This window comes from Ruditapes philippinarum, unplaced genomic scaffold (genome assembly GCF_026571515.1).
Source record: "Ruditapes philippinarum isolate M1 unplaced genomic scaffold, ASM2657151v2 ctg87_1_1_1_1, whole genome shotgun sequence".
NCBI classification, from domain to species: Eukaryota; Metazoa; Mollusca; class Bivalvia; order Venerida; family Veneridae; genus Ruditapes; species Ruditapes philippinarum.
In genome coordinates this window covers 526-144,704 of record NW_026861560.1, presented here as the reverse complement: position 1 = coordinate 144,704, position 144,179 = coordinate 526, and the positions used below count along the sequence as shown (strand labels likewise).

The following is a 144,179-nucleotide window of genomic DNA, read 5'->3' as shown; positions in this document are numbered from 1 at the left end:
TTCCGTTGTTTGTACTTCAGGCTGTGATTCGAAAGTACATTTCAAGACCACAAGGTAGATTCTATGTTCTTAATATAGACTTTAAAAAGCATTCGACTCCTTAGTACATTATAATATATTTAATAACATTTTAGATAAGGGTGAAAATGGAAATTTAATTAAAGTTTTTATTTCAATGTATTCAAAGTTAGAAAAATACATCAAAGTATCAAATATATAGTTAAATGACAATAGGCGGGGGAATATGTCATGTGATCGTATTTCCGGTCCGATCAGGTGTAACATTGGCACAAGACAAGGGAGTCGTGTATCCGCCAGTATGTTCAACTTATACATTTATGACCTCATATAAACATTTTACTGACTACAACATATAAAGTTTCAAATCGGATTTTGATTTCGATGTTTTATCAATGCCAGAAAACATGTATGAAACTTTAATGCCAGACAGCGCATGCGCTCAGGTGACGTCATTATGTTTATGAAAGAACGGTTGTAAAAATTACTACGCTACTTTGAAAATAGTTTTTACGAAATATGTTAGTGTTCATCTGTGCTCTTGTTGAACAGCTACGGATGAGTACTTACATCTTTATTTGGCCTCTTAAATATTCACTTTATTACGTAGCTACCAGTCTGCTTTATTAAACAATTACCTGAATGGTGGGTTTAAATTTAACTTATAAATATGCATGATTTACGTCACTTTGCGCGCCAAGACGTATGTACCCTTGTGTTTCAGTTGGGAAATATGGATGACGGCATAAATTATGGCTAATGCGATTTCTCTTCGGCTCGATTTTGAAACATTTAATTTCGGAGCACATTTTTGATGAGTTGGATAATTGCTACCCAGTAGCTAATATTTGATATGGTTTATACATGTATACATATATTTTTGGCAGGACGTGGATTGAAATATGAACTGTATGTATATCCTTTATCAATAAATACAAAATTAATGGAGGTTGGCCTTTTGACGTCATTTTCACTTAAAAAATATTCAAAAGCGGCGTGCCAACTTATGCAAATGCCTCTTTTTGGCAAATGTGGTTCTATGAAGCACACGCATATGAAAGGCATTTGGTATAGTATCGCCTTTTATTCTTCTTAGTATATGTTAGTGTTCATCAGAAATTATAAACTTTGACGGGAGCGATAGCGAAAGGAGAATGTTTCTAATTTCTGTAGAACAGCTACGGATGTATACTAACATACTTGTATGTCGAGCTTTATTTGGCTTCATTATAATTGACTTTATGACGTCACTATGCGTTTCTTTGAAATACTATGAAGAAAAGACAGCGACTATGAGCGGAATTCGATATAGCACCGACTTTTGTTTTTCTTTGAAAATTAACACACATAATTTTTAAGAAATACTAGTACAGCGTTTTCATTGGATGACGTATACAGTTTGACACTTAGAAAATTAACTCACATAATTTGAAGAAAGTGTAAATCACAAATACAGTTGGACACTAAATTCGAGAATGATAGGGAAGAAAATCTATCAGTCGAGATTGTATCGTTTTTAAATATCCATCCATCCCTAGGGCACATGCCCAAAGGCTGTAAGTTTGTAAGCCTCGTAACAGGCTAATGCACAAGTGCCCTCGGATCGGTTATTTCTATCCGAAAAACACATGACATATATTATTATGCAAACACTCAATAATATTCAGTTTCTTTATTTGGTTCTACGCACCCTCTTATGCATGGAAAGACCTGAGCGATAAACAACTTTTCTACTCAAAACTTACTGATATTTAGGAAATCCATAAACAGAAAAATGCGCCGTACGTTATCATTGATATTGTGTGCGTCATACGTTATCATTTCCGGAAAATGAATTGATATTTATATTTACAGCAGTTATTCTAGCCAGAATGGGCTTGAATGCCAAAATGATAACATATTATAACTTTTGAAAGTCAGTGCTTTCAGTTAATATACATATGTTTAAAAGAAACAATGACTTTTAGAGAAAAAGCCGTACGTAAACACGTTATAAGCGGTGGAACATTCTCATGCTTCCCATTTGGTGACGCGCATTTCAGATGAAGTACGGGACAAACATCATGAAATAAAATCCTGTGTGACCGGAAAATTGTGGAAAAGGTTATTATATGTAACTTTACACTAAAACATCACGAAATATAGAGAAAAAGTTGAAAACGTACTTGTTGGCTGCCACGCCATCTTGTTTGTTTTGGTAACGAACGGCGTGAAGCTAGAAGGGTTTTTTAACGCAAAAACATATGTCCCCCTATGTATTCTAAGAATGGAACAGCGGCAAAATATACAAGGTGAAAGAAAAAACATGGGCTGTAGTTTGTTATAACAAATACAATAGTTGAAGGTGAAGCTGAAAAGTAATGTGGACAATGAGGAAATGTTTTATGGTTTTCTACTATCAGGGAGTAAATATACACATTCAAAAGAAATCATCATGAAGATTCATCGCAATTTTGTTAATCGTAGCAAAGCGTTCTCGCAACATTCCTGTAATGATTTATTGAAAACATGTAAGCAGTTTGACCTGTAAAAGCCGGACAAGGTTTGCTTAGCATGTAAGATTGAAATATAGTTCACTTAGTGAACACCAGATGCAACGTCTCACAAGTTGCATAGCCACGAGTGATAATATAATAGCTGGTGTTCACGAATGAAATATATTTCAATCTTATAATTATGTAAAACAAATAAATTTTCTTTTTATTTAATGCTGTTTAAGTGATTTTAAGTATTTGATTACTGATTTTGCCGCGTAACGTCGCGCATTCTCCTTTGTGACGTCATCTCATCATGAAGTCACGTCATCAATTTTGAAATTTAGTTCTGTTAAATTTCTCTAATTTTGTTATATTTTTTAACATGATGTATGATGACATCGACTTTCTTTTCCTAAAGAAACAAAATTTACGTATGACGGCATTTATTTCTGCCTGTTATTCCATTTAGTTATGATTTTCTTTTCATCCGCATTCAGATATAGTCCGGCTACAGTGAAAATTATATTTTATAAATTTCACTAGTGGTTTATCGGAATATAATCATCTGATATATTACAATAAAACACCGGAAAGCATGAAATAAATAACAGTAAAACACTGGAAAGCATGAAATAAATTGATTAATGTAATTATTAGATCATTTTTGCTTCGTGTTTCTTTATTGCCAGGAATATTTATACAAGCAATACCAATATAATAATTAAAAATTGTATCTATAAAAGAGTCCGGTTTAGTTTGGTATTTAATTTAAGCAAAAGAGCAGCGACTACATTTGATGTTGCCACAATTTGAAACACTGCATATACATGTATAAGTGATCTGATTTGTCATATTATGATCTTATTTGTTTGGTATATCGGCACAATTAAGGTAACATGGCGCCGAAACAGGAAAGATTATGTTGCCTAACCACAGGTTTTACTAAACATTATATTGTGAATTATTCTTCTGTGACTTATCCCGCACAAGACTTGTGATATTCATAAATTTATAAATTCGCTATACTTACTTTTGCTATGACTTTATCTATTACCCTACAAGTAAACTCAAAATGACAACACACATTGTAATTGTATAATATATATTTCTTATTTATTATTTAATTTAAATGAATGATGTGCTATTAAAATGTAAAATAAAATGCAAAATAAAAAATGTTTTCTATCCCATCTTTTATTAACTGAAATAAGGAAAATATATAGAAACAGTTGATAAATTAATAGTTTAAGATTACTCTTATAGGTCGGTTATAAAAGAATACATTTTGTTGCCATGCAAACGTCAACATTATTTTCAAATTTGAAGAACAACATTACGAAGAAGATGAATTTAGATTTTTGTAAAAGTATGCCTTCAATTAAGAAAAAGAGACTAGTTGATGCAAACTTATTTCTTAAAATGATATCCATGTGTTTGATACAACTAATTTGATTGCAGTTTCTAAATATTATGTTTTAATATATTAAGTGGTATGTATCTTAATTTTCTATGAGACAAATCCCACAACTATGATCAATTTGAAGCTATATATCTGTCATAATAAGGACATGATTTTATAATAATATTCTATGTTATTTTGGAATGCTGGTTCTTTACTTATTAAAGGTCTGTATGGCTATAAGAGAAGAGTTGAAAGTTTCGAATTCAAGTGAAAACATAAAAAACTTAAATGATTGCATTAATAACTTTGAAATGTACCGTGCTTATTGTGATAAATTAATGTAATATGTATAAAAGATAAATTGCATGGTATGATTATTTTCTTATAATGAAAAATGACTACGGACAGAAGTAATTGTCTAAAACTAAAATCATTAAGTGATACAAAATATCTAAATATCACACACGTGTATTGTGGTGGCTTTGAAGACACATTATTTCCTTCAAAGGATTTGTTTTCTTTTTTAAAATGTTACAGTTTCAGAAATGGTATTTATTGACATTCTATCCTGATAGCTGAACAATCTCTTGATCCTCATAATTTAAGCCTATTACAAAAAATAGAAAAATTGTTTTTGTGGAGGAGTGTTCTTAATCATCGCAGCGAAACAACATTCTGTGATATAAATGTCGATAAGGTGTAACAATAATATAAGTATATTGTTAATTTACTGGTTTAGGCAGCATACTCAGCAATTTTGTCTTCAGCTGCTCAACATGAAATGCTATTCAATTAGACATTAAACTACATTTATGATATTTTAGTTATATTTTGGTATAATTTTCTGATGATCCTCTATGTGTCTTACAATCTAAGTTTCTTTGATAAAATTTACTATATCTGTTTGGACTTTGCCAACGCTTTGACAATTATCACTATTTCAATTTATTCTCTGGTAAGTTTGCAAACAACTATGAACGTTGTTCTATCTTGTCAAAATATTTACACGTATTTCTTATACCAAAGTTAATATGGTCGAAAAGGCTAAAGGTTCCTGTAGTAAAGCTTATTAAAGCTTCTGAGTGTATGTAAAAGAAATTTTAAACTCGGACATATCGATTTCACCTGCATGATTGTATTTTGTATTATTCTTTTCTTTGAACAAAACAATTTTCGTCATGTAATAGCAATCTCCGGTTTAAACTATTTTGATTAATTATATCGAATCCGACTAAGCAAATATATACAATTATATGTCTAACAGATTTCTGTAAGTTATTTCCACTTGGTGAATGTTTGGCTTTATTACTCTGGAACATTTTTAATGACAAAAACATTAAGTTTACACGTATGCCAAATCACCGGTCCCCAATATGTTGAGATTATACATTAAAAAAATTACAAATATCTGATCAGGGAACATGAAATATATGAATGCTCCTTCCATTTGTTTCTTTTATGTACGGATATCTTGTGAAGTTAGAGTATACTCTTTTTGTATTGCATTATGTTCAAACAACGCTTAATTTATATCCACATACCTCAAATACTGTAAGTTAAGTGGAGCATTACTATACATTTCTCAAGTACTTGTTATATTCTTTCGAAGACTATCTAAGTTTAGGTTTGAGCATATGAATGAAGATCAACGTTTTCTTATTTCCTCTGCTCGTGTCACAATCTTATCATGGAAAATGGCACACATAAGATACTGTTATATAATAATGGATCAGATTAAGTTTTAAATTAGCATATAAATATAGATACAATTTGTGTTTTCTCATTTTCTTTCTTATAACCTTAGCGTAGAAAATGATACACACTAGAATTTAGATATAAAAGAATAGAAATAGACGGAAGATACTGTTTTTAATTATTTGCTCTAAGACAAATATTATGGTAAAAAGGCGAATATCATAATTATTTTCTTCGAATGTCCACTGTACAACAATCCTTTAATAAATATTTTTCATAAATTATCATCATTCTTTTTTGTCATTATATCGTCTAAAATAACGAATAAAGTTGCTAAAAATTCATCAAATGGAATGGAAATAAGGAAGTAAAATCTTTGTATTAGTTCATTACTTAATAGACCCTTTTATTACTAAAACTAGCGTTGTGCTTGCAATTCGTCACTTAATTTTTTCTATTATTGTTGTACTTTATAATGTCAAATGCAGAACACTATTATCTTAAATAGCCTGTTGCTGAACTGTATTGTTAGTGTAACAAAGATTCATAACCGCCTGTTATCCATGTGCCATGTGACCTGGCCCTTTTATTTCTCTAATAAACAAACGTGTTATTATGACTGCGCAAAATGTCAAATTCAACAACTCTGGTCATCGTACAATCTCAAGTGATAATAAGTCTGTGCTGTATATATATTAGGTAGATAGACTGTCTTTCTTAACAAAAAATTGCCAATTGCTAACCATTGAATTACAGGTAAGATTTTCTTTCTTCTTAAATTATTCATAGTATATATATAGTTTTGAGATTATTTTATTCATACAATACTGATGAAAACTTGTATCAAATTAATTCTATCTGGTTAAGAATTAATTTAAAGCAGTACAGTTAAAACTATTATTGATATAGCAAAAATTTGAAAACGTCATGTATCAGAAATCTGAGTAGTCATTTCAAAATGCAATTTATTCTATTCTAACCGCAATTGTGATAAAATTTTAATTTTAAGTAATTAACATTATAAGGCAGCATAAAGTAGAGGCCTTACGTGCTCCAAAACAAGTTATACAAAATCATAATGTTGATGTAATTATGTCATTATCTCTCATGTTCATATTTATTTTCGATCAATAACGTTAGATACAAAATTTAAATTAAACTCTGACTTACCAGTTGAATAATTTCTACCGTCTGAAATAAAACAAATATTAGAATATATATTTTATTACTCAACAAACAAAGAATCATTTAAACATACATTGCAGTCAGTTAACGTTTTGAATTTGAATAATGGTTTATTATTTGTTCCAATATATTTTACGTTCAATTTACAAGCTCTATATCAAAATAATTGAAGAACGAAAACTTCAATTAAGAGTGTGAGGTATAATAGTGTGTTTAAAAGGGAATAGTGTGTTAGTCTTAATGAAGCTATGAGAAAAATGAAAATTTATTACATATCCTTTGTTTTAAAAAATCAATATTTTATAATGTACATGACTGAATGTTTACAGTGAATTAAACATAATTAATTTTATGTTTCTATATGTTCGTGCTATTCAATTAACAACTTAAGAAGATGCTAAAATAAGTAAAACGTTGGTATGGAAGTTAATAGTTGCCCTGGATAATAATTGATGACTTCAGATAATGGTTTCTGAGTACAGTGTATGGGGGCTATGGACGTCACAGGATATCATGGAAAGTCAATGGTTGCTATCGAAGTCACTGTCTGATGTAAAAAAATGAATGGTTGCTACGGCCATCCCTGACTACTTTGCATATTTAATTGTTGCTAAATAAGTGTCTTGTTACTATCTAAATCATTTTTTATCATTGAAAGTCTGTGGTTGCTAAGGTAACTTTCGCTAAATGTGTGCTTTCAAAAGTCAATAAATATTATGACAAGAGCGATCAGTAATCACATGTGTCGCCTCATGATGGCCGATTTCATGTTGGGACAAATTTTGTGACAGACGGACAGTGCACAACTAGACTTGGTACTGATCATTTCTGTATAGTTTGGATAAAATTCCACAAGTAGTTTATGAGGAGTAGTCCGGACAAGCTTTTGCGTATCTGGCAACACACAGAAAAAAAAAACACTTTTTTATCAAAGGGTCATAACTCAGCCAAAAATCATTCAACCGGAAAACCCGTGCAATATGCACAAGGACTTGAGCTACAGATCAATCCTGTAAAGTTTCATTGAAATTGCATTAGTGGTATAAGAGAAGTAGTCCGGACAAACTTTAAAAATAAAAATTATTAAAGGGCCATAACTCAAACAAAAATCATTGAACCGGAAAATGCTGACAATATGCACAACTAGACTTGGTACTGATCATTCCTGTAAAGTTTTGATAAAATTGCACCAGTAGTTTATGAGGAGTAGTCCGGACAAGCTTTTGTGTATCTGGCAACACACAGAAAAAGAAACCTTTTTATCAAAGGGCCATAACTCGGCCAAAAATCATTCAACCAAAAAACCCTTGCAATATGCGCAAGGACTTGAGCTACAGATCAATCCTGTAAAGTTTCATTGAAATTGCATTAGTGGTATAAGAGAAGTAGTCCGGACAATCTCTAAAATTAGAAATTATTAAAGGGCCATAACTCTGACAAAAATCATTGAACCCAAAATTGCTGACAATATGCACAACTAGACTTGGTACTGATCATTCCTGTAAAGTTTGGATGAAATTGCACCAGTAGTTTATGAGGAGTAGTCCGGACAAGTTTTGTGACGGACGGACAGACAGACAGACAGACAGACAGACGGACGGACAGACAGACGACGGAGAAGTGATCCCTATATGTCGCCACTACTCCGTAGAGGCGACACAAAAATCATTCGTTCCTATGGAAAGTATATGCTTGTCTGGGAAATAACTGGTTGATTACAGACAAGTCTATGGGTTAGAGCCTTTAAAGGTTTTATTTGTTACCTATTAAAAATAACGCCTCCATGTTTTAGACAAGAAAATGTTTTCATGTTTAATATGTACATTTAATAAAATAATATTACACACACAGGGACAGTGCCTTTGGGTTATAGTTTGAATGAAATTCAGCTAATATTTAATGCCAAGTTTTACATCACTTCCGAGAGAAATTAATAAAGAAATTGTTCCTTGATTTTATGATTACGATTATCATTACGCATCGGAATTCTGCCTATGGCAAGTGCAATGGCATTAAATATAAGTGAAAAAAATTACTAAAGATGTTAGTAAATTTTCCGATTTAATTTATATGATTAATGATTAAGGATAAAAATGTTTTTAGAAGATATTAATTTAAACATTCCACTGAGATGAAACTGATGAAATTGATCCTTATAGCCGAACATAAAATATGTAACCTATTAATAACAATTACTTGTCTAGAATAACTTGATTGGTTGTTTGTTTTACTATTATAATTATTATTATAATTATTATTATTATTATTATTATTATTATTATTATTATTTTTATTATGTTACACAGATCATAACGTTTTTTACTATAAAATAAGTATATAAACATTTTGTTGTTCCAAACCAGTTTTATAAACTAATTGTGTTAAGTTTCAAAACATTTAGTGTTGGAATTTATGTTTTGTGTTTTTGTGGGTTTTTTTAATCATTATTACGCTAAATACCGTTAATAAAAATTTTTAAAAAATGACTTCAAAATGTAAAACATTTTATGCTTTTCTTATTTATATAAAAAGTTGTATGTGGATGTATCGCTCTACTCTGAAACGTACGTTCAGTCTTTATATCTTGAGGTCGGATACTTTTTTGTACCATTTACATACGGTCTTGCATATCATTACATCACGTTTTCTTGACATGAAAGGGAAACAAGATCAGTCTTACAAACGATAAATTTCAAATCATTCAGAATTAAGTAAGCGCGACATATTGGCTTTTATTACCATTATTTTGAAGCATTCATACTTTTTTAAGTCGATCAAGTTTTCTTGCAGGAGCTTTTTAAACATTTTACTAGAAGAAATTTAGCCGAATAAAAAAAGGATATTAAAATTTGGACACAATCTACGGATTTACGGATTTTTCTATCTGCTTAGTGAGTATTGGCATATATGGACTGTAAATCGCCTCTATGTTTGATCTGTTTGAAATGCAGAGATTATTCATTTCGTGCGCTGATAATTTGTGAACAATATCTTGATTGTTTCTTGACGTTTGAACGTAGTATAATGACAAATATATCTGGAATTGTACTCATTTTATTTATTTGGTATATCATGTAGCATCAATATTTTCAATACATTTCTGCAAACGTATTTTCATGTAATAAGAAATAAATAGAGTATCGTATAATATACATTGCATGTATAAAGATTATAGTAAATAACAAATAGACAATTTATTACAGTATAGAGCTGAATTTAGATACAAGCATGCATTAAATTTACCACCAGTACAATTGTGAAGTAACAGTGTAACAGCATTTAACGACACTCATTAATCTTTGAAACAAACACTTTTTTATTTATTGTCTTAATAAGAAATCTATGTCTGCAATAGTCATTTGCTTCATATTATATCGATAATTGAACGATCTGTAAGTATGCATTTATGCAATGAAACGTTCGAATGAGCTATCATCCAAAGCGTTCGGTATAGTACAATCCCACATTTACGCCACATCAGTAAAGGGAAATAACTCTTTCGCAACGTTTATCGCTTAATTGAAAGGGTCAATGGGAGTAAATATCATGGCAAGTTTGTTCCATATTTAAAAGCTGGAATTATAAAAGAGAAGATGATGTTTCTTATTAATATTGATGTTAAATAAAAACGTATAAGATAATCTTATGACACAATAGGTGATCATTGATGTAGATAATTAGAAATGTTTGTCTTATGCTTGTGCTTCCTTCTGCGACACAAACGTATTATAAACTTACCGAAAGTCCATCTACGGAAAATTCGCCAGACGCATTCTTCTGCAATGAAGAAACAGAATTAAGAAATAATATGACCACATCAGAGAGTCTACCGTACGAGTAACTCTTCAATTAAATATGTCTTAATATATCCTAGAAAAAGGATATCACTTTGAAAAAAATGTAAAAGGTTGCTGTAGATTGGGTTTTACTTATATATTTTAAGATGTTCTAGCGGTTGCAGTATCCAGTTAAAGAATATGTATGCGTTGAACATTAAAATTTTAATGTAATTACGGTTAATTGTCTTTTTGATGAAAAATAACAATTATCATGCGTCATGAATCATGTTCTCTTTTACTACTTTTGCGAGATTTGCCAGAAACCTCACTAATTGTTAAAGTACCAATACTAAACAGAATATTTATAACATGTGTATGTATAAAATTAATCAAACATTTATTATGGGCATAAGATATTAAACATTACTATATGCAATATTTTAATGACAATGCAAATACAATTAAATATCAATTGAAACAATTATTAGAATGTTTAAAAGTATTTAAGTATTCGTAATTTAATTGATATAAATTTATTTAAAAGTAAAAAGTCAAGATGATTTTTATTGAAATCTGGGGAGGGATAACGGTATTGTAAAGAACATTGTGTATGAAAGTTACAAAGAAAAGTAAAGAGCATATAGTTTTAATTTCTTTTAATCAAATGTTAAAGGAAAAATAATCATATATCTGTTGAGCATTTCTATATATGCAAGAGTTTAGGATTACAGCTTGTGCTTTTTTAATCCCAGACTAACATATCCTTACCGGATGCGAAAAGCCTGAAGCCCCGTCATTATTACTATCTTGACCCTGAAAGAAGAAATCAGTATTAAATTACTTAGTTTTTGTGAAATATATACACACATATGTCGGATAAAGCACACAGATTCGTGCTTGTTACAAGTAATGATTGTCAAAAAATTAAACTAAAATTTAAACTAAAATACAATGAACTTAATCTCAACCATAGAATTTAAAACAACCCTAACTTTAGACACATTAGTTCTTATATATATTAAGGGTATCAAGACATTGTAAGCATTAACATGTACAAATAAAAACGTTAAAGTAAGTATGTTTCAAGAAGATTAACTTACCGACATTGTGCTTTAAGATTTACAAAGATCTACAACCTGAAAGAAGAAATGCAAGTTAATAAAATCACTTTAAATAAAACATTAATGTATGTTAGAGTTCTTTATAGATATATATATGAGACCGATGATGTCACAATTTTAATTAAAAACTGCAATGAAAATAGTTTCAGGTCAATCTAGTCAAACGTAAGGATTTAAATAGTACCAAAATGTTTGCATTGATTTATCATATTTCTATAACATGAAGAAGTTAATCTTGTTCTTACTATATGTCAGAATTATAAGAAAAGTTTTATTCTAATCATAATAAGTTTACGGTCTTTTTCTGTTCTCAATATAGACGACCTGCCAGAAGACCGTCGTACAGTTATATCTGGGTATTGCTATGTCCTTGAGACAAACAATTTAAAAACAAGAGTCTGGACCGCGGCATCAACATCGATATAAGCGATATATCGTTATAAGCGATATACCTTTATACGTGTAGTTTACAATAAATGTATGTCAACAGTTACAGTAACAAAACAAATCAGTTGCAAAGTTACATAAAAAGGTAAACAGTCACTCCTCGGATATCATACATAAACATTTTGCAATATAAACTAGAAGTTGGAATTGGTCTATATACATAACGTATGTGTCCTAGTATGAATTGATCTTTGCTTCTTCATGACATAGCAGGCCTTAGCATATTAACATTAAACATATACAAGTAATTAATTTATAGTATTTTTAAATGTATGTGTATATCATCATCACTTGCTTTATATCATTGATATTAAAGATGTTATCTTCTATGAATTAATAGTGCATACAACTTTTGATAATGTTGATTTATTTGGTTATTTGATTGAATTTTACGTCACACCGACACTGTATATGTCATTTGGCGACGTTCCAGCTTTACTGGTGGAGGAAGACCACAGGTGCCCTTCTGGGCATTATTTCAGACACGAACGGGCATCTGAATAGAACCACCGACGTTCCGTAAGTTAGCTTGATAGCTTCCTCACATGAAATAATCCAAAGTTCCTATCGGGATTCGAACCAACAGCGGTGAAGTACAAGCGGTTTGAAGTCAACGAACTTAACCACTCGGCCACTGACGCCCAAATAATGTTGAAGTCAAAACCAGAAATATGATGTTTTTTATCTTATATTGTATTTATTTATTTATTTATTTATTTATTTATTTATTTATTTATTTATTTATTTATTTACCTATTTATTTATTTATCTATGTATTTATTTGTTTTTTGAATAATATTTTTTATCTTTAACATTTTATTCTGGCAAAGCTTGTTCAGTTTGTTTCATCTAAATTCTTTACTGTAACATTAAAATACTTTTTCTTTATCTGTACCTTGCAAATATTATTTCAAACTTCCGCTTTATTCAAAAATAAAACCAGACTTGACAAAACAGCATAATGTCAATAACAAAGTACTACGTCGTTAAATCTAATTGAATGTATATTCAAACCTCTGCTTGTGTAATATGATACCCTTATTATTAAGCATAAATGTTTTGCACTTGTGATAATTCACTGAAATCATACATGTATTATTTATGTAGCATTAAGCGTGACAATTTTACAATGTAAATACAAAGTTTCACTCTCAACGTTTTGTTTTGTTTTGAATTTGCCCATAGTTACGAGACAAATTATGACAATACGTCTTGAAAGGATGATTAAACTTTGTTTTCAATTAGCTACTATTCCGATTGTCAGCTTAAAAGGACTCAAAATCAATTTTTGTATAGGAAATGAATTCATACAATAAAATAATTAAATAAAAAGAGTTTTTCTTACCTTCGTACTTTTCATTTTGTCTTATAGGGAAATTCCAATATGCTATAAATATAATCGCACATCTTCGGGTCTTTTCGTTATACTTCGTTGATCTTGTTTACCATATTTAATTACATTACTAAATAACGAGGTTCAATAACTACGTTAAACTATAAAGTAGTACATAATATGCGTGAAATATTTTATCGTTTATTATTCTAAACTAAAACGGAATTACTGTTTAACGTATTTGTCTTGTTAACACTTTGAATAACTTGTAAAATTGGCATAACGTATTTATGTTACACGTGATTTTTACACTGAAAAATATAAATTACAGATGCATTAATGTATGTATGCGTATGCCTTAAAGTGAAAGAAGCGAGCTACTTGTAGTGGGTTAACATTTTTTATACTTCACCTCTATTATGTGGTTGATAGTTTACCTGTCTTTATGATTTTTTTTTTTCATTTAAAAGAAACTGATATCTGCAGTTGTTCAATTGTATCGGTACCGTGAAAATAGTTTGTCTTAAGTTTATTACGTTAATGTATTATAACATGATAGGCAATGTCTTATTTTTCCGTTAATCAAGTTGGATTATCAAACAAATATCAATAAGTTTGTTTAAAGTATGGACAAGTTTCTCGTTCAATTAGAGTAAACTGTTTATAGGTTGGTGGTGTATAACATAATCATGAAATGTATAGTAAAACTAAACAATCATACCAATATAAAATTATAATTCAATTTTGACATAGGATGACGTAAAAAGGTAAATAATTACTAGGATAGAATATAGACGAATTTAATTCATTAGCATTCATAACAAATGTTCATTTAATCAAATGAAACAATTATAATAATAATCGGATTTCGAAATCTAAGTTTTTTTAACCGAGGACAAATACAAATGAGCCGTGACACGACAAAACCAACATAATGGGTTTGCGACCAGCATGGATCCAGACCAACCTGCGCATCCGCGCACTCTGATCAGGATCCATGCTGTTCGCTTACAGACCCTATAACAAGTAAAGAAACTGATAGCTAACAGCATGGATCTTGATCAAACTGCGCGGATGCGCAGGCTGGTCTGGATCCATGCTGGTCTCAAACCCATTATGTTGGTTTTGTCGTGACACGGCTCAAATTATGTTTAAAATTTCAAAAGTAACACTCTATTAAAAAAAAAGGGTATAATCTAAACGGCCAGTTTGTGTTAAAGTTAACCGATTTTGAATGTATATATGTAACTAGTATATTAAATGAAAAATATTTAAATAACTTTTCAATATTCATGTAGATAATGTACAAACAAGTGAAATACAACTATGTACAACATTATGGTTTCCATTTATCCGAGGAAAATTTATCGATAAATCATTATAATGCTTCCCGTATGCCTGTTACCGTGGGGTTTAATACTCAAACTGAGCAAGATGTGTACGGCATAAAAAATCTGACTTTAGACTCACATATGCACATTTACAAACCTAATAACACCTCATCAATTTATTGAAGACCAAAGGAGCACGCACTGAAAGTATCTTTTTTGACGACATTTAATATCTTTTTTGACGACATTTAATAAAAGTGTCGTCACCTTTTCCTACTTTTACTGTTGATATAAATGGTGGAAAGACGAGGACGTTTTTGTCAATAATGAAGGGCAATTTTAAAATTATGGCATCGATAGGTTTTATCAAGATTTTGACTATAAACCAGAATTATTTTCACCCATTAAATCAAATTAAATTGTTATGACTGATAAACTGACAGTGACACATCATATAGTCGTATGAGGAAATGACATCTCGTTATAACAAATCGTAACTTGAGTAGCATTTCGTAACCCATAAAAATATTGGTGTCATATACTCAACCGAATAATTACTCAAAAGATCTTGGCTTTGAAATTATTTTATGCATGCGTTAATGTTTGTAAACATTGTATGCCACCAATGCCAGACAATAAGTCATATGTTGAGTTATTGGTTTAAAAAATCAAACGGGGAAAATGAAGTGTCCAAACCAATATTTCTGTAAAGTTTGAGAGCCAAAGGCCCATTTGTTGTCAAGTTATTTGTTGGAAACCACTTCTGTCAATGTAAACTCTGACCTAGTTATCCCAAACACTATTAGGCCATATACTGCCAATGACCGATGTACCTGTGAAGTTTTCGGGCAAAACACTAATTAGTTGTTGAATTATTGGTCGGGAACCGTTTTGATATACAAGGTCATATGATATTGACCATTGACCATTAATAAGGGTCGACTATTAGCAAAAACCAATGTATCTGTGAAGTTTGAGGGCAAAGGAAATATGAGTTGTGTAGCTTTTGGTGTGAAACTGTTTTTATATAGGTATATATGACCATGCCCTTTGTCCCTTTGTCCTCAAAATCAATAGGGGTCATATTCTAGCCGAGACCAATGCACCTGTGAAGATTGAGGGTTAATGACTCATGGATTGTGAAATTATTTGTCAGAAACTGCTTTTACAAACACGGTCAATATGAATTTAATCTTAAATATTTCAATACCACAATCAAATGCATTTTTGAAGTGTAATGCTCAAGAGCCTTTGAGTTGTATAGATATTGTTCGGAAAACTTTTTTACATACAAAGTATTTGTTACCATGATCTTTTACCTCTTGACCCCTAAACCATTAGAAGCCATCTACTTGTCAAGATCAATGCACATGAAGGTTGAGGGCCAAGGACCCATGGGTTGTTGAGTTATTGGTCAGAACCATTTTGATATCATAAGTCAATGTGACATTAACTCCTTGACCTTGAAATATTTGTCATTAACCAAATACTAAATCAAGATCTAAAACTCTAAGACCAGGGGTTATTAAGTAATTGATCGGAAACTGTTTGGTCTACGGATAGACCGAGCGACAAAACGTGCAAAGAAATATACCCTAATTCTTTCAAAGAGTGAATAAAAAACATCTTCTTGCACAACGATGTAAGTCACATGGACGCAACGTAGTATTTTCCTAAGAACTAAAAGAAAACGAGGCAGTAGGAAATTCGTTTCGTACAATGATTATATATTACGATTGTTTGCGCAGAATGCATTTCCTTTGGTAGAAAAATGTAATATATTCACAGGTTCGGCTATTTTGAATTAAGAAAATATGTACAGAATACGAAAAGATAACGCATTTTATTTCTGTGAATAGGGTGGCAGTAAGCGGCACGACAGAATTATGTCTTTACAAGGTTTCGTCGCTTAGGTGTCATAACCACCTTAACATGATGAAAGGGGATTAACTCATCTAATGAATGATATTTATTACCAATACATTTAGTCACATAGTCCTTAACATTTAAAAAAAAAGATTTAAGAGGAGTTGAAACAAATGGTGATGTCTTTTATTGATCAATAATTTAACAAACTTTTCAGGAAATGTCTCTGAAAAGGAAAGCTCAATCAGAAAACCGATGAAAGAAATCACATGTCTTAGCTATTCAAAATCATGTATTTAAAGAAACATAGATATAATTTCGTCCCGCGTCCCCGCTTATAAGCGTGTTTTCGCCATGCGCCTGCCATCTTATTTCTTAAATCTAGTCATGCGCCCCTGCGGAGCGACGTTTTATTTATTTTACGTCGCACCGCGCCCCGCTAATTAAACTGTTATCGTTCTACGCCCCCGCCATTTATTTTTTAAAATCTCGACTTTTCGGTTGGCGGTGCGCGGTGCACACGAATCAGCTACCATTATGTATGTGAAAGTACTTCATCCCAATTAGTAAACAGTATAAACTGATTTTAAGATGTAACATATCAGGAAAAATGAATATTGAGTGTTGAATATAGAATTATTATCGAAATAAAACTTTTGACCTCTGGCAGATAAAAATCCGTACAATCCATTGAAAAGAACGGTATACATGTAAAATATAATGCAATACATGGTGAAATGAAATTTGATAGTTCCTAGAGCAAATAATATTACACTGCTTTAATTTTTAATTGTTACTTGTGTTTAAAAATATTTTTTGTTCAATAGGATCGCATTATTTCAAATGAATCGTTACACATTTACTTTGTTAAATCGGCAAACTGTTAATTAGTCTAGTACATCGACTGTTTATAAAAATAAAACACTAGCGTGTTAAAATTTATTAGTACGTATTTACAAAGATTAATTGGTTGCGCAGCACACCTGACCAATTTATTTTTGTAAATAAGTACTAATAAACTTTAACCTATTCTAATACATGGTAATCTGATATCAAAAAATAAAAACAACATCGTGAAAGCGGGAAGTCAATAAGACAGTGTCGTCTGCTGCCTCATTGCAAATTCTATACTGAAATAACTAGTTACGTAACTAGTTAACCTCTCAATTACTAGTTAGTTATGTGGTTAACTGATTACGTAACTAGTTATTGTTTTTACTAGTTGCAAAACTAGTTAATCTCTTAACAAGTTATTAAGAGGTTAACTAGTTACGTAACTAGTTTTTTTTCCCAATAAATAAAAGATCATAACTGGAAATAAATGCATGTTAGTGCCTACTACTGCCATCCTAATGATATTTTAAGTGAATAACTACTTACGTAACAAGTTAACCTCTTAATTAACTAGTAAGTTAATCAAATGTTATATTGTTTTATAAAAATGAACGGTTAAAGTATGTCGTTTACATAATATCATGGTCGAATTTTGAAAGAGTTGCAACATAGAATTCTCACATGAATACTGCACGAAAACAAAATAAATTGGTCCGAAATAAGAAAGAATGCTTCCATTTTATGTAGGATTTTTTTTGGCTGGCGATACATCTCTAGAACTTAGTTTTTGCAATGTCGCACAGTTTACTCTGTCTGTCGTTACCAAGACTTTGTGCCAGTCTTGTTATTTAATAAAACGTAAAACCTGAAGAAGTGAACGACTGATGATCAAGACAGGAATGATCGAATTTATGCATAGTTCACAATATTTCCCCACGTTTCCTTTCATTAGTGCAAACTGTATAATTATCTATGAATTTATCAAACTATTAATTAATGTACTGAAAGAAGGATAAAATGATATTAAAGTAAGCATAAATGTACTCTGCACGCTGATAACTGTGCATTAATGATTTCGTAAATGCGCCATTTGTTCTTAAGGAAATATACAAACCTTTTTATTTCATATAGGTTATAAACGTGCAGAAATACAAAGCTACTAAATATATCTGCTGCCTGTAGGTTGTAAAATAAGTGTTTGAATTTTGTAAAAAAAAAAAAGAATACTCCCAAAGTACCTGTATGAAATGAATAGATTTGTATATTGGCAAGTTTGAATATTTTCTTGACTACGTACGTAATTAATTCTGGTAGTTCTACTTGACCGACCTAGAATTGTTGCTATATACATGCACTTAATTCTAAGTATAAGTAACCTTTAACTACTATAAGTATATGTTTATATTATTAGTTATAAAGATTGTTGACATGTTATATGGCCCTATATAAACGGCTGCTTGTAAATATAACCCGAGCCGCTACAAGCATCATTTTTTTAGAGAAAAAGGTAAGATTTCTTCATGATATGACAGCAGCCGTGTATATAAAACTATATAAACGTCATGATTATCCAATGAAAAGCGACGTTACAAACGTGCAGTATTATAATATTAGTTTGTAACGTTTTATAAGTTTGTAACGTCGCTTTTTAATCGATACTCTTGGTTTATATCACATATATGCACTGCTACTGTTAAATCATGATCTTATTTGATCGAAGTAATTCTGCTGCATTGTAAATTTGCTATAAAAATGTTTGGTAGGTAATATGGTCAAGTATAAACGGTAGTTTGCCATATAAACTATCCTCAGCGGCCCAGGTTAAATAAGCAAACGACCGTTAAAGTGAGCCATATAACATGTCGGAAATCTTTATAAATAGTTATATATTAGTAGGTACGCAGTATAATTGTCAGACTGAAATTTGAAATATGATATTATTATATAAAATAAAAAGAACATTTAAAATATTTGTGCATTTGATTAATTCTTTGTATTTTGTTATTCAAACAAAGCTTATTCTTTATGTACCTTTTTGCTAAAATCAATCACTTAAAATTAACGTATGGAACTAACTTGCGGTAAGTTTATAAATATCGTTTAATATTCAGTTTTAGTGATATGAGTGGCCTTGTACATTATCACTTTATTACGTTGTTTTTTTGTCGAATGAAATACGATTTTTAACAATTTAACGGAAATAAATGGTACGTACTTGCATGTATATGACATGGTAAAGTATATCGTATGGTATGGTATATTATACAATTATTGACTAGTGTGCCATTGTATATGATGTGATATTCACCGGCAGATGACATATTGACCGAGGCGATAGCCGAGGTCAATATGACTTTTCTGCCGGTGAATAATACCATCACTAGTCAATAAATATTTTATTATATGAATTCTATAATATTAATAGGCTATAAGAAATTTAAAAAAATCACAGAAAGTACAACTTTTTACATGTATAACTTTTCCTGTTTCGTTGAAGCGCGGGACAAAAGACGCACGTGAAAGGCGTGCAACAACTACGCGAACGCTGCGCATACGAAAGTAATTCATGTTTATACTCATCATTGCGGTGTAACTTTTAACTATAACTGTATAGTAATTATATTTCAATCGAGAAATATATCATAAAGAACAAAACTCAACAATCAATTTTAAATAAGCACGCGTTATCAATAGCCTACGATATATGGTCATTGAATATGAGTCTCAATCTATTTTTGAACTGGGGAAATCCAGTTCAGCCAGTGAATATGATACTTAACCCAGTGAATTTAACTTTATAAATTGTTCTGTTGACAACTATTTATAATAATATAAAATGCCAAGGCATTACATGGTACAACAATAACAACATCTTGCATAGAAAGTACATGTTATCCAGACACTAACACTAAAACGTTCAATTAATATTTCTATTGTCCCATGAACCTGTCTGATATTGAAATGTAAGCAATATGTTACATTTGTTAAAATGTCGCCATGTCAATCAACCTGAAAATTCAAACAGACTAGAGGTTTTAAGTTCTAACTCAACCATTAATGCCTCGAGTTGTCACCTACACTACTTAAGGATCCAAAGCATAGAATTTTATTTAAAAATGTCATTTCTTATAAACAACTAGATATAACAAGCAACATCATAGATATAATAAAAGAAATAATTGATTAAAGTGAACAGATCAATAATGGAAATTCTGAAGTACCATAAATAATTAAATTGATTGTATTGAGTATCATACGTAACAACAAACCGCAAAGGAATGCTGTTAATAAATACATGGTCCGATATGACACATTTATAAATGGCAGATAGTAAATTATTCCTTAAAGAAAATATTAATATCATTTTGCAAATACATTATTAGAAATCTAGCAACATTTTCCTTCTCACAGAAAAAAACGAATATCTAAAAGGAAACATTTCAAGTGTTTTTAAACATTTATTAAAAAATGTGATCAACTCACTTTAAGAATGGAACGCATGGCAACAGCAATTAGGTGTTAAGCTTCTGCCAGAAGAAAAAGCAATAACTAGCAGATAAATATCAAAATACCACTTTACTCACGAATGACAATTTATTTTCATGGCACATATATATGAGATATAGCATTATAACATTTAATGTCATAACTGTATAATCATTAGAATTTATTGGAAACGACGATCGGGGTTCATTCATCATACCCTTGCTTGTCGACTGCGATTCACCAATTTTTTTGTTTTTTTAAATTTTTCCAATCCATATCAAACAACCCCCTCTCGATTAAGGGCCCAAGCGATTTCCATAACTGAAAGAAAAAGACTCATAAAAAAGTAAAAAAGCAAAACAAGAGTGATTTAAAGGGGAAACAAAATTTTTGTTTCAATTTTAAATGCAACGCTAAACTTTAAAAAAAAATCAAGTCAGTTCAAATAAAAATTTTTTTGTTTTTTTTTTTTTTTTTTCTGTAGGGAAAAAAAGCAATTTCTTAATACAGATAAAAAACATATAAATTGCTTTACAAATTGTGATCTGGTGTAAAAAAAAAAAGTTTTTCGTGTTTTTTCTCCACACAAAAAATTTTTAAAAAGAAAATTTATTCTGTGAAATGACCATTGGCTATCTTTTTGGCAAACTAAAACATATCATCCATACTTAAAAGCTTTTGAAAAATGAAAAAAATAGCATTTATAAGCTTAGTTGGCCTTAAGATATAAAACTGTACATGACACACTAAAGTTCATCAACAAGCGTGTCCCTTCCGTAATATTCGAAACTTTATGAATACATTTGTATTGCCAAAAAGGGCTAAAAACTTACCGTCTGTTTTTCACAAATATCATCATTGATCCATTCATCTATGTCAACATAATTTTGTGCTGTTCTATTGGCATAAAGTTCTTCACATAATCTGCAATATATGGATTTCTTCTCACGCTTATAAATGTTCATCCAATTAAAATAACTGTTATAAAGCGTTTCATTTTCTCCGACCTTGACCATCTCGTCTGCTAGTTCCTGAATACTATTGTAATCGAACACATTTAGGTAAGACTTTGGAGGCAACATCTCTACATTGTATTTCGGTGCGGCAATTATTGGGATCTGCCCTCTATCAAATGTCAACCAAAATTTCTCAGAAACGTAGTCCCTACAGAAACTATTTTCAAAAGCTAAATAGAATTTATACTCGTAGAGTTGCTTACATTCGTTCGGGGATTTCCGGTATTGACATATCACATTTCCGGAACAATCCCCAAATTCATCGATGTCAACGTATCTTTTTAATTCCCTGATTATTTTATACCTTCTTGCATCATCGTCACAATTACTTATCATGGTTGCAGCGAACTTTGTTTTGGTTTTGAAATGATTTTCAGACACTCCTTGGGAATGCGTTTCACTCTTATTTATTTCATCTGGAGACATTTTAAACCGGTTTGTGAATGGGTAGTATACGGTGGATTCCCTCCTGTATAATGTCGTCCAGTTAAATCCATACTGGTTCATAGAAACACGCATTGTATTCATTGGTTCAATACTCAGTAAGATCCAGACTTGGTTCGGTGTTCTCACATTAGGCATTGATATAGGGAATTCATAAAGCGTGCCAATTAAAGTTCGATATTTCCACAAATCATTGGCATTAAATAACACCGCGTTCGCATTCTCTACTAGGTTTTTATCTCGTGTGTACAAACATTTGGACGGACAGCTTTTCATTGAATTTTCTGCTATAATCTCCCATCCCCATTCTCCGAAATAACGCGTCCAAACGACTATAGTTTTTAGAGAAGCTGGTTTCAAGTAACTGGCTCCGTACGTAACCACATAGTCTTTTTGATTTCTATTTTTAGGTTCAGATGGTGGCTTTGGGTAATATGAAAATGCTATAATGCACATACGTTTTAAAACCAATAAGAAAATTAAACAGAACAATAACGTGGCTATCACGTTGCAAAGTCTACTCAACCGTCTTCTTCCATGATACATTGTCCATACGTCTGTGTAAACAACAGTTTTCCTCAACAGGTGCAGGCCATATATCAATGGGTGGATATTTTGTCGAGATCTAGAAGAGAAAGAAATAATTAAGAAACCATTTGATTTAGATGACTCTTGCCGCAGGTGCCTTGCGTCTAACACACACACTCCTACCCTAAACATGTATATATAATAAACATATACTATGTATATAATGTTTATTATAGATATAAAACATGGTATGAAGGGGATTTCAGGCACATGTTGTTCTTGCAACGTAAAGCAACACTTCATCACAAATATATATCATCCGTAAATATCCAGGTTCAAGACCATTATAATGATAATAGTTTGTTCTAAAAAATCTACATTCATTTAAAGTGGGTTGGTCTACAATATCCGGAAGCGTCCTGGTGCCAATGTTACATGTTATATAAAACATTATAACACCTACGTAGGAGATAAGAAAAACTCATTAGGAGTTTTGTAACTCCTACCTAGGTCTTTATTTGTCTTACGTAGGACTTTATAACTCCAACGTAAGTCTTTATAACTCCTACGTAGGAATTTATAAGTGCTACGAAGGACTTTGTAACTCCTACGTAGAAGATAAAAAAGCCTAATTCGGAGTTTAAAACTCCTACGTAGGACTTTACTTTACAAATCCTACGTAGGAGATAATAGAGCCTAATTAGGAGTTTATATTATACAGTTTAAGATATTTCGGATTTTTAGATAAATATGTCAAAGCAAGATAAAGTGTCTCCTTGAAATGTACATTAATTGCAAAAAGATGAAACTCCATTATGAATAAAACAATTGAAAACGTAAAATATCTATAAAGAAATAATGCTGTTTTTTTGTTGTTGTTTGGTTTTATTTTGAGAGGGTGTTAATTATATATATGAAGCATGGTTTCTACAGCTAATATTAAGAAATTTACCCTTTGATTACTGGTCAGCATATATATCTAAAATCATACTTATTTTAGCTCGATTGCTTAACAAGTTATTGCAACTTATCTTAATCACTTTCGAGTCCGCTTCCTGGAACCAACCAGTACTGGTGTCATATGAAGAAACCCGGTCGTGACCCGAGTAGGGCTCGAACCTATGATCTCTGGCTTGAGAGGCAGACACTTTAACCACTAGGCTACCACGCCCTTTCCAGCATAAATGTGTAATCAAACTGGAACGTGGAGAAGCGATAAACGCGAAAAGGCAAAACAACGAACATGTAAAAATACAACAATGCGAGAGAGCGAAAACTCAACAATGCGAGAAAGTCAAAATACAAGAATGGGAAAAGGCGAAAACACAACAATGCGAACAATTCAAAATGCAACAATGCCAAAAGCGAAAATGCGACAGATGAAATTCAAATAGACGACAGTTTTATCATATTGTCGCCCTTCTTCTGTCGTATTTCCGCTTTTTTGTTTCGATAACCCAAAAAGCCATATCACCAATAGACGACCTAGTGAACTTTACATTCGTGTTTAGGCAAATAAGCGAAAGCACGGCATGGCGTTTATCAGCCACCGTAAATTTTAAAATTAGAAGATTACGGGAAGGAACAGAATTTATCGACACAAAACCATAAATCTGAAATGAAATATTGATTTCACACGCCTGTGTGAAATTGGAGTCCCTAGCAACGGACACAATCTTCAGATCTTTTCCAAGCGTTTTAAATTACGAATCAATGAAACTGGCTTTATAATGTCATACTCTTTTTTTTCTTGATTATCTTGGAAATTGTTGTTCTAGAAACAAGCATAAGAAACAGACCAATTAAGTGATAAGAAATATTTTCATTTTTATCAGACTCTTACAATTTGTTCTTATACAATAAAAAACGAAATATTAAAATTATAAAATCATGTAAACACAGCCCCCTCACCCTATATGTTTTCTAAGATGGCTTGTGTCACGATTAAATAAGACATTTGGCACACAAACCGAAATGGTAAAGTCTTTTCCCCTTAGTACCTATACAATTATACTCATCTCAATGTATGGGGTTATAAAACAGTTTTATAATTGGAATAAAATGCAATTTGATTTTCTAATTGAAAGTTACAAACAAAAGAACCTTATAATTAACATGTATGATCAGGGGTTTTTTTGTTGTTGTTTTTTTTTTTTTTTGTTGTTGTTTTTTTGTTGTTTTTTTTTTTTTTTTGGTAATATTGTATCTTTTAAAACAGTTTTTATTCAAACAACGATTTTTTATCAATGTGCAAATCGAAATTTAAAAAAATATATTTATTTGTTTTACAAAGTAGAATAAATAGTTTACCAATTTCCAAATACTTTTTATATACTTTTATCAATAAAAAGGGGAAAAATGCGTACCTTGCAATTTCGAGCTATGTAGAAATTCCACACACCGTTTAGATTTAATGATGATATCAGGAATGAAACATTTCAGTCTATTTTAGATAAACATATACTGATATGCAACACACACAAAGCAAACATTTACATACACAAAGAAAAGATGTAAAATAATTCACTGTAGTAGCAAATCGTATCACATCGAATAAATTAATCTTTAAAGTGGAATCTATATCTTCTTCCCATAATACCTAAGTAATATCCACGAATGTCAACGTTGTTTCATCTTTAAACCTCGATATTTTTATGAACCGACGAGTTGATCGCGAAAATACTTGAATATTTTAACCAATTTCATCTATGAAAAAATAAAACTGTAAATATAAAATATAACTAATAAACATCTTTTGGAGAAAAATTAAAACACATTGATAAGACAAGACAAAAATCTCACTGTAACATTAGATCCCCACATACGTGGATAGAACAATCTTATCAGCATACTTCATCTTCTAAATACCAACAGGTAAAATTACCATGACTTTAAAGAAAAATTGTTGTTTTATCGACCGCAAAGAAAACTAGCTTGTAATGTTGACCTTGTACAACTAATTAATCAACAGTTTCATGACTAATAGTCTTTATGACGGTAGGTTTGTAAATAGTCGTGTCTTTAAAGATATAGCTCTCTTGCCCTCAGTGTTAGATTGTCACATTAAACTCAGGATTTTTTTGATTTTGTATAAAGTGGTAATACAAAAGGATTCCAAAACATATAAAAATGTAATTATGTAATTTAATTTCAAAATATTCAATAGTCAAACAATTTTGTTATAATCAACCAAATAAAAACAAAAACAAAAATGGAATTAGTTCATGTGTACATTTTTGTAAATAGAGTGAAATAAAAAATTAAAAACTGACAAATGTCTTATAAATTTTGTATGTTCATATTACAGTCCATAAATGAGATAACATCTATACCTATGGAAGCCTTGGAGGGTCACTTTTGAGTTTCGACTTATATTTACCCCTTAAGTGGTTATTTCGTCCATTAAGAATGTGTTAGAAGTGACTGTAAGGGAAGTAAACACCTTTACTTTGATCGTTAGTCATTAACGTGCGTGGCGATATAAATTAATTAACAAGGTACATTGTACGAAAATTCCAGCCGTAAAGTAGCAGGAAAAGACACGGAAATTAAACGTAAAACCACTTTTCCAGGCGTAAAACACACCTATTTTTTTAAGAGCAGGAAAAACATGAAAATTATGGGCGTAATTTTCTATTTTTTACGGCTGTACTTTTCTTTAGGGACGTAAAATTTGACATAGAATTTTGAGGTGTTGTAAACTGAATCAAAAATGCTTAAGCTCCATTTTACGCCCGTAAAATAAAGTTACGGCTGTAAAAGTGAACTTAGGTTCTTATGTTGGAATCTAGACATTAAAAAGTTGAAATATTATTCTATGCCCAGAAAATTCATTCATCTGGATATAGTTTGTTGCTACTCCTAGTCAGGCTTCAAAAAGTTAGCCCTTGGTCTCTTCTTCTAAATGGGATTTGTCCATAAACTGATACCGGTACTTGCACCTTTCATGTTATGCTAACAATAATTAAAAGTGACAAATGCAAAGGGCAGTAACTCCAAAATTATGCAAAATAGTTATATATGGTTCTAAAACACTGTACTTAACTCAAAAAGATATATCCATCTGTGAAGTTTCAAATTAATATTTCCAATACTTATAAAGTTGTATGATTAAGACAAAAAAATAAGCAAGGAAAAGTACGAAAAGGAAATAACACAATAATACAATAAAGAGTTATGGTTCTTAGGCATTGCACTTCTCATAAATGAGGTCTACTTATATGTGGAGATTAGAATTATTGTCTCTAACATTTTTGTGAAAAACTAACAAAAGGCAATAACTCCATTACTTTGCAGGAGAGTTATGTATTCTTAAGAAAAAAACATGAATCAAACTTGTTATCAATATCAAATATTTAAATGCTATTTGATAAAATACAATAATGAAGCAATTTGCTTATACATTACACCCCACTGTGAAACTAAGTCATAGTATGCCCTTGAAGCTTTAAATCTATTGTGCAAATAATGCCTGGTAATTTCTTATAACCAGGATAAGTAAATACTGCATCCACCAAGATTTAACAACACAGATCTGACACGGGTCAACACCATATTATGTATAATATTATATCAATTTAGATTATGAGATTACATTGCAGGCTTGGACCAGTACAGACTGTGAGATGCTGTCTGAGTGTTTATGTGTGCAACATTTAACTACCGCAAAGCCCAGAAAGGTATGTTTTAAATCTCTAAACAATACCATTTACAATATAATTAAATATCCTAGAAAAAAATATTTGAAATAAAATTCTTGTCAAATTAAGTGATTGTTAAGACTATCAATACACATCACTGTTGACTCAGTTTGAACATAATTATTGTACAGTGAAATAAGATAATGAGTAGCTTTAATATTTTTGAATATGCAGCATGAGCATGAAAATTGTATAATATTATAATCTTTTGAGATATTATGAAATGTAATATTGTTGTATTTAATATTTAATACTGATCTCAATGTTTTTTCCATCTTGAATAAATTAACTAATATTATACATGTATAATCAAAGTATAATATTGTCCTTAAAGGTGAACTGAACACAACCCTGTGACATTCCTGGTGATCGAAACCAAAGCAAAGTGCTGGAACAGATGGATATGGTAAATAGAAATTGTAGTTTAAATAATAAGATTTTTTTTGATTTCATATCAGCAGTTTAACATATTAGCTTGACTTTTTGAAGAATGAGGAAAGCTATCTTAGGCCCTCACCCTCCCTGAGGGTCGGTGATGGCTTACTCTCTAACTTATGTTAAAGTTTGCGTACAATAATATAATAATGCTCCTTTTTCGACTTAGAATTTATGTTAAAGTTAAAAAACCACCACAAATATTTTCCAATTCCATAGACATTTGGCTTTGAAGCTTTGCACACTTGTTCACCATCATGTTTTCAATCTGTACACAGACGAAAGTGACTGTATCAAGCATTTTGACAGATTTATGCCCTTTTTGAGACTTAAAATCTATGTCCAAGTTTGCGTACAATCTCAAGTATTTTCAAAGTCCATTGACACATGGCTTTGAAACTTTGCATACTTGTTCACCATATGTCCTCAACCTGTACACAGGAGGATGTCATTGAACAAGCATTTTTACTAAATAATGCACCACAGATATTTTCCAATTCCATTGACATTTGGCTTTTAGACTGTGCTCACCATCATACCCCCAACTTTTCTTACCGCTGATCTTTGACTTCTTAGTGTGACCATGACCTTGCAGTTAGGGGTCTTAGTTTTGTGCATATTTTACTATTTCATCATGTTACAAATGTGTGCCCTTAATGCAGGATAGAGTTATTAGCTTGAAATGATTTTCTTACACTTGACCTGTGACTGTGACCTTGATCTTTGAACTAGGGTCTTGTCCAAGGGCATGACACAACATCTCATCATGCTTCATATTTGTGCTAAGTTATCTTAAAATCCCTTGATGAATGACAAAGTTATGGGCTGGACAAGATTTCTAACCTTTGACCTCTATGTGTGGCCTTGACCTTGGAGCTGTGGTATTTGTCTTAAGCATGATCAATGTCTGAACATGCTACAAATATTTTCCAAGCTATTTTAAAATCCCTTGATGCATGATGCAGTTATTGACCAGACAAAGTTTTTGTACACACACAGATAGGCGGAAAGGGGTAATGCTATGTGCCCCCTTTCTATTATCATGGTAGGGGCATTATAAAATGCATGGCAGAAAATAGGCAAAATGTCAAGATCTTTCATACTTAAAACTTTACACCTTCAATGATAAGATGAAAGTTGTTGTAATATTAAAATAGGAAAATGCATATTATACAATGCTTGATATGGCTGATATTTTACAGGTATTGTTGGAACAACATTACAAATGGTGCATTGAGACACAAGATTCTTGAAAGGTCACAAAAAGGAGAGGCTACAACTGCAACTAGATTGAACAGCAAGTGAAAAATCAACTCATTACATGAACTTTTAGTAAAACAAATGACAATCTTTTTAACAAACAGTTGAGTTTAATTTGTAGAGTTGAAACAAAATTGATTTCATAAACCTAAAAAACAAGCAATTCTTTGGTTATATATGTATCTTAGGGACAGATTTTGTGTTTGTGATCATTTGTTGTTTGTTACTGGTTTATTTTCTCAAATGTTCCAGGTTTCAGAAAAAAATAGATTTTATGAAACATGTGACAATTAAACAAGGATGACAAGCTTGTTCTTCAGATGCTAAGAAATCAAAGCATACTTTTAGGACGGACGTAAAAATTAGTATAGACGTAAAAGTTGAATTTTGTACGCCCGTAAAAGGAATTTACGGGCGTAAATTTAATATACTATTAGACGTAAAATCTGGATTTTATACGGATGTAAAGGGAATTTTTACAGGCGTAATTTTTATTTTTGAATTCCTGCTCATTTAAATATTACGTGTCATTTGTACGCCAGGAATCCGTGCCATTTACGACTGGTTTTCGCGCGTAAAACCGTATTCCAGGCGTTATTTATTCTATAATATTAGAATAAGTATAACGCGTATTTTCTTTTGTACGGACGTAAAATTAAAAAAATCCGTCTATTTGCCAGCTGGAAAATTTCATACAGGGCGTACTCTTTTCAAAAGCCTTTTTCTATAGTAATGTTTTTGCATAGGTGATGCGTACAAGCAAGACGCTGTTCGAAGTACATGTTCTTTAAAATAATTTGAAATAAAATGTCAAAAGATACAAAACATAAATACTTACACAATTAACTCAAAAGTAGCCAAATATAGTTCTGCACTATCAACTGTACTTCGAGAATCCAATCTAGGTTCTCTCCCCTGACTCTCGCGAGTTCTCGTTCTGTCAAGCCCCACGATTCCACTAATTTTAGTCACATAAATGTAAATGTACACAAAAATATAAGCTACAGGTAAACAAATATGTCCGTTACAAGAGTCAGAATGTTATCCTTGTTCTTATGGTCAGAAATGTGAATAGGGGCTATATAAATATCTGAAAGATATTATTGTAGCAATTAACGGACTTCTTGTATAATGTCGAGGATAAGTTTTAACTGAAAAGAAATATTAGAAGTTAAATAACTTACAAAATGCCAATTTTATGACAGTGTAAGTTGTCCGATCTGAATTCAATGCTCATGATAAATATCGTTAAATGATTAATATTTAATTGGGTCTTTCAAAAATTGACAGTACGGTAATTGTTTGACGACTATGTATAGGCCATAACCTCTGAAGGATCTGATCAATAATATTGACCAAAGTCTCTGGTGATTCTTAGCCGTTAACATTAAACACGCTGAATGGATTCGCCGGACTTTCAATCTGGATCATTCCATTAAAAGATGTAGGGAAACATTATTTCACTTTAATTGAAACTAACCAATGAAACATATATATAAGTTGTTATTTGGAAAATGGGGCTGTAAACAAAACCATGAAAAAGTGTTTGCTTTGATAAATGAAATAGATATTAATAAAAGATGAAAAGTTACAATATACCGTAAAGCAATTAGTTTCAAATACATTCTTTTTTTTATATCCGTTGAACATAGTTTCAGCTAATAAACAAATTGGGTAAAATTTAAAGATGTAAGTGTGTAAAACAAATTTCATCACTGTTTTAAGTGGCGGTGTTCTTGAACTAATTGTAGTAACGCAAGTATGCATGAGTAGGTCATCTCGTTTTTTGAAAATCCTCGAGATCCAGTGATTTCTTTTCCTTTCAATTTTCAGAAAGTAAAGAGAATACAGTTTTAGAAAATATAGCTGACCTAAGTCTCTCAAGTGTGTGGGGTTTTTTTTGCGGAAAATAAAAAGTGTATCACAACGCTTAATCTCTTCTGCTGTTGAAGTTTATATCGTAGTATGAACTAAACAAAATACAAAATTGCTTTGTGTGCTTTACCGTTTAACAAGGGAAATTATGAATAATATTAATGTAGTTCAGTTGTGCCTTATCGTAATTATTGCTAGTAGTTTCTTCGTAAATTGTGATGGGCAATGCAACTGTGCTGATTTGGCATTTATAAGGCAACTTCTTCAACAGGAAATGTTTGAAAGAAAACTTGAGATGAGTAAATTACGTTCGGAACTGCAAACGAAAGTAAATGGAGCTGAGTTGATTGAAACGGATTCAGTCAAAGGTAAAGTCTAATTCGTACATGTTTAATTTATCATTTATAAATTTATCATTTTGTTATAGTATACAGTAATGTTGATTAATTTAAGAGATGAAGATCTGTTCTACATCAAACAAATGATATGCACGTGGCCAAACTTGTATGCAACTTGTATGCATCGTCGGAGATATACCGGTATATGGAATTATATTGAAGCCAATGTTTTGGAAGCATACTTATTAGAAATTAGAATTATATTCTTTTATGGAATGATAATATGGCACTCGCGGTTTGCTTTTTCTTTTTATAATATCTGCTCCGCAAAATAGGCAAATGCGTAAATTAGCTAATACGTTTTGACGGATTTCTTGTTGTTTTGTCCGATTACAGTAACGAAATGCAAATGTATCAGTAAATATCAAACGTTAAAAGTAGTTCATACTACTCATGCTTTCTTGTAAATTATCTAAAACTGAGAGACTCAATACAAGTCTGTTATACAAAAAAACTTAAGTGCTCTCTGATATACATTTAGATACACATATCCACATACGAGTAGAAAGACTTGAAGAGCGATTTGATGAATTTGTAAATGCAAGCAACGTTGAACAAAAAGCTGAAACAGATGATGATGATGATAAGGCAAAGCTAACCACTCAAAAGACTAGGGATTTTGAATCAAGAGTACGTAAGGCTATAAAACACGAGAAAGCTGAAAGACTAAAATTCATTGCAAGTGTTCAAAATGAAACTGAAAATGTGAATCGCAATATTTCGCTTTTCATGAAAACAACTGATGCGTTTGTCAAAGACCAAATAAGTAAATGGTCTGTTCACTATAACCAATTTGGAAAGAATTACTCGCAGGAGTTTTCAGAATTGACAAGATCGGTTGAGGATAAGTTACAAAATCAAGCTACAGCAACAGAAGCAAGTGTTAATTACATCAATGACACCGTAGATGAGCTTAAACAAAATTTGTCAAGGAGATTGGATAGCATTATGGTCAATGTAAACGATAACATTAATGATAAAATCCTGAAAACCGAATCCGTTCTTCAAGAAATGCAAGCAAATGTTACTGATGTAAGAAAACATGTAGAGAACGAATCGGTTGCCATAAATTCCCTTGAAGCTAATGTTGGTGATTTAGACATAGTTGTTGAAAATTTGAAAAATACAGTATCTGAGCTAAAAGAGCAACTGAAAGAACATATTAAAACTTCGGACAAGCGATTTAGCATAGTAGGCAAAGAAAGTAAGTCATGCATATGCTATGCTCAAATTTGTATTAAAAAATATTGGTAATTGCTGCAATATCTTTGTAAATAACATCACATCAAGTAGATACATGTATGTTATGTTTAAAATTCTAGACAATATAGATGGTCACAATGTGAATAAATAAGTTATTATTGTTATTATTATTATCAAGACATAACTTCACCTGTAATAGGGAACGCAGCTTCCTATACATGATTTTATTCATATTCAGTGATAATGTCATATATTTCAATAAATTGCTGTGATTAAAATATTTTGCTCTAGGACATTAATCTAAAAATTAGGTCAAATGCCCTGAATATTTTGGCTCATCTTATTACATTCCGAGTTTTCAGTTGGGACTTGCCATAGTTATGGAGGGCAATGGACACTACATGGCAAACAATGCTATAGATTTGAAACAGACCTTACTACTTGGTTTAATGCCAAAGTAAGTAAAATTCTCGTATTGTTCAAAGAAGAATATATTTAGTTATAGCGGTTCAAATAGCTAGCACCTTTGACAAAAAATCAAAGTTTACTAACAAAAATATACTGAGAACAAATTCAAAAAGTTTATGTCCTTATGTCCGTGGCACTTTATTTAAATGTGATAATATCTATAATAAATATAAAATTTATAATTCTTGTCAATTTAGGCGCAACTTATTATTCAAACATAATACTCTTGACTTCACGTCTATGAAATGAAACATTTTAAAAGAAAAATGTATCTATTGTATTATATACTTAAGCAAAGACTCAATAACAAATGTGTTTGTTTGTTTTTGTTGTGTTTCTGACGATTGATTCGGTTTTATTTATAGAAAAAATGCGAGATATCTGGCGGCGATCTATTGAAAATAAAAAGTAAAGAGGAGAATGATTTCATTGCAAATCATATCAAGAAAATACAGAGTTTGTATATAAACATTTCATTCATACAGATGTAGTTCTTTTGAAAAATATCATATTTTTTTCATAAAAAAATTTTTTTTATTATCCAGGAATGGTGCTCAAATGTTTTTATTCTAGTAAAGAATTATTGTGAGTGTTTTACTCAAATGTCGGCGCGTTTCAATACACTTGATTATGAAGAAACATAAAATTCTAAATGTTTGAACATTATAATATTGTGTGATATCAAAGAAGATTAAAAAATAGATTTCCATACTAAACTACTCATTATTATGATTATAACCAGAAGTTGTATATTTAAATTGTTAGCGTGCATTATTAAGAGGATATTTTTTCGTTTGAGTGAAATATTGAATATATTTTCACGCAACATGAAAAAAATTTCATATATTTCCACGAGTCGGAACGACGAGTGAAATATTTAGAATTTTATCATGTTAAGTGCAAATATATTCCATATTTCACGAAAAACATAAAAATAACCATTTTATTTAATTAGTGGCATACCTTCCTGTTTGTATTCTGAGATGATGAACAGATAGTCTTAATCGACAGAAATACATTCTTAATTTACGTTGTAAAATGTCAAGATCATTTTCGTTACAAAGACACGATTTGAAATGTTTGTGATTACATAAAACAGAACTTCGATCTAGATTACTGGCCCATTCTTGTTATACGTATCAATAATTCTACTTTAAAAATTTTGAAGAAACAATTTAGGATCTATATAATTATCACTATCAAAAATATCAGCAAAACCATAACCACATAACAACTTTTTCACATTTGAGACCCAATTTTACACCCTCTTTTACAATCAATTACATCTTCTCTATACATTGTATTTAAAATGATGTTGCCCGAGTTTTGCAACTTGCACCAAAATTTAATTATTCTAACATAACGGGACACATATTATGGATATCTTCCTAATTCACCATAAACAGCAGCGGAACAAGTATTAGGTCTTACATTTAATAACCGTTTGGAAATTTTTAAATGAATTCATTCTATTCCTTAGATTTTGTGTACCCCCATATTTCAAATCCATATCCTAAGATAGAGCCTACAAATGCATCAAATAACTGGCATAATAGTTTTGGTTTTAAATCAAATTTCTTACAGTTATAAGATAAAACATTTAGAGCCTTAAATGTTTTCCTATTAAATGTTCCTGATGAAGTGTGAAATTACCAGTATAGTTAAAAACAGTACCCAGGTAGTTAAAATATTTAAGATTTGGCCATCGTAGGTCCAGTGTTCTGTGTGAAGAAGTCCTCCACGCTTTCGAAAAACCATTACTTTAGTTTTAGTAGTATTTACCTTGAGACTCCCAAGTATTACAATACGAATATAAAAGATCTAAATTATTTTGAAGTTCTGAAGTTTTGGTGACTTACCCACGATTGCCATATCATCAGCAAATAATAATAAAATCCAAATAAAATCATCAAAGGTCAAACCAGTATCAATGTTTTCTTGTAAATAATGTTACAAATCCTCAACAAAGAGAGAAAATGAAATTGGAGAAATTACCTCCCCTTGACGTAGGCCAATGGCATAATTGAAATAATCTGAATAACTAGAACATGACCTAACACATGATTTTACATGTTGGTACATATCTCTAATTATTCTTAACATTTTACCTTGGAAACCTATTTTATACATTTTGAGCCACAATGCGTTTCTGTAAATACTATCAAAACATTTTATCATATCAACTATACAACTACATATAAACGTTTGTTTTGTTTAAATATTTTTGGATGAAAGACAATAGAATACAAATGACATCCACTGTAGAACGGCCTTTCGAAAACCAAATTGAGCATCAGATATTATATTGTTACTTTCACAAAAAGTTGTAATACTGTTATTAAGCACAGCCATAACAGTCTTGAAAAAAAATACAACAAGCTAATTTCCGATGATGATATGAATAGCTGAAGCGACTGAATGCAAAAGAGAAATATCTGAGAAAAGTAGTCCCACAAATAAATATGAGTTTTGGCTCCGCCAACATTCATACTATTTTTCATATTCGTTTTTCACAAATACAATGTATGATACATGAATATATTTGGCTGATATAACACCATATTGCATGGGTAAAATTAAATAATGTGCACTATTACCACATTAAATATCTTATATAGACATGCCTATCTTTCAATATGGACACAATCATTCATTTAGGAAAAATTCCTTTTTAAAATTAATTTTCACTATTTGTATATAAAAGATGATTAAAATGCACTTTTACCTTCCCTGTCATGTCTACATAAATTTTTCTATGCGGCAACATTTTGATGAAAATAATCGATAACATTGTGCCACAAATTTCTGCACTTTTTAAATCCAAATATCCTCTAAACTTGTCTTAGATTGTTTGGATGATTTCCAGATCAATTACTAGGTACGTAACACTTTATCAAAGCAGTCGTACTCAAAGGAGCGATATAGGGCCATCATGGCCTTCTTATTTGTTGCAAGAATAAGAAAACAATATGTGCATTGCTTTCATTTCCAGGATCTTTCTGGATTGGAATACATGACACTCAAGAGGAAAACAACTGGCAGTGGAGCTCATCTAACGGGAATCAAAGACCTAGTGATTTTTTTTAACTGGGCGCCTTATGAGCCAAACAATGATCAAAACGACGAGGATTGTGGTACTATACTACATGGTAATGGCCAATGGAACGACTTTACTTGTTCGGGAATATTACCTTTTATCTGTGAAGCAGATCCACAAATTGATTGACATGGTTCACATATATTCGCTGCTTTGACATTTTTATCAAACTTAAATAATATACAGTTCAAACATATATTACATTATAGTTATTCCAGATTGATATTATAATTTGTAGATAAGATAATAAACATGAGATTAAATCAATGCTTCGTTAATACTGTCTTCCTTTGAACTTAAAGTATCCCTCGCTGAGTTGTTTGACAGTTGAAATACACTCCCTGCCCCCCCCCCCCCCCCCACACACACACACACGTATTATCATGTACAACAGATTCGTGTTTTTAGTGATTTATCATTATTGTCAGTGAAAATATTACACATTTGCGCCTTTGGTAACGGGATAGACACGTTGAGATGAATAGTGTCCATTTTTTCCAAGTACATACTTTTTTGAGATAAATGTATTCTAAAAATTTTCTTTTCAAAATTAATTCGTTACCTTTTTGATTTTTTTTAAATTTAATAAGAAAGTATATATATTTGATATAAACATAAATTTGTTATTCTTACACTTCACATATTTGCAATAAAATGTTTTACCTCTCGTAAGTATGTCGATATGATATTAATAATAACCCCCAAAACACTGAAGTGAAATTATTACGTTACCACTTTCAAATACGTAGGCGGTGTAAGTAAGGCAAGAACGATAACTCTGCTTTGTTATTGCGAGCGCTACCTGTATTTAAATAGATAAAGTGTTAGAGGTATATTGACAATATTTTGTCATATAATTACATGGACCCAACGCTTGAACATTAATGTTTTGAAAATGTTTTGAATGAAATTTAGACAGTCAAACAATATTTGATTTCATTGTTTCTCAGTTTTAAAATTCAGTCGTAAAATATTGAAAAATAAAATCGACAAACCACGGCAAATGTGACAAAAGCAAGTTCCCGCCAATTGGTTGGATTTGAATCAGAAATGACGGAGATAATGTAAACAGAAGTGTTTTCCTCTGTTACTTAATTATGAAAAAAGTGCTAAAGTTTCGCATAAGAATACCGATTAAATCACGAATTACTGACAAAAGGTAACTGGCGTCAATAGTGCCAGAAATCCATTAAAAATGTGCACAACTGATTATTGTTTCTTTAGATAGTATCATGTGAAAGTAAAATGGACCATAGTTTGGCCAACGATGATTCGGTAACGAAACTGTGACAACATGTGTCAAGGCTAAAGGCACTTGGACTTTTAGGTGACAAGAGTTCTTGAAAAAAATGGTAGAAGTCTCTTGATAATTGTAGTCGAAATCGCGTCTCTTTATTTTACGTTTGTAAAAAAAACAACAAAGAACCTGGCAAAAAAATTACCAATCAAAACTCTTCAATCATATTTCCCAGGGTAATTTATCAAAGTTTGGTTGAAATCCCTAGAGATATGTAGAATGAGTTGCACACAAAAGAGTTATTGCATACGTGAAAAGGCAAAGGGCAATAGTACCGCCAATAATAATTTAACAGCAACAACAAAAATAATATGCACTTAATGACAACAATAGTAATGTTCTGTGAAGGAATGACTGAAATCAGATGATAAATCTGGGAATTGCTCGCATAATAAACTGTAATCACGGCCGTAGTCGCCCGCCAACATTCATCAATCTTAAAATAAATCAGAAATCCTGGTTACAATCACTTGAAACTCGAGAACCAATGAGTCATTTACAATAAAATGGTGTAAAGTGTTTTAAGATAATTAAATTTCAAGTTTCAAATTACAGTATTTTCTAAATACTGAAAAGAAGTTAGGGTCGTATAGAATAACAAAAGTGAGATAACACAATTATTCAATATTTATTGCACTGGTGATTCTGCAAAGACACCTATGAAGACTTTGAGAAATAATGAAATAATTCCATCTTAGTAATAATTCAAATATTCTTTTAATCAGACAACGCAGCTGTATTGTAACTTATCATATTTGTACATGTATATGTATAGTAGATATTAACTGCATTACTTTATCAATTCTTTTATTGTCAATAAAGTAAAAAAAATCAAGAAACAGAAACTTTTATTGCGTAATATAAAACTCCATGAAGACAAATATTATTTTAAATGATGAGTTGTCTGAGAAAACGGTTTGTTGCTTAGTTGGCGAGTTAAATATAACAAGAAAAGTTGTCCAGAAAGCAATGAGTTAACAAGGAGAAAATGGACCGGATAACAACTTAATAGTACCTCTCCATTTTTCAAATAATATTTCTTTCTTCGATACTCAGATAAGTAATATTAAGAGATGTAAAGTCAATCAATAATACCTCCACCTTTGGTTAGAATAACTTGAACTTTTACTTTTGGACGATTTGATCAGGTAGTCTAGATACTCGCCTAAATAAATTATATAGATGACCTAACTAGACATCACGAATTACGTTGATTGAAACAAGATAAAGTATGATGTTTATAGTACTGGTTTTGATTTAGATTTTATTCAATACTGGCATGGTTCATAAGAACATGTGACATAAAATACAAAATAATTGTGAACATATAAGAAAGAAAAATATACATCAAAATATACATCAAAATATACATCAAAAAATATTATTATATTATATTGTACCCATAAAATGAAATAAAGATATGACTTGATTCTCAATAATAACCAGAATTTATGCTTCAATAACAAAATTTCTAGGAGACAACATAATAAATCAACATTATTCTTATTATTTGCATGTTGTAATTATTTCTTTACAATGTAAAGCAATTTTTTTTAAATGTGACTTGTTTTTAGTATTCATAAGATCTTCAAATTTCAATGCATTAAGATACCTACAATAATACGATTTAATAAGTGTACGTCTACTATATATATTAACAAAATGTGAACAATAAAAGAGACAGTGAAATTCGTCACCCAGTTGGTTGCACTCACATAAAGTACATATATACTTAAATTTTTCTCTATATTTAGGAATCTACCTTTCTCAATTGGCATTTTATGTTTCATGCATCTACATTTTAACAAAGATAAGACAAATTGCCAAGGAAGTATGTTATAATAATGTTCGAATACAAACTGTGTTTGTTATTTTTTATCTTTTCTGTGAAAAAGACATCTTTTTGGTCATTAACTCAATTATTGTCCGGTATGAGACGTGTTAAAACGGAATTTAATTAATCTATGATTCATTTCCGGTTACTCTCCCACTCGTACATTTCTTAGAAATCTGTTGAATTAGAAGTAAACATGACCACATCAAGATCGACAGCGTTTTCATACAATTATGCCATAGTTTGTCGCGTTCCCCGAAGTTTCGCTGATAGAGGAACACCAGCTGATGGACGACAAATAGACTACGAAGAGGCACGCGCGGAGCACAGACAACTTGTTGACACTTTGAGGAAATGTAGTTTGAACATTATTGAGCTACAGGAGGACGAAGACTATAAAGATTGCTGCTGTGTTGAAGATTGTGCTGTTGTTATTGGCGGCACTGCTCTCATTACAAGACCGGGGCTAAAAACACGACAAGGAGAGGTAGTTTCTTAGGCTATACATTTTTCACAAATTATTTTTTTTATCAGTTCGCTAATTCTGTTAAACACAAGAATTGTCTGCGCATATTTATTCTTATTAAAGACATGATTGCCATCTTTAATTGGCGATGAATTCAAAATGCAGTACTTCAGTTAAAATGTACCTAGATTTATAAAGGTATGTAACAATATTCCGAGGTTCTGGCTGCGCAATTTTTTTTTCAACCTGTAGTGTAGCAGGTGATATTACCGATTTCGAGACGTTTCGGCCCCAAGACATATCGGCCCCAAATTACCCAAGACGTTTCAGCCCCAGACGTTTCGGCCCTTTACCAAATCGGCCCCAGAATAAGTACTGTGTTTTAAACCGGTATATTAAAATTTCATAGTTATAATTATCATAAATGACAATTTTCATGAAGTGGAACGCCAATTTCCAAGTACCTTGAAAGATTTACGATACCTCTTATATATTTTACGTAAGATTAAATCTTTACCAAAACCATCAACGATTTGATACTTGTTGCATTTAATGTTAACTTCAATGTTTATAAATATCTCACAAGAAATAGGTACTCGTAATTATTTCCTTGATATTGAAAAATCTAACACATTTAATTATCAGGTAAGGAAAGTTAGTTGTTCATCCACGTGAAAATCGAAACATTCGGTCATGTAATTTTACAATTGTTATGTTGTATGGATGATAACAAGATTCAAACTATTCTACTATTTTATTATAACCATTTAATACATGTTGTTAAGACCAGAGCACAAGTGAGAATGACCAGGTATCAGAGGCATGATCATAATTCATATATATAACTAAACATAGCATTAATGAATATCAAGTAAAGGGAAGTAATCCCATTAACTGTACAACTAATCATGTAAAGAGCAGGCTGTCCAGCGTCCCTAAAATTCCTAAAAAATCCTAATTTTTTTCAGTTTGGCTAAAATTCCTAAAAAAGTGAAAAATTCAAAGGGAATTCCTAAAAATGCCCTATTTTTTCACTGAAATTCCTAATTTTTTTTTCATCTTTTGTTTTAAACATACTTATAACTTGTAACCCTGCGAAAATGATCGCGGACATAACAAAGTCGACTATGTTTTGAACATGGTCAAAAATGATTTGGCCATGATTTGCCAACTCAAAATTGGTGACATTGAAATGGTTTCGTTTCAACTAAAAGTAACTTTGACTATTTCCGTAACATTGCTGTTTCATAATCAAAGCAGTTGTTAATAATCATGTTGACAGTTAACAGCAAAAACACTACCATATCATGGTCCTGAAACTTAAATCATAACTATAAGAGGTTAACTTATTCTGGAATATTTTGACACTATTTTGCCAACTCCAGATATCTTGAATTTTATGTTTGTTCTTTTTTCCAAATGACTGAAGTGGTCCATTTATATCATATCTTATTTGAAAATGATCATAATGAAGCTGTTGTAACACAATCTTAATTAAAACATGTATAAATAGTTATCATAAATTAATGTACAATTTGTTTACTTGCAACTCTTATTTAAATCTGCATAATTTCAAAACAACATTGTAAAGTACTAAATGTGTTAACGTAGACTTTGCAAAATTAATGCTTTCCCTCATACTTATTTATCCTTAGGAGAAATTGCTTATTTTGCAGACTCATATAATTTAATCACACTCAAAATAATATAAAGCTCATTTCCAGTTACCATGAACATACAAAGTTGCAATTATATGATCTAGATAAACTGTAATTGAATGGTCTGTGTGATGAACTATTTTGATGTGCATTTCTGTGTGTTGGTTATAGATGCTTCCCATTTGTCAAAATGACTGTACTATTACGCTAATGCCTTTTTACTTCCTACTTGTACAAAAGATTTCATTTGTCCATAATTATTTAAAAGCTGCATTGTGCATGAATTTCACTGTATAAGAATTCCTTTTAGACACTCATGGTTATAACATTCCCAAAACATAGGTAGAACATGTTCTTTTGACATGTTCAACAATTGAAAAAATATTTCAAATATGATTTGAACATAGTTTGACTATGACCATTTTCGCAAGAGAGGCAGTTGACCAGTGTGTCCACACTGGTAGACACCTTTGCTCTAACTAAACTAGAGCGTTATTTGTGAGTTACTTTTGTGTCAAATATGCCAAGGTAAGCCCACATCATGGTCCTTTGGGGCCTTAGTTTAGTTATAAAATTCCAAATTTTAACCCTAAAATTTCTGTTATGTACCCTAAAATTCCTAATTTTAGCCCTAAATTTTTTAAAATATTGCCCTAAAATTCGCCCTAATTTTATGTCGGAAGGTGCTGGACAGCCTGAAAGAGTTATCTGATCTTGATATCATTACAACAATGAAGCCATAATATCTCACTGTCAACATTGTTTGATTAAATCATAATAAATAATTATTTAAAGAATTAAAGTGTCATAATTGTTTGATTGTAATCAAATTAATTGTTGTTAATTAATTTAATTAATTGTCTGTACTATATAGTAGGGCCGAAACGTCGCGAGGAAAAGGGCCGAAACGTCCAGGGGCCGATTTTTCCACTGGGGCCGATTTGGTTTGGGGCCGAAACGTCCTGTTTGCGATATTACCAATGCAAACTCTATTGATTCTGAGGATGGCAAATAATAAATTTTGCTTAAGATATAAGTACAATCTTGGTCCCACATAGGGTGCCAAATGTTTCAGAGCAACCTGACCAGGATACTAATATACAGCTCTAGAGAAAAAGCTACCTTGTGCTCACACACCCTCTCCCCTCTTGGTTGTATATAGTGACAGACCTGTTTTTAAAATAAAGAAGAGGCAGAAGTAATAAACATATGTCTGCTTACAGCCATTTTCGTATTTGTAATGTGAAAATTCGCCAGCTGCCTTAGGTCTTAAGGATAAATAGGTTGCTTCCTTAGATCTTAAAATCATAAATGATAAACAAGAAAAATTTCTGTAGATGCCCCAGGGTGTTCGCTAGCCATGAAATCCGGAGCGTCATTTTGATTAAGTATTATGGACTACAAGGCCAATTCCCCATGATTTTAACAAAATTTGACCATCCAGTTAAAATCCTGAGGGTCATATCAGGCCTTTTTGAAATTTGAAAGGTCAAAGAGTCATTTCAAGGGTCAAACGGACACCCTGTGCCCATTAAAAAATCCTGTTATAAAAAATTTCAAATTCTCAATATCAACAAATTGACAATAGAGTGAATAGACAATAATATTTTACAGACAAAGGAGATTCGCCGTGTTCTGAAATCTGACTTGAAGCTGCGTATACAAGAAATCAATGATGGAACAGCCACTCTTGATGGGTCTGATGTACTGTTTACAGGTCAGATACTTAAGGTTTTCTTTAACAATGTAAATCTACTCTTGTCAATTGTCAACTTCCCATTATTTTCAGTTTTAACAATAACGCTCAGTTAGTATGATTTACAAAAAACATGGACAAATTAAAAGTGCACATAATGTCATATAACAGGAAGAGCTCTTATTTTGATGCATGGTATTAACACTAAAAGGAAAAACTTTAAAAGTATAATTTTCCAAAACTCATATTTTGATAATATTTAACATAATTAAGTTTGGGTTTTTAACATAATTAATGATGGATAGTCATTAAAAACTTTTTTTTTTATTTTGCAGGAAAGGAGATATTTGTTGGTATTGGACGTAACACGAATACACAAGGTGCCCAGGCTGTAGCCGAGGCTTTTCCAGAATATATGGTTGTGCCAATCTACATAGATAGAATACGTGCACTTCATTTGAAAAGTGTTTGCAGCATGGCTGGTAGACAAGTTATTGCCATCAGTAACTCAGATGATGGGATGGAGGTGTACAAGGTAAACTTTCACCTCTATTTATGATGATGAATACACTTACTTGACTGATTTTTTTCCCCTGCTATTTTTTTCCTTCTATAACAGGGGCCCTTCTTCACAATTCAAAATTGCACTTTTTTTTTCACAAAGCAGCGGAAAAAAATTCACAATTTCAAGAGAGATTTCACAAAATATTGGGACTTTGTCTTCGAAATACATTGTTTACCTTCCGGTAAAACTTGATTTACACCAATTGCAATAACAAAGAAATAGCTTTAATCAAGTTAAATGGTTTTTGCGTATGTTAACCGGGTTAAAGTATAGACTTGAAGCAGATTCTACACAGGTCAGAAATTATAATCAACAGTTTTCGGTTTCAAATTGTCATATATGTGTTATGTTAAATTTCAGCAAATCAAGATGCGAGCACAGTTTAGCTACGAACTCCTCAAGTTGGATTCTGAGGCAGCTGCAAATATGATTTATGTGAACGGAAGACTCATTGATCGTCCTAGAGAAGAAATTGGCGAGACCTGTTGGAGTGTAAGTACACAGTGTATAATGTTTTTTTAACATATGATCAGCTTTAAGAATGTCATGCTTAGTCAGGGGCAGAGTTAACTCTTTAAAGGAATACTCCGGCAAATAAATGACAAAAATATTAAAATGATCTTGTGTATTCAAATCACGCTAAAAATGACATTTTTAAAGTCCCAGCATGAATTTCTGTATTGATTTTATATATTTTGGGGTTAAAGCGTCAAAATATGTTGAACGAAAATTAGAGGCCGACAGAATCACCAAGTAGTTTTTTAAACAAGTTATGTGACTTGAACAAACCCTGGAAGTTAAAATAACAGATATTGTGGATATTGTATGATTGAAACAGGTCTTAGTCATTCAATTAACATGTGCATTTATGTTAATGAGTTAACTGTGACAACTATTAACTTAACGCTCTAACATGACCCATGTTGTTCAAGTTAGGAAATCATGATTTCATTCTTTATAAGGAGGAAAGTTTTGTTCCTGTGACTGCCTAGTGTATTCATTTTGATGATATTGACAGAAAAATGAATGAACAATTCAAAACAAAGAAATGAAAATTTTGCCTGCGTCTCCCTTAAATCTAGACATCAAGAAAATTGTTTTAACTCGTTTCGTGTATTTCATGCACCAAAGCTGTAAATCAGATCTTACCACTAGTTGTCAATTCATTCGTTATGTGGGAAAAAAATTAAGTAAGTGTTGTACAGTGAGTTTCCATGACAAAGTTTAATATTATTCTTCGTCAAATGACTACAATTTAGTACAAAGTAACATTAATTTTTATTGTCATCACGTGAAAAGACTGAAAATGCTAAAAAAATACAAGTAATATAACAGGTTTTACAGGTCTTTTTTCTATGGAATACTTTATGTGTAATAACTTAAAAAAGAAAGTACCTTATAGTTATATTACATTGAATACAATCAACATTATATTGTTTCTCAGACTTTTAACATTAACATAAATTTCTAATGTATTTTACAAAATGTAAGCAGTCACACAGACTGACAGTACAGCTGAGAAGGATGATTTGTTTTATGTTATGAGAAGGTCTCAGAAGTCTGAAACCAGTAGATCCTGTTATAAAAAGTCTACAAGCAACCCTGGTGTTTGACCCATACTTCCCCTGTAGCTGTTTCTTACTTTTAAATTAGATAAGAAAAAATAAAAAACTTGCACTAACCATGCAAAGTTGTTGCCCTTAAAGCAGCATGCCGCCAGAATCATGCCAAATTTCATTAAAGTTTTGAAAATATATTTTAAAGTAAAATATTGTGAAGTGAACAAAAGAAGTTTTTTACGCATTGCAACGGCACTTACAATCTAGGTAAATTACCAAAAGGAGGTCGAAATATGCAAAAATAGCCCATACTATGTTAGTCAAGGAGTAGTGGGGGGTTCATTGTTTTTCCCTATATGTATATAGTAAAACTTAAAAGATCTTCTTATAAAGAGCTTAGATATTTATCATGAAACATCTTCTAATGGCTGTCTACCAAGTTTGTTCGAATAAAAGCCCCTGGTTTAAAATTGGCCTTGGCCCAGGTGCCTATATAGAGGTGAGCGATTTCAGGGCCATTTTGGCCCTCTTGTTTTAAAATCTTAAAACATTTTTCTCAAGTTTGATTTTCTTCATCAGGCTCATCTGGAAGCATGTAGCTTTAATAGTAGAGGAAGCAATTTTGAAGCTTTAATAGTAGAGGAAGCAATTTTGAAGCTTTAATAGTAGAGGAAGCAATTTTCATTGGATCTTGCAAACGCTGCCGATCAATTCTTTACAAAACCTTTAAACTAGAATGATCTAGACTGGGTCATAAAGGACAGGAAGTTGGTGTGTTTGTATGTGGCGATTTTCTGTATAATTTCATACATAATGATCAAAGCGTATTGGCGTAAAAAAACATATTTTTTATTTTGTTTTTAGGTTCTTGATGAGAAGATCATGAACCCTCGGCACCAGGTTAGCATTAGAGAATTGGAGCGAGCTCGTGTGACGCTGACTAACTTGGTTCTTCTGGTGAATAAAGAAAAGCGTGCACGGAAAATCGTGTCTAATCTACAGGATGATGATATGGATAGATACGCCACCATCAAAACCCTAAAATAAATCTCCGAACCATCGTTCCTACTGAAAATATATACACAAATCGTATATTACCTTCGTAAAAATCAGGGTCACTTTCAAATATGCCTTATAAAGAAACTGTCAAAAGAAATTAGTTGTAGAAATATTTCTAGTTGTTACTAACATGATAATAGTGTTTATTTCGTTTGAAAATTGACCATAGAAATTAGATTTTTTATTTTCAGATGTTTAATTAAATGATCTTGCTTATATGTTATAGGAATTTTCTAGAACAGAAAAAAATAACCCAGTTGCTTAAATTTTTATTTTAAAAACATATGCGAGTTAAAAAATTTTTTTTTAGCTACATAATTTATATAGATATGCTTTTTTTTCTTTTATATAATTCATATGGGGGTTTACAATTTTGTTCATATAGATATATTGCGATGTATCCATTAATTCATCATTAAAGAGATTCTTAAGGCATTTTAAAAAATAAGGTGTTTTTTTTCTTTAATCATCAATGAGAGCACTTGGCAATATATGTCACATTTTTTAGCTTGATTATTCTTCACCCAGGTGTCGCGATCATGCTGGTATTTCCAAAACCTAAGGGTATGGTTTGAAATTTCACACATTTGAGAGCATAATAGGAGGTCACTGTAAAAAACCCATATCTATAGCATGTCTTTGATGGTCCTTTTTAATGTAAGAAAATTTTATATTATCCAGGCTTTTGTAAATTTACATTATTAAGGCTCTTGTTTTACTATATAGCACTAAGAATAGTGGTGCACACTGTCCTAGTGACATCTTTACATTGCAAACTGTAGTTTTAAAGTTTACACAATTCTGTACAATACATATCTAGGGTTTAATACAGCACTGTCTCCAAGTAACATTGTCCAGGTTTTTTACAAAAATCTGTTAAAGGCCCATAAAGTCTAAATAAGTGCTATTTTGTTTTTCAAAATCTTTACTTTCTATGTCCTTTTACAGTTTTCAAAAAGTAACGCATTAGCCATACTCCTATGCCATCTTTTGCATTTTGGCACATAGCACAGTTGTAGTGAATAAGTTTTTTATATGGAAGTAAAAATACCACATTTTTGCTACCTTTATCACAGAATATTTCATTTTCAACGCTATTTTCTTCATGTTACAAGCATCTCACTTGTTTTTAGATCCATCCATATTACAACATAACAGATCAAATGTTTAATGTTTCTACAGAAAGTAAAAAGAAACTCATTTCTTAGGTATACTGTGCCTTTTAGTTTTACTTATGTTCCTGCTTCTGCCCTGAATAATGCATAGAGGGGAAACCTGATGGCTCCCTCCACCACTCAAGCAGGAATGTTGCCATATATAACTTAACAGTGTTAATGTCATTTGAAAACCCGGTATATATTCAAGTTATACAACAGCATTACATGTACAATATGGGCAGTGCTGTGAAGGGACCCTGGATATGTATGTACATGTATATGATATATATTAATCATTCCAATTGTAAATCTGTTAGTTTGTTTTTAGTTTTGCTATGTAAAAAAATCATCCCCAAGTTGCCATAAAAAGTTTTTTGTGCAGAATAGTCAGTTTGGACCACTCTGGTCATTTAGGGCCATTTTGCTATGACAGTTTCTAAGACTATTCATTTTAGAAGTCATAAATTCGATGTCTATATATTTATAAGTAAAAAAACCCAGCCTAGAATATAGTTTGAAATAAAATAGGATGCTGTGGTTTAAATTTTCTAAGGTAATTATGCTGCCCCTGGCCTGGATTATAATTTTTCTTCAGAAAATAAAAGGACTAGAAGTTATCTCAATAAAAGCATTATCTACATGTACTTTTTTATTATGTCATTTTTTTTTATCTTTGTTTTGTTGTATGTACATTTATCTCATGCTTTATTTTTTTCCTTTGCAAGCTTCGCAGTGTATGATTACATCTTAGCGCTATTTACAAGTTACATGTACGAGTTGAGTTTATCATGTTGATCAAATTTAAATTTGTATGTTAAAAATAACTTAATTCCTAAAGAGTTTAGTCTGCATACTGCTGTATAGCTACACAGGTTACATGTTTGAAGCCCTGGCCAGGCATGCATTGCAAACCCTTAGTAGCAGATGAGTTAGAATTATTTTGGATGGTCTCAAAGACTTGGACCAAGGCTATGGTTTTTATTGATAAATTGATTTTAAATTGTGTGGAAGAAAAATTTGGTGCATAATGAATTCCTTTTTAGTCTTATATTGAACATGATGTAATCAGAGAGTCTTTTTTAAAGTTGTATACAGAGGTTGTTTTCAATTTTTCATAAGAGTTGAGTGTTTTAAGATAGTGTATTCACAATAAGGTTATGTCAGTTCAGTATGTTTTAAAAAGCGTCTAAATGACAATGAACAAGATATTCTCCTTTATGTTGATAAGCGTCAAAATAACAATGAGCAAGGTCATTTTGCCACATTGTCACTCAGTAGTTTATAAGCTTCAAACTGATCATGAGCAAGATATTCCAACACAATGGTTCTTAATAAAGTTATTGAGACTTGATGGTATACGGTATTTTTTCATATATGTAAAAATTGTTTGAAAACCATTTTTATCGTTGTAATAGATGTACCATTCGTGTTTAAATATTAAAATAGTTTTGGTAGAGTGTTTACAGGGGCGTATCACGATGGGGGGCAGGATCTGACCCCCAAGCGTCCGTGGAAGCTAATAGGGGTTTGTGTTACCTTACATTATTCAAATGGCAAGTTTGCAGCTTTTAGCGTTTGACATGGGAGAGATTTTTCGTTGTGTAATGGCAGGCCATATTATTTACATTTATGAGACTACTTAACATGTGACATCATTTTATTTTTATCATACTTTTATGTTTTAGTTAGTTCTGTATAAAATTGGGAGTGGAACAAAAAGTGCAATTAATGTTATATGTCGATGAAACATGAGTTGTTTCGAAATAATTGTATGTCTAAAATGTAAGCGCTGTCATTATTACGTACATTCACCCAAGACACCTATTATTAATCAATCCATGTTTTCCAACAATTTTTGTAGTGGTCATATTGAGTTTAATCATCGTATCTCAGTAAGAAAGGCATCAGGTTCTAATATACAAGGTTAAAAACAGCATATAAGTTTGTAGATTATAAGAAACTGCAAATGGCTGGGTAATATCCATGTGATCTAGAGTATTTCTTCACATGTTTGTTAAAAAGATTTTAAAATAGTCAGCAGGAAATATAAGGGTTTTGTCTCTTTAGTTATGGAAACTCTGAATTCCCAGTTTAAAAAACCTAATGCCATTTGTTTCGAACTGGGGCGTTTAGCTTTTATTTCTAATAGAATTGGTTCTGCACAAATCTACACCATTTTTGAACCTAGAGTAGCAATTATGTTTACTATAGATGAAATGTTTTTGTTTTATTTAAATGTTAATTGGTTGTGCGATTTTTTTATTTCAATGTTATTCAATATACATTTATATATATATATTTGCGTGTGTATTTTTTATATTTTTAATGCGTCTTTATGCTTGATGATTAAAGCTAGGATGTTTGGTATTGAATGTTACAGTAGTTGCTGCAAGCATAGTTATATTTTGTAGTTCATAAAAAAATGGTAGATCTGTATTTGAATATCGTAACCCATTTTGTTTATTCCTTCACATTAACATTTTATATCATTTACAGGCATACCCCGAGATGATGGAATACCCATTTGAAAACGAAATAAAATTGATATCTTTCTTTTAACCTTAACCTGTTGGAACTGAAAGTGATTAACCTTTGCCACCAGTAAAGAGCCAGGCCAGCCTGAACCTCCATGCAGTCTGAAACAGTTCTATACTGTTGGTAGAATACTTTAAAAATCCCAAAATTTTTAAATAAAACAGTTCTATAAGTGGAAGCAGGAATGGTTCATTTAAAAAACTCTGCAGGGTTAGGGTAAAAAAGTAAACCTTAGAGAAGAAATAAATTAATATTTTATCATAAACAGTGTTTTAATGAGGAAAACATAAACCCAAATAATTTTATGTATATCTTTTGTTGAAGGGGATGTTTTTGTTCATTACATGGCATGGTAATGGAGGGAAAAAATTTTGAAATTTTTTTAGGAAAACTAAAAGCTGTGGCCATTGTTTGTAGAAGGAAAATTTCTTAATTTCTCAGTAACAATATATATATATTGTATAAATTCATTTCATGGATTTGTAGAAATTTAAAATGAAATTTGTGAAAGTTTTCGTCACTTAAATGAAGACCTGTCCTTATATTTAATATAATACACATAAGCCACACAAAAAGTGAATGCCATATGCCACCCAACAGCCAGCAGGCTTATGTATTCTGTGCTTCCATTTGAAATGTTTATCATTGTCTGATAATGATATAAATTTCCCATCAATAAAATCACAAGATTGATTCCAACTGATGCAAAACTTACACTTCACTGTTCTGGTTTAAAAAATTGTGAATTTTAAAAAAGGGGTCACTTTATCAGTGTTAGATTGATAAAAAAAAATTTATAAACTAAAGCCATGGAACAAATTTCTCACTCATCTAGATCATATTAATTATTTCACGATTTTCACCTATGCAAAGTTATCTCACAGTTTAAATAAAAAAGTCATTGTCGGTTACACACAGTATTTATTCCGTAAAACCGCCTCCGTGGTCGAGGGGTTAGAGTCGATGACTTCTAATCCAGTTACCTCTCTGGCGTGGGTTCGATCCCCGGGAGATGCTTTGGTAGTTTAGCGCGGAGGAAGGTGGTCTAGTACTGGTGTAACTCTCCAGGAACGATGGTTAGGAAACTACCCGCCTATATGACTGAAATACTGTTGAAAAAGGCGTAAAATGAAACAAACAAACAAACAAACATTTATTCCGTACATACTGCATTATCTAGATAATCGTACATATGTAAGGAATATTGCAGTGTGTACATAATATATACCGTGAGTAGCCGACGATGAATAAAGATTTACTCAAGGATTTTAGGATGAAGCTGAATTCCTTTTCCTGCTTTGGTTGTGTGCGCAGAGGTTGAAATAAGATTGCCTTTAAAAGGCACTTGGTTCGTAACAAAATACTGACAGTCAACTACAAAATGATGTACAGAAATGGTCAATTTTTTCTGTCATAATTCATAAAGGTTTCTCAAAAGTAACAATATTGCATGCTGTCTGTGACAACATTTTTACCCCATGCGATTTTAGACATTCCAAGCTGGTGAAGTATATAAAAGTACGTCTTTTTTTGATATCAATGATTGTGATTTTTGTACATGTAGTTCAACTTTTAAAAATATCTTATTGATTTTATATAGTTGATAGAAAATGTTGATGTTCGATGTTATAGTAACTTTATATTCAGCTCTTTTACAAATTAAGCAGAGAGCCAAGGTTGTAAGCCAGTCAAAGAAGAGCATGCTTTTCATTGGTTAATTTGAAAATTGAACATTTATTTAGCCAATCAGAGATTACGTTTTTAGACTGGTCATTATTTTTGTTGTGTTTTTTTTTCATCAACAAGGAACTTGTCCTTTATTTTTGTTACACCAGAACACTGTTGCACACACATTGTTTATATTTTGATAAATGCAATTTTATAAAAATGTATGCTAATAATATTAAAACAATTAAACAAAAAATGCTTTACAGATAGTTTTGATCATTTGTTTCCCCCACCAATATCCTATATATACACTTTGAAATCTGCCCCAATGTTCCCTGTATAATATTGGTACAATCTATGTCCTAAGATATCCTATATAACACTGGTACAATCTATGCCATAATATTATCCTTTATAACACTGGTACAATATATCACTATATAATACTGGTACAATCTATCCCTATATAATACTGGTACAGTCAATGTCCAATGGTGTCATGTAACACTGGTACAATATATATCCATATACTTTCTATGTAACACTGGTACAATATGACCTAAGATTTAATCTTATACAACACAGGTACAATCTATGTCAAATGGTATCCTTTGTAATACTGGTACAATATGCCCTAATTTTTCTTTAACACTAGTAAAATATATGCCCTAAGATATTCAATATACCTCTTGTACAATCTATGCCCTTAGATATCCAATATAACACTGATACAATCTATGCCCTTAGATAACCTACATAACACTGGTACAATATATCCCCATAGACATTCTATATAACACTGGTACAATCTATGCCTTTAGATATCCTATATAACACTGGTACAATCTATGCCTTTAGATATCCTATATAACACTGGTACAATCTATTCCCTTAGATATACTATATAACACTGGTACAATCTATGCCCTAATGTATCCTATATAACACTAGTACAATCTATGCCCTTAGATATCCTATATAACACTGGTACAATTTATACACTAAGATAACCTTTATAACACTGGTACAATCTATACCCTTAGATTACCTATATAACACTGGTACAATATATCCCCATAGACATTCTATATAACACTGGTATAATTACCTATATACAATAGTGCAATAAATGCCCTTAGATAACCTATATAACACTGGTACAATCTATGCCCTTAGATTACCTTTATAACACTGGTACACTATATGCCCTTAGATAACCTATATAACACTGTTACAATCTATCCCCATATACATTCTATATAACACTGGTACAATATATGCCCTTAGAAAACCAATATAACACTGGTAAAATCTATGCCCTTAGATAACCTATATAACACTGGTACAATCTATGCCCTTAGAAAACCAATATAACACTGGTAAAATCTATGCCCTTAGATAACCTATATAACATTAGTACAATCTATGCCCTTAGATAATCTATATAACACTGGTACAATTTATACACTTAGATAACCTTTATAACACTGGTATAATCTATACCCTTAGATTACCTCTATAACACTGGTACAATATATCCCCATAGACATTCTATATAACACTGGTACAATTACCTATATACAATAGTGCAATAAATGCCCTTAGATAACCTATATAACACTGGTACAATCTATGCCCTTAGATTACCTTTATAACACTGGTACACTATATGCCCTTAGATAACCTATATAACACTGTTACAATCTATCCCCATATACATTCTATATAACACTGGTACAATATATGCCCTTAGAAAACCAATATAACACTGGTAAAATCTATGCCCTTAGATAACCTATATAACACTGGTACAATCTATGCCCTTAGAAAACCAATATAACACTGGTAAAATCTATGCCCTTAGATAACCTATATAACATTGGTACAATCTATGCCCTTAGATTACCTTTATAACACTGGTACAATATATACCCTTAGATAACCTATATAACACTGTTACAATCTATCCCCATATACATTCTATATAACACTGGTACAATATATGCCCTTAGATTACCTTTATAACACTGGTACAATATATACCCTTAGATTACCTATATAACACTGGTACAATATATCCCCATAGACATTCTATATAACACTGGTACAATTACCTATATACAATAGTGCAATAAATGCCCTTAGATAACCTATATAACACTGGTACAATCTATGCCCTTAGATTACCTTTATAACACTGGTACACTATATGCCCTTAGATAACCTATATAACACTGTTACAATCTATCCCCATATACATTCTATATAACACTGGTACAATATATGCCCTTAGATTACCTTTATAACACTGGTACAATATATACCCTTAGATAACCTATATAACACTGTTACAATCTATCCCCATATACATTCTATATAACACTGGTACAATCTATGCCCTTAGATTACCCCTATAACACTGGTACAATATATCCCCATACACATTCTATATAACACTGGTACAATGAATGCCCTTAGAAAACCAATATAACACTGGTAAAATCTATGTCCTTAGATAACCTATATAACACTGGTATAATCTATACCTCAAAGTATCGCATATTACACTGGTACATTCTACAAATACTGAATAAATCCACAAGCAAACCCCAGGTGCACAACTACACATGCTGACCAACATTTCTGTGAGGTTTCATGATTAGGTCAAATACTTTTTGAGGTATAATGCACTATTTATATTGAAAATTGCCAATTTTTACTATTTAGTCAAGTAAATGTTGACTACCTCAAGCATTTTAACAGCAAAATGTGCCAAAACAGAGAACATAGGACTGACAAGTGCAAATCTAAATGCCTATGAATATGGTGGCATATTATAGAATTTTTAAGGTATTGTGCATCAAAGAAAAGAATATCAGGACTTTCTTTCTACCTCAACACAGTAAAAAAATGATTAAAAATAGCACTACTCATCGAAAATTGACACACAAAAGTTCTACTGTACTCCGCAAACATACATTGCAAAGATTGAATAAACAAAGTGAGTGTACATGATTTTTTAACATTTTATTCTTCACAAAGTATACATCTCAAACAACAAATATTGCTAATTTAATATGGTGCACCACTACCTAATGTATCACTACTGACCTCCCTTGATCAATAGAACAAACCTTACATATGTAAAGGAAGTATGTACATGTATTTAAGTAAATTTGGGGATTCCATTAAGATCCAAAATTTGGAAGTGTAAAATGCCTGACATTGGAAGTCACATTATATAGATAAAGAAGGAAAAGCATTATATTCTGGAAGTCAGAAGTAAATTGCTCCCAAACTTCTACTAATGTAAGCCTTACTAAAAATTTTATATTTGTACTAACTTTTTCATAAAAGTTATTTTTTCTTTTGATATGTGTTTTTTATGAAATTCACAATTCTTCTATAGAATCTCTTAGACAGAACACCTCCAAATCAATGCTAATTTTGACATTTTCTTAAGAAATGTTGTAAATATAAAAATAATTGTTGATTAAATATTGTCGAAGTGTACAAACTTTAATTAAAACAAAAGAACACCTACTACAACACAGAAATCACATGTAGAAATATCAAGATAAAAAAATTTAGTAATCGTATTATAAAATATTCAAACATTTCCTAAATTTCTTTAGTTTGCATTTTTTTTTCCCCAAAAAATTTATTCATCTACAGGTATGCCGCTTTAAAGGAACTCCACTGAGGTTAACACTTGGGGCCCAGTTAAAACAGTAAAATATGCAAGCAATAATAATAAATGAATACACTCAGGATTTTTTTTTTTACACACCAACACTGTATAGTTCACTGGGTGACTTTCCAGTTTACTGGTGGAAGAAGATCTCAGGTGCCCCTCTGTGCATTATTTCAGACACAAACAGGCACACCTGAGTAGAATAACTGATATTCGGTAAGCTGGCTGAGGATAGCTTCTTCACATGAAAGAAAAAAATGTTCCTGGCAGAATTCAAACCCACAGCAGTTAGAGGCAATATACTCAGTATTAACATTATTTTGATGAGAATTTTACCCTGATTTGAGTTAAAGGCATTTCTACGTTCATTTTGCACATTTAAAATGATTTTTGTTTAAAATGGAGTCAGTGAAGGATCTAAAAATAATCACAAGTTAATAGACCTACATCAAAAGGTACACAAATCTCTAAAAAGTATTTCCAGTCCTATCATATCAAAAACCACCTCAGTGGAGTCAACTAAAATCATTAAAAAACGAAATCACTTTCCGTTTTTTGCTATTTTTCAGTAAATAATAACAAAATTACACACATATTTTGAATACAATGTTTACCCATCATAGCTCAAGTACAGACAACAAATAGATCTGTACTTCAATATTGAATTTTTATCACAGACAATCAACAACGTAAATATAAAACTATATAAAAATATAAATATATCACCCATTTATCTATACATACATGTATATAAATAGAATTACACTGTAAAACATTTTTTCACAGCAGTTATATACGAGATCACATAGAGATTACAGCAGCATAATTCTTACTGAAGCCAAAGGCTAAATATTCATCAATACTCATCAAGAAATTATCATTAAATGTACTATACACTTTGATATAATTATTATAGCCAACAGGTTTTATATATGACTAGGCAAAGCATTTTAGCAAGTTTCTATCTTACAAAAAGCTATACTTAGAGAAAAAATACAAAATAAATTATTTGTAATACATACTTAATGTTACACATATCTTTAAACATACATATTTTTTATTCACAGCAGCCATACTTGATCTTGTAAGTTTGAGTAAACATAAATGTGACAGTAGACAATATCTACCAATTTTCGGAAAAAAAAAAATTCAAAAAAATTCAGGATTTCAAAATTTAATTTCATGTTAACTTCAGTAACTTTATTAAGAATTACATAAAAACAGAAGTATTCTTTGAACCTGATTTTAAATGATTCCAATGATTCAACAACATTATATAATGTATGAATTGGAATTTTGTCTTACTTCTTCTTATATATATATACTTAAACATCATCTTGAATAAATTTATCAAGTGTGACTACCTAAATCCTCACCTTAGTGCAGTAATGGGGTAACTCCTTATACAATTTAATAAGAGTTAACCCGTTACTACACTAAGGAAACAATATAGTATGTGACTGCTTGATAAGTAAACTTTATATGTTAAAAAAAAATTAGCAAAAACGTTTTAGCATATTTCAAAGCTATTAAAAGCAAAGCTTATATTACACACAAACAGAAACTGGCCAGTTATTTATGTGTATGTTGTGTAACATTTAACCTATATAAATTAAAGTAGAACTGACAGATTTTCATCCTGTGTTCACAAAAATTAACATTGAAATTTGTTTTAAGAATAGTATACAGTCTCGATCAGACGGTAAGAACATAGACCGAAATCAAGGCCTCAAGCAGATGCCATCACTTCCTGTTGTGATGCCATGGCAACTAAAGAATCTTTGTATGCTGTGGTAACTATGTCAGCACTCTTTATACACTGGGACAATGCGTAGTCACTATTTAACGGTTTATCTGAAATAGAAATATTTATTTTATCATACAAACAAAAACATGGAAATTGTCACAAAAACTGGTTTTCTGCAAATATTACATGTATATATATGTGGAAAAGAAGACGGCCATGATTCTGCCAAAAGTAATCAATTTTCACGATTCCTGACAACATGAACCAATTCCGTCGCTGACAATCCTGTGAAAGTTGATACATATGTACATGTATATTTTGAGAAAGTTTGTTGTAAGCAGACAAAATTATTTATCCTTAGTTTATAATAATTTGTAATAAATACATGTAAACATACATATTACATATATTATGATGATGGGCGTTCAGCCCAACCTAGACATAAAGTATATGTTCTGTTCTGTTTATACCCAACCCCTGCAAGACATTCAAGAATCTTATAAACAGAGTTTTCTGGCAGGAAAACTGGTTATTAATTTCAAATATGATCAACAACCATAATAACCCTAGGTTAATATTTTATCTTTAAATCATCATGAATACAGTGATGTAACAGGCGCTTTCAAAAAACTGAGAGATTAGATTCACTATAAATCTCATCTTAAAAAGCAAATGCTACAGAAACAATATGAAAGTCAAGCCAAATAATTGAAACTACCAACAATTTTTGTGAAAAATATAGCCCCCGAATCTTTTGAGTGGTCCCACTGAAACTTGTTTAAAACAATTCTTTCAATTATGTAATAACAAAAATAGCACACCTGTTTCTGTCCACTTATTCTGAGCAATGTACGTAAGAGCTGGGACACAGTATTGCGCTACACCAAGATTGTCTGGTTCCAGGCTGTTTGACAACCAAACCGGTAATACTAGATGCTCATAATGCTGCAAAAGAAAGTTTTTAAAATTAAATTAATATCACACCATACATAAATTTCTTCCTTGTTTACTTAAATGTTTACTGTATATGTGTCTGGAGGCCTTTATCTTTTTTTTTTCCCCCAGGTTGATATCATGCCCACTCAGGGAGAGAAATGATCAAGTCAAAGTTGTAATCATGAGGATGCTGGTCCTATGTTTTGGTGAGGCAAAATATCTCTGTGGACATTGCGTCAAAAGGTAATTTCTTGCCACTGATTCAGAAACAATGAGGATTTCAGTAGTCCGTCTGTGTTATTATTGGCAAGTTATTGGTTATTATTGGCAAGTTATTCAGATAAGCAGGTCAGATGAACTGACTGCCAAGATATGACCGGATGATAAGTTAAAATTTGCAGGTAATACATCAGGAGTCAAACCAAAGAAATAATGAAAACCGAATGATCACTACAACTTATCAACTCAGGCATCTTCAAATAAGTGATACATAACTGCAGGCTAGTTTTCTACACAAGCATTTTCTGTAATAGACCTTATACATGCTTTAAATTCTAATTTTCCAAATTGAATGTAAGTTTGAGGCTGACTTGGCTCTCTACTGTTAGTAAGCTTTGTTTTTGATACTGAAATCCCTAAAACTTGGACTAGACTGTTCCAAATTCAAAGGTAGGAAAATCTATCACAAAAATTCAGCATTTTTTTACAGTATAACAAGTCTGCAGTTACAATATTTGTTGATGCACAGTTTTTTTCCCAAAATTGCAATTTTTTTTCCCAGAACTATATACATAAACTATAGGTTCTCCTCTTTCTGCCCTACCTGAGGATATCCAACACATTGGTCGAGGATTTTAAGCTCTTGTTGGGTAATTTTGTATACACAGCCCTCCACTGATCTCAGAGGATTAAACTCAATGTTTGCAAACCCTCCCGCTTCCTCGCTCGTTCCTGTAAAATTATAACAAGAGTGATCAGTGATCACATGTGTCACCTCATGATGGCCAATTTCATGTTGGGACAAGTTTTGTGACAGACGGACAGACAGACGGACAGTGCACAACTAGACTTGGTACTGATCATTCCTGTAAAGTTTGGATAAACTTTTGACGAGTAGTCCGGACAAGCTTTTGTGTATCTGGCAACACACAGAAAAAAACACCTTTTTATCAAAGGGCCATGACTCACCCAAAAATCATTCAACCGGAAAACCTGTGCAACATGCGCAAGGACTTGAGCTACAGATCAATCCTGTAAAGTTTCATTGAAATTGCATTCGTGGTATAAGAGAAGTAGTCCGGACAAACTTTAAAAATAAAAATTATTAAAGGGCCATAACTCTGACAAAAATCATTGAACCGGAAAATGCTGACAATATGCACAACTAGACTTGGTACTGATCATTCCTGTAAAGTTTGGATGAAATTGCACCAGTAGTTTATGAGGAGTAGTCCGGACAAGTTTTGTGACGGACAGACAGACAGACAGACGACGGAGAAGTGATCCCTATATGTCGCCACTACTCTGTAGAGGCGACACAAAAAAGCAAGTTATCAGCAATGTCTAAAACATTTGTCCCTTCATTTTCAGTTTGATCATTTTCGACTTCTGACCGACACATCTTTTACTTGTAATTTCAGCACGGATGAGCCTTTAACTGTCATCATATTTGTTCACACTTATAAAAATACTCTATGATGTTAAAGCTTCATCTATTTTTTACTATTCATAATTTCATATAAAGACAGGGTATAACCTTTTTAACAAGCTGTAACAAGATTCTGTTACAGAACTAGCCTATTTTATCTCAATGCAACTGCCAATTTCTGCACATAACTTACTTTGTTTAAACATAATTATATTTATTTGGACTCCATTATGATCAGTGCTTGACACATAACTGAACTACATTCTAGTACTCTTGAGGGAACTATACAGTAATGGTTAAAAATAAACATACATAATCTTATAATGACTCAAGTCTCCAGTTGGGCTCAGCCCAACAATCCTGGGTTGACAAGGCAGAGACACCCTAACCCTATAGCCACCTCTTCTCTAAGTAAATTACTTTTTTATCAGTTAAATACAGTATCACTAATGGCATTTTGACTGACATTGTATTATAAACAAAATTCCTGCAACATATCAATGCCATAGGAAACCTGCTGCACAGTTTATACTAATTTTATGAAAAATTAACAAATTTAGAATAGTTAAAATTTCTGATTTCAATGTAATTGCGCATAAGTATTGTAGAAATATTAACACATGGTAAAAGAAAAACAAAACAAATGACAAACCTCTTTTGTTAAACACAAGGTTGAAGCCAAAAAGTAGTCCCCAGTATCGATCTTGTGTGCTTCTTTGTATATAACTGCTAAACCTGAAATGTTTGACAGGAATAAGCATCATAAAACAGAAGTAAAATGTCATCACAAAATTGTAAAATCCATTGTGAGGAAATGCTATATTCTAACACGACCTGCATTTTTCCCTATTGAACAATAGACTATTATTAGAAGGACCTAAAGCGTGTTATTATGCAATAAAATCACTGTTGACAATCTATATTTAAACATAAATTGTGACGTTACCATTGGACATGATTGTGATGTAACCAATAAAAATGCAACACGCTGAAAATATGTACAGAAACAAATCAGGCGCAATTTAGCTTTGATATCAGGTACGGCAGCATTTATTTTTTGATGTGTTAGAATCAAAATAATATATCCCAGTCTTTCGGATGCTCAGACATCATTATATAAGACAGACTATGCCTCCTCACATTCGAACTCCAAACAGTGAATTTATTTAGTGATAAAATCACTGTTTGGAATATGTAATTTCTTAAATACTATACATCCAATCCTAAGATTCAAATTGCAGATCAGAACAGAAGAACATTTTGCATAGACTCATATGTAATATCTCTACAGTTGCCATTATTAACATTTGGTATACCTATTATATAATATAAATGAATGTGAAGGAGTGACTCTGTAGAATTTTGTATTGTTAAGAGCGGAGGAAACAATCCAGCTACCTTACTGAAGGTTGCATCTGTTTTTCAGTAATGCATTAAAGTCATCTTCCATGTTAGACAGTTGACATATGACCTAATAAGAATCTTACACTGGCTGCCTGTACAGACCTTTAAATGTGGTGACAAAGCTCTGCCAAGTTTCTGCAAAACAGTAGTACCCCTTGAGCTTAATATTCCAATCTGTGACAACAGTCAGTGTTTGATTCTTTTTCTTGCATATAACATATAAATCATATTTTGGAAAGGAATGTCAAAAACTTATATTTCTACTGACCTCACTTTCTTACAGTGACAATTTACAACTTCATTCAAAATGGTGAAATGACATCATCCTATGCACGCAATGTATACATAAATTGATGCCTTGTGATGATGTTATTTAAAGCACACAACATGTCTTATTGCCTGCTGCACAGTAAATGGGCCAATTGTGTTAGCATCTAAGTCAAAAAATTAAGTTAAACATACAAGACAATATTTGCTCTTTTTAAGTACCTTAGGGTGTCTATGACAATATTTTTGGAAAGAAAGGATAACTTTTTGGATACCTTTTTCAAAATATTACATCTCTTGCGGACTGTGTGGGTAGGGGACGGATGTTACAAAGATATACTAAAAGTCTGAGTATCTTACAGTTTACAATAAAAATTGTATTATTTCTCTTTATTTTATTAAAATATTAAAAAAAATCCAGAAAATTCATCTTAGATATAAAAATATTTGCTTTCAAATTTTCAGTATTTTTCACACAAAATGAAATTTTCAAACATGTTAGAAACAGGGAGAAATAAAACAAGGATAGGTACACCAAATCATACTTAAATCAAATATGCAAACACATTTCTTATAAACCAGTAGAAATTATAGGACTTTCTTATGTATATTTCTTGTCAGATAGCCCAAAAATGAATTGTATCAGTGGGACGGATGTTACATTTTTGGGGGGACGGATGTTACACTAGATGTTTAAAGCTTATAGTTCATATTTTTTTTGGTTTTATTTTAAAGTAATATCATTTATAAGAGTATATGCTTTGTACAGTACAATAAATGTAAAATAATTGAACAAATTATGAGAAAAATGTAGAAACATACCCGAAAATTATGGAGTTTCTTAATATTTGCATTTCACAATGAAAAGTTGCATTGACTTAGTTTTCTTCCATTTATCTTACATTTGAATGAACATTGAAATGTTTGGAATAAAATAAAAACATTGCTAATTAAACAAAAGAATCTTTGTTTCCAGATAATGCATTAACATTAAAAAGAAAATGTCATACCAACAGTACCTTTCTATACATGAAATTATTTACAAAACTCTTTTAAATTAGTTAAATAATAAAATTTATATTTGTAAAAGATATAATACAGTGTGAAGTAAATAAGTTTTCAGATTGAAACATATGCAAGCTTGAATTTCTCATTACTAAATACATAAATTATACACAATTAAAAATTTTCATTAAAAATTATAAGATTTTAAATTGCTGCAATTAAGTTCTATCGATTTGATGAAATTTTAAGTAAATAAATGTGGAATGTTAGCAGCATTATCCAAAGATTTCATTATGATTCAGTATCATAATCTCATTATTTCTAATTTTTAATAATTCTCTGTGTAAATATGTCAGTGTACATGAACTGCTTTAACATAATGAATTAATTTGTCATTCAATAAAATTTATAGGTGCAAAATAATTTGCGAAGGGTTTTTTTAAAGAATAATTTTCACAATTATTCCAACTTTTTCATTACAGGAATCCTTACCTTATCCTTCACTTACAAGTTTCTTTCACTTTATTAACAATAATTAAATGGGTCAAATTGTATGAAAAAATGTGCTTGAGTTTGTTTTTTTTGGGGGGGGATCTAAAATTTTTAATCAGGGTGTTGAATTATATTTTTTTATTTGTTTAAAATTTTTCAGTGACTACATATTTAGCCTATAAAATTTTATGTTCAATAAATCCTTTGACTTAAATGATCTTCAACTTCAATACTTAATGACAGACATTCTTGAAACAGATATGGTAGTCCCTCCCACTGTTTTAAGCATAATATATATCACCCTTAATTGGCACCCCCTACTGTTTTGTAATATATCACACTTCCCAATATACACAGCTCCCAATATACAGCTCGTTAACTTCCAATAAAGTGCAAGCCCCTTCTGTGTGTATAGAGTTAGGATCCATATCCCACTGTTTTATGAGGGGCTGGGATACATGGTTTGTTAACTATTTAAGGCTAAAGAATTTATGTTTTAACAATTGACCAATTTTAATCACAAAGATACTTTCAACATCTCTATCTTTGGCACCTCTTTCTATATAATTATCCTGTTAAGGATTTTGTGTTTGTTTCTTCTAGTTTTTTTTTTAAATAGTATTTTATTTGTTGTGTGAAACATTCCTATACAGTTGCAAAGCTTACTACTTCTCTATCATGCATCATAAGAACAAGATAAGTTTAGTATTACTGTAAAAAGAATTTTTAGTTCAATTCTGTAACATCCGTCCCCTTCTGTACCCTTAGTTTGTAAACACAGAATAACAAAAGATTATATTTGTTATAAATTCATATAAGCTTAAATATTATCTTAATAAGCTCATAGGTCCACTTGATGTTAAGAAATAAAATATAAATTTTAATTCAAAGTAAATAATTTTGTTATTAGAGCAAAAAATACTGATTTTTTTTTCAAAATTAAGGAATTTCGTGTTCACAAATAATATTTTTTCTATAAATACATCATTTCAGTGCTTTATTTCTGTTATTTCTTCATTTTTCATTGTAACTTTGGTGTTTTAGTGTAAAATTCCCTTTCCAGTTACAGTTTATGTGAGATTTAATAAGCATCTTATATAGGGGGACGGATGTTACGGGGACGGATGTTACAGACAACTTTTACATTATTGTATTTTTTTTCTCATAAACATAGAAATTGGCATTTTTTATAACATTTTCATTGTAAGGCTATCATTAAGCACCAGAAACATTGTTTTTTATGAGTATTGTTTTATAATTGGATATTTTATGAGAGGGGGACGGATGTTACAGTTTTTTCATCACAAAATTTTTTTTACCACTAAAATGCCTATTTTGGTAAAAATGTTTGAAAATTTGAATTGAAAACACTTAATATATGTTTTTAATTCATATTTCATTAGATTGAGACAATAAAGTACTATTTTATTTGTAATTGCTTAAAGGTATACTTGTTTGCTTAACAACTGAATTTTGAAAAAACTGATGCATTACAAAAGTCTGATTTTACTAAAATCATCTTAACGATAAAAACCAGGATGATGTATACCAAGTATTATATATCACTGGAAAGTTTATTAAATTTTCTATGTGCATGTAAAAAAATTTAAGTGATAAATTAAAACAGATAATAGTAGTGTTAATTCTAAAAACACCAAAAAAACAGATGCTAACACATTACATGTAAAATTGGACATTTTTAGGGTATAAAAATGTCTGTATCTTTATTTTGGGTAATGCTATCACAAAAAAAATTGGGGCACATTTGCTTTATAGTAAGTCCTATATAAAAACATAAAAAATAATAGAAAATGCAAAATATGTTTTGAAAAAGCCTGCATTACATGTATTTTTGAAAAATTGGCCCATTTACTGTGCAGCAGGCATTATACGAGGTGTGTACGGCAAGTTTTTATGGCACCGTCTGATATACAAGAATTACAGTGCTGGTATGGCATAAAGCTTAATTTAAAAGTATTTTATTTGAGAAAAACTCTTCATATTACAAATTATAACATAGATCACAATCCAGAGTCATATTTTGCGACAATTCAATCGAATATTCAGATAGCAGTACTGAAGTAAAGCAACAAACCTGTTTGGATTCATATCCGGTCCATATGCAAAATAATACAGGTAACCTTTTGGTGGTCTTGCATTGATTTTAAAACAGACAGGTGGGAACGGTGCCTGAATGGAACCAGAGCTTGAACTCTTCACTTTGCTGAAAATATATCAGTTTTTAAAATATCATACTTGTATAACATTCAAACACAATCATTTATAATGTAGTTTATATTTTAGTTTGACCATATCTAAATCAATGGATTCCCTCTGACACCACTTTTGACACGGCAAAAATCATTAACAAGCTTATAATATGGAAGAGTTGATAAGTCTTGTGGTGCAGTGACCTAAGTTTAAAACCCACCCACGGGTAATGTCCATGCATAGTACCTATTTGTTTGTTTGTTTGTTTGTTCGACTGGCACATTAAATTTTCTGGTCATTCCATGCCAAACACTGTATTATTAAGACAAAATAAGTTAAGTATAAGCTAAATAGTACCTAGATAACATGAAATAAAGTTGTATAATATATAAAGGTGAAATATCACAGTGCTATCACAGACCAAAAGAAAGTGTGACAGAAATTACAGAATAATGAACTGACAAATTAGAACCTTATACAATGTTTAATTTTCACACCATTTAACTCTTTTTGGGATTGAGCATAGTCTAGATTTTAAACAATTTGCTTCACTTGATTCATAATCACTATAAAACACCATTTCATTTATAATTTATACATGTATATAAAACGTAGAGAGCATTTTTTTACCATAAAGCAAGCAATCCTAAGTTAGTTCAGAACAAATTTTCAACAAAAAACGTGTGGTTTCTTTGCATTCATCCTTTTCATCTAATTTTCAACAAGTAAAAATGGTGCTGTCAACTTCTGGACATTTTTTTGTTGGGTTTAACTTTTCACCAATAACATTAGAGGTCAATATGGCGACTTTCCAATTTTGGGACATAATCACTTAAATCAGTGAGAAGCATCATATTAGCCCATACCCTGATGAATGTTTGCAATACTTGTATCCTGTTTGAATTTTGCACTCTCTTATACAAATTATTTAATGTTAGTATCAAAATTTCCCCCTGATTAAATTCATGGTTGAAAACTTTTGGTGGCCAGTTCAGTCCTAGAGCGAGGGCAAAATTTCTCCATGAAAAAAAATGATCTTAGACATTCAGGTCTAAATAAGTAATATGTCTCTCAACGCTGTTTCAGAACTCATGTGGGATAAGTTGTCTTGTGGAGAATTTGGTAATTACTGGTTAGTTATCCAGTAAAGACGATATGGCCCAGATGACAAAAAGTGTTAAAATTGACATTAAACCCAAAACAAACAAATCAATTTCAATATAATGAAATTGATCAGTCAAGTCTGAATGCATCGATGTGGATGTCAGTATAATTTAAAGACTTCACTATTACATAATCTAAATCAAGACATAAATATCATACAAAGAAATTGATATATTAAATACCTGTTCTTAGACAGTGACTTTGTAGTGGCTACCACTTTCAAACCCGAAACATCTTCCTCTCTAAAATAATAAGAACAACAACAGTTTCAAAGCAGAACCAGCTACATGTATATAGAGGATAGGAATCCTGTAAGAAAGAATCCTGTATGATAAGGCAAAAAAAATTTCTTTTCTTAAATCAGGTTAAACAGTGCAGTACCCATATTTTGGTACCTGGCCATATTATGAAAATACTTCAAATCTCTCTTTTTCAAATTTCCATTGTTTTTTTTGTTTCTTTTTTTTTTGTCATGGAAACCTTTTTTTACTTATCACCATAAAATGACAAAATCCTATGAGATGATAAAGTCAGAATAATCTCATCAATGCTAAATTTAAATTGTTCAATACTCACTCTCAGGTTTGCGATTTGAATATGGAGCGGCCCACAGTGGCACTGGTATCTTTTCTTAATTTTCATTATTTTTAAATTTGATAATCATCAATAATCAACTTTACCTGTTTATAATTTATATCTTAAATATAAGGGATTTAACTCCAGTAGAACTGTCAAATAATAAAATAATAAGCCATGCAAGCAAGGATATTTATAATTTTAAGACCACCAAGGGGAATAATTCAGGAGAGATCCATTCCCAAGTTATGGGTCTTAGTTAACTGACCTACAATTATGACCCTGAAGACAAGTATAAAGTTTCAAACCATCTCCAAAGTAAGTAGAATAGTCGAAGAATTCTTCTAAAAAGTCAAGTTAAACATTGCCAACAATTACAGTACTACTTTTTCTAATTCAAAGTAATCATGCATGTTATGAGATAATGGAAAGGTGAATAAGTATGAAGATTTTGATACCTGGTATGGTAAAGGGAAAGTGGTGAAAAGAAATGAACACAAATATACAGTGCTTTCTATAACTAAAATATAATTACAGAAATTTGAATCCAAAGAAATAAAAAATGATCACAAATATCAGAAATCAAAGATACCTCAATAACATTATCTTAGTATAGATTTTTTTAAATTTTAGACAGAAGCCTGATTATGAAACAAGTTCTTAAAATATTTTCAAATCTGCTTTCTTCAATCTGCCAGAACTGATATCATATAAGCCGCGCCATAACAAAACCAACATAGTGTGTTTGCGACCAGCATGGATCCAGACCAGCCTGCGCAGTCTGATCAGGATCCATGCTGTTTGCTTACAAACCCTATAACAAGTAGAGAAACTGATAGCGAACAGAATGTATCCTGATGAGACTGCGTGGATGCGCAAGTTGGTCTGGATCCATGCTTGTCGCAAACCCATTATGTTGGTTTTGTCATGGTGTGGCTCATATAATATATTATGGTGATACATTAATGCAGAATCCCAACTGACCACTGAGACATTCATTTACAATTAATCTTACATGTAAACATCATTTTTCCTTAGCTACTTTTTTCTTTTCTTTTTATTTGCTAACATTTTTTTTATGCTTTATAAAAATTCCAATATATATATATACATGTATATATATTTTTAAAAACAGATGTTTTCTAAATACAGACACATCCTATGTATAGTTACATCTAATATACAGATGCTTCCAATATACATGATGCATGCAATGTAAAGATGTATCCTATATACAGATGTTTACATTATACAGATGCATTTAATATGCACATTCAATATACAGATGCATTCAATATAAAGATACATCCACTATACAGATGCATCAATATTCAGATGCTTCAAATATACAGATGCATCAATATTCAGATGCTTCAAATATACAGATGCATCCAATATTAAGAGATGCATCCAATATTTAAAGATGTATCCGATATACAGATGCATCCAATACACAGATGCATCCAATATTAAAAGATGCATCCAATATTTAAAGATGTATCCGATATACAGATGTATCCATTATACAGATGCTTCCATTATAGAGATGCTTCGAATATACAGATGTATCTTACATATAGATGCATTCAATGTACAGATACATCCAATATACAGATTAATCTAGTACAAAGATGCATCCAATATACAGATGTATCCTAAATACAAATGCATAGAATAAGCATACAATATGGCAAACAATGAGCAAGACTGTACAATTTTGACAAATTCATAGTGAGCATAAAGGGCTTTAAAATAAACCTGAAAAAAAAGCAATTTTGGCAACAGTTAGCAAAAAGAATATATATATAATATATAAAATATAATCAACTGAATCCAGAATCTAGATAAAATATACAAAAACCGAGTACAGGAAAAAAAGGAAAAAAGAAAGCTATATAATTATTCTAGTATACATAATTGTCTACAGAAAAAACAACATTATGTAAAAATCTTCAAAACTTCATCTGGTAAAAGGATCCGAGATAATAAAAAACATGTCTTTTTATATATGAAGTAAAGGTGAAAAGATGAAATAAAAATTATAAGCATCATACTTTAGTATACAGCAAAAATTCACCCTTGCCCTTCTAAATATCTTAAATGGACTTTTCCATTCTTTCAATATGGACTAAACCATTTATCATTTATAGGGAAAATTTCGAAATATAAATACTGACTGAATAGCCAACAGAATATGGCCACTTAAGCTTAAGCATAACAGAAAATGTGACTTTATACTAAGAACATAATTATCAAACATCTAACAAAGTATTGACTATTCTCAGTATTTGATAATTAAACAGTATAATGTAAGTAAATAAAACAGTCAAACAGGTCCTTCAAAAGTCTTCTAAATCATGGGTGAAGTAAAAATTATAAGGTCCTTAAAAACTGTTCAAAGTGAAAAAAAGAATTTGTATTATTTATAATGACAAAATTTACTGCAGATTTATACATGACCCTCTTGCCTGCAAGAAGTGTGGGATGTCGCTTGAAAGAATCCGTATGATGGTCATTTACATGTACTCAAAGTTTCAAATCAATGCCTCAAACATAAATCTTAGTCACTCTTTAAGTTGATGCAATACCAAAACCCGCATTATTCTGTTGTACATAAAATTTATTAAAGAAAATCATTAGAAGTCAAATGAAGTTTTGAATTTTTCTACAATAACTTACCTCTGTTGTCTATGTTTTAACATTATCTCTCTGATTCTATCCATAGAATTATAAGTTACAAATATTATTCACTATATTGAAAGAAAAATTGTCTGATTCTATTTATAGAATTATAAGTTACAAATAGTATGCACTATATTAAAAGAATATGTCTTATTCTGTCTAAAAATGATTAGTTATAATTATTCTTGACAATTTTAAAAGAATATGACTTCAGTTTTTCAGAGAAAAATTAGTCATAATTATTTTTCACTAATTATTAAAAGAATATGCCTTATTTTATCTTAAGAATAAGCAGTTACAATTATTCTTCACTATATTAATAGAGTATGTCTTTTTTTTGTCAAAAGAATAAGTAGTTATTCTTCACTATACTAAAAGAAATACATTTGTAGTCTTATTTTGCCTAATGAATTATTAGTTATAATTATTTTTCACTATAAAAGTAAGTTACCAGTACAAGGCACTATTATCTATCAAATGTTTAATTCTTTACAGAAAAATAATCTAGAAATATTCTTCACTACATTAATCAAGCTTGTCCTATATCTTGATTTAAGAACATAATTATTATTCACTAATCTACCATATCTTATTCTTATATATACATGTATATCAATTCCTTATATGTCATACAAGATGCACTAATTGTACTTCCATTTTTCCTCGTCAAAACATTTGTTTGCTAATTCCATTTTAACGAGCTGGAAATTTTATCAAGCCTTGTCACATTAAGACGCATTAGTTACCTTAAAATCCAAATCCCATAATTGCATTGTGTTAATGTAAAATTTACTTATCTTCTTAAAGCTTATATCACTGCTCATAATCCCGTTTGAACTTTTTTTACTTACAACCCGAACCAAATAAAATAGAGTTGCAAATGGAAGTGTCATGCTTCAGGGGTTAAACAATAACAAAATTAATCAAAAATACACGGCAAGCAAATTTTTTTTAAATTCAGAAGAAAAAAAATTGTATCTATCTTTACTCTGCAGAATTATATGATGAGATTTTTCCAATTTTGAATTTGGAACGATCAGGATTTTCGATATCAAAATCATATAATATGTGAACTTTTTTTGATGATCAAGTGGGAGATTTTTCTTCAAAAAGAGGGAGATTTTAGAATTTGCAATAAACAAAGAAGGAAATTCTGACATAAAAATAGGGAGATTTCTTTGTGAAAATACCCCTTATTTTAAGAAAAATTTTCGAAAATATAGCTGAAGAAAGTGGGTGTCTCCCGCTAAAAGTGGGAGAGTTCACATGTATGCAAAATATTAACAGTGGGTAGCCAACCATATAGAGTCAGGTCAGGCAACATGTACAACATGTATTTAATTTCATTGATTTTCATTATAAACAATTAATTTTTGAAAAATTTGCAATAGACAATAAAGGAATATTAATAATTTTCAAACACATCAAATTTTTTCATCTTAAACGGTAAAATAATGATAACGTACCGAAAAAAATGGTGTTTAGCTACCCTAGGTTTTCAAAAAGGTAAATAGGTTAGACATTATTGTAACATGTATTCCAGAAGTTGTAACATCCCCATCTTTGCCCTTAACCCTTACGACACATATGATACTAATTGGACCAGTCAATCTTTCAATACTGATAAAGAAGAAGACCTCTTGTATAAGTATAAATCTATGAGATGGTTTCCTGCATTACAGTTAGTATTAGAAAATTATATTACACAAACAAATTACATGTACACAAAAAAAACAACATCAATTATATATTTTTGTACTTACATTTCTCGCCGCTTGGCAGGTTTTTGACGCTAGAGTACAAGAAAATAATGAATTAAATACCATATTTACTCTCTTATAGAACAGATTATATCTCTTCTTAATATAGAGACATATTGATCATATAGGTTGTCTTATAAGTGTATCAATTTTTTAAGATGTCTGCCAAATTCATATTTTTTGTTGTTGTTTTTTTTTAATCCTGAAAGGTAACCATATCCTTGTTAAGTATAATAGAAACAAGAGCCCGGTTTGAGCCGGGTGATGCTCCCCGAATAGGTTTTGGACACAGGAAAGTACACCTCTTGTAGTTTCTGAGTTATGTCCCTGGAAAAAGTTTAAAGTGCAATAATTCAAAAATTAGGAAAGGCAGAGTTACTGTTCTTTCCACTGCACTTCTAATCACTGTTATCTATCAACTTACAAAGTTTCTTGTTGATATCTCTTATGGTTTCCGAGTTATGTTCGGGACAACTTCAAAAAGTAAAAATAAACAAATGGCAATAACTCCAGAATTAGGCAAGGCAGAGTTATGATTCTCGTGCACTGCACATCTACCCATTGAGATACATCTACCTACAAAGTTTCATGTTGATATCTCTTATAGTTTTACAGCTATGTCCAGTACAAGATTTTTCTAAAAGGGGAGATAATTCAAAAATGAGGCTTAACAGAGTTATGTTTTTTTTGCACTGCACTTCTACTCAATGAGATCTATCTACCTACAATGTTTCATCTTGATATCTCTTATAATTTTAGAGTTATGTTCTGGACAAAGTTCAGTGTTAAAATTAACAAAGGGCAATAACTCCAAAATTAGGACAAAAAGAGTTACCGTTCTTATGCACTGCACATCTACCCATTGAGATCTATTCACCTACAAAGTTTCATGTTGATATCTCTTATAGTTTTAGAGTTATGCACCGGACAAGATTTTTCTATAAGGGGAGATAATTCAAAAATGAGGCTTTACAGAGTTATGGTTCTTTTGCACTGCACTTCTACTCAATGAGATCTATCTACCTACAATGTTTCATCTTGATATCTCTTATAGTTTTAGAGTTATGTTCCGGACAAAGTTCAAAGTGTTGAAATTAACAAAGGGCAATAACTCCAAAATTAGGACTAAAAGAGTTATTGTTCTTATGCACTGCATATCTACCCATTGAGATCTATTCACCTACAAAGTTTCATGTTGATATCTCTTATAGTTTTAGAGTTATGCACCGGACAAGATTTTTCTATAAGGGGAGATAATTCAAAAACCGGGCAAAATAGAATTATGGTTCTTTGACACTGCACTCCCCCTCAATGCCCTCTACCACTGTATGAAGTTTAAACAAATTATCTCCAAGGGTTTTCAAGTTATGCTCCGGACAAGAAAACGGACGGACAGACGGAAGGACGGACGGACAAGGCACCGACTATATGCTCCCCCGAAATTTTTCGGGGAGCATAAAAAAACACAACAGAAGCACAATTAACAAGAAAAGTATGAAACAAAAGTTATGTGCTGAGTTTATTATTTAAAAATATGTTACTGGAGAAACTTATACTTTCCATATTTCATAACTCAAAAAAAATATTCTGACAATTGTTGGATAAAAATAATGTTTAACAGGTTTACATTTGTATTACACATGGATGCTTCTTTTTCTAAATTCCATGTACATGTTTTAAAAATATGCTTCATTTTTATCTTTATCATTTACATCTGGATGGAAATTATGTTCATTTAAAAGAAGGAAATTAATTAACATTACAAAATTTCAGCTTCAGTAATTAAACATTATCTATGTTACTTACTTGCTCAATAGGAGACAACTGGTCGCATACCAGTTCTAGCAAGGTTTTTCCCCCTTTATCATCTTCAGTTTCATCTCCATCACCAGGGGTAACAGTGACATCACTACGACCTGAGCCAAGGCCAAGGTCACTTGAGCTTCCTCCTAAATCTAATTTTGGCACATCTGACCTTGCCTGACTTGTTGAACGAGATAACTCTGATAAATTGTCAACTGAACCGTGTCCACTGTCACTAAGCATTGTTGTATTTAAAGCCTTAGTATCATCTACAATTTTGTAACAGGGTGGAGTTTCACTACCATTATTATTTCTATTTATAGAAGCATTGTTATGTCCTTCATTACCTAATGATCTTGACCTACTAGAAGTTAAAGTTTGTGTCTCTCTTGGGGTGACTAGTGTTGTACTGATAGCACCATAGCTCTCACTTCTATCCATGCAACGTTGACGATATCTTTCTAGCAGGTTAGAGTAATCTCCTCTGATTGTATCAACAGTTTCTATTTCCAATGGAATAGTCTCACTTTCACTTAAAACATCTTCAGCGCTCTCAGTGTCTTCTTCTTCTTCTTCACTGACATTTAAACTCTCAGTTTCTTCCTTTACCTCTTCATTGCAACCGACCAATGAGTTTTGAATTGCTGATCTTAGCATATCAATTTCTGTATCTAAAACATCATAAGTTATCTTTCTTTCCGGTTTGATATCAACATCATCTTCATCTTCTACAAATATTGTTTCAACCTCAGGTTCTTCACCTTCTAACAAGAATTTGACCTTTGACCTATGACTGTTGCCATAGAGACTACTAAAATCATCAACTTCTTCAAAACAGGGTATATTCTTTTGAGAAAAAAATTGGAATGTTTGGTTTTGACCCCTGTTTGGACTTACTGATCTACTACGACCCCTTTTAGGGCTCTCAGGACCAAGGACTGTTGTAACTCTGTTGCCATGAAGAACTGATGAGACTTCTAAGGTATTTGTATGACTTTTGCTAGCCTTTGATTGCTCAAACCTTGAACAACGTCCACTTTTTGAGTCTTGTTTTTTACTATTTGGTGTGCTTGGATCAGATTTGCGTACTTGCAATTTTTTTCCACTTTGTTTATCACTTCTATCTTTTGACCTTGACCTTTGTCTAGTTTCTGATGAGAGAGATCTTGTCTGAGAACTAGATATTGGTCGTTTCTGACCACTACTATTTCCAGAGACATTTTCTTTGTTATCACCATTGTCTTTAGTCCCACTGATATTTTCACTAGTATTACCTACCCTACTATTGTCAGTACTTTTCCTATTGTCATCTTTTGAACCCCCTCTGCTGTCATCATCATCATTATCATCTTTTTTAAATATTATCTTATCGTCATCATCATCTTTACATGATCCTTTTGAATTCTGTTTATTTTTCCTACTCACAGTTTCAATTGCACTATCATCTACATCACCTTCTTTTCCTATATCTGTTAGACTCTCCGCCACTCTACCACCGGAATCTCTTTGCTGTTGAGCAATACTCTCGTTCTCCAATTGCTTAATCTCTTTGCTGTTTTCTGGTTCCTGTAATTTTTTCCTTTGCTCGGCAAACCGGACAGATTTTGACGGACTACCAATACGTGCTCTTTGCTCGTTTGATTGTTTTGGATCAGAGTCTTTTTGGTTGCTGTTATTTTTATCATCAGTTATCACATCATCCGTCTCTTGTAACGTTGTACCGGAATCACTCAGATGAAGCTCATGCTGCACCTGACTTGGTACGGTCATATCCGTTACAGTTGCGGAATCATCATCTTTTGTCCCAATTTCGGTCGCAAACATTCTTGGAGAGACATGCATACCCATTGTCTGTACACCATCTATAATTTCTGTTAAGAAAAATTGGAAAAAAATCTAATATAATGATACCTATTGAATAAATGACAAAGTAACAGAAGTAAAAGAACATCATTCTGGGCTCCTTAACAAATTATTAAAAAATTGTTTGGTACAATAGACTGGTTTTAGGTTTTACAATATATGCCAAATCACACTAACATTTAGTATAAGGTTATCTTAAAAAAATGACAGTTTCTGGTGTAAAACAATTAGTCCAAATATACAAATAATTAGATTAACTTTTACATTTGGCACAAGATTACCTTAAAATGATGGCAGTTCTGTAAGCCTTTAATATTCATGATTTTATCTGTTGCAAAAATTTTAAATGACATAAGCAACAGTATTTATTCATTTGATGGGCATTATACAGATATTGAAAAACATTTTCCTTTGCACACCTAACCCCAACTGTACATTGCAATTATATCACCAGAAAATCCCAGTTGAATATGTCAACTGTCACAAAAAGGGGAGGTAAATGTGAACAATTTTTAATGTATGGTCACAGGTGTTAGTGAACCTACCGTCTTGTGTTGACTCAGGAAGGAATGTATTCTCGGGGGCTCTCGGCTCTAGAATAGATTTATCCTGTCTGTACAAAATCTCATCTGGTAGACTCCTTTATGAAAGGCAAACAATAATCATTTTTTCAACATTACCTTCTATATGCTTAGATTACTGTCTAAGTTGATATTTCCGCATGTCAAAAAGTTAGCGAATTTAAAGTTGCAGATATTTTAAGTGAGGAAATATTAGCAAATCATGCACGGGTAGAATTTAAGGTAGTCTAACTGCAATGCTTTCCAGCCAAAAAAATTGTAATATCTGCCAATATTGTAATAAATCGGTCATTTCTAGAATGTTATTTTAAAAAACCTTCGGTATTCAATCATTTTTTACCATTTATAACTGGAATTTAGTACATAGTGATAAAGAATGAGTGAGTGTAAATAATCTCATGCACAAGAATTTGAAAAAAATATATTCCGGGAAAAAACGATTAACTACAATATTTGCCGATGTAAGAATTTTTTTCGGGAGACTACTTAAATGACAGGAAATGTTAGTGATTTTTGTCAATTCCTAAAATTCGCAAATATTTCCGTGTCGCTTTCTTAACCACTTATACAGTAGTTGTTTTTTTTTCTGATTATCCATACCTTTTGCTACCAACCATTAATTTTTTTATGTAAATAAAAACAAGAGCACTCAACTTTTCTCAGTGCTTGACAGTAAGAAAAGGGGCATAACTCTGTGTAAAGTATCTAAGACTTATGGGACCCATCATGTAAGATAATCACAGGGAAAAAGTGTTTTTTAGGCACGAACCTGCACACAAAACATAACAAAAGTTTGACGGCAATGCCGGGGTGAGTACAATAGCTCTCCCTATTCTTTAAATAATCAAGCTAAAAATAAACCTATGTAACAGAACAATATATTGTGTTGTTCTATTTTAATACATATAAAAAAGAAGCTTTTTATTGGTATACAGTAAAATACCACCTAACGACCATGCCACAAATAGGACCACACCGCAATTAACATTTAGATTAGTTGGTTAAGACCACTTTAAGTCAGTTACGTTAGTGGTCTTTATAGAGGGAATTTACTGTATTTTCAAATTCATTTACATATATGTCATCTGGCCTAAATCTTTGGGTGATGAACTTCTTGCTTTAAAATAATTTAACAATATGCACAATAATTTACCGGTTTGAATCTAGAGCTTCCACATCAAAGTTTTCATCTATACTAGAGGCTATAGACGTTTGATGCACAGACTCCACCGTCCTTGGTCGATCGTAAAGATACTCGTGGACATTTGGTATCTGGTTCATTAGATTTACCCGTCGTTGAAGGGTACGGCTGGGTGATGGCTGGTATGACCTAGTTTCTGAAGAAAAAGAAACAAGGCATCTCATTGGAGGATTCATCCAATTAAAGATGTTAATAAAGTCAGAAGCCTTACTTTCACTAATTTTATGAAAACTTAGTCACAGTGACAGTTAATAGGTGTTCCTCTGTGGACAAGCTAGCACATGAGTAGAACTAGGGACATTCCATAAGCAAACAAAATAAAAATTAAAACAAACCTTTAAAAAGAAAATGAAAGTAAAGGAAAAATACTTTTTTCTGTTTTTACGTTTTAATAGGTCTTTTAAAAATCATTGAAAATTCAAGATGTGCCTGCATGTGAGTGTCATTTTTGGTGTGCTCTTTTTAGTTGGGTTTCGCACCAACCCCCTACAGGTCATATGGTGACTTTCCAGCTTTACTGGTGGAGAAAGACAAACTGGCACCTGAGTAGAACCACCATCATTTCTTCAGCTAGCTGGATAGCTTCCTCACAGGAAAAAGACCAAAGTCCCTCGCAGGATTTGAACACACAGTAGTGCGAGGCAAGTGGTTTGAAGTCAACGGCCTAAACCACTCAGCCATGGAGGCCCCATAAAGCTTTTGACATTTACAAATAATGCCAAATTCTCAAATGAAATATAACGGAAATAAATGAACTGTATTTACCTGACACAATTCCACGGCATTTATCAATTGTAGGACCATTAACATTGACTGGATAAAGTGGCTTAAGCCTACAAAAAATAATATTGCAGAAAATAAAATATAATAATTATCTCCCTTTTATCATTATTTGATTATAGCAAATTAAACAGAATAGTCTCCCTTAGGGTGATGTCATTATTTGAACATAGAAAATCAAACAGAATTATCTCCCTTATGATGATGACATTCTTTGAACATAGAAAGTTAAACAGAATTATCTCCCTTATCATGAAGATGTCATTATTTTAACATACTTAAACAAAATGGGTCAAAGACAGAAAAGGCCGGGTTGCATTTGTACACCAAATATCATGAGGCTATGATGTTACGAAAAAAAATTTCCATTGACCCATTAATGTCGAAAATTTAATTCAGTAGGTAAACAGGAAGTGGATTAGCTACACACCTAAAATCGAATCCCACAGTATGGGACCATGTGTCAATGCTGTATGCCATTTAATATCAAGAGGCTGTGATTAGAAGTTGCTGAGAAAACTGTTACGAAAATTTCCTACCATTGACCATTAATGTCAAAAGTGGATTAGCTACACACCTGAAATCGAATCCCACAGTATGGGACCATGTGTCAATGCTGTATGCCAAATATCAAGAGGCTGTGATAAGTAGTTGCTGAGAAAACTGTTACGAAAATATTTTCCCCGCCCGCCCGCCTGCCCGCCCGCCCGCCGCCCGACATTCACCATACTATAACCAGGATTTGCACCAGTGCAACCCGGCCAAAAATTACCTCCCCTATGATGATGACATTCTTTAAACATAGAAAATTAAAAAAAATTATTTTCCTTATGATTTTATCATTATTCACAAACAATTATAAAGAATTATCTCCCTTAGTATGTTGTCATTACTTGAACATTGAAAAAAAAAACATAATTATTTATCATGTTGTCATTTTAACATAGAATATGCAAAATAATTAACTCTCTTTTTTCAAAAAAAAGATTTTTTTTTTTTACATTTTTTTTCTATCTAATAACTTACTTTCCTTTCTGAAGTCTTCCTGTCACTTTATGGGGTCCTTTCTCACCTGCCACAGACAGCATCTTGTGAACATGAAAGGCAGCCATTGCAGTTCTCTCTTTCATCCCCATAGATGGCGTCTGTCTCCCATCCTGTTATATCAGTTAATTCATGAAAATCACATACACCAGACACCTCTCCATAGCAACAGGTTATACAGCAACAATTAATATTACATTTTTTTGTTTGTTTTTTTACATCACACCAGTAGTATGTAAGTAAATAGTAAGAAAGTAAGTAATGACTTTATTTAACAAGGCTTATACATTCAGTTACCCGATCTTCCATGTCAGCCTCAGCTGATGTACATAATTACAACAATATAGGTTAAAATGGCGACTTTCCAGCTTTACTCAGGTGGAGGAAGAAAACTCAGCCACCCTTCAGTGAGTGTGCACATGAGTAGTACCATCAAAGTTCCATAAGCAAGCTGGATAGTTTCCTCACATGAAAGAATCCAAAGTCCCTGTTGGGATTCGAACCCTCAGTAGTCAGGGGCAAATTATGATTATATTAGCCAAAAACTGGTATGTTCAGAGACTCCGAGCAAACAGAGAGCCATGTCTATCTTATTATCATTTACAATTATCTCTATACTGAAGACTACCCCTGAATGATGATCTCATATAGTATTTTTCTCCATTCATTCAAACATTGTGCAAAATTTCATTATCAAAAAGTTTTTTCAAAAATATGGGTAAATCTGACATTTCAAAATTTAAACAATCACCAACTAGAAGGGTTTTTGTCACAAAAACATATGTCTCCCAAAACTAAGTATGGTTCTGATCACTCCTGTGAATTTTGGTGAAAATCCCGCCAGCAGTTTGACCTGTGACAGCTGGACAGGATTTTACTATTTTTAACTCTGACAGCTATTCTGTGCAAGGAACCAGAACATGGGGGCAATATGCACAACTAGGGATGGTAGTGATCACTCATGTGAAGTTTCATTGAAATCCCACTAGCAATTTGTTTTGTGGTGCTTTACAAAACTGTAAAATTCATATATGGCGTGTTTCCAGCTTGACTATTATGGAAGAAGAACTGACAGAAATCCCTTCGTGCATTTTTTCAGGTATCACCAAGAACCCAAACCGAACCATCAACTTTCCACATGCTAGACATAAGAAATGTGAGCATCTTAAAAATCCCGATGGGAATCCCACTCATAGTGGAGAGGAGCAAGTGTTTTGAAGTGTTAGAAACCTTGACCACCCCACCACTGGGATGCCCCCACCTTCAAGATGACAAAGTTAAACTAAAAGAAAGAAAGCATTGAGTCTTGGAGTGCATTTTTTTCAGGTATCACCAAGAACCCAAACCGAACCATCAACTTTCCACACGCTAGACATAAGAAATGTGAGCATCTTAAAAATCCTGATGGGAATCCCACTCATAGTGGAGAGGAGCAAGTGTTTTGAAGTCAGATACCTTAACAACCCCATAAGAGAGGCCCCGCCTTCAAGATGACAAAGTTAAACTAAAAGAAAGAAAGAAAGAAAGAAGGCATTGAGTCTTACCAAGCCAAACTCCGGCTGATTGACTGCATGCTTGAAAGGTGTCTTCACATGATGATTAGGTGGCCGTAACAGCTTGTTCGGAGAGTGGTACGGCGTGTTTGCCGGAGTTATCCTTCCTGCTCGAGACTGCACGCTCCTAACAAAATGGAGGACAAAAAGTAGAAATTTCTTTGGTGATGTTGTCATGTATTTGAAAATTGAAGAATAGATATTTCAAATTCACTATAGGAATAATATTATAAAACTTGCCTTAAATTATAACTTAAAAGTTTAAATCTATAAAAATGTTAAATGAGTGCACACTTATGGAGAAAAACTAAATGACAATAAACTTTGCTCAGAGATTAAATCATATGAAGGGAAGAAAGTGAAAATAAACTTTGCTTAAAGATTAATTATACTATTTATAGAAATAATTAGAGAGTTTGAGCACTAAGTAAAAAAATAAGAAAAAGTATTAACTATATTTCTTAGACAATTAGATTTTATATGATACAATGACAAATTAATTAACTGTCAACAAATACATTGTTCTACAGAGTAAAGTACATATAATTAGCATGGACATAATCTTGGACATAATTAATACACATAATACTTTACATGAAACAACATTAATTTTATAGATATATTGTTATCACAAACAAATTTAATATATAATATCATCACATAAAATAACATGTTTAACAGTATATTAAAACATTTAATCATGAATTTAGTAAAAATGAAAATATAAAATAAAACTTGGACAGATACATTTTATTATAATACTTTACATGAAACAACATTAATTTTATAGATATATTGTTATTACAAACAAATTAAATATAAAATATTATCACATAAATAACATGTTTTACTGTATATTAAAATATTTAATAAGTATTTTGTATAGATGACAATAAAATAAAATGGCATTATTTCTGACACTTATAATTTTTCAAAATTTACTTGACAAGACTGGTGATTTTAAAAAATCAAATGTGAATAATGTGAATCAGATCAAAATTGGTCTTTAATGTGTGAATTTCAAAGTGAGTTATAAATTTCTTAAAAATGGACTGAACTTCAATATTTAGCACAGCATTTGACTGGGCTGGCTCTATAAATTGGTGGGGGAATACAGTATATATTAGAATTATGTATATTCCACCTGACATTACGAGCTTACATATATGAAAACTTCTCTGTATATAACGGTGGTCATGCTACACAAAATACAGCATGATGCAGTTGTATTGAGTTTTTAAAAGATAACAAAAATCATTTCTTCATAATTTAATTTGTAATATTTTTAATGATATCTATATTTGTTTTAAAAATGAAATTTTTTTTCTTTTGCTGTGTGATATAGAATTTGTATTCTCTGTTCTTATGATAGGTACATGATTGTATTGTATTAATTACATTAAGAAACATAAGAATAACACATCGTGATAATTCTGTTAGTACGACATCGAGTGAACTTTATGACATCATTCTTCTCATACCCAATACTTACCTTTTTCCGGCCGAGTTTTTCGTTGACCTAGATCTTGACCTTGACCTAGATCTACCCCTAAAATCATGCAAGTACTTATGTCAATTATTTCCTTAAATAGACTTGTCCATTCTTCAAATCTGTTCAGTCTGGACAAAACCATTCATTACTTTTAGAGAAATAATCGAAATACATGTATGTACAAACTGAATTAAGTGGAAAGTGTACAGATATGCCAGCTGAACTTGGTTTCAAAAATTTTGAAGTATGACTTTAAGACCTTAGTTGACCTTTCATGCCTGACCTTGACCTAAATATTTCATATATACAGAGAAATACTGCAAGTGTATTATTCTGTTAGGTTGTATTGCTTAACTTGATAGAGTAAAGTTGTATTCCTACATGCCAGCATAGTTAGTATGAATACAACTTTAGGTAAACAACAAAAAGTAATACACTTTACCAAACAAAATAACAATTATGCTCCTATGTAATTTTCAATTTAAAATATGCCATCTGTAATTTGAAAGAGAAATTTTGAACTTTACCCAAAGATTTATTGTGTCCTTTAATGGAACATAATGCAAGTTATAAATGCAAAAGCCTAACATCACTACTTGAGCAAATATGAGTAATTCAAACCAGCTAGGTGTGGTATTTTTTTCGATTAAAAATGACTGTATGTATTTTTATATTTTTATGTATTTTTCTTATAACAAATTATATAGGTATAACATAAATTTTCATACTCTATACAATGAAAAATTAACCTGATATTAATATTTAATGAAATATCTGAGTAGCATTGTTAAAGGGTGTATAAAGCCTTTATCTAATGAAATTTTTTAATCATTTATTGTAACACAGTAAAATTACTTGTTTCTATAAGTCTTATGGTATATTCTTTAAAGATGTCTATCACAGAATGGTCCTGTCATTGAACACATATATAATTATTATATTGTACTTATAAGAATAAGATGAACTGCTGGAACAAAATATTATGTGGCTTAATATTCAATAACACAAAAGTCAGCGACATAAACCCATTCAACTTTAATAAATAATATAGCTATGAAATATTCTGCATAATTTTCCGCAAAAAAAAAAAATCCAAATTTTTTTTTTTTTAAATCTTGAAAAGCTAGCTGAAATACCTATGCATACTGCAATAATGATCATGTCCATGTATAATAGTCTAAAATATTTTCTAAAAGAGATTGAAAAGTAATGCAATTATTAAGAGTCTTGACAAAATTAATACAAAATAATAAAATTAGAAGGATCAGGATTGGAAATGTTAATGTAAATGAATGGTTAAAATACTGTGAAAAGGAAGGAAGGAAGAAAGGAAGAAGAAACTTAAAAATATGAATATTAGATAATCAAATTTTAACAATCTGCTATCTACAATGGAAGAAATAATATTAAAATGAGGGAGGAAATTCCGTAATTCTATGTCAGTAAACGAGGAGGTAAATCCGTAATTCTATGTCAGTATTTCTTAATCAAAATCATCTTGTCTCTTTGAATAATTTAGTACAGTCAAACATTTATAAGACTGACATCTTTTGGGACATTGAGAAAATTGGCAGACATACACACATGTCTGTCTTACCCATGAAGCAACAAAAATGTAGATCTACATGATTTTAGAAGATCACCTAGCATCTCTTTCAAAGTGACTCCAGTGAGGGTTTTTTTTTGACAAGATGGGACTGGAAGTTTCTTCTCGAGATTTTAACTCAAATTGAGCTAAGAATCACAATTAGTATTGATTTCAATTTAATTATAAGATTTTTCATATTTTTTCCAATGGTTAAAGTGTCCCTGTTGATCAATGTAAGATTTTCAAATTTTATATTTTTAGGCTCTTGGACCTCAGTGGAGCTCCTTTAAGCTACAAATGTTGGAGCTATAATTTTAACAGTTTATTCAAAAAGACAAAACTATACTATAACATTCCTTTCCAATCTTAGGAAAAAACCAAACCTGTGAAAAATAGCTCTAAGTTTATTCCTCTACGTTAAAAAGCTTACCTAATACCAAACACATTTTGTCCAGCCCTCGATCCAGCCCCTGACCTTGACCTAGCACTGCTGACTCTTGACCTTATAGACCCTATTCCTGGCCTTGAAACTGGACCCGACTTTTCGGACCCTGGCCGAATTTTTTTACTATTACTCTCTGAAGTAGATCCAACAGCTGGAGCTGAAATTGGTCGAGAAAGTTTCGACTTTTTGATTTCCGAAACATCTGTAATTGACCCAGTTAAGTCATTTTTCTCTTTTGGTAAATTTTCTGAATTTGGGTCATTAATAGGTACTGCATCTGATTCATCATTTTCAATGGTAGTAAGTTTTTCAGGCGTTTTCTGCACAGGGGTCTGAGCCGATTCAGTGCCAGGTCTCGATCTTTGGCTTTTACGAGGACTGCTTCTCCGTCCGTCTGATGACCGAGCACGATTTGTGTAAAGGTGACCTGTCACAACACTAGGGCTTGCAAAAGTAAAATGCGAAACTGACATTATGCAACGTGCATTGTAACATAAACATTTTAACATAATACATAAGCATGATAAGCTATAACATAGTGGTTGAAATTTCCTAGTGATAGAAACCCTCACTAACTTTTTAATCCTTAATGGCCTATTTTAATTATATTCTTTTCCATAAAATTAAAGTATGACCCATAATATAAGAAAAGATATAAATACAGTGATCGCACTTTAACTTAAAAATTCATTCATGTGGAAAATTTTCAATCAGACTGAAAATTATCAGAAAAGGGATTTCCATAAGTCACTTTTACTTGTAAATCAAAAAAACCATAATGTCTATATTAACTAGATATCCCTGTAAATTAGATAATATATACTGATTTCTGTGTCCCTTATAGTTTATGATGTATAAATGATATTAAATGATAATAGTTTATGATATATAAATGATAATAAATTATCCCATATTGGTACCTCACTACTGTAGAGCAATCATTCAAAGACATTTAAAATCTCATCCCCACTTTATTTGCATGTAATAAAATATTTTAGATGTTAAGTCAATACACCTTAATTTCAGCAAACTATGTTTTCTGAACAAAAAAAATTCAAGAGCCTTTTTAAAGAGCATTTACTGACAGTTCTGTGGGAAATTTTCAAAACTTGCTATTTTAACCAAATTATCATTGAGAATTCATAATCGTAATATACCCAATGAGATTTAAGCCTGCTGGGAACCAAAAGTGAAAAGCCTTTGCCAACAGTAATGAGCCAGGCCCGTCTGCAGATCAATGCAGTCTGACCTGAGGCCCTATACTGTTGGTAACTCTATTTTTGTATTTGGTTAATGAAATGATTGAAATCCCTTACAATTCAAATAGACTGTTCTAAATTGCAGGGCACATCCATTACAGAAGGAGATTAAGGTGAATATGTGTAATTTGAACATCATTTATTTCCCATTTACAAAACCTTATAACACCAAAAGTTAAGCTTGAAGAATTTTCACAAAAAACTTGGTCTTTGAAGATTAATATTAAAAATATATCAAAAAAAGAAGAAAAAAAATAGCAAACTGTATAGTTTTACAGTACATTATCTAGTATAAACAGTCAGCACCAATTTACATGTGCCTTTAACCTGTTGATTTTTTGTAATTAATTTGTTCAGCATTTGGAACAGTCCATTCAAAGTTTAAGGGATTTCAATATCAAAGTACAAAAATTGAGTTACCAACAGTGTAGAGACTGGTCAGATTGTGCTGGTGTACAGGCTGGCCTGGCTCTAAACCAATGGCACAGGCTTAGACGACTTTCAGTTGCAGTAGGTTAATTAAGGGTAAAACCGTAAAATGCATTTCTGCTGCTACAAAAAATTCCAGTCAAAGAATGTACCAGTAAATGCTCCTATTAATTGAACCTTTGAAATGTAGATCAAAATGCTTCAGAAAATAAAGTACATGAATTTTTTTTCCCATTTTTACATTTTCAATCAATAATAATGCAGTAACGACATAAAATCTCTCCGCACCATCATGTACCACCACTCCAGGGAAGATGGTGTCTTGTAAATAGTTCTAATATGATATTCAATATTAAAATTCCCTTGATATAAGATGACTTCAATTTAAAAAAAAAACTTAAATAATATTGTATACATACAGGTATATATTAAATTTAGAAATAATTTTAAAGTCTGCATATTTGATTTCAATATTCCCTTGATATTTTTTGATGTTGAAAATATTAACTTAAAGGTGGGCTCTTTTTTAAAGCTCACAGAAGAATAAGCACGGAATTCCAATATGCTGACTTTAATTGCCCAAGACTAAAATATCACAGATAAAATTAAATTTTCAGAGAAATACAATTTTAAGACAGGAATATTTTTGTGATCATGTATGGTCCTTGTGTGTATCCAAAGTTCATTCATTTGGTTTACTTTCCATAGTCCGATGTGCCGAAGATTTAAGTTTTGAATAGAATTTGTTACTTATTCCATTGTTACTTAATTATTCAATAATTACATCGAAACTGACTTGCATCATTTTGTCATTTTATTTAGAATCTGGCACACCAACACGTTTTCCTGTTAAGTGTCAACAATAATTAAGTTTTCACTTTAATCCGCTCAATTTCATTATAGATATAATCCGGAACTCAGCAAATGTGGGTTTTTCCGATCTAATGCTAAGATACAAACAAATGTTTTCCATTATAGCTTCACGATACCACCAACTAAATTGTAACTGTAAAATTTGTTTGTACCCCAGACTATAAACTGAGGAAAACCAACATTTGCCGTGTTCCAGACTATCTCTATTGTGATATCAAAATCCCTATAGCTATTTAATCTATTTATGAACTACAGTGCAAATCCATTGCACAGAATTTAGTTGCAATAGGTACGTTAAATAAAAGATTTCGATATCAATACACTTGTGCAAATTATTAGGCTAAATTTAGAATCTGCTTAGAATGTACAAATGTGCATGTTTGTCTTATGCTAAACTAATGGCATGCACCTGCAAGTACTCTAATTCATTATATTAACAAAAGCGCTGAACCTACTTTATTTGATTATGGTGTCACTAAAATAATTTAATTATTTGATACAAGGTCTGTCCTCCTTCCCCAGTAAGTAAAGTAACACATAAATTGTTAACTCACTGACAAACAAATATATCACCAATTTCTCATGCCATTAAACGTGCAATCCTGTCTGATTTGCAAAAGTTTGTACTCAAACAATTTCTTATTTAAATAATTCAATTTCACACTTCTATGTGATAACACTAAAATTTTTAGCCCAGTTTTTTTCTTCTTTGCAAATCAAACATTGTTGTCTAAAAACAATTTACAGCAAAAATTAAACCATATATCAATTTTTTTCAAGTTCAATTCACTAATTTGACCTACAATCACCTATAAACAAATCCCATCCATAAATACATTAGTTTACACAATCATGTCTATAAACTACCATATTACTGACAAATGCAAAAATAAATCATGTCTTCTGCAACTCAATGGGAAAGAAATTCCATGGTTTCTATATGCCAAAATTTCATCTTTCTGCTTATCAAAAAATCATGGTTTCTATTTATCAAAAATTACATGGTTTCTTTTTTTCTAAACAAAATTCCATGGTTTCTTCTGATCATGGGTAAGAATCAATATAATTGAATCTTATATGGCTAAATTTGATTAAATGAAATGTCCTACTTTTATAATAGGCTTTGGAACTCATGCTTATTTCAATCAGACGCCAGATTTTCATAATCATCAAAATGTGATTTCCATAAATACATGTAAAATACACCATGTTCATATTTTTCAATTAATTATGCTGGTGATAAAAGAAAGTTTTTACTGCCCCTTGCATTCAAAAAGACTTAATTACATGCAATAAAACGAACAAAATATGTTTTAATTTGTCAATTTATTTATCACACAATTCATCATCAAAAATGAAACAAAAGTAATAAAATGGTGCAATCCACCCAATATGAAACCATAAAACTTCCATCATCATGAGTTACACATGCAGTTTGTTTTTATACTGTATCAGTGTTGAAATACAAAAAAAAGCTGTGCTATTTTAATACCGTTCAGAATCAATAGATGCCGTCTCTTCCTTCAAAGAATTGTGAATTATATGCAGTCTGAACTGTGGGGGACTAAACAAACATGAATATTATACAGGTTGTATTTTGTGTCATTCAAAAACTTAAATTTCTTATCCTTTCTTTCATTCAATCTCTTGAAACTGATATCATAGTTGTACTACCAAAAAATTGTCCCAAATTTTAGTCCTACCAGAAAAATTGTCCCAATTCTTAGTCATACTAGAAGAATTGTCCCAAATTTTTGTCCTACCAGAAAGATTGTCCCAAATTTTAGTCCTACCAGAAAAATTGTCCAAAATTTAAGTCCTATCAGAAGAATTGTCCCAAATCTTAGCATACCAGAAAAATTGTCCAAAATTTAAGTCCTATCAAAAAAATTGTCCCAAATCTTAGTCATTACAGAAGAACTGTCCCAAATCTTAGTCATTCCACAAGAATTATCCCAAATCTTAGTTGTACAAGAAGAATTAATAATAACATTTTCAAGATTGATCTACATACAACTTGTGCATTGACATCATAGGAATTATTTCGTTCAATATGAAATACATAACAAAAACTAAATGAAAGCAATGAGTCACAATGTGTCTACAATATGTACACATACGAATATTCATACACATGTATATAAATATTTATGATTTATAAAACATTGAATACATCATCATATATTATGTTTATTTCTGATTTTCGACAAACTTTCCTTATTTACCATATTATAAAGCATTGTTTGTTAGGTTGTTTTTCATTGGTCAATCTTAATTTCAATTTACTGTATATAAAAGAAAAAAAGGTCTTTTGCAAATTCATGAATTCATTTTTATTCAAATTCATAAATGTCACTGTGAAGCTGCTTGGGTTATATAATACTACAACTTATATTGGGCAATATAACCTGATAAAATTCTATATTAATAATTATTTGTTCTGTTTGTTGGATTAATGTCGCACCAACATTGTAAAGGTCATATGGCAACTTTTCAGCTTTACTTTACCAGTGGAGAAAGACCTGAGTTTTCCTGAGTACACTATTTCAGGTATGAGCTGACTGAGCTATTAGTTAGAACCAATAACCTTCCAACGGAAGTCACCATATAATGTTTGCCAAGACTTAAATACAATATGAAAACAAATATTAGTTTTATAAAATTTTGCCAGGATATATGGCTCAATATTACTCATAATATAACTATCTGATTATTATAAAATGACCTGATTTCAAGCACATGATGAAATAATCACAACCTTTTTTTCATCATTAAAAAACAAAAACAAAAAATTTTCTTGCTTGCTCTACCAAAGACAAAAATAACACCCTCAGGCCTTTCCTTGAACTTAAACTTGAATTTAATTTTGATTAAATCAGAAATAAACCTAAAATATGTTCAGATATAATGTAAGGAAGTGTTTATATATATATAATAAATGAGCCGCGTCACAACAAAACCAACGTAATGCGTTTGCGACCAGCATGGATCAAGACCAGCCTGCACATTAGCACAGTCTGATCAGGATCCATGCTGTAAAAACTTGCTATCAGATTTGCTACTTGTAATAGAGTTGGTAAGCGAACAGCATGGATCCTGATCAGACTGCGCGGATGCACAGGCTGGTCTGGATCCATGCTGGTCGCAAACGCATTATGTTGGTTTTGTCATGACACGGCTCAAATTATGAATATATATATATATAAAGCATGAGTTTCATTACCTGGGAGGTGCCGGTGTCTGTTGGCTATACGGTGTCATGTATGCCGACATTCTTTGCAGCTGGGCATCAAGAGATTCATCACGTGCTTGTTGCAGTGGTTTTGATGCTCGTGAATGACCTGAAACAATTTACCGTTAATGATACTATGGTCAATGGACAATAAACCTTTCATAATTATCTAAATTCTTTTAAAAGAGCTCCTCTGAGGTCAAAAGGCTTTAAAAGAAAAAAAAGAGAGAATTTTTTCACATAAATCAAGTGAAGCTCTTAAAATGGAAAAAATCTGCATCAGAGAGTTAAGAAATAAACTCGGTATTAAATTGAAAATCAACTTAGCCTCTTAGCTTTAATTCATTAACTCCAATGCATAAAACCCTTGTCTTTAATTCTACAACAGTTTCCAATGCATAAGCCCCTTATCTTTAATTCTATAACAGTTTCCAATGCATGAGCCCCTTATCTTTAATTCATTAATAGTTTCCAATGCATGAACCACTTATCTATAATTCATCAACAGTTTCCAATACAACAGCCCCTTATCTTTAATTCTTAAAGAGTTTCCAATGCATGAGCACCTTATCTTTAATTCACTATCTGTTTCTAATACATGAGCCACTTAACTTTAAGTCATCAACAGTTTCAAATTTATCTCGAATCAATTCATGAAGGGTTTCAAATTAACCTCTAATTCATTTACAGTTTCAAATTAACCTCTAATTCATTAATGGTTTCAAATTAATCTCTTATTCATTATCCCTCTATCTCTGAATCAATTAATCATTAATTTATCTCTAATTGCCAATTATCTAATTCCTTTAAACACTTATTCATTCTAAACATTTCCCTGTATAAGCTGAATTGCAAGGTCAGAAGTGAATCAATACAGAAAACACAACTCATTTCACTCTAAAATTAAGATGGCATAAATAATTTGTCATAAATGATTTTTTAAGTTGAATTAATTTTGTTCAAAAAAATACTGATAAAATCATAAAAATAACTTAATTAATATGTGGTTATACTTCTCAAGCAAAAAGTATTAAAATATTTTTCAAATAAGAAAGATAAAAAATTTGAAATTTGTCATCTGATAATAATATCGGTAATTTTCAGAATATTTTTATAGAAAAGTAATGCTTAACTTGCTTCTAAAAATGTTGTATACCAAAATGCAGCATACCAAAAATTATAAATAGCACATGTTATACCATTAAACCTCTTTATTCTGAATTTAAGTTTAATAAATGCACAAAATGTATATAAATGGTCACAAAAACAGGATAAGCATTTTTGAAACAATAAATATACCCCTGGAAAAAGTCCAAAATCTTTGTTCTGCAAGATGTTTATCTTTTGCTGATAAAAAAGATAACAAAAATCATCAATATTATAGTACATGTAGTCTTTTAACATATATTACTAAAACCTTACCATGGTAAATATCTTAAATGGACTTGACCCCCTTTTAATCATGATAAAACCATTCATCATTTTTAGGGAAATTTTTCACAATATGAAGTGACTGTCTGAATAAGCGAATAGTGCCCACCATGATCAGATCTGGTAGAATATGCCAGCATTATAAAGTTTATAAACCCCACCATATTGATTAAGATTATAAACATTAATTAATATGTATGTTATAAAAATTAAGGTATGATACAAAGTAAGTTAGTATATTTATCATGCTAAATTTCAACTGAACCTTTGTGACTATGAGCAAATGCCTATCAATCAAGCCATTACAATTATTACAAAAGCAAGACAATTAAATAATAAGATTATTACAACTATGGAAAAACGAATTTTCAGTTTCAAAAGCAATTATGATTAAAAGAAATTTTTACCTGTATTAGCAGTAAAAGCAGATTTGTCTGAAACAAAGGATTTTTCTGGTGGTAAATTGTCAATGGAGAGAAATGGCTCAGTCTGAAATTCAAAAAATAAATGACATGATATTACGGTGTTCCATTACTGCCATCTTTGCATCACATATAAATGATGTACATGTATTTTGTTACAGGTAACTACAAAGATACTTAAGTACAGTTGATGCTAAAGTGCAAAGAAATGAAGAATATAAAACATATGAGCCGTGTCATGACAAAACCAACATAATGGGTTTGAGATCAGCATCTGTGCAGTCTGATCTGAAAGGATCCATCATGCTGTTCGCTATCAGTTTCTTTACTTGTTATACCGTTTGTGAGTGAACAGCATGGATCCTGATCAGACTGCGCGGATGCGCATGGCTGGTCTGGATCCATGCTGGTAGCAAACCAACTATGTTGGTTTTGTCATGACGCGGCTCAATTATACGCGGAAAGTCCGAGCGGGGCCCGCGAGGGCTGTAGCGCTCTTAGATAACATGTATGACGCGTATAAATTCAAATGAAATCAAATTAAAAGTAAATGAAAATTTCAAAAAATATATCCTATACCTAATGAGCTGTGAAAAAATCCTTAGTTAACTGGGCGCCGCCATTTTGAAATCCTTTTGAGCTAAATATAGATATTAGAGCCCTTTTAATGAGCGTCTACATAATTTAGACTATTGCTAGCGTCTGCTAAATAACACTTCCGGTGAGAGAATGATGTGCAAAATCAGAAAGTAAACATTCATTTAATTGATAAGAACTATAGTAACGATTATAAATATAAAAAGTTACTTTACATATCCTTTTTGATAAATTAGCACATTAAAAATAACGTTAAAACAACAACTGTGATTAGAGATTAACAAAAAATGGCGGACAGGATTTTCCAAACGCCGACGCGTGCGCAGTGGTCCCCCTTTACGTTCGGAGATTCAAACTCCTCACAGGTCCCCCTTTACGTTCGGAGATTTTCGGAGATTGTCGGAATATTCCGAGCGCTCCGAAGATAGGTTGAACACCACCAATTTATTTGTTTTGTTTACAGTACAAAATACCTGCAAGAAAGATCTGGTTTACATGTACAATAAACATGTTATGCTCAAACCATAGTTCATAAGAACTTTCCGCGCCATAGGTAGCACCTAATTTCATATTATTCTTAAGTTATTTTGTAAATTTCAAGAGATGTAAGGAAAGGTCATGCAAGAATGTAAGAGGTTTTTAACACCGCATCACTGTTCAAGTATAATTGTGACAACCAATTTTTTTAAATATGTCATGTATCGATAGCCTCTTCCCCCTCAGCAATATCTTCTTCACCCTCAGACATACACACTTCACCCCCAGCAATAGAATCTTCACCTGTTCACGTTTGACTTTCATAATTTTGGCAAACATATAAAAAAACTGCTCTCCATCACAAAACGTTTAAAATACTACATCTATATAGAATCAAAAGAACCCTAATATTTTACCTCATGGGGTTTTATAGGTCGTCCTCTAGACCTTACAATATTTTCACCACCCTCAGACACCCGGCCACTCTGCAACGACTTTCTGGACTTTGCAGACATAGACGTCCGAGACACAGTCCTCTTATCCTTGTGGAATACTATTTCTTCATCTTTAGAAAGATCTGGATCGACTCCAAGATAAAATTGATTGTTATCTTCACCATTTTGTTGATCCTCGGCCAACGAGGATTTTTGACCAATGTGCATGCTCACATTTTTCTTGGTTTTCCTATCAGAGTTTAGCTTATGCATGTTTACAAACAAATTTGTATTATTTCATATACGTTGGCTTGAAAATAAACTCAATATGTAATCGCTTTAATGTGTCAGTCATTTGTTTTCATAAAAATAAATTATTTTTAAACAAATTGAGCTTTGGTAGCAACGGAGACCGCCATGTTGTTTATACCTAATAACACATAGTTCTTATTCTTACGCTAGTCAAACAAGTTCTCTGTAATTCTATCGAATTTGCTCAATCAAACTCGCCGCAATGAGCCTAATCAATGTATTAAAAGTAGATTAATGAAATAAAACTAAGTGACGGCTTCTCTGAACATTTTTAGCATTTATAATTTGTTAAATAGTTCTACAATATTACTGCGTAGCAGGTGCCCAAGGGGAGGCTACAATAATGAACATTGACGACTTAAGTATTTGGTCGATGTCATCATTAGCGCTTAGCAATGATACACCTTTTCATGGTTTTAATTAGAGCTATGAATTTTGAATTTATAGCGCTAATAAATTAATTACTAGTTATTCACAGGTTGAAACTACGGACCATTCATGCCCTTAAAGAGACAATTTTGAAGCACTAAATTAAGTCGTGATAATTTACCTCTATGCAATTTCCACGGAGTATTTGCCAAAGATATGAATTTTGAGCCAAAAGTAGGTCATCGAAACAATTTTTGTCTGGTCGGTTAATGAAGGACCTACCGACGATACATTGATATTTGATGATAAATATCGACAAAATACCGAATATTATTCATTCATCTTTTTACTATTTGCATGTACCTGTGTGATTGTGATATGTATACTCTCATCGTGCTTTTTGTGGTTTCTTTTTCTCTCTTTATTTTAAATTCCTGATCATTCTTTGCCAACAAATGCTTTAAAACTTGTGAATTCATGAAATATACGTAAGTATAATAATTATTCATTATTTGATAATTGGGATGACTCAGTTTTACTAAATGTGATTTCCCTTTTTTTTTTAAAAATAGATTTCAGTGATATGTCAACATTTTTTTTTCTAAATGCATGAATAATCTATCGACAGAAAAATACAACAATATTTCATCGATATCGTTTCTATTATATGACAGTTGTACCTCACGCTTTGTTAAAAAAAAAACCGTGGTATACGTGGACCATATGATTATGCTATAATTAAGATTCAGGAACGAAAAAAGCAGCTCAGTTTCAAACGTTTTTTCTGTTAGATAATACAAAAACAACAACAACAAACAAACAAAAAATACGTGGGACATCTTATGTCCCAGCTGGGGCGTATGGTAGTTTTATGTCCCAGGTACATACCACTTTTGTTTATTATTTCCTAGGAACAAAAACAACATACTTAGTTTTCTCCATATAAATTCTTGATACTGGGCTGTATTTTCCCATTGTTTATTTCATTAAATATGTTCGACATCAACTTGTTAATGTTCGACATCAACATGTTAATAAATAACACACTCAATAATTGTATAAAGCAGAAGAAATCAACAGAACTCGTGCGCACCCGTTATTCAGAGAAACATACATGTATTTCAATCATTTGACAATAATATGTGAAAATGTAATGAACGGGTATATATCATTAAAATAGATTGCACAAAAACGTAATTAAATGATTCTTTTTAGCTCGACTATTCGATAAGAATAAGTAGAGTTATACTAGTCACCCGAGCGTCGGCCTCGGTGTTAAAGTTTTTGGTACACCTCAAACATTTTCAAAGTTCAATGACATATTGCTTTGAAACTTTGCACATTTGTTTACCATCATAACCCCAACCTGTAGACAGGAGGAGGTAACTGTATCAAGCATTTTGACAGAATTATGTCCCTTTTCCAACTTAGAATTTACTTTAAAGTTTTTGTAACACCTCAAATATTTTCAAAGTTTATTGACATAATGGCTTTGAAACTTTGCGCACACTTGTTCACCATCATGACCCAAAAGACAGGAGGAGGTGACTGTATCAAGCATTTTGACAGAATTATGCCCCTTTTCGACTGACTTAGAATTTACATAACACCTGAAATATTGCTTTGAAACTTTGCACACTTATTCACCATTATATTCTCAACATGTAGACAGGAGGAGGTAACTGTAACAAGCATTTTGACAGAATTATGCCCATTTTCCAACTTAGAATGTACGTTAAAGTTTTTGTAACACCTCAAATATTTTCAAAGTCTATTGACATATGGCTTTGAAACTTTGCACACTTCTTCACCATCATCCTGACCAAAACAGACAGGAGGAGGTAACTGTATCAAGCATTTTGACAGAATTATGCCCCTTTTCGACTTAGAATTTACGTTTAAGTTTTTGTGACACCTCAAATATTTTCAAAGTCCATTGGCATATAGCTTTGAAACTTTGTACACTTGTTCAACATCATGCCCCAAACCTGTAGACAGGAGGAGGTAACTGTATCGAGTATTTTGACAGAATTATGCCCCTTTTTAGACTTAGAATTTACGTTAAAATTTGCCTACCACCTCAGATATTTCCATATTTCATTGACATCTTGCTTTGAAACAGGTTGAAATTTTATACATTTCTTTGTGAGCATAACAGAACTCTCTCCAAAGCCTATAACATTAATTTGTAAAAAAAATAGACCTTTTGGGAACTTATAAAATTTTACATTATCAAGGCTCTTTTACTATTAAGCACTTAGAATAGTCGAGCGTACTGTCCTACCGACAGCTCTTGTTTTAAAAAGATGTTTGTCATTTTATTCAATGAAACATCTACTATTTAAAGGCTACACTTGAGTGAATTCTTTGCATTTTGATAGAACATCTACTATTTAAAGGCTACACTTGAGTGAATTCTTTGCATTTTGATAGAATATGTTGATACGATGTCGGAGACATCAAATGACATTTATTGTCAACTGCATTCCTATATAAGCTAACAAATTTCCACGTTGTGCTAAAATATCACAGAATGTATCGCAACTATAATAAGACGCACACTTGAAGCACAATGGCACACCTTCAGCACTGGACAAGTATAATAAATGAATGTTGTTGCATTTACTCTTTGATGCTAAAATATGATAAACAAGATCAACAAGGAAAGGCGGCGTCCAATGAACGCAACCCCCACACGATCCAGCATCAAGAGCTAGTGGCAAGGAGCCCAGGAGGACCCCAAACAAAAACAGGACAGGGCAAAAGGCAGAGTATACTTTAAAGTTAACTGTAAGTTGTCGGCAGTCCATACAACATACTTTAATCAAAATTAAGAGGAAAAATGACTGATATATATGAAATGAAACATTTTATCGAGATGCTAACTGTTTTCAGCAAAACGAGTCGTAGAATTTTGCACTTTACTTTCTCAAAATATGCATGCATTCTAATGAGTTGGAAAAGTAAATACAGACATAGTAAGAACTACGGTTTTCATTTTTGAAAATATCTGATAAAAATTATTTAAATCATCAAAAAAGACCGCCACCTACATTGATTTTTTTTCAAGATTTAGCGCACAGCTAGTAGCACCGGAAATCACACACAACTTATTCGATGGTGTGCGTTTAGCAGACGTAAATAGCGAAGTCAGGCGTCAGTATTGTACTTGTAAACTGATGAAGACGTTTACATTTTCGAGCTAGGGAAACTTTCTGGTCATCAATAAAGGTGCTAGTGGCACTGATTTGACCTAAAATGTGTTTAACCTTGTTATCTATGCAATAAAATATCCATATATTAAAAAAAAAAACTGTTAGATTTATATTGTCTATAAAATATAACAGTAAACATTTCTTATTATTTTATTGCATAGATAACAAGGTTAAACACATTTTAGGTCAACTCAATGCCACTAGCACCTTTGGTCATCAAATGTCTTTGAATTAATAACAATGTGTTAACATTGCAGAATTAATAACGTTAGTTTTTTCAAAATTCAAGTTGTGATTAAGTTGTGGATATGTTTTCTACGCACGTGTGTATTGTGCGTAGTGGGCGCTTTTACCAATCATTGTCAAACTTCAGGTTCAGAGAACAATTACACAAATCGAAAAGTTTCGGGCAACTTAAAGAAGTCATCTACAAGCTTGTCTTTTCATGTTAATATTTCAAGGGAGGCAATTCCTGATGTCTTGTGGACGACATAAAAAATCGAATATTTTTCCGCGCTATAAACTAAATCAAAATAACAGGTGCCCTTACGTCACTGATCCTAATTTGGAAAAGTGTCAATTACCGAGGACGATAACACATGCTGGATTCTTTACATGTATTTTGTTTATAAAGCAAAGAAACTGTGTCATTTAAAGCAGCACTTTGTTAAACATTGTTAATTATTTTAAAATTTGGAGTACATATTACGGAGTTTTATTATTATATTGACGTGTCCGTTTGGAACGTATGTTTTTTTGGAATTGACCCAAAAAATCGGTAATTGTTTATTTTGTGTATTAGATCTGATCATTACAGAGTGTTATTACGTGAACGCATGTGTTTACATTTTGTGGCGCTCTATAAAATGATGCTATATTAAATCTTTCTCGTTTGTGAAGGACTGTCATTGTTCATAAAGTATTTGATTATTTACATTTCTCGTTGTTTTTCCCACCAAAATAGCCAGGGTGAAATGGCAGCCATTTTTTACATGACCTGAATATTGGGGTCAAGTTCGATACATTAAGGCGAAACTGACTTGACGCGTAAATCTTTAAAATTGTAAACACATGAAAAATGAACGCTGATAAACATTGTGAGTGAATTATTTAATAATTTCGGGCTCTTTAGATATTAAAGTGACGAGAGTTGCGATTTATGGTAAATCGAAGACTTTTAACATATATCTTTAGACCATGGTTTTTTGATAGGTGTAATGTACTGTTAAATCTATCAGTTGACTTATTATAATAAGTAAAGCAGTTTTAAACATTATTGACAGGATATATTGCTGTGTAAATATTGGCATAACTTTCAACGGATTATTTAAAGACCACACATAGGGAGAAATTGGCTTGAAATTTAGTAATATTTAAATATTTATTTTTGATTTTTTTTGTTCACTAATATGTATGTTTTTCTTTACAAATATGTATGTTTTTTACATACGCAGCAATATGTCCTTAATGTGTTAAATTTTTGGTAAACTTTAAAGAAAGTCATTGAAATAAAGGTTTTAAATGATAAATTCATATGAATAGCTTTGCAATATATATGTAAATATGTATTATACTATAATTATTATTTTTAATCAAGTTAATCAGTTTTGTATATTGAAATACTTCATAATAAAATGTAGGTGTATTTTGATTTTTTTATGTATTATAAATAATAATTATTATTTAAAATTAAGTTAATTAATTTTGTATATTATGATATTTAAAATGTTGTTGTATTTTGATTTGTTTCTTACTAGTTAAAGGTGTTCAATTAAACACAGTAAAGGAAATGTGTTATTCAATTAGAGTGAATTAATTGACCCACTAATATAAAAAAAATAATGTTATGAAAAATGATGATATACATTGTAATAATATTACAATATCTAGTGACCCTTGCATTATTGATTATTATTAACTTAGAATAAGAACTATTAACTTGCTACTACAATTTGAACCAATATAATTTGACAAATAAAAGAACAGAATAGATAAACTTCAAATGAATGAAATAATTGATTTAAAGTAATACTTTTTGCATAATATGTCACACTGATAACCTTGCATGGGTTCTGATATTTTGAATATTTGAATATATAAATAGATTTGCATAAGATTAAGAAAGATAAGTTCTTTCATGGATTTCAATAAAAAAAATTTGTTAATGATTTTGAAAAGGTTTAATATTATATATATAGTATCAGGTTTTTTTTCCAGGATTTTTGAAACATGACCCATACTCATGGAATTGGGAATTTCAGCCATGTTTTTGTTAAAATTTTGGGAAAATGCAAGACTTTAATTTTGCAGTGATTAAATGAATGCATACATTCACTGTCTAGGATGGCATCTTCAAACATTTAAACACCATAACAGTGAAGAAGCCCTTATTTTCAAAGATTTTAGAATTTGTTTTTCAATATTCTTATTTTGTAACTTGCAATTGGGATATTTTTCCAGTTAATTGGGAAATAATATACTATTTTAGATTGGGAATATGACTGAATATCAGCTATAAAATAATATAACCCAAAGAAATCCCTTAATATATATATTAAGTTGTCTGACATGATTAAATGGTAATGATCCTGAAAAACTATCATGCTTTCATCACAAACAAAAGTAATCAAAATCAAAGCATTGTTTACAATAGTGTACAAATGTAGCTTTACAAAGAAATAGATTTCAATAAAGTTTTCTTGCTTTTTTTGCATTCCTAAAATGTATCTCTTTTCTTCGTTCTGAGACTCCTGTTTAATTTAGTTTGATGAAGTTATAGTGTTGCAAATTATGAGAATTTGTACATTTGAATCCATTTTCCTTTCATTTTGCTATCTGTTCAGTAGTGTTGAGGATAAATTGTGAAGTTTTTAATTTTAAAAATGTTAAAAACACACAATTTTAAAATGTTAAAAGCACATGATTTAAAAATGTTAAAAGCACATGATTTAAAAATGATAAAAGCACATGATTTGAAAATGGTAATTTTATTATAAGCACACTACATTTAGTAATTGACTATAGTGAGCCCATTAAAAAAACAACAGGTGTTAATAAATTTATGATTTAAAATTTTACTGTACATGTATAATTAACTTCGTTAATAGGTACATATTTTCAATGTCACCATCAGTCAGTTTTTTTAACAGGCGTTAAATATTAAAATATACTGCAGATTTTTAACATGAAATTAAGACACCCATCTAATAAAGTGATTTTATGAACAGTAAGTAAGTATTCATAAATTGTTTATAAGGTCACGCTTAAACATTGTTACAGTAATCTGTGAAAAAATGTTAATGAAGTCATTTTAATGTACAGGGGTTTCTTCATCACGTTTGCAAATTATTATTCAGGTATTGTAACTTAATTACCATAAATATTTGCAGGTAGCTAAAGCTTATAACACACCATAATGACTGTACCATCAAAATCAGAATGACAGAAATAACATTTTTATCATTTGTTTTATGTAAATATTAATACATTTGTAAATAGATGACATAACTCTTTTAGTAACAGTATACATATACATGTATTATAGGGCTTAATATAAAATGGGGTGAAAAAAAAACCTCTAAAAAATCAGTTGGGTTACGTGAGATAAATATTAGTTGGATTGACTGGTTCGCCTGGGCTCCTTGCCACTGGTTCATGTTGCTGGGTCGTGTGGGGGTTGCCTTCATTGAGTGCCGCCTTTCCTTGTAAATCTTGTTTATTATAATTGTACTTTAAAAAAAAATTGTGTAAATTTATATTTATTGCAATAACTTGTTGACTTAATTAATTGGGGTTGTTTGCATCCTAAGATGGCACAAATACATGGAATTAATTAATTGCCATTTGGGGCTGTTTGCATCCTAAGATGGCATAAATGCATGCAACTACATGTATTTTCATATGCTCAACATATTAACACGTTACTTGCTGGAGGCTCCACTGTTGGCTGAATAAATTATATGGTATATTCTTTTCTCTGAGTCTTGATATCCTCAAAATTGTTAATGACCATGCCCAGAATAGGAAGCTGAACAATTGCATTATATATATATATTAAAATTTATATATATTATATCAGCCCAAATACTATTAAGTTATTTAGTATAAAATAAACATCATTGTGAAAGGAAAACATTAGAAAAAGAAATTGTTTGTGTGTTGTGATACTTGATAACAGCTGTAGGGATGTATTGCATGGTGAAATCTCTATTGCAATTTGCAATGTATTAATTATCTTTTTCAATTTTTTTCCGATAATATACATGCAGGACAAGGTTGCAATGCAAAACATACATCAATGAGTTGCCACATCTCTTGTATGTTTAATTTTTTTATCGTTTTCAGGCAAGTAGAGTATGTTATCAAATTAAAAAATGTTACAATGTTTTATGGAATAGTAGTAAGGTCGTTACAGTGTGTGTCACGCTATTTTTAGCTTGTTTTTTTACGCAACTTAAAAATTACCTACCGTTTGCTGGAAGTCTAAAGCTAATATAAAATACTGTATGGTAGCTGGGTTAATTAGGCCAAGTGTTATTTATGTCACCATTTTAATTGACAGGTATTGTATGGGAAAGTTTATTGGCTTCACGTTTATATGTTATTTAATGTTCGCCCATGATGGAAAGCACTTTACATAATGGGTTTAGCGTAATTTGAAGTGAATAGATGTGTAATAACCTGTAACATAAGATGACAAAAAATGATATTTATTGTGAACAAAAAAAAAGTATTTTTGTTTTTTTTATTTGACTCATTTATAGTTGCTGGTAATAAGTTGGAAAGTACTATAAATCAACAGCCTCTACAGTTTAAATGACTTAAATAAGTTTTCCAGGGGAGGCAAAATCAATTGCCCGTATTGCCCAGGTTGTTGTCCCACAGCTTGTACGGACAAGTAGAAATTTTCAAAAATTACCTATATAGATGTTAAAAGGACAAGTTTAGAAATGCTTCAGAGAAAAACGGACTAGTAAGTCAAATCAGATTTTGCCGGTCCTGGTTTCTGAAAGAAAAGGACATAATTACCTGTGTTAAGGAAATCGTAGGTACTTATACAAAAAGTAGCATTGATCAGGGGCTGCAGGTGAAATCTGATTTTGACTAACTTGTCCGTTTTCTTTGAATTACTTTTTTACTTGTCTTACGTAAATTCTTCAAACATATCATTTGCTGTACAGTGTACAGGCTGTGGAGTAAAACCAGCTGAACCAGGGCAATATGGACAATTGATTTTGCCGCACCTTTAATGATTTAACCCAAAAGTTATTTTATCTAATTATTCTTAATGCAATATAATATTCACATGTTAGGAAAATGTAAATTTTTGTAATATATTGTTATTATGGGCATGTGACCTGGAATGGGGATAAGATTTTTACACTGAGATTATGGGCCTACCCTTTATCAATTGTTTTTGTAATTTGGGTTATTGCATCAAACCTTGTATGCATGTACTTGCATGTACCATAATTTCTAGAACACTTTTTCATGAAAATCAGCTACTGTAGCAAACTTTTTCTTGAATTTGCATTGTTATATTAAACAAAAGTTCCATTTATTTGTTATCTCATTATTTTTAAATATGTGAATATTAATTTTTATAATGCATGATAATGTAGATAAAAATAAAAATGACCAGCATCCTTCAGACTGCTTGTGAGTATTGGTATCTCTAATGAAGTTGGAATTTTTATTTGACCAAACAAAATTCTAAAATTTAATTTGCTGTCGGGCCAGTTCGAAGTTTGACTTCAGATAATCGTAACTTAGATTTAGTGCAAACTGCAAATATACCTCAGAACGAAGTTTGAGGCTGTTACTTGAGTTTCGCCTTGCACTTTCCTGAAACCTAGAATAGAAACAGTTCAATTACAATATCAATAATGTTTTTAAATAAGAAAATCTATTTATATCTTCAAATTAAAAGCTTAATAATGAAGAAAATGAATACCGATATTTCAAAAATTAATGAAGAAATTCAGAAAATATTGTCTTGTAGTTATAAAAGATAATCTATTGTTACATCTAATTTAAATTGATTCTATTTTTAACTCCTCCTGAAGCTATGTGCACTAAATGCCACTAGAAAAAAATTAGGAAAGTTTTATTTCTAAATGGAGTCATTTGATGACATTAATTTGTGAGAAAAAGTGAATTTTTAAATGTAGCTGGATTTTAATTTTACAGTGATTTTCCTACTTATATAACAGACTCCGAAAAAAGGCCTCTTCCCAATTGAAATTTTCTTTAAAATCATGCAGTTTTCCCAAAACTCTTAACTTAAACCAGCTTTTTTAATTCCCAAATCAGCAATTTTAGCGATAATTTTTCCCAAAATCAAGAGGCTAAGGCCTCTTCCCAATAAAGTGAGGAAAAAATCAATTAAGGAAAATTTAGAAAAAGCTGATTGTTAAATGTGGCTAGATACTATTGATGGCTCTAGGACAATTTAGGAAAAGCTGATTGATAAATGTAGCAAAAGGTTTATTTGTGAAGGTAACCTATAAATTGATTCATTTGAGAAATTTAGAAAAAGGCACCAAACATAGCATGTAGCTCAATAGAGGTAGTGTTGGTCATCTCAGTGAGCACTATTAACTCTCCGTGAGCACAATTGATAACTCTCTTTGAGGCCTTTGTTGAAAACTCTGTGAGGATTTTTTTGGTTACTCTCTGTGAGGACTTAATTGATAACTCTCTGTGAGGACTTTACTGATAACTCTCTGTTAGGACTTTATTGATAACTCTCTGTTAGGACTTTACTGATAACTCTCTGTTAGGACTTTATTGATAACTCTCTGTTAGGACTTTATTGATAACTCTCTGTGAGGACTTTATTGATAACTCTCTGTGAGGACTTTATTGATAACTCTCTGTGAGGACTTTATTGATAACTCTCTGTGAGGACTTTATTGATAACTCTCTGTGAGGACTTTATTGATAACTCTCTGTGAGGACTTTATTGGTTACTCTCAGTGAGGACTTTATTGATAACTCTCTGTTAGGACTTTATTGATAACTCTCTGTTACTCTCTGTTAGGACTTTATTGATAACTCTCTGTTAGGACTTTATTGATAACTCTCTGTGAGGACTTTATTGATAACTCTCTGTGAGGACTTTACTGATAACTCTCTGTTAGGACTTTATTGATAACTCTCTGTTAGGACTTTATTGATAACTCTCTGTTAGGACTTTATTGATAACTCTCTGTTAGGACTTTATTGATAACTCTCTGTGATGACTTTATTGATAACTCTCTGTGAGGACTTTATTGATAACTCTCTGTGAGGACTTTATTGATAACTCTCTGTGAGGACTTTATTGATAACTCTCTGTTACTCTCTGTTACTCTCTGTTAGGACTTTATTGATAACTCTCTGTTAGGACTTTATTGATAACTCTCTGTGAGGACTTTATTGATAACTCTCTGTGAGGACTTTAATTGATAACTCTCTGTTAGGACTTTATTGATAACTCTCTGTGAGGACTTAATTGATAACTCTCAGTGAGGACTTTATTGATAACTCTCTGTGAGGACTTTATTGATAACTCTCTGTGAGGACTTTATTGATAACTCTCTGTGAGGACTTTATTGATAACTCTCAGTTAGGACTTTATTGATAACTCTCTGTGAGGACTTTGTTGATAATTCTTTGTTAGGACTTTATTGATAACTCTTTGTTAGGCCTTTGTTGATAACTCTCTGTGAGGACTTTGTTGATAACTCTCTGTAAGGACTTTGTTGATAATTCTTTGTTAGGCCTTTGTTGATAACTCAAATCTTTGGGCAATTGCTTTGTGTGAGGAATTTGTTGTTCACTGTATGTTAGGACTGTAAACAAGCAAGTAAACCTGTATAACTTGAAAAGATTTTGAAGCATTGAAGCAGCTGTCACTTTAAAAAAATATAATTTTGTGCTCTTTTTTCTGAAAATTGTAAATGATAACGAAAAACACAAGTTTATAAAATGTGTTCAATATTGATCAAAATAAATTGTTTAGCTTGCAAAGCCACCAAGTTATTAAAAGAGAAATAAAGATTACTTACATGTACATGTAAAATGATTTCTTATTTCATAAGGAAAGATTTTTAGATTTTCTTAATATGTGTGTTTACAGACATTTTTAGCTCACCTGTCACAAAGTGACAGGGTGAGCTTTTGTGATCGCTTTTCGTCCGGCGTCCATCCGTCCGTCCGTCCGTCGTCCGTAAACTTTTACTTTAAATGACATCTCCTCATAAACCACTAAGCCAATTTCATCCAAACTTCACAGGAATGTTCCATTGGTGGTCACCTTTAAAAATTGTTCAAAGAATTTAATTCCATGCAGAACTCTGGTTGCCATGGCAACGGAAAGAAAAAACTTTAAATATCTTCTTTTAAAAAACCATAAGAGCTAGAGCTTAGATATTTGCCATGAAACATCTTCTAGTGAGTGTCTACCAAGTTTGTTCAAATAAAAGCCCTGGGGTCAAAATTGGCCCCGCCCCGGGGGGTCATTGATTTTCCCTATATGCATATAGTAAAAACTTAAAAAATCTTCTTTTAAAGAACCCAAAGAGCTAGAGCTAAGATATTTAGCATGAAACATGTTCTAATGGGTGTCTACCAAGTTTGTTCAAATAAAAGCCCTGGGGCCAAAATTGGCCCCGCCCCGGGGGTCATTGATTTTCCCTATATGCATATAGTAAAAACTTAAAAAATCTTCTTTTAAAGAACCCAAAAAGCTAGAGCTAAGATATTTAGCATGAAACATGTTCTAATGGGTGTCTACCAAGTTTGTTCAAATAAAAGCCCTGGGGTTAAAATTGGCCCCGCCCCGGGGGGTCATTGATTTTCCCTATATGCATATAGTAAAAACTTAAAAAATCTTCTTTTAAAGAACCAAAAGAGTTAGAGCTAAGATATTTAGCATGAAACATGTTCTAATAAGTGTCTACCAAGTTTGTTCAAATAAAAGCCCTGGGGTCAAAATTGGCCCCGCCCCGGGGGTCATTGATTTTCCCTATATGCATATAGTAAAAACTTAAAAATCTTCTTTTAAAGAACTCAAAGAGCTATGGCTAAGATATTTAGCATCAAACATGTTCTAATGGGTGTCTACCAAGTTTGTTCAAATAAAAGCCCTGGGGTCAAAATTGGCACCGCCCCAGGGGTCATTGATTTTCCTTATATGTGTATAGCAAAAACTTAAAAAATCTTTTTTTAAAGAACTCAAAGAGCTATGGCTAATATATTGAGCATCAAACATGTTCTAATAGGTGTCTACCAAGTTTGTTCAATTAAAAGACCTGGGGTCAACATTGGCCCCGCCCCGGGGGTCATTGATTTTCTTTATATGTGTATAGCAAAAACTTAAAATCTTCTTTGAAAAAACCCAAATAGCTAGAGTTTAGATATTAAGCATGAAACATCTTCTAGTAAGTGTCTACAAAGTTTGTTCAAATAAAAGCCCTGGGGTCAAAACTGGCCTGGCCCAAGGGGTGTCATTGTTTTTAACTATATGTGTAAAGTAAAAACTTAAAAAAAATCTTCTTTTAAAAAGCCCAATGAGCTAGAGCTTAGATGTTTAGCATGAAACATCTTCTTATGGGTGTCTACCAAGTTTGTGCAAATAAAAGCCCTTGGGTTAAATTGGCCCTGCAACGTTGGGGGGGGGGGGGGTTTTTGTGGGGGGGGGCCTATATACAGGTGAGCGATCTCAGGGCCATCATGGCCCTCTTGTTATATTTATTTCCATTCATAGGAATTACAAAATGTATTTATTTCATATTTTGTGACAGAAATTATCACCTGATAACATCAAATGTCTTTTATAATTATGAAAGCTGCATCGATGCCTCCAGATGAGCCAAAATATTTTAATAAAATCAACCCCAAGAAATATATACTATTATTTTAGATAATGTAAAGGAGTCAAGAAGTGATTTGCACGTTATGTGCGTTCAATGATTTTTAAAAAAAAAAGTTTTTGTAACCATATTTCTACTGCGTTGCTATTGCAGTTAAGGCTATTTTTGAATATTTTGACCACATTTTGTTTATCTACATGGGGTGTAAGTGCTATTTGTAATGTGCAAATTGCTTCCTTTTGGTAACTTCACAATATTTTACTGTGAAATACATTTTCAAAATGAAAATAATCTTGAATCTGGAGATGTGCTGCTTTAAAGAAAGAATTGAAATGTTTATTGTATTAAAATGCATGAAACCAATTTCAATTTATATTTTCAGGAAAGTGCCATATATGTAACAAGGAGTGGAATAAAGGCTTAATGTTTCCAAGGCAAGAATAAGAGAAGATACTGAAAAAAGAATACATACACATTTGTTTAAGTGCGAGTTTGAAAGAAAAGTGATTACATTGAAACGATATTATATTTCCTACTTCATTAAAGTCAGGGTAGATGATTTGCTACTCTTTGTAAATAAGTGATATTTACAGGTAATTTGGTCTTATTCGGTGTCAAATTAAACAAAGCACCATATATGGTAATGGTGAAAATATAAAAACTTTTAATGGTTCTAAATTTGTCTTGCTATTAGCAATAGAAGATCACGATTTAAAAGAAATAGTAGGCAGTTGGAATCAGATGAATTTTGTATCAAATAGATTCCGGGGAGTTTGAGATACATTTTTACCATATTTATATATGAAATCCGACACGCTTCAAAGATGCCAGGTGGACTAAATTATAAACGGAGAAAAATCTAAGGAAAAAAAACAACATGAACTAAAAATCGAGGGCGTATTGACAACTGTATTGGTCGATTTTTAATATTGCAAGTTGAAATTTATCACAATAAAATATGATATGACATTGGCAATCACTATTTTAAGAAGTTGGATATTGAATTCATTTCAAAATTGTGCGTATTTAAGGATGTGAGCTTTTGTCTATTGTAAATGTAGATGTGTACTTTAAGTTGGCCAGACTGAATGTATTTTATGGGAAGTGATGTAATTATGGCACATCGGGTTATGCTCTTCCTATTGTTCATGAACTGGTGCGGATACGGTTTAGCTGCGATTCACCAAGCAAGTAAGTCCCTTTCATTTATAGTCAAGGCCATCCTTAAAAAAATGTTTGTTTGCAGTAACGCGACCGACTCCTAAACAATTTTTTTTTCATGGTCTGGATAAAAAACATTTTTTTGAATCAGAAAATTATGCCTTGTGCTTTGTTTTTGTTCTTTTAAAGGTAGAAGAAATAAAATGTAGTTCTTATTAAATTAGAATTCAGTTATCAATTTATTAATTGTTACCAGATTATCAAAGCATATTTTGTCCAGCATTTTGAAATTCCATGTTTATTTGAGAGTACAGTTCAATTAAAAAAAAAAAAAAAAAAAAAAAAAGCGACCTACCTCCCCACCTTGAAAATTCTGGGTCGGGTTACTGCAAAGTTAACAAACATTTAAGGATGACCCGAATTTGAACATTTTATTTTACAGTTAAAAATTGTATGTTTCTTAATATCTGTGAAATTATAGTAAATCATCACTTGTTTAGATTTTTGTTTTTCTTTTGGAAGTGTTTGGAATGTTGTCCTTTGGTAAGGTAAACATTTGATATTCTTAAGTTGTTATTATCAGAAATAATTTCAAAGAAGAGAACATGCTGGGGGGAGTTCAGATTTTTCAGAGCAAGGTCTTATTTATGGGGGTTGCCCGTTGGGATTGGGGATGTGTAGTCTTTGATATGAGTTGTTTAGGTCATGGTCACTGCCAATAACTGTTTGACAGCTGGTTAGTGGTTATAATTATGTTGTTTATAAAATGATACTGACATTGTCAGTTATTTCCACTATTGTGTTTAATATACAATGATGACATTTGTCACCATGGTTTAATATTAATAATATCTATATTAACAAATGTTTAAAGTACAAACTTAAAACATATTTAAACTCAAATTGGAAAGAGCAGTAACAGGTGTGTAAGGTACATGTTTATCATGTTCTTTATGTAAATTTATGTTTGTCATTTGTGGGATAACTATTCCAGGAATATTATCTGCCACTTTAAAGGGCTTAAACAATTTCTTGTGAATAAGTTTTGTCTCCATCCAACTTGAATGAAAAAAAAAGAGTAAATAAGAGTTTAGACACTTAAAAAGCTGAAGTTTTTGTAACCTCCCCTGCTGGAACAGAAAGTGACTTGCCTTTGTTTGCACCGGTATAGAGCAAGGCCAGCATGCACGTTTGTGCAGCTTGAAGTCATTTTGATACAATCATGAAGGAAGTTTTTTTGTGGGATTCAAATCCACAGTGGTGAGGGGCAAATGATTGGAAGTTTAGATAATTGATGTAAACATTATAATCAAATAATGAAAAAAAAAATGGTGAATCAAAAATTTTATTCGATTTTTTTTTTATCTCGTCAAGCTGTGGTGAATTATGTTTCCAGATTTATATCATAAATTTATTCATTACTTCTATCTACCATATCAACATTATGTTACATTTTCATCATTCAAGTCAACAGTAAACCTCAGTCATTTAAATGATGTCATAATCACCTCTAAAAAGGTTGACAGATATATTGACAATTTTTTTCTCTCTTTCCCTTTGTGATTTCCTTTCATTTATTTTCACAGTAACTAAAATTTGAATTAAATAGTAGCCCCATCCAAGGGTAACAAAATGACAAGCTCTTGTTAAGTTGTGATCTGTATGTTTGAAGTGTTTTGTTTAGTGATTTGTAAAGCTGCGTTTTATTTTTTCAAGATTTTTTTTATTTAAGGGCTTGCTGTTTGAAGCAATTTTTTAATGTATCTTCAAAGAACAGCTAGGGATAGAAAATTCTACTTGTCCAAGGCATTTAAAAAAAAAAAAATTCATATTTTTGATACAAATGTTTAACATCCAGTCAAATAAGGGAATCAGAATTCTACTCGACCACTTCACTTATATTGAAAGAGAATATGGTAGGATGAGTATCTCATAGAATGTAGCATCTACAGGTCCTGTAGAATCTGTGGCTTAGAAAATATTTTCTGATCCCTAAAAAAAAAGTGGCGCTATTGTACATGTATATTATGAGTCAAGACTCTCTTGTTAATAGCGTTGGTTAACCTTTTCAGAAACTATCAAAGTTTTTCATCTCAATTTTAGTATTTTAGCTCACTATCATTATGCGACACTGTACAAAAATTTGTGTGCAAAGTTAAGGTAAACTGCCTCCGTGGTCGAGGGGTTAGAGTCAATGACTTCTAATCCAGTTACCTCTCTGGCGTGTGTTCGATCCCCGGGAGATGCTTTGGTAGTTTAGCGCGGAGGAAGGTAGTCTAGTACTGGTGTAACTCTCCAGGAACCATGGTTAGGAAACTACCCGCCTATATGACTGAAATACTGTTGGGAAAAGGCGTAATTGAAACAAACAAACAAAACAAACAAACAAAGTTATGGCCCTTTTACAATTGTCTGTTGGGATGTGTTCTTTTTGTTGTTTTTTTTATGTGAAAATTTAAATGTAGCCCATCATTGAAACATTTCAATTTTAGTATCAGCAATGTAACTTGGAATACTAGCATTATGATCACATGTAGTACAATTGTAAGAAAATATTAGGTATTATTAATTTTGAGAAGCTATATTTTTGGAGTTATGTCCCTTTTTACTTTTTGTCCAAATTTGTTATTGATGGTCATTGCCCTCAGACTGGTGTTGACACCACAACGTATTGCAGGTTTACCTTGTGGTAAAGGCTTAAATCCTCACTTTAATGCAGTAACAGGTCAACTCCTATTAAGTTATAACATGAGTTGACCTGTTTTTACCTGCACTAAAGGACAGAATTATTATTTTCGGTTCCAGTAGATAAATGATTGAAGCACTGGTTTAAAACTCATGAAAATCATATACAAAAATAATAGGTCATTGCTTTAGTATTAACTAAGATGTCAAGAGGATGAAAGGAACGACTCAAAAAAAAAAAAAAACTCTTTAGAGGAAAATGTAATGATTTTTCCATAGATGGTTTAAGATTACTTAATTAGTTATGATCCAGTGGGCACACTAAAAAGTAGCTTTGATCCACTTTCAACCTTGCTTTGTACAAGAGTTAATGTTTTTAACTTTTTATACCTGAACAAATTTTTTTCGCAAATTTAATAAGGCCTCTGGTTGTCCTTAGCTATTTTACCCAGTGATTTATTTCACATTTTCATGCCCGATTAAAGGTAGAAAAAAGGTGTATTTTGATAAAACAGGTATACAATTACACTTAATTTGTTGGGGTTCCGAGTATGGAATTTGAAAAGGTTAATTTAAAGCTATTATTGATTAGAAATCTGAAAAAAAAAATCTGTTGAAACTCATGATTACAAGTGGACATTTACAAATAGATTATTTATTAAACATGGGTTATTATTTAAACGTGTGGGGCCTCCATGGTCGTGGTTATGGATGCCTTCTTCAACACACTTGTCCCTCACTGCTGTGGGTTAAAATCCTGTCATGGACATTGTCAGCCACAATCTAGAATCGCAATTGCTTGAGAGGCAGACCGATGTGAGGCAGACACCTTTAAAAGCACTTGACCACCTTGCATCTCCTTTGCTTATTTATAAGAATGATATTATTAGTTTAATGCTGTTGACAGTCGACTTGTATGATATAAGTTTTTACAAGTTTAGCTAGTAAAACATGAATGTATTTCTTCACAGTTTGGTTTAGAACTTTCCAGATAGAAAATCAACACATTGAATTAGAAAAGCTGTGTGGTATACAATTCCTATCTGATGATGATTGCTTATAATAGGATCATCTGGGAGATAGATATTGAGAACATGCAAGGAATATGATTTGAGTGGATTCACGGGGGGGAATCACGTGACTTTGTATAGTAATACCCACGAGAAAATGGCGACTGCTGAGCCCCGGTAAGTACCTTATTATGTTAAATTAAGGTGACAAACGTTTCTTAAATAAAAACAAAACCTAGCGTATCATATGCGCGTTAATTTTCTTCAAATGACAATACAAAGTGCATTATCCTACGTTTTGTGGTTTTTGAGAACATTGTTTGAATTGTGTGAAAATTGCACATTCAGCGATAGTAATTTGCACGAAGCGATATAATTTGGTACCAAAATAAATGAAAATAAACTTACTTTTTGCACTTAAGACACAAAATCAATCATTTTATTGACATCTGTTATCGTAGAAGTTCATATAAAATATATTTTCGAAGGTCTGTAGCCTACAAATGTTCTTTGCAAATGTATAGTAAGTAAAACGAACAATTTCTGGATAGTAAGTTACACGAAAACAAAATAGTAAGTTTCACGCACAGTTTCCATTAGCATACATATACATTAAAAGAAAGTTAAAGTTCATATGTTAAGAGATAGAAAATACTTATTTAAATTATTCAAGATCAAATATTTCACTTTTTTGTCTATAGGACGAATGCTAAATTGGTTGTTATTATAATATATCAAATGAACTTTTGATGGGATTTGATATTACACGGCTCAGTGTTATTTTTCTGTGGCGATAGTAGTTATTTGACCTCTGCAGTTTCAGGTGTGTCTTGGCCCTCATTTTACTGTAATGAACAAATATAATTGCTTGTTAATTGGTATGGTGATGTTTATTAACTGAATGCTGATCGATGTTTTATATGGTGGTATTTGTTACATTTAGTCACTATGTTACTTAATTTATGAAAATATATTGAAGAATTCGCAAGAACAAAATAACTTCTTACAAAAAAACAAAAACAAAAAAAACAACAACAACAAACAACAATGATACAGTGATACAAGTTATGATTAAAGGCACATTGTTCCTCAGAAATCCATATTGTTTAAATTCTTTAGAAATGTCAAACATGTGTTTGATAATGTTTAAATAATGGATAAAAACGTATTTTATTACAACTGAAAAAGGTAGCACTGAACATTATATTAAGTGATGTGTCGCTAAGGTAGCAAAATGTAAACAAAGTATAGTATTTTGACTTCCATACGAAATACTTATTCACTAAAGGTATACCATTTTCCAACAGAACCAAAGATGTAAAAGTTTGCTAGTTTGAGTATCTAGCAAATGAGTATGTTTTCGGAAACTGTAACAAGATACCAAAAATAAACAGTTTTTTTTAAATAAAAATGATAGCATTTAAGAGGCATAATGGACATTCAAAGAAAAACGAATATTTGAAATCAAACGGTCAAAGATATGAAGGCAAGTGGAGTAAAAAAATATTTACATAAAACAATCTTAGATGCTGGGTTTCAAATCACACCGTCAATGTCGGGACACCTGAGTTAAAGCACCGACGTTTTGTTAGCTAGTTTGATGAAAGAATTCAAGGACTCTGGTCGGACTAGAATCCATAGCGGTGAGAAGCATGTGTATAAAAATCAGGGACTTTAAACACTCCGCCATGGACGCACTGAATATCTTATTTACTTACTCTATCACAAACAAAAAGTAAGAGTTTACGACGCAACACATTTGCACATGGTAAGAAAATAAACGTATAGTAATACATAACATTTTAACAAAACCTCTTGGGTTTATTTATAAAATCTGCCAGTGTAAGAATAAAATTAATAAAAACTTTGTATACCAGTTCTATGATGGCATTAAATATCAATGTGAAATGGCGAATGTCTTCTCCTTTGCGTTTTCGGTCCAAATTGCAGATACTGAAAAATACATGATGGTGTTGTAATATTTCCTTCTGCACAGTTATTTCTTTATAAATCTAGTTCTAAAGATAACGGATGTGGGTCCAGTCTAACGTGAAAAAGGGCCAAGTGTAACGTACATTGTTGAGTATCAATGTCAATGTCTCATTTAGTTATTTTAAGTTAAGTAATCTTTTATGAAATTATATGAATATGAATACATGTATTATGAAATAATATGAATTATTATTAAAATAATCTCTCGATATTTGTTTCTCTGTCACCGTAGACGGAACACACTTGCAAATTTGAAACCAAAAGAATTATAAAATAGTTTCGTCACATTTAAGTAAGCTATTGGAAACTGTGCGTGAAACTTACTATTTTGTTTTCGTGTAACTTACTATCCAGAAATTGTTCGTTTTACTTACTAAACATTTGCAAACAGCACTTGTAGGCTACAGACCTTCGAACAAAATTTTATATGGAATTCTACAAGAACAGATGTCAATAAAATGATTGATTTGGTGTCTTAAGTGCAAAAAGAAAGCTTATTTTCATTTATTTTGGTACCAAATTATATCGCTTCGTGCAAATTACTATCGCTGAATGTGCAATTTTCACACAATTCAAACAATGTTCTCAAAAACCACAAAACGTAGGATAATGCACTTTGTATTGTCATTTGAAGAAAATTAACGCGCATATGATACGCTAGGTTTTGTTTTTATTTAAGAAACGTTTGTCACCTTAATTTAACATAATAAGGTACTTACCGGGGCTCAGCAGTCGCCATTTTCTCGTGGGTATTACTATACAAAGTCACGTGATTCCCCCCCGTGGGATTATACCACTCTATGCCACTCCCTTTAGATACCCTGTAGATGCTTCAAATGAACCATTGTAAACGTGTATTATGTAGTACATTATAAGTGCCATGATATTCAAAATAAAAACAGAACAGAACAAAAAGTTAGGTTGAAGTTATAATCAGTTGTTTATGGCATGTTGATCATTTTAACCTAGTTCAGAAATTAAAAAAAAAAAAACTTGCTCCGGACAGTAACATTTAGGAATGTAAGTAAAACCGGACAGACGATGGATATGATATGTGACCACTATGCATTAATAATATTTCTTTCATTGGTAGAAAGCAACGAAACTAACCGGAAACAGTTCAGTACTATGATAATTACTGTTATTTGCACTATAAACTGTTAAATATTTGAACAAGTCAGTTTATCATTGTTCTTGTTGTTCTGTTTTTCATATGTGTGTTAAACAACAAACAAGGGGAGCAAAATCATATGTGTTGTTTGTTTAATAGTATTTTTACATGTTTATAACGCATGGGTATCTGTTATCAGAAGCACATTCTAATGAAAAAAAAAAGCTGAAGTAAACCATTTTCTCAGAAAAGAGAAGTAAATCACAAATGCAGTAATAGAACCGCCCCAGATTTAAGTAACTGAGCTTTGATCTTGTATCGTATATATTTTTTCGGAAATTACCCCTCTCTGTATCACTTTGGAGAACAAAGCCTTCTCATAAGTGGATTTATACTTAAACCTGTAATTGATCTATGTGAGGGGTTAGTAGCGCTCATTTTCCTCAATTTTTCTCCTGTAGAAAAACGGATATATGTTAAAGCCGTTCGGTGCAGATGCTCTGATATTGCATGTAAAACCTTTGCCAAAACATTACATTGGCACTCTTTTCCAATTACATTAGTAAAACTGGGTGAAACTGAAAAAAGCATTATAGGAAATTTCCAGGTTAATTTAAGTTTTGAGGACAACACTAGTGAATTTAGACTGTGAATATAGAGACTAGCAGCAAAGTTTTGTTATTGATACTGTATATTGATAAGCTAATGGCATAACAGATGTTTTAAATTTGTTGAGACCATTTAATAGATAGAAAGCATGAACAATAACAAGATTTGCACCCACCAGTACAATCCATGTACAGGCTCAATGAAAACGAGCCGGCAAGATTTTCAGTTTTGCTGTTTAAGGGCTCAATTTTGCCGTTTTGGTCTGTCATTATAGGGAATCCATTTTTCTCTTCTTGTATAATGGACAATCATTGGAATTGACCATTGTTATGTCAAATGTTGTATTAGTTGCCAAGTTGATCGAAACCCCGGCATTATTGTACCTCAATGATGAGATTTGCATGGCTTTTTCACCCCCCCCCCTTCCCCGAACCCCCGCAGAACTTGGACTGCGCTGGTTGTTTGTGTATGGGTAAATCAGCAGGAGGAAGGTTAACCAGTCTTAACACAAGGGCAAGGTCATATCACATATTGATCGAGTGAGATTATACAGTTAAAACTGTTTAAACTCTTTTGTTTTATGATGTATTTATATTGTACATGGTGTAACTGTTATAAGTATTGAATGGGGTGTAAAATTATGAAATGTCAATACAATATAAGTGTTCAAAACAAAGGATTCCGTAATAAAATGAAATAAAATAAAACCTTAAGTTTGCATTATAGTCAGCTGTACATGACCAACTGACCTGCATATTCTGTGCAATATGTGATAAAGGCTCTGTAGGGTTGGCTGACCATGATCTTGGTCAAATTTTGTTACTTGTATTTTGTCGCGGTGCAGGAAATGCGAGAATATGAGTGCATATTGTTCATGGTAGTGAGAAATGAAAATTCATGGAATGAGCCGTGTTTAGTGAATATTCATTAAAAAAAAATAATAATAATAATCATGAAAAGTACCAGAAATGGAAACTAGAAAAGTTAAAAAATTTGAGAAATTCTGTAAAATATAAATAGGTGACAATTATCGTTATAACAACTTTTAAGTTTTAAAATGTTCAAATCGAATGAACTTAGTATTACATGATTCCAAGTGATCAGACACAAAAACTGATAATCTTAATTAATTAACATATAGATTTCTTCTACCACTAAATTTACTAAATTAACTCTAATTTTAATCTGCACTAATCATTCTAATTAATAAAGGGTAGGAATTTTAAACCCTAGATATGCTGTTTTGCTATTTTTGGGTTCAGTCAATTTTGGGGATAATTTCTTGAAACTGCATGGATAATGGTAGGCAGTGGCCAAGGTGGCAGCTCTATACTTGTGGCAAAAACTGCCAGTGAAATCTACGATTTTCAACTAGTTTTAACCCTAAGCTTGCTGCCTGCTACAGCATCGACTCATGCAACCCCTTTTCTAGAATTTTTATTAAGTTTCAAGGTTTTTTATGTACATGTATGTCAGCATTAAGTTTGGTTGTATTGGTGCATAGTAGTTTAAAGAAGGAGACGATACTATTTTGAAATTAGACGGACAAGATTTATGGCACTTGACTGTAAACCATTTATTATGAAATGGTGATATTTTATAAATTTTAGAATATATTTTTAGATAATTTGTTAAATAAAAAAAGTATGAGCAGATGGTGTGTCTGGTAATTTGGTATCTGAGCGTGAGTTTGCTGAAAAAAAAGAAGAACCTGTTCCAGCAAGAGCCTCTAATATTGTAGTTTTACTCTAAATGGGAGGTCTTCCCAGATCAAAGAGGCTATCTTACACCTTGTATCAAATACTTTAAGGTACTTGACCCTGAAATTATATACTGATAACAACTTGTTACATTTAAAGTGGATATCTCTCTGAAAGACGTTGTATTTTGATATGTTTGTTCTTTCAGGCTTTATTAATTTTATCATTTGTAAAATAAAAAAGAACCAAACTGTTTTTGTATCTTAAACTACTGGCTGTTAAAAGCATGATTATCTATACAGGAAATTTGATACTTTTTTTTTACCAAATTATTGCCAGTTATTGGGGATTGTGTTTGTTATACAATTGGTTGACTGATTTGTGATTGAACAAAAAAAAGAAAAAAAAGAAAAAAATATATATATATATAGTTAAAAAAAGCCCCACCAGAATCCTCTAAAAACACCCAAAATGGCAAAATTGTTAATGTTGCAGGCTTAGTTTGACTGGTTGGGTTCATTGACGAGTTTGTTTGTTTTATTTTGTATGAAGTGACATTTAATATGCTCATCTCAGGGTAAATAGTGAGTGAAAGGGTGAAAGTCAAATAGGTTATTATTAGTTTACTTACATTTTGTCATGATTCCTTTCAATCTTATATTTCAATCTTATAACTTACTTCGCATGAACAATAAATAACTTGCGTGGCCCAAGGAAATTCCTATAAATATCCATCGGAAATTACCTGTAACATTTAATTTATGATAAGAGTGGGGCAGTCTTGTGTTTTAGGCAGATTTATATTTTTCCTAAACTTTTTCCAGTATCAACTGTTGGTCAATCACCATTATAATAGTCAATACCAAGTGAGATTCTGACCCAGAACAAAAAATATTTCTGAATTCACAATATTTTTACTTTTTAACATACTAGTGACTCTATAACCACCAGAGTTTTAAAGTGCGTTTGGGTTAAGGACTCTTGAACAAAGCTTTTAATATATGTAAGTGATACCTAATTTATGTTAATTCTACAATTGTGATGTCATTTTGTCCTACATAGCTGAATCAAATGTAAATCAGGTAATCTGTATGCTATAAACATATAGTATGGTACACATTCAGTAACATGTTAAGTAGGGCAGCATTCAAGTTTTTCTCATTTAAGGAGTTTTTATGCCCAAACAGCTTAGATGGGGGCATGAAAACAGTGGGTTCATCCTTGTTCTATGGACACTTTTCTATTACCTTGAGGAAGATACTGAGCTGTTGTTGGTTCAATGAGACGAAAAGGATTCCCAGGATTCAAGCTTCTTCGAGCTTCTTTTACGTTTTTGAAAAGTTCCTTGTTCTAAAAACACAAAAAACGGTGCATTGTGGGATGCTCTTGACCCAGTTTTGGTGTGGAAACATTCTAATGTTATATTTTTCGCACACCCTTATAGATGCTGCCGTTATTGATCGCACAACAAACATTTTTCCATTAAAGAATTCTGTTTTTTTTTCTAGAGTACTGCATAAGGTTGAGAAAGAATAGGCTGTTGTTTTCCGAGTATTTTCCAGCTCGATTTCACAATAGGAAAAAAGAAATAAAGATACTAAAATAAATGAATCTTTACACAGAAAATTAAAATAGATGAATTTAAACACGCAATTTTTAAAAATTGAGCGGATTGGTGTTTACATTATTCTTCTTCTTTAATAAAACTTTAGTATTTATTATGTTTCCAAGCTCATCTTCTTCATTAAGCTTAAGGTCAAGGTCAGTAACGGTTATTGGAGATGTTTGTACTTTTAATAAATTATATTCATGACAATAGTATTCAGAAAAAGCCGAAAGGGCAGCACTAAAAACGTGGCAATTAATTATTAAACTATTGTGAGGTATGGCAATAAATTTCCTCGTTAAAAGTGAACATTTTGATCATATCAAGGGACTAAGTAAAAACAAGTCGTAAAAATGCTTGTTTTTTTTTCCCTACAATAAGTTTTGTTAGTTTGATATTTTTGTAATTAATGGAAATCAATACACAGGATATATAATGGGAGTCATAAAAAATGTGTAAAACCTTGTGGTTTGATTTGTATATAATAAAAAACAACAACATTTCATAGCCTTGTAATGGAATGTTTGTTTTGTTGTTGTTGGTAGTTGTCATTAACCCTGAAGTTTGCATGGCGGCAGAAGTTAACATTTATGCAGTAGGTCTATTTTTCTCAGAAATCAAACTTTTAATACTTAAAAACTATCAAGGGCAGGTAGTTTGCCAGGCACTTTCGTAAAATTATCCATCACGAAAACCATTATCAAGGGCAAGTAAATCTTACAAGCACTTAAATATGTAAAATTATGTCCCCTTATCAATTTTAATTATCCTTACTATGCAGCTTTGAAAAAAGTGGAGTGTGTCCTTTATACTTAGACTGAACATTGGTTTTGTTCTTTGGTCTGGCTTTGGGTCACACTGGTTTGGCCATTATTGGCCTCTTTTCAGGATATTGTTGGCCTCTTTTTCAAGTTATTATTGGCTTCTTTTTAGGTTATTATTGGTCTCCTTTCAGGATATCATTGGCCTCTTTTTAGGTTACTTCTCTAGGAAAAATTCCTGTTTTTACAAAATCATAAAATCATCCGTGAAACTTCTTGCCCTCAAAATGTGACGATTTTTTGGTAAAGTATCTTTGGGAACTATTTTAAGGCTTTGAGCCGAGCTTTTTGATAGAATTCAAAGAGGATTTTACGAGGACATTGGGTGTTTCTCCAATCAGTGATAAACTTGTGATAGTTTTTTACATGGTAATAAAAATTATGAGGAACGAGAGCCAAATTGTAAGGATGCTAACAAAAGCAAATAATAAAGTTGCAATCGAGCAAGCTCAAAAAAACAAGCAAATTGATAAAGTGACTTTGATGGAATTTATAGTGACTATAATATTGAATACCATAAAAAATTGACTACGGTGTCTTAAAGGAATAAATGTTTTATGTTTGTGTACTGGCAGAAGGGAGGGGGGGGGGGTGCAGGGAGGGGAGCACAGGAGTAATATCTATCATTGGGAATCTTGATTCATAAAATCATAAAAAACAGAAAGCAAAATTGTTTCATGTAAAGTGAAAAGGTATTGAAGAATTTTTAATTGAGAAGGATTAGTTTTGCCGAGTATGACGTGTCCATTTTACGTTCACAAATTAACTCATTTTGACAAATATTATATATAGATAATAGACTTGCAGATAATTGTATCATTTCAAGATGTTTAAGTTTGCTTTAAGGGAATGGCCAAGTGGTTATGGCTACTGACTCAGAACTATTTACATAATTGGTCTGAATCCCACCAGGGGTTTTGGATTCTATCAAGTGAGGAAACATTATCAGCTGGCTTACAAAAAAAAATGGTTCTACACATTTGCTTGCTCTGCTTGAAATAAAGTGTGCATCATGGAGAGACACCTGGGGTCTTCAGCCACCAAAAAAAATTGCCATTTGACCAAAAACCAAGCTGACCAAAAGACCTTTTAAAAATACAGTATCGTGTTTTTTTCTAAATGGCCACATTTTAGCTAAAAATTTAAGCTCCTTGTTTAAGATGCCTCAGTTTTTACTAAAAATATTGCAGTTTAAAAAAAAAACAACATTAAAACAAATTGCTGAGAAGATGTCCAATAGAGCTTTCATTCTAAATTTTTCAATCAGTGAATTAGTATAACTTTGTATAAATAATTATTATGTAGTATATACATGTATTCAGATAAATTAATGCTTGGTGGATCCCCAAACTTCATAAACGTATGGTCATTAAATTTTGCATAGCTACATGATATTTTATTTGTTTATTTGATATAATGCATAATACAGGGCAAATGAAACATTATTACGATCATTGATCCTATAGAAAAATAGCACCGTAATTTGCTCTTAAGGGAGAGTAGTTTTTCATGATAATTCATCAATGCATGTACCCAAAATTAACATAGCTATGTTGTTTTTTTTACATTTGCAAAAGAAAATTGCTGTATCAGCAGAAATTCACTTGTTGACATTAAACCAATATTTCAGATGCTTTTATTTTACCATATATGGAAATGAAGAGGTTTTTTTTTCCCTGACAGTTGTTAAGTCTAATATTTAAAGATCAGATTCCAATTCTGCCTCCTGAGTTGGAGAGTATATTTAAAAGGGAGGTAATTGAGTAACTGTTTGCTTAATTACAGTTGTACTTTTACTAAGACAAATATCTGGAGTATGGAAACAATGTCCTTGGAGACCAGCTAGATGAAAAGTTGCAAAAAAAAAAAACAAAAAAAACAAAAACTGAGAAAATACAAGAACAAAGTAATTTGAATATGCAAAGATATATATATCAGCTTTTCTAAAACCAGTGACCTGGCTCTGAGTGGCCTGTGGCAAGAGCTGATGTAAATACTGTCAGATGATAGGCTATAACTGGAAATTTGTTTAAAATTGTAGAGGAATTAAATATATTTCTCAATGGGTAGGTGTCCCCTGTGGTTTTGAATGTGGATGAATGAAAAAACTAAAAGCATTGAAAGTAAATAAATTTAAAGCTTGAACTATTAGGATACTATATGGCATTATTTATTTAATCAGGCATGAATCAGTAGTCTTCAAAGCGCCTTTTTCTTGACTGAGGCTCCTTTGTATAAAATAGCAGGAGACGAAGTATCTCTGTATGGAAGCATACATAGGTTAATAAAAACATGATTATTTCCAGCGGTAAAATCTATAAATGTTATGTGTGTGGCCCAGTGTTTATTTATTTAGGAGTTGTTTTTTTCCCCCATCTTAATTCTATAAGATGGAACTCTTTTGATTAGAATCATCAACACATAAAGATGTGCAGATTTATAAAGCATAGCTAGGAAAACTTAGCAGCAATGTTTCTGTTTCGTTGTGTTATCAATTATGTAGGGAGAGGTAGTTGATGCTCAAACATTTTCGAGACAGAATGATATTTAAAATGGACTGTTAAAATTCATGGTAATTCAAGCGATTTATCTCTTTCCATTATCTGATACTTAACTTATATCTGATATGAATGAGAGCCTGTATAACTTTTGGTCAGTGCGGTTAAAAAATTATTATTCAATGTATAGTACAGTAGCTCAACAGTTGTCCTTGTGCACTTTACAAAGGGCCAGAGCGTGTTCTTGGCAACTACGCGAAATACGCAGGTTTTGTGTGTCCAGTACTGTTACAATAATGCCAAGAGAGTAAAATGCTCTTATTAATGAAAATATGAGCCATGACAAAACCAACAGCATGGAGTCTGATCAGGATCCATGCTGTTCGCTAACAAACTGTATTACAAATAGAGAAACTGATAGTGAACAGCATGGATCCTGATCAGACTGTGCGGATGTGTTGGCTGGTCTGGATCCATGCTGGTCGCAAATGCATTTCGTTGGTTTTGTCATGATGCGGCTCATATCATTAATTTAATCCTTTCGCCCTCCTATGCAAGAGATTCATTAGTGTTGTCTGATCATGGTCTGCACCATTCAGTCCAAACTTACTTAGAAAATTTCCGTAAAATGAGACCCGTTCTGGTTCAGATTTTAGGGGTAAAGGTTAAATATTTGCAGGTTTAAGCCACTGCAACGGAAAAATTGTGAATGCTAAAACTTTTTTTTTCCATCGTCAATTTTGCAAGGATTTTGTCATAACAGTAATAACTAAGACCTTTCTTTAACTGTAGTATAATGCTATCATTTTCTATATCATTTTCTATATCATTTTCTATAAATTGAAAGCTGAAAATTAATTCATAGCTTTGTCGGCATAATTATTTCTGAAAAAAATATCACATGTTTACAAAGCTGTTGCCATTATTTTTCCATTTCAGATATATATATATCACACATTTTTCTATCGATATTTCAGTTGGCTTTATAGTCTGGTCTTTAAATCCGTGGTTTGGTTTTGTGGTGTTTTCTTATACTGCAATATTTGTCCAAGTTGTAGAGTCATCCCAATCCACTTCATACACTGGTTACTGGTTAGATCTCTTTCTGAGAACATTACAAGCCATTACAACAATCATGTGCTTGGAGTCAGTAGCAATTTCATGTCAGTATAAATTAGTGGCAGGATTAGATTTTATGTCAGTATGAATTATGTAACTGGATGGGATTTACTGTGAGTAAAGAATGTAGGGAATGGGATATCATGTTAGTATAAATTATGGGACAGGATGGGGATTTAATGTCAGTTAAATACTATAAGTGTATGAAATATTATGGCAGTATAAATTATGGGACATGACAGGATTTAATCTTAGTTAAATACTATAACTGTATAGAATATCATGTCAATATAAATTATGGGACAAGGTGATATTTAATGTCAGTAAAATAATTTAAGTGTATGGGATATCATGTCAGTATAAATTAAAGGAACATGACAGGGTTTAATCTTAGTTAAATACTATAACTGTATAGAATATCATGTCATTTTAAATTATGGGACAGTAAATTAATGTAAGTGTTCGGGATATCATGTCAATATAAATTATGGGACAAGGTGGGATTTAATGTCAGTAAAATAATATAAGTGCATGGGATTTGATGTCTGTAAAATGTCAGTCTCTATACTGGTGGCAATGTCTTTTCATATTTGGTTTGAGCAGGATATAAGTCTTTAAGAGAGACTGTAAAACACATTAGTATTTTACTCTACTGCAAATCTTTGCTCTGGTATGGGTGATATAAGTTTATGATGTTACGTCTGTCAGTCTTCTGAAAAGATTTTTGGATGAACCGGTATTTATAAATGTTATAAAGGTTGTTTTCACGGTAGATTAAACAAGAATAGTTATGTTTTTTTTACCAATAATGGTTCTTTCAGCATCACTGAAGCTAATGTTTTAATTTGAGCGTTCCATTTGTAATCACTTAGGTGAAAATAATTGATAACTATATAAAGTGCCCTGGCTTGTTGTTTTTGTTTGTTTTGTTCTATTTTTTTTTTAATTGATGATTTAAGTCGGTTTGTCAGTTAGTAACAGTAGCAGCAATAAAGAAAAAACATTGATGACGCAGATAAAAGTAAAATAACCAAAAAGAGCCTCGTTTAAAAAGACATTTTTCACATCGTAATAAATTATAAATGACGTAAAAAAAAAACAATAAAAATCATGAATATATAAACGTGTCACCATGAATAAGGTGACAGTTATACACAAGGTTTAATTAAGGTTTCCACATTAATTTTCAGTTAATTGCCTTTGTTAAGTTTAAACCATTCTACGTCCCTATAAAGTATAAGAACATCTTGTAACCCTACACATTAAAGTTAAACACTGAAAATACGAACAAGAAAAAACTGCAGATTTAGCTATCATCGGGTTTATGAAATTCATTTTTGTTTCAAGTTTAAGGCAAACACTCCCATTCATAAGTTTTTTTTTTTTTCATATGCTCTAACTTCAAAAATGGGGAGCATTCTGTGTGTCCATCCGTCTGTATCCAAGAAATTCAAATTTTTATGTTTTAGGCTTTTTGACCTCAGTGGGATCTCTTTAACCCTTTCCCCCATGAGCATATTTGTGAAAAATGGCCATTTTCACTGAAAAGCCTCCTCTTACAAGTTCAAACTGCTATGAAAAATGCTTCAATACTAAATCAAACTTGGCACAAATGTTGACTGGACCATTGCCTTTTGTAACGACAATGCTCAGTCTTAAATTTCCTGTTACCGGATGGCAACAAGGGGACATCTCAAAAATTGCAAAAATCACTATTTTGCCTCGATTTTTTCCATCAAAATTTATTTTCAAAGTGCTGGAACTTCTCAAGGGATTGAGATAGAGTCAAAGGCTTTTCAGCGTTGGTTACACCTTACCTTATGATTGACCTGGGTCATTTTAAGCCTCTCACAAGTCCGAAATTTTCTGGCGATGAGGGGGGATTTCGCCCCCCTTCAAACCCCCAAACGAAGGGGGCACATCCCCCTTCTGGCAAACCCCCTGATGTATCTTTTGGACTGGGGGGGGCGGTGCCTAAAAAGTGCTCACTTTTTTTTAAGCAACATTTCTCAAATTGAAAACGTGTTTGGGGCCCAAAAAAATAGGACATTTTTCACTATTTTCAGGCCTAAAAAAAAAGGGGGGGGGGTTGAAAGTGCGTTTTTCGGCGTATATATGAGGTAAAGGGTTAAATGCGATATGGTAAATATTTACTTCATTTAAAAAAAAACAATTATTTGCATAGATTTAAAATAATACTTACATTGGCTTAAATATACAAATAATAGTCCAGCTTCATTATGAGACATTATTTAGCTTCGTAAAAAATAAATTTGTAGAAATTTTTGTACAAGAAGTCTTCGATTGTTTTAATGTACAGGAAATGGTTTTACAGTTCTTGTTAATTGACGACTGACTAATTCAGCTGCAAAATATTATCACAATGTTTTTTAACCTGTTATCTATTTTTTTCAGCCTTTTTTCAGGAAATAAACTTTGTGTCTTATGATTTAAAGTTCCTGTCTTCAGATAGACAAAAAAATAGCATTCTTGTACAACTTTTTTTTATGTACAGTCATTTAGTTATATGTAACAAACATATGCTGCATATTTTAAATGCTTATTAAGCAGCATGTGACAGAAAAATTGTTTGGTCTAATACTACGATGAGGTATAAGTCTTATGGTAAACAAAATGGATGCAATTTAAGATTACAGGACTCTGTTGACAGGTGGTTTAAGTTTCGGGAAGCAAATCCACTGTGAGTTCCAAACAGGGACTTTGGATTTCAATTAAAATGGAAGGAGGTAGATAAGGGGAAATTGTTGGGTTCACTATTGGGTGCCCGATCATGCCTGAAAAATACTGGAAATTCATTATCATTTTGTGGGGCACTAATTTTTTGTGGTTTTTTGTGGATACCCGTAGGTCAGAATTTAGAAGTATCCACATCTGGTGTTTAATATGGCGAAGACATGATTGAACAAGCCTAAGGGTTCTCAAATTTTTGTGATTAACCTGGTTAACTGATCTATGAAAAATGCTTGACTTTCAACACTGTAGGCCCTAATCCTACAAGTGATATAATTAATTCTGTCATATAAGACTTACTCCAAAATTTAGAATATTTTTGGATTTTCCCAGCTAATTCGGGGGTACAAACACACTTTTACAGTTGCAGTGCCAAAAATAAGCACAACAGGTTAACTTATCTGTTGTGACCGATAGTGCAACAGTAAAAGTTTGTTTTTATGGGTGGATGGGGGATTATCTTGGAAAAACCCACATTTGCCTGGCTCCAAATAACATCTATTGGGTGCCAGTATGCTAAAAAATAATGTTTAACGTGAAAATATTGAAATGCTAAACTTGACAAGAAACTGTAATTTAATTCAATGGAAAAAGATTATCAGCATAGACTTTATTCAGAATGTTTGGCTTTGACATACCTGTGTTTTAAGAGTACCTATGTAGTTGTGACATCTTGATGTACATATGGGATATAAGAATAGGAAATTTGGCGCAGAGAAAAGGAAGGTGACGGGGTTATGACATAATCTGCTTGTTTAATGATCTACCCAGTGTACCCTCTTAGATGTTCTTTGCTATAGAGGAAAATGCAAGCTCCGATGCTTGCTCACACTGCTATTCCGCTATCAACATTGGATAAACATAGGATGTAAATTGCGGAGTTGATAAGATACCGGAAAATTCAGTTATACCGTGTAATCATCACCTTTCAATAAAAAAACTGCAAAAATTTCATCAAGTTTGCAGGCAAATCCGCAGGTTAAAAATTCTTTACGCTGTTTAGCAATTGGTTAAGAAAGATAACCTAAATAGGTGACCTTAAATGTTCGATAACATGTTTTGTGTAAAGAATCATTGACCCAGGAATTTCGTTCTCAACAAGTGATTGACATTTGATACTAAACAAGCACTTCTAATGGATAAACTTGATTCTTCATTTGTTGAAGGTCAATGGAAATTGCTGGCGGATTATTCCGCTTTATAAACTTTATTTTGAAATACAATGACCTTAGGTTTAGTAATTATTTCTCAACAATAATTGAATTGTTAGAGCTATACTTTAAGTAACATTTAAAATAATGTGGATCAAATTGGGGGAAAAAGTAATCTAGATCTACATTTTTTTAGATTGGAAAATGTTTTGAACATTTTTATACCTCTTGTAAAACACTCCGTATCTAATTTATTATATTCATATATATTTAAAACAATGAAGGTTAGATTTATAAAATTGTATAGCTTGATCAAGATGTGAATTCTTATTTGCTCCACACATTCAGTAACCACAGCACATATTTAATAGTTTTGTTTTGAGAAAAAAAATGAATTTTAATATTTTAAGAAATGTTAACATATTCACAGTCATGTGATATGGAATATGTAGCAGATTTTCAGGGTTTATTTAATATAAAAATTGTTTCTTGATGCAACCTGCTTTTAGCTGTTTGTTAAAGTTTTGAGCATTTTATTCGGTATTTGTATGTCTTTAATACCTTTATAAATATGTTTTAAATGCATAATGTTGCATTAATCTGTTCATAGAGACCGGTGTGTATAAATTGTAAAGGTGGTCTGATTCTTCAGATGGTCTCTTGTATGAAATGAAACATTATTGACTTATGAGACTTTGTTCCGTTACTTAAGGATTCTGTGCATTGTTAAGTTAAACGGCAAATATTGCAAGCTAGGTTCATGAAATGACGCATCCAGCAGGTTCACCTTTCATATCTATTCAAAGCAATTATAGTATTTGCTGGACATAATTGACAGTGTTCAAAGGACAAAATTATTCAATTTAGTGGTATTTCAAAATTAAGTTTCCTGTTGGGGAAAAAAAAATATTTCATAAAGATGCATTAAATGAATTGAAATTTCAAATTATGATATCTTGAAAATATAAAGAAGAAAAAAATGATTAAGTTGTTATATGATAATAAAATAATTACATAACGCATGGATGATCTCTTTTTGCATCAAGTATTGGCCTCAGTCATGGTTTTTTTCTTCGATACCCAGAAGTTCAATTAGTTTGAACTAGATGAACTACGGGAAAAATGTGAATGAGAAAAATAGAAACCAATGTAATTAGATGAATGGTGTACCGGAGATGTAGACTGATATCAGGCTATTTCCTATACCATTCATTGTGTGGTTGTTTTTTTGGCGGGATTTCTCATTGATACTGGCGTATGTGAGATCCTGTAAAGGTACGGGATAGGACAGTATTGACACAGTCGTTCTGTATTTATCATAAGGTTAATTTACCTTTTTTAACCAGGTTGTAAAGCCGATTTTAGAGAAATGTTATAGGTTTTCTACATGACATTTAGCTGTTTTTGTAGATTAATAAAGACCACCCAATACTCCAGCATGGTTGTTTGTTTATTATATGGCAAATTTGACTGATTACTGATCTCTACTTTTGAACATAATTTATGAATTATTTCTTTTGATGACACTCTTTGGTACGAAATTAAAATCTTACAAAAGTTTTTGTTCTATGTTTTATGTTTGTATTACTTTTGACACTTTTGAAGTAGTTTTCCTTTAATTAAAATACATAATTATTGGATATTTTTTTTTTTCTTCTTGTATGATTTTGAAGTATTTCATCGTGACACCTTTTGTGTTGAGGTGCATTTTCTCACGAAAATATCGAAATGTAATATAAGCTTAGTACACAGTGTTGTTAAGTCAATAGTATTAGCTAGTTTTTAAGCCAAGCTGCTAATAAATTATTTATTGACATTTCTGTCATGAATATTCAACTTTATGCTGTCCGTGTTATGAAAGAGTACTTCAGGCTTAATGAAAGTATTGCAAAAGCTATATTACAAAAATTGGGTGTACTTTCTTTTTATTTGACATATGTATATATATTGCTATATATGAAACCACGCAAACCCGTCTCTGCTACCAATTTTTACCTGGAAAAGTAATATAGGCTCAGATTTATATCCCTGTAAAGTCGTAGAATTTTGATATTTGAGAAAAAAATATGTTTTGAACATGAATGAGAAAGCTTCAATTGAAATTTTCTACAAATTTGAAATTCCTCGACAATTTTGCAGTAATTAAAATTCAAATAATGCTGTCTTATTACTGGTATAAAATTTTTAATACAAAAACATCTTACTGGAAATGAACAATCTATCAACATTGGTTATGAAGTAATAAGATTAAATGACTTCTTATCCAGTTACCTCACTGGCGTGGGTTCGATCCCCGGGAGATGCTTTGGTAGTTTAGCATGGAGGAAGGTAATCTAGTACTGGTGTAACTTTCCAGGAACAATGGTTAGGAAACTATCCGCCTAATGACTGAAATACTGTTGAGGAAAGGCGTAAAATGAAACAAACAAACAAACATTGTGTTTAAACTGTGTGCCTGTTTGCTAAGAAGCTTGCACATTAAAATAGAGAAAAATAAGAATCTGCTGTAATATAAATAGAGAAAATAAGAAGCCTGCTGGATTAGGCCTTTGCATTGCAATTCCAGTCTGTCAGACCTAATTCGATACTGTTGTGTGTACAAATTAAATGTTTTGTTATTAAAATGGGCAACGTTTAAATGTTCTGAATTCAAGGCTTATATTGTTCCGACAAGTGCTCAATATGTAATCATTCTTTTATTTACAGGACGATGGCGCCTCTCAGAGATGCCGTGCAAAGTAAGCTCTCCATTTAACCCTGATCTGGCCTCTGCCTTTCTGGAGGCGGAGATTCTCCCTACCTCGGGATGCATGACCAACGCAACATCTAGAAAATCAGGCGCTGAAATTCATGTAATAAATTACCAAGGAAGCAAAGAACAGAATGTTGAACTGCTATTGAATGACTTTGAGAAAAAAGGTTGGTTCTTTGTTAATTTGATTAAGTTTAAAAAATTAATAAGACCATATCCTTTAAAATTAACCCTTATCAAGCTATACTATCTAAAATAGCTGAAGCTTTAATTATGCCATTGAAACATTTCCATTTATTTGACAAAAGTTCCTTTGGTCAGTGGGATACAAGAATAAATTTATTACTTTTTAGCTCGACTATTCGAAGAATATGAGAGCTATTGTAGTCGCCCCGGCGTCGGCGTCAGCATCCGCGTCGGCGTCTGCGTTGGTTAAAGTTTTTTGTAAAGTCAAATATCTCAATTGTTACTTGAGATATTCAATTGAAACTTACAATACTTATTTATAGTAACAAGGTACATCATATTGACAAGTTGGATAACTCTGCCTACAATATTGACAGAATTATGCCCCTTTTTAACTTAGAAATTTTGGTTAAAGTTTTTTTGTAAAGTCAAATATCTCAGTTATTGCTTGAGATATTCAATTGAAATTTAAAATACTTTTTTATAGTAACAAGGTTCATCAGTTTGCAAAATTGCATAACTCTGCCGGCAATATTTGCAGAATTATTTGCCCCTTTGAAACTTAGAAATTTTGGTTAAACGTTAAAGGTCTTCAAAGATATTTACTTGAAACTTTACACATGCACTTAGGGTCATAATTTGAGGGTCATAATTGTATGTCACTGACCAAGTTCCATAACTCTATCTTGCATTAAGGCTGATTCATATCCCCTTTTCTACTTAGTCTCTTTGATAATGTTTACATGCAAGTTTTACATATCTCAATAACTATTAAAGATATTTATTTAAAACTTCACATATGCATTTAGGGTCATAATTGTAGGTCACTGACAAAGATCCATAATTCTATCTTGCATTCAGGCTGATTTTTCTCCCCTTTTTCAACTTAGAAATTCATGGTAAAGTTTTGCTTGTAAGCTGTTATCTCAATAACTACTGAAGGGTTTGTGCCTTTTTTGGGACAATTTTATGCATTCATAATAATAAAGCAGTGATTTACTTGATAAAACATCTTAATAACATAAGCGTTTGTACCTTTTCTGTCAAATTTATGTATTCATAGGTAATTAGTATTATTATACTCAATAAAACACCCTTGTGACATTACCTTCCGAATAGTCAAGCCAATACTGTATAATTAGACTATCTCTAAGGCCTATAACATGAATTTATATAAAAAAAATTAGCCCTTTTGTGAACTTAAAAAATTTAACATTATCAAGGCTCTTTTACTATCAAGCACTTAGAATAGTCGAGCGTGCTGTCCTACCGACAGCTCTTGTTATATATAAATTCAAAAGGGAGATCCTTAAAAATTGATGTTGTCTGCCCATCTCCCTGTTGTGATCCATGTATTTATTTTATTTTTTCCAAATTTAATAAAACTGGGCATAACTGTAACTTTGAGTAGGAAAATGAGGTGCATTTAATCCACCTTGGGGTCATTGAGTTATGGCCCTTTGTTAGATAAAAACAGGCATTTTTTAAAGCAAAATTTTTGTTTTTGGCAAGAATTTTTACAAGTGCTTGGTTAAATTTCTAAATGATAGTAAGAAAATGATGTTTATGTGAAACATACTGTATAATGTTTTAGTGTTAGTTTTTGGTTTTTGGGATCTGGGTAAAGTCTGATTCCAATCAAAAGTTTAAATTAATTGATGTACATCTCAGAATACAAGTGCCATGGGAGATAGTATTTAAATTATGTTCATTCTTGAAAATGAATTTGATAAATTGAACATTAAAAGTTTCCTACTTCACTGCTTATGAATTTAATAATAGTCACTAATGTATTATAAATGAGTGACCATATGACATTTATTATACACATTGTCAAAATGAGCCGCGTCATGACAAAACCAACATAATGGGTTTGCGACCAGCATGGATCCAGACCAGTCTGATCAGGATCCATGCTGTTCGCTTACAAACCCTATTACAAGTAGAGAAACTGATAGCCAACAGCATGGATCCTGATCAGACTGGGCGGATGCGCAGGCTGGTCTGGATCCATGCTGGTCGCAAACCCATTATGTTGGTTTTGTCATGACACGGCTCAAATAATATCTTAATGTTGTTTTTATCTCAAAGGACATCCTAGCTTTACTATAGGAGCTTAATTTTGCTTGACAATTGCTTATTTCTTGTGGATTTTATATCGATACCAATTCAATTTCACTTATATTTTGAGGTACATAACACTAAGAGAAGCCTTAATCAAGTACTTTTGTAGCATATGGCATAATATATGGGATATCAATTCAGTTAATTTGCTTGTCCCCCATGGGATGACTTTCACCCCACTCATGGTCGCCCACCATTATGGTGCTATTGAATTGTACCACCAGGTCTTTTAGGTATCAATTAAAACTTGGCTGGCAAGTAGTAAATTTGTTTTGCTCATTACAAAAAATAGCAGTGTATAATTCTAGTGGGATTACAAGAGCAGACTTGCTCCACCAGTATAAAGCCAGGCCAGTCTGTACTTCCATGCAGTCTGAGACTCGGGCCAGGGTCTATACTGATGGTTTGGTCAGTATATTGAAATCCCTTAAAGTGAATTGGTCTATAATGGAAGGTTTGTGTTACAATAAGTAATTACGTTGATAGTATTTAGTATTAGACATAAAAACAAACCACAAAAAAATTATACATAGATGTTTTTGGTGACTGTGAGATACAGGATCTGATATTACATATATTTGTATAGCAGAAAATAAATTGTTGTAAACAAAATATTTTTATTCATCAGACGAATGTTCATACTAAATCACTTAGAACTTTATCAACATTTTTTTCTTTCAAGTAATATTTCATAAGAATATCCAAATGATACATTTCTATAGTTTTTATCAATATTTGAAACACTTAATACGGAAAAATGTACCCATTGAAGACCAATTCCCTTTAAACTACCCTAAACTACCCTTGTATGGCATTCTTCTTGTTTTTCTTATTCATTGTTATTAGTAATGGATTAATAAGATGAGAAAGTTACTAGTAATAGATTCTAAAGGCTAACCCAGCAGAATTACAGCAGATTTGGGTGATCAATATCTCTATTAAGAAACACGGCCTAGTTACATGGCAAGTATGCAAAGCTGGGATATTTCTTCTGCATGGTTGTTATGGAATAAAATGACAAATTATTGTTTAAATACAACTTATTTTTTGATGGGTTTCGTTTTTTTTTTCCCAGATAAAATGAGAATGTGTATTAATATATGTATTGATAATGATTTCATCAAGTTATTCTAAGTGATTGACGAAAGACTTTCCTATGACACTAGTAAAAATTGAGGCGTCAGTCAGGCTGCATGTCCTGTCCAGTCTGACCGGACTTTTTACTGTTGACTGTGTAGCGAGCGCATGAAAAAAAAAGCGGGGGAAATTGGGTCAAGTTTACACTTCTGTTTGTCACTGCACTGCCGGTTCAATGCAGAGGTTTCATTTTGGTGCCAAAGATAGTTGGTGATATGCCAGTACAGGGAATTTAGCTGCGATTTTACCATTCAGGGAGGGGCAAATTTTTCCGGATGGTTTGATAATCTCAACGTTCCGGGCTATTTCATTTCATTTAGGATGACAATGGACTAGTGGGTTTACCCTTAATATGCTAGATATCTTAAATGAACTTGTCCATCAAACAATTTGGACTAAGCCATACATCAATTTTAAGGAGAATTTCAAAAGAAATACTGACTGACTATCGAATAGTGCTGACTGATTTGAGCTGTTGGATCTTAGTTTCTGCGCCCTGGCTGCATTTTCAGTTATTTGCCATCAGGCTAAAGGTTACTTGTAACAGTTCAGAGGTTATTTCAAAAGAAGTTTAGAACTTTGTTAGTTTAAAAAACAACAAACGTATTCATGTATGTAGAAAATAAACTGATATTTTTTAATATTCTTGAGATATCTTTATTTGATAGAATCTTTATTAAGTTCATTGGCCACAAAATTAAGTGGTTTCATATAAAATATAGATTTTATTACCTTTGATATTTTCGATAACAAAAAATCTGAATTTTATTGATTATTTAAGAAAAAAACTATTGCCATAATAAAAGTTTGGGCAAAATAATGTAGAATGCACTTTGTCTTCTATATCTTTGAATGGAATGGGATTTAAGGCGCATTTTGTGTCAGAAATGAATTCATTTTTTCTTCTTTAAACATGAATTTTTTAACGTTTAAATAGTGAATTTTAGACAATATTAGATACTTATCACCTGAAGAACTTTAAGTGATAAATGTGAAAGAGTTTGTTATATAAGTAGTAAAATATAAACAAAGTAGTATTTTGACTTCCATACAAAATACCAATTCACTATAACTGTACTAATTGCCAAACAGCAACAGATGAAAAAGAAAGTTTAGGTACTTTTTGGAAACTCTAGCAGAACATGTGCAACAAACATAAAAAGCTTTTGAGAAATAAAAATAAAAGTATTTCTGAGGCATAATGGGCCTTTAAAACTCTGAATAATATCTTATTATTGGCTGTTAAGATTTTGTATGCGTTTCTATTTTTTCACAACCATGAATTCATTTGTATCATCACAAAATGGCATCAAATGATATTTTAAGGTCACTAATCAAGACCCATAACTCTTTAACAGGTTATTTTTGTACTGAATTGTTCCCCTTTGTAAAACTTAAATTTTTTTTTTCAAGACTCTTACAGTACCATCAAACTTAATGGAATAATTGAGAGTGTGTTGACAAATTTACAGCTCTTATTATACTTCGTACAAAAAATTGATTATTGATATGCGAAGAATCCTCCCTTGAGCTCACATAAATTTCATTATTTACAATAATTATGCTGAAAAAAAGCTACTGATTTGTCAAGAAATAATTGCAAGAAATTGTGATATTATTATAATAGTTTAGACGGACTGTTGTTTCTTTCAGGTTTTGATGAACCGTTTGTGATCATTCTCTCTTCCAATGTTACTGTATACTGGCAAATACGTCTACGGCAAAATCCGAAAAATCTTGGAAAACACACCTTTGTGGTAAGTACAGATAAGTGGCATAGGCCTGATGTAATTTATGGTTGGTTTCATGCGTATGTGGCATGTATCAATAAATATTTTGCAAACTACTACAAATAGTGGATAGATTGTAGGAGAAAAACCAAATGTTATTAATATGTTTGAACTTCCATATTGAAATTATTTTGCAAAAGTCTTCTTTGAAGAGAATGTGATAATAGCTGTATAATGCAATAGTTGTTGTTTCAATGGAAAAAAATTATACTATAAGTTGTAAGCCATGAGTTACAAAACTATGGTACCTCAGACTGTAGAGATTTATATACAAGAATATATAAGAATTATGTAGAACTGATAAAATTGTAGAATATTTGTGGCCTAAAAACCACACCTAAGAAATTAAACAGTTTTTGTTTGGCCTAATAGTTTCCTAAAGGAAGATAGTTTCCTAAGATTTAGAAAAGCCTGCTTTGTTATTTTGTGATAAAATACAAAATTTCCATGTTTTTTTTTGTAATTTGGTGAATTTGTTATAGCCCGTTATATGTGTAATCACCAATAAAAGGGATTTCTTAACCTTTAATCTCTGAGAACCGAGAGTGACTAGCCCTCGCTACCAGTAAACACACATTTGTGCCGTATGCTCGGTCTCAAAACTGTTGGTAGTCAATTTCTGAATATTTCACCCTCGGACAATTTGAATGGACTGATCCAAAATCAAAGTCGGGCAGTTCCATTAGACAAATTTAGCAGGTGAAGGGATAACACATCGAAAAATGGACTTAGAGAAAACAATTTTTGTACTTCTATCTGTAAACCATAATGACTGTATGTATAAGTAAGTACTGACACAGAAAACGTACAAATTGAAATGTAAATATCGAGTCTGAGTGCCTGTGTAATGGCGAGGGTGAAAAAAACGAACTTTTTTTTCTTTTGAATTATACAACATTCCTATTTCTGTTAGTCAGACTCTATTTCATTTTCCATAAATACCAGGTTTTAAAGAGAAATACAGCGGCAAATGCAAAGTACGTTTTTTTAGCTGACTTGCGATAAAAAAAATCATTTTTATCGGGACGTGCTCTTTATTTTGGGTGCACAGTGTGGTATATTAATTAGTCTTACGAAACCATCAACACTTCAAAGGGTAGTCTATTTTGAGGTTGGTGTAACAAGGAAAAAAAACATTTCAGTGTGAAAATTAGGCAGGTACTAACCATGCATGATTCCTCTAGTTATTATGCATGCAACTTCAGTATTTTTATCAGGTAAAAGTTGAAAAAATATGCCTACCATAGTATACTGAATAAATGTACATGCTGTAAGGAGGAAATGCAATTACCATACTTAGTCTAAAATATTCACATATTTTTATATTTGAAAGAAAGGGAAGACTATTAAATTTGATTGATTCGACAGTAAATGAGTAGGATTTTATCAAGAATTAACATGATATAGTTACTAAAACAGCCAATTTGCAAACATGCAGTGATTTTTTTTTCTTTGAATTTTCAAAACTTTCTAAAGGTGAAAATATAGCAGAAAAAGGAGAACCCCTGAAATCAATTTCCAACAACTGACAATGGAATATACCCACATATTTTATCAAATTTTCAATTTAATTTTAAATGCATGGTACATAGCAAGGATTTTAATGCTAGGAAATTCATTGCCCTTTGATGCTATACACTTTTTAGCTCACCTGTCACAAAGTGACAGGGTGAGCTTTTGTGATCGTTTTTTGTCCGGCGTCCGTCCGTCCGGCATCCGTAAACTTTTACTTTAAATGACATCTCCTTATAAACCACTTAGCCAATTTCATCCAAACTTCACAGGAATGTTCTGTTGGTGGTCACCTTTGAAAATTGTTCAAAGAATTTAATTCCATGCAGAACTCTGGTTACCATGGCAACCAAAAGAAAAAACTTTAAATATCTTCTTCTAAGAAACCAAAAGAGCTAGAGCTTAGATATTTGGCATGAAACATGTTCTAGTTAGTGTCTACAAAGTTTGTTCAAATAAATGCCCTGGGGTCAAAAATGGCCCCGCCCCAGGGGGTCATTGATTTTCCCTATATGCATATAGTAAAAACTTAAAAAATCGACTTTTAAAGAACCAAAAGAGCTAGAGCTAAGATATTTAGCATGAAACATGTTCTAATGGATGTCTACCAAGTTTGTTCAAATAAAAGCCCTAGGGTCAAAATTGGCCCCGCCCCGGGGGTCATTGATTTTCCTTATATGTGTATAGTAAAAACTTAAAAAATCTTTTTTGAAAAAAAAACAACAAATAGCTAGAGTTTAGATACTAAGCATGAAACATCTTCTAGTGAGTGTCTACCAAGTTTGTTCAAATAAAAGCCCTGGGGTCAAAATTGGCCCTGCCCCGGGGGTCATTCATTGTCCTTATATGTGTATAACAAAAACTTAAAAAATCTTCTTTGAAAAATCTCAAATAGCTAGCGTTAAGATATGAAGCACGAAGCATCTTCTAGTGAGTGTCTACAAAGTTTGTTCAAATAAAAGCCCTGAGGTCAAAATTGGCCCCATCCCGGTGGGACATTGATTTTCCTTATATGTGTATAGCAAAAACTTAAAAATCTTCTTTGAAAAAACCCGAATAGCTAGAGTTAAGATATTAAGCTTGAAACATTTTCTAGTAAGTGTCTACAAAGATTGTTCAAATAAAAGCCCTGGGGTCAAAACTGGCCCTGCCCCAGGTGTGTCATTGTTTTTATCTATATGTGTAAAGAAAACACTTGAAAAAATCTTCTTTTAAAAACCCAACGAGCTAGACCTTAGATGTTTAGCATGAAACATCTTCTAATGGGTGTCTACCAAGTTTGTTCAAATAAAAGCCCTGGGGTTTAAACTGGCCCCGCTCCAGAGGCCTATATACAGGTGAGCGACTTCAGGGCCATCATGGCCCTCTTGTTTCTGCAAGTGTGTACATTCCCATTTTATGCTAGGTAGCTTATTCCTATTTGATGCTAGGCAGTTTTTTTCCCATTTGATGCTAGGCAATTTTTTTCCCATTTGATGCTAGGCAGTGTATTCCCATTTGCTGCTGTTTAGTCTGCAATTTGAGATGTAAGAAAAGAAGTCCTTGTTATTGAAACTATAAATAAAATTGTCTCTTGTGAGTTTTAGCAGAAACCATTTTTTTGCAGCAACTTGTTCTTTTCCTATGATGTGAAAATGATTCTAAAATGTTTTCCTTTTTTGCTGTGCAAAATTAGTCGTAAAATCCTTACAATTTCTGAAAATTTTGTGATGAAAGTAAAAAAATCACCTTGTCTTTTTAGTATGTGAAATCTGTAATGGAAATGCTTTTAGCAATATTTGATATTGAAGCATAAACATTGAAAGCTAATGTAATTCAGAATGATTAAGAGTAGAAAGAAAAAAATGGATATTAGTTCGAAGGTACTGAAAAAAAACCCCACTCACATACTGAAACTTGTGTGAATGCTTTATTGTATTGAGAATGACCTGCCTATACAAGCAAATATAGAGCCAGAAATGGAGGGAGGAATGAGTCAGGTCAGACTATGCAGAAGTACATCTTGCCTTGTCAGACTATGCAGAAGTACATCTTGCCTTGTCAGATTATGCAGAAGTGCATCTCGCTCGTCGGACTATGCAGAAGTACATCTTTCCTTGTCAGACTATGCAGAAGTACATCTTGTCTTGTCAGACTATGCAGAATTACATCTTGCCTTGTCAGACTATGCAAAAGTACTTCTTGCCTTGTCAGATTATGCAGAAGTACATCTTGCCTTAGCAGACTATGCAGAAGTACATCTTGCCTTGTCAGACTATGCAGAATTACATCTTGCCTTGTCAGATTATGCAAAAGTACTTCTTGCCTTGTCAGACTATGCAGAAGTACATCTTGCCTTAGCAGACTGCAGAAGTACATCTTTCCTTGTCAGACTGCAGAAGTACATCTTTCCTTGTCAGACTATGCAAAAGTACTTCTTGCCTTGTCAGACTATGCAGAAGTACATCTTGCCTTGTCAGACTATGCAGAATTACATCTTGCCTTGTCAGACTATGCAAAAGTACTTCTTGCCTTGTCAGACTATGCAGAATTACATCTTGCCTTGTCAGACTATGCAGAAGTACATCTTGCCTTAGCAGACTATGCAGAAGTACATCTTGCCTTGTCAGACTATGCAGAATTACATCTCGCCTTGTCAGACTATGCAGAAGTACATCTTGCCTTAGCAGACTGCAGAAGTACATCTTTCCTTGTCAGACTATGCAGAAGTACATCTTTCCTTGTCAGACTATGCAGAAGTACATCTTGCCTTGTCAGACTATGCAGAAGTACATCTTGCCTTAGCAGACTGCAGAAGTACATCTTGCCTTGTCAGACTATGCAGAAGTACATCTTGCCTTGTGAGACTCTGCTGAAGTACATCTTGCCTTGTGAGACTCTGCTGAAGTACATCTTGCCTTGTGAGACTCTGCTGAAGTACATCTTTCCTTGTGAGACTCTGCTGAAGTACTTCTTGCCTTGTCAGACTATGCAGAAGTACATCTTGCCTTAGCAGACTGCAGAAGTACATCTTGCCTTGTCAGACTATGCAGAAGTACATCTTGCCTTAGCAGACTGCAGAAGTACATCTTGCCTTAGCAGACTGCAGAAGTACATCTTGCCTTGTGAGACTCTGCTGAAGTACATCTTGCCTTGTGAGACTCTGCTGAAGTACATCTTGCCTTGTGAGACTCTGCTGAAGTACATCTTGCCTTGTGAGACTCTGCTGAAGTACATCTTTCCTTGTGAGACTCTGCTGAAGTACTTCTTTCCTTGTCAGACTATGCAGAAGTACATCTTGCCTTGTCAGACTATGCAGAAGTACATCTTAACTCATCAAACAGTGCAGAAGTACAGCTTGCCTGATCAAACTTTGCAGAAGTACAGCTTGCCTGACCAAACACTGCAGAAGAACAGCTTGCCTGGTCAGACTGTGCAGAATTTGGCTTGAATGCTGGGCCTATAGTAATGGCAAATCGACACAGTGAATCTAAAAAGAATCTAAATGAAACCAGTTATAGATAGTTTTATTTTTTTCTCAGTGACTGTGTACTTTCATGAAAAATTTACTCATATAATTTGATACGCCATTAAATAACCTCTCCCATGTTTTGACAGGTTTTGTTGTAATAAATATTTTCATTTTGAAATCGAGATGTTTATTGCCAACTGGCTTGAATTGTATATAAATTAATTATCAAGAAATGATTCATATCCAATTTATATGAAAATTGTGTTTGTACAACTATGAGCCGTGTCACGACAAAACCAACATAGTGCATTTGTGACCAGCATGGATCCAGACCAGCCTGCCCATCCACGCAGTCTGATCAGGATCCATGCTGTTCGCTATCAGTTTCTCTACTTGTAATAGGGTTTGTATGCGAACAGCATGGATCCTGATCAGACTGCGCTGATGCGCAGGCTGGTCTGGATCCATGCTGGTCGCAAACCCATTATGTTGGTTTTGTCATGACGCGGCTCATATTTTTTTGCTTTTGTTTTCAAGAGCTGAATCAGATCTGATTTAAAATGGTGATAATGGAATGGAATTCAATATGGTTATATATTATGAACAATGATTTAAGTAGATCCACAGAAATAAAGAGGGACTTTGGTGTGTTAAAAGTGTAGGCTTTCTCAGGGTTTTTTAAGTGCTCACAGAGAATCTGAGCTTTTACAGGAAAAGTTTGAGTGGAAAATTTCAAAAATTTGATTGAACAGCTAACAGTGCAGATTATGATCAGACGGGAAGAATTTTGGTCTCAACTGGCCACAAAAAAAAGATGGTTGAGGAAAGTGGCATTTTGGTAATTTGGAAAATAATCAATTATCAATAATCAAAAGAAAAAATATATAAAAACTTATGAGAAAAAAAAACTTCTGGGGCGTAATGGTCCTTTTAATTTTTAATCACTTAGTTATTGCTTCCATGCATGTTTGTTCATAAATGGGCGTTTGTTATACTTTTGGCAAAGCTATTTAGTAGTTTAGACAGACATATCTTCTGAAACTTAGTGTAGAGAAGAAATTTTTAGGGGATAACCTTAGTCACTTAGGTGATGAATAAATGTTGGTCACTTCGGGTGGTCAATGTCAACTGTTTTCATGTATTCTACAATTATCAAAACCAGTACTAATGTTAGTATAATGAGGTAATAGGGAGATGACAGGGATGTTGAAAACTCAGATTAGTAATCAGATCAGTCACTATCCTATACAACAGTAGGTCACTGTCCTCAATTCGTTATTTGGAAAAGTTTCTTTTGATGAACATGTTTGTGCCAAGTTCCAGAAAACTGTCCAAAAGTATTCACTTAGCATAGCTAAGCAGCTAAAAGCAATATTCTTTTTGCTACTTTTGAATTAATTGTGTATTGTGAAAGTAAACAGAGCCCCTTTTTACTTTCATTTCATTACTTTTCATTGTGTGTTAATTTTCATGCTTCCATCATATTCATTGGTCCATGAAATGAATTCTGACAAAATTACAACTATTTATATCTTTAATAGAAATCCATCACACTTAAAGTTCATGAAATCTTGTTTGTTTGGTTTTTCTTTTTTGCAATAATTAGCATTTTGGCTGAAAATAGGAATTATTTAAAGCCCACAAATTGAAATTGACTTTGGTTGTGGCCTTGCATTTTAACACCATTTTTATTTTTAACTGCATGATCTTATCCTGCTAGAATCAAAACCGATTCTTTACTTTAACTCCATGTGCATTTGCAATATTTTCCGACTTTAAGTAGTGGAGTGCATGGTACCAGCTTTTTATTCAGACCTAAGGAGCATTTTTTAGCTTGACTATTTTTTTTGTTTGAAAAATATATATATAGGTATTGTTACAGTCATGTCGGCATAGTTGTTGTCATCCGCAAACTTTTACCTTAATCATAACTTTTTAAGTTCTTGGTGTATTGTCTTCATACTTGTAGTTTTTTTTGGCTGATGTGCTATAAATGTGCCTGCTTTGTTACATAAATTAGGCAGGCAATTTATATTCAAAGGGTTATATAATTTGAGTGCTACTCTGTTATTTTGTGTCACAAAAATTTATGGTAATGGCAAATGCTAGTGACATGCCAGCAGTTGGGGTCAGGGGTCCCTTTAACTGTCACAATACAGTTTTTCTCTCATTGTTCCTTATTCATTGTGTGTAATTTATGGCTTGAAAAACGTGGAGTGTTTTTGCCCAGTGTTTGAAGTAAAGGGTGACTAATTATAAAGTAGTTTATTTTTTTTTTGGTATCAAAGTTTTATTTATTTCCCTATCATTTTGCATACTTTAGTTTTGTTCACATTTTTTGTTTCGTTTCATTCGTTTAGTTTGATTTGAATCGTAAGATTTGAAATAAACTTTAATTAAGATAAAGTTTTCTTTGAATTGGTCCGTCCAATAAGTAGATGATTAACTTCTTTACATGAAATTAAAGGGACCTTTTCATGACTCAGTGCTGAAAGTAGCTCCCTTCAGACTCAGAGGTCGAAAGGCTTCATAAGATTTTTAATTCTAACCATATATCAACTTGGGCACATAAAATCAAAACCATGCAAAAGATTATGAAAATTATATACATGTATTAGAAATGAAAAAAAAGAGATTTTTGTGAGTGTAATTTGTAGCACAAATTCAGTTAGAAGGTTTTTAATGCTTTTCATTTTTAGGTCATTTTGCACAATAAAAATCATTATTTTGGCAAACCAGAGTGAGTGAATGTTCTTAAGGCCATGAATTTGACATCCAGTGCTACACAAATCTGGAAAAAATATTGCCAGTCATGTCAAACACGTCAGTTGGTTCCTATAAGGTCATTGACTTTCATCACACACCTGCCTCTCACTGCTGTAGGTCCAAATCTCAGTAGAGAATTCAGATTTTATTTTTGATTGATGAAGTTGGGCACCTCACAATGGTTCTTCTCAGGTGCCCATTTTTCCCAGAAGTGCCCTCTAAAATAATATTGGTAAAATCACTACATTTGTGTGACTTGAAGTCAGATAAAAAAATTATTTTTTTTTAAAAGAATGTGTAATTGAAGAGAAAAATTATTAGCATGGACTTACAGTCTTCATATTTGGTATTGAGATTGGACATGCTTAGTAGATGACCCCTATGGATTTTGAGGTTAAAGGTCAAGGTCACATAGGCCTTGACTAAAACAAGCTTGTCCGCTGTACAGTTATATAAAATAGTCAAGTGCCCTATAATGTTATTAGCTCACCTGTCACAAAGTGACAGGGTGAGCTTTTGTGATCGCTTTTCGTCCGGCGTCCGTCCGTCGTCCGTCCGTCCGGCCGTCCGTCCGTAAACTTTTACTTAAAATGACATCTCCTCATAAACCACTAAGCCAATTTCATCCAAACTTCACAGGAATGTTCCTTTGGTGGTCACCTTTAAAAATTGTTCAAAGAATTTAATTCCATGCAGAACTCTGGTTGCCATGGCAACCAAAAGAAAAAACTTTAAATATCTTCTTTTAAAAAACCGAAAGAGCTAGAGCTTAGATATTTGGCATGAAACATCTTCTAGTGAGTGTCTACCAAGATTGTTCAAATAAAAGCCCTGGGGTCAAAATTGGCCCCGCCCCAGGGGGTCATTGATTTTCCCTATATGTATATAGTAAAAACTTAAAAAATCTTCTTTTAAAGAACTCAAAGAGCTAGAGCTAAGATATTTAGCATGAAACATGTTCTAATGGGTGTCTACCAAGTTTGTTCAAATAAAAGCCTTGGGGTCAAAATTGGCCCCGCCCCAGGGGGTCATTGATTTTCCCTATATGCATATAGTAAAAACTTAAAAAATCTCCTTTTAAAGAACCCGAAGAGCTAGAGCTTAGATATTTGGCATGAAACATCTTCTAGTGAGTGTCTACCAAGATTGTTCAAATAAAAGCCCTGGGGTCAAAATTGGCCCCGCCCCAGGGTGTCATTGATTTTCCCTATATGCATATAGTAAAAACTTAAAAAATCTTTTTTTAAAGAACCCAAAGAGCTAGAGCTAAGATATTTAGCATGAAACATCTTCTAATGAGTGTCTACCAAGTTTTGTTCAAATAAAAGCCCTGGGGTCAAAATTGGCCTCGCCCCAGGGAGTCATTGATTTTCCCTATATGTATATAGTAAAAACTTAAAAAATCTTCTTTTTAAAGAACTCAAAGAGCTAGAGCTAAGATATTTAGCATGAAACATGTTCTAATGGCGTGTCTACCAAGTTTGTTCAAATAAGAGCCCTGGGGTCAAAATT

General features: G+C 31.9%; 5 protein-coding genes and 1 long non-coding RNA gene across 9 annotated transcripts; 3 read left to right on the top strand and 3 right to left on the bottom strand.

Annotated features, from left to right (window-relative positions):
- Window positions 1-21,795: 21,795 nt before the first annotated feature.
- On the bottom strand, window positions 21,796-30,950 carry LOC132716119 (alpha-(1,3)-fucosyltransferase fut-6-like). Its single transcript, XM_060699300.1, has 2 exons — window positions 30,196-30,950; window positions 21,796-23,059 (listed from the first exon to the last, which is right to left on the bottom strand). Exon 2 carries the CDS (start codon window positions 22,978-22,980, stop codon window positions 21,796-21,798), a length of 1,185 nt encoding a protein of 394 aa, XP_060555283.1. The 5' UTR covers window positions 22,981-23,059; window positions 30,196-30,950.
- A 287-nt stretch (window positions 30,951-31,237) lies between these two features.
- On the top strand, window positions 31,238-36,665 carry LOC132716117 (low affinity immunoglobulin epsilon Fc receptor-like). The gene is made up of 5 exons (XM_060699298.1): window positions 31,238-31,600; window positions 32,112-32,834; window positions 33,196-33,290; window positions 33,667-33,757; window positions 36,294-36,665. Exons 1-5 carry the CDS (start codon window positions 31,381-31,383, stop codon window positions 36,386-36,388), a joined length of 1,224 nt encoding a protein of 407 aa, XP_060555281.1. The 5' UTR covers window positions 31,238-31,380; the 3' UTR covers window positions 36,389-36,665.
- A 2,981-nt stretch (window positions 36,666-39,646) lies between these two features.
- Window positions 39,647-52,157, top strand: LOC132716116 (N(G),N(G)-dimethylarginine dimethylaminohydrolase 1-like). The gene is made up of 5 exons (XM_060699297.1): window positions 39,647-40,016; window positions 43,268-43,370; window positions 43,685-43,884; window positions 44,275-44,406; window positions 46,338-52,157. Exons 1-5 carry the CDS (start codon window positions 39,726-39,728, stop codon window positions 46,518-46,520), a joined length of 909 nt encoding a protein of 302 aa, XP_060555280.1. The 5' UTR covers window positions 39,647-39,725; the 3' UTR covers window positions 46,521-52,157.
- A 4,673-nt stretch (window positions 52,158-56,830) lies between these two features.
- Window positions 56,831-93,458, bottom strand: LOC132716115 (uncharacterized). Of its 4 annotated transcripts, none has more exons than XM_060699292.1 (18): window positions 92,965-93,458; window positions 91,460-91,541; window positions 89,613-89,730; window positions 83,814-84,272; window positions 80,295-80,430; window positions 78,733-78,863; window positions 77,692-77,759; window positions 76,879-77,062; window positions 75,690-75,784; window positions 73,285-75,152; window positions 71,482-71,510; window positions 69,716-69,751; window positions 66,643-66,702; window positions 65,181-65,309; window positions 60,570-60,652; window positions 59,093-59,220; window positions 58,155-58,278; window positions 56,831-57,440 (listed from the first exon to the last, which is right to left on the bottom strand). In XM_060699292.1, the coding sequence occupies exons 1-18, from the start codon at window positions 93,253-93,255 to the stop codon at window positions 57,316-57,318; spliced, it is 4,146 nt and encodes a 1,381-aa protein (XP_060555275.1). In that variant the 5' UTR covers window positions 93,256-93,458; the 3' UTR covers window positions 56,831-57,315. The 4 variants fall into 4 exon arrangements, with proteins under 4 accessions (XP_060555275.1, XP_060555278.1, XP_060555277.1 ...); XM_060699295.1 differs by lacking the exon at window positions 83,814-84,272 and adding an exon at window positions 87,882-87,953 and having other exon boundaries at window positions 92,965-93,455; XM_060699294.1 differs by lacking the exon at window positions 69,716-69,751 and having other exon boundaries at window positions 92,965-93,457.
- Window positions 93,459-97,452: 3,994 nt separating this feature from the next.
- Window positions 97,453-135,012, top strand: LOC132716114 (uncharacterized). The gene is made up of 4 exons (XM_060699291.1): window positions 97,453-97,656; window positions 107,118-107,926; window positions 129,656-129,868; window positions 134,802-135,012. Exons 2-4 carry the CDS (start codon window positions 107,824-107,826, stop codon window positions 135,002-135,004), a joined length of 519 nt encoding a protein of 172 aa, XP_060555274.1. The 5' UTR covers window positions 97,453-97,656; window positions 107,118-107,823; the 3' UTR covers window positions 135,005-135,012.
- Window positions 111,721-114,374, bottom strand: LOC132716113 (uncharacterized). Its single transcript, XR_009623771.1, has 3 exons — window positions 114,303-114,374; window positions 113,466-113,544; window positions 111,721-112,436 (listed from the first exon to the last, which is right to left on the bottom strand). It is a non-coding gene; the product is annotated as an uncharacterized LOC132716113 (long non-coding RNA).
- Window positions 135,013-144,179: the final 9,167 nt, after the last annotated feature.

What these genes read in the sequence shown, in the direction of transcription:
- LOC132716119 (XM_060699300.1), bottom strand. Translation starts at nt 22,980, where the DNA reads ATGTATCATGGAAGAAGACGGTTGAGTAGACTTTGCAACGTGATAGCC.
- LOC132716117 (XM_060699298.1), top strand. Translation starts at nt 31,381, where the DNA reads ATGAATAATATTAATGTAGTTCAGTTGTGCCTTATCGTAATTATTGCT. An exon ending in TGAAACGGATTCAGTCAAAG is followed by an intron (nt 31,601 to 32,111) that starts GTAAAGTCTAAT and finishes ATATACATTTAG; the next exon opens with ATACACATATCCACATACGA. An exon ending in CTACTTGGTTTAATGCCAAA is followed by an intron (nt 33,291 to 33,666) that starts GTAAGTAAAATT and finishes TTTTATTTATAG; the next exon opens with AAAAAATGCGAGATATCTGG.
- LOC132716116 (XM_060699297.1), top strand. Translation starts at nt 39,726, where the DNA reads ATGACCACATCAAGATCGACAGCGTTTTCATACAATTATGCCATAGTT. An exon ending in TAAAAACACGACAAGGAGAG is followed by an intron (nt 40,017 to 43,267) that starts GTAGTTTCTTAG and finishes AATATTTTACAG; the next exon opens with ACAAAGGAGATTCGCCGTGT. An exon ending in TTGGCGAGACCTGTTGGAGT is followed by an intron (nt 44,407 to 46,337) that starts GTAAGTACACAG and finishes TTTTGTTTTTAG; the next exon opens with GTTCTTGATGAGAAGATCAT.
- LOC132716115 (XM_060699292.1), bottom strand. Translation starts at nt 93,255, where the DNA reads ATGCATAAGCTAAACTCTGATAGGAAAACCAAGAAAAATGTGAGCATG. An exon ending in TGCTTTTACTGCTAATACAG is followed by an intron (nt 89,731 to 91,459) that starts GTAAAAATTTCT and finishes AAATTGTTTCAG; the next exon opens with GTCATTCACGAGCATCAAAA. An exon ending in AATGTGTTGGATATCCTCAG is followed by an intron (nt 58,279 to 59,092) that starts GTAGGGCAGAAA and finishes TTTCTTTTGCAG; the next exon opens with CATTATGAGCATCTAGTATT.
- LOC132716114 (XM_060699291.1), top strand. Translation starts at nt 107,824, where the DNA reads ATGTATTTTATGGGAAGTGATGTAATTATGGCACATCGGGTTATGCTC. An exon ending in AGCTGCGATTCACCAAGCAA is followed by an intron (nt 107,927 to 129,655) that starts GTAAGTCCCTTT and finishes TTTTATTTACAG; the next exon opens with GACGATGGCGCCTCTCAGAG. An exon ending in GAATGACTTTGAGAAAAAAG is followed by an intron (nt 129,869 to 134,801) that starts GTTGGTTCTTTG and finishes TGTTTCTTTCAG; the next exon opens with GTTTTGATGAACCGTTTGTG.